This window comes from Panthera tigris, chromosome A2 (genome assembly GCF_018350195.1).
Source record: "Panthera tigris isolate Pti1 chromosome A2, P.tigris_Pti1_mat1.1, whole genome shotgun sequence".
NCBI classification, from domain to species: domain Eukaryota; kingdom Metazoa; phylum Chordata; class Mammalia; order Carnivora; family Felidae; genus Panthera; species Panthera tigris.
Window position 1 is genome coordinate 10,392,350 of NC_056661.1, and position 128,736 is coordinate 10,521,085.

The 128,736-nt window shown below is 46.9% G+C and overlaps 4 protein-coding genes and 1 long non-coding RNA gene across 13 annotated transcripts; 3 read left to right on the plus strand and 2 right to left on the minus strand.

Moving 5' to 3' along the window:
* Positions 1–3,081: 3,081 nt before the first annotated feature.
* On the plus strand, positions 3,082–24,705 carry ZNF333 (zinc finger protein 333). Of its 6 annotated transcripts, XM_042978415.1 has the most exons (11): positions 3,096–3,142; positions 9,940–10,022; positions 10,212–10,804; positions 11,234–11,743; positions 12,601–12,717; positions 13,909–13,996; positions 20,684–20,772; positions 21,386–21,512; positions 21,951–22,046; positions 22,533–22,606; positions 23,539–24,705. In XM_042978415.1, the coding sequence occupies exons 5-11, from the start codon at positions 12,622–12,624 to the stop codon at positions 24,634–24,636; spliced, it is 1,668 nt and encodes a 555-aa protein (XP_042834349.1). In that variant the 5' UTR covers positions 3,096–3,142; positions 9,940–10,022; positions 10,212–10,804; positions 11,234–11,743; positions 12,601–12,621; the 3' UTR covers positions 24,637–24,705. The 6 variants fall into 6 exon arrangements, with proteins under 6 accessions (XP_042834344.1, XP_042834349.1, XP_042834345.1 ...); XM_042978410.1 differs by lacking the exons at positions 10,212–10,804; positions 11,234–11,743; positions 12,601–12,717 and adding exons at positions 6,208–6,251; positions 7,526–7,649 and having other exon boundaries at positions 3,082–3,142; XM_042978411.1 differs by having other exon boundaries at positions 11,234–12,717.
* Positions 24,706–25,010: 305 nt separating this feature from the next.
* LOC122236378 lies at positions 25,011–29,315 on the plus strand. The gene is made up of 3 exons (XR_006214443.1): positions 25,011–25,975; positions 28,089–28,353; positions 28,474–29,315. It is a non-coding gene; the product is annotated as an uncharacterized LOC122236378 (long non-coding RNA).
* A 9,683-nt stretch (positions 29,316–38,998) lies between these two features.
* On the plus strand, positions 38,999–70,480 carry ADGRE2 (adhesion G protein-coupled receptor E2). 4 transcript variants are annotated; one of them, XM_042978417.1, is made up of 20 exons: positions 38,999–39,065; positions 42,618–42,671; positions 42,960–43,079; positions 45,480–45,635; positions 46,251–46,382; positions 46,958–47,104; positions 47,561–47,707; positions 47,796–47,842; positions 47,988–48,065; positions 48,450–48,627; positions 51,500–51,607; positions 51,772–51,992; positions 52,184–52,363; positions 52,922–53,119; positions 53,401–53,636; positions 61,919–61,985; positions 62,262–62,353; positions 63,595–63,763; positions 63,849–63,959; positions 69,101–70,480. In XM_042978417.1, the coding sequence occupies exons 1-20, from the start codon at positions 39,035–39,037 to the stop codon at positions 69,107–69,109; spliced, it is 2,481 nt and encodes an 826-aa protein (XP_042834351.1). In that variant the 5' UTR covers positions 38,999–39,034; the 3' UTR covers positions 69,110–70,480. The 4 variants fall into 4 exon arrangements, with proteins under 4 accessions (XP_042834351.1, XP_042834350.1, XP_042834352.1 ...); XM_042978416.1 differs by lacking the exon at positions 69,101–70,480 and adding an exon at positions 65,004–65,393; XM_042978418.1 differs by lacking the exons at positions 46,958–47,104; positions 69,101–70,480 and adding an exon at positions 65,004–65,393.
* An 18,072-nt stretch (positions 70,481–88,552) lies between these two features.
* On the minus strand, positions 88,553–121,545 carry LOC102970019 (adhesion G protein-coupled receptor E2). Its single transcript, XM_007098127.3, has 20 exons — positions 121,515–121,545; positions 119,225–119,281; positions 104,516–104,665; positions 102,509–102,559; positions 102,077–102,211; positions 98,441–98,596; positions 97,696–97,872; positions 97,144–97,190; positions 96,924–97,001; positions 96,641–96,818; positions 93,492–93,599; positions 93,107–93,327; positions 92,736–92,915; positions 91,980–92,177; positions 91,458–91,693; positions 91,101–91,167; positions 90,596–90,687; positions 89,583–89,751; positions 89,387–89,497; positions 88,553–88,671 (listed from the first exon to the last, which is right to left on the minus strand). Exons 1-20 carry the CDS (start codon positions 121,540–121,542, stop codon positions 88,621–88,623), a joined length of 2,490 nt encoding a protein of 829 aa, XP_007098189.2. The 5' UTR covers positions 121,543–121,545; the 3' UTR covers positions 88,553–88,620.
* Positions 115,698–116,043, minus strand: LOC102969736 (BBSome-interacting protein 1). Its single transcript, XM_015544746.2, has one exon. The coding sequence runs from the start codon at positions 115,975–115,977 to the stop codon at positions 115,783–115,785; it is 195 nt and encodes a 64-aa protein (XP_015400232.1). The 5' UTR covers positions 115,978–116,043; the 3' UTR covers positions 115,698–115,782.
* Positions 121,546–128,736: the final 7,191 nt, after the last annotated feature.

Consider the following 128,736-nt stretch of genomic DNA (forward strand, 5'->3'; position numbering starts at 1 on the left):
CCTGGGTCAATGTTTCTTTTTTCTTTAACTTTTAAAAAATTTATTGAAGTGCTCTTTATACCCACTGCGGGGTTTGAACTCACAACCCCAAGATCAAGAGTCGCGTGCTCTTCTGACAGAGCCGGCTGGGCGCCCGGATCCCGCGTAAATATTTCTATGGGAAAACTCACTGGAACTGGGTCAAAGGGTAAACACGCCGGAAATTCCGATTATTTTGTCCCAGTGGTGCTTTAAAAAGATTTGTGATTTACATTCCCTCCTGCTTTGATGGACTCTTCTTCACCTCTTTGGCGAGGGAGGGATTCCTGCCTGACAGTTGTGGGCATGACCTCCGACGCCAGACAGAGGAGAGTCACCGTAGTTTATGAGTCACGTATACTCAGTTCAGGGGAGGAGGAAGCCACACGCCACACAGGGCCCCAGAGGGCTGCACTCAGGAACACTGTGCACGGCTCCTAGGCAGGCTTTGTAGTAACAAGAGGGAGAGGGGTCTCCTGGTGCTGCTCCCGTCCCCCGACGGGAGGATGTGATGGGCTCCTCTGAATCATTCTGCAGGCTGGCAGGGCGCTGAAGCCTGCTACTCAGGACCCAACAGCAACTGCGCCTGGTCCCCAAGATAAGGAGGATGGTTTCCACAGGGGATCTTTTCTGTGGGAGCAGACTGGGGAGGCAAACTTATGGTTGGGTCAATCCAGGCTATCCCAGTTTCCCCAGACACCAGGGCAGCACGTGATACCGGACCTTGGGGCACCTGGGTGGCTCCTGGGTCGAACATCCGAATTCGGCTCAGGTCGTGATCTCACAGGTCACGGATTCTAGCCCCGCGTCGGGCTCTCTGCTGTCAGCACAGAGCCTGCTTTGGATCCTCTGTCCCCCCTTCTCTCTCTGCCCCTCCCCCGCGCATCCTCTCCCAAAATAAGTAAATAAAAACCTTGAGAAAAAAAATACTAGACTTTACTTTTAGGCCTTATACCAAAAGTCCCAAATGCGTTCGTCTACCCTCACCTGTGGCTTTGGGTTTCACGGCCTCAGTTGCCCATGGTCCAGACGTGGTTACCAGCCTAGCGCTACGTCACTACGCCTACGCCATTCAACTCACTTCATCTTTGCCCACGGGGAGGGCCTCACAGAGGCATTTTGTCATCTCACGTCATCACAAGGAGAAAAGGGGTGCGTGCGGGGCAATCAGACATTTCGAGAGAGAGACTCTGATTCCGGGATACTGTTACAACTGCTCTACTGTATTGTTGGTTGTTGTTGTGCAAGTAGACGGGTCACGACGCATCTGGGGGCACGGGACCTTCGCACGCCTGGTCTCCTTCCCTCTGCCACGTCGGCGTTCCCTGCCACTGATGTGACTGTGAGGTTGGAGCTGAGGTTTGGGCAAGCGGCCCCCAGACCGGAGGACCAAGGACATATTCTTGCCCTGTTGGAGAGATGCGGGGGACGGTATACCTCGCCACAACCGTTAGCTTGCCAAGCAGTCTGCTCAACGGTCATGGCGTCTTTTGGGCACAAGACGCGTCGGTCTAGACTGGTGCCGCTGACGGGTGGCTGAATGACGACCTCACGAACACTGAATGCTTCGTACGCTTTGTATATATATATGCAACACATCAGAGTATCTCTCTCTCAACCTTCCCTTCTATGTTCAACACACACAGGCACGATCTACTTCCTTTTACTTAACACGTCTTCTGAATTTTACCTACGTCTTGAACTTATTTACTAGAAACCTATCTATACTTAACACATCTGATGAGTTTCATGTCTTCCATTTGTATTCTTGTTTTCTACGGCAGAGATTGTCTCAATCTCTGGGACATTCCTGATTTTGACAATGTTAGCATTAGGGAGATACCATAGTGTCCTAACATAATTCTGGGAACAAAGAGACCTCTTTAAAAAAAATTTTCATATGTATTTTTTATTTTGAGAGAGAGAAAGAGAGAGAGAGAGAGAGAGAGAGAATATGAATGGGGTAGAGGGATAGAGGGAGGGGAGAGAGAGAGAGAAAGAGAATGAATGGGGTAGACAGAGGTAGGGAGGGAGAGAATCCAAAACAGTCTCCATGCTCAGTGTGGAGCCCAACATGGGGCTCGATCCCACAGCCCTGGGATCATGACCTGAGCCAAAATCCAGAGTCTGACCCTCAACCCACTGGGCCACTCAGGTGCCCCTCATCAGTTCTTTTTTTTAATTCTTCAGACATGAGCACATGCTCTGCACAATGTGTTGAGTTAGTTTTACTGGAATGGATCAACCTCATCTCTCTCCACGTCTCCCCTCCAATTCTCCACTGGAACGCCCCTGCAGGAAGGCGCTTTGTAACCCTAGCACTTAGCATGTAGCAATCAACCGAAGCTGTCTCAGTATTTATTGAAAGGAAGAATACCCCTATGTGCCTGATATATAAAGAACATCAGGGAACTGGTTACAGTGGTTATTTCTGGAAAATTTTAGAGAGGGATTGAGACCCCCATTTGAACTTTCCCTGTGTGTGTATCATCTATACTATATAACACATCAGTAAAAAAACAAAAAGAAGAGTCCGATCTTTTATTGTCTTGAACATTTTTTCACATGTTATTTTCAGTGAGAAAGGTAAGCTGGAGGAGAAACAAAATATATAATCCTCATCTTAGAAGAAATTAGACTGAGAAAGAAATCCTACCTAGGGGTATGTTTTTGTAGGGGTGTGCGTTGACCCAAAGGATCAGAGCAGAGGTGGGAGAAGTTAAACAGAGCGTCCCAACTAGCCGGCGAGATCCCTCCCGTTTCCCCGCCCACCAAGCCCGGGACCCGCCCAATCCCCGCCCATCAGCCGAAGCCACGCCCCCAGCCCTGTCGGTCCGTCAAAGGCCCCACCTCTGCGTCCCCTCTCCAGGTCCAGTCCGACCCCATCCCACAGCGTAACCTTCACCCCGCGGGGAAGGAAACGAGGACTTCTCCTCCGAGGCTGGATGAAAAAGGAGTCAACACGTCTCTCACTGCCTGAAGCACCTCCGGCCCCGAGAGCCGCAGCGCCGGCCACTTCCGCTCCTGGCGTCCGGAAGCGGAAGTGCGCGGCTGCGGCCGACTGCGGCGGCTGTGCTGGGCCGCGCGGCGCGCCGCGGTGGGAGTGTCTCCGGCCGGTCTGCAGGTGCGGCCCGGCCCCTCGGGGAGGCGGGGAGGGCCCTGCGGGCGCGGGGAGGGGCCGAAGGGCCCAGGACAGCAGCCCCGGCCGCAGTGCCTGCCCCCAGCGGTCGCCCCGGGGGCCCGGATGGGGTCCCGCACAGCTCGGCCTCGCAGCCGTCGTCCCCGACCCCCCGGCTCGGGCCCCTTGCCCCGTGTCCCCGCGGGCGGGACTGTCGCCCCATCCATCGAAAGGGAAATCGCGGAGTACCGTCCAGGTCCCGCAGCTCAGGAAGGTGGTGCCACCAGGCGGCCCAGCCTTCTTCACCCGCCCTCCGGGATCTGTAGGGCCCTGCGGGATCTCCCCGGAGGCCAGGGAGCTGTTTATTAGTAATTCACGTTTCATTTCCTATGACGTTTCACGTCGTCTAGCTCTGCGACTGGAAAGTTAGGTCGGAGTCTGCACGTGCAGATTGGTGAGCGACTTGTCAAGCGAATGGAAAAGATGGATGATCCCTCTCAAGGGATGAATTAGATGACGGATTTTTGGTTTTGGTGATTGACGATTTGCAGTTCCTTAGCTTAGGGCTTGTTAGCTTTCCTTTCCTTTTTCCTTTCCTTTTCCTTTTCCTTTCCCTTCCCTTCTCCTTCCTCCCTTCCTCCCTTCCTCTCCCTTCCTTCCTTCCTTCCTTCCTTCCTTCCTTCCTTCCTAACTTCTTTCCTCCCTTCCTTTGAAAAGAGCTTTTAATTTGCCCGTGAGCATTCACTGCGAGGTGAGGGTATTTTAAGAAAAGCTATTTCCCAGTTATGTCGCAAGTCTTATTACCATCAAGGAAAAGTAAGATTACTCACTTCTTTTCACGGCACCTCCCACCCGAGTTACCCCAAGCCTATGAATGAAGGCTCAAAGATGCGGGATTCTTGGAAAGAGATGAGGTAGCTTTGTTAGTACTGAGAATTGAAATTAAGTTGGCCATAAATGGGGTGTCTTTTTGAAATTTTAGGGTTAAAACTAACGTTCGAGACGTGAGGAAAAAAATTAATTCTGGAAGAAAATTGGGACATCGGATTTCAATTTTACAGGAGAGGTGTTTGTTTTCAAAAAGAGCACAGGTCCTGCCTTGCCTTTCTGGAAAGACTTAACATTGTTTCTCAAAGACATCTGAAAACTAGTGTTGGTGTATGTTATGTGAACAGGCATCTGAAGTCATTTTTGTGTTGGATTTTGTGGTGTTCTGTCGTTGTTCTGTGTGTCCGTGCAGGTGCGTGCCTTCTTAGGCCAGCCATGCCGCATTGTTCTTGGGGAGTGTGGATTGTTTGGCACCTTGCCATTGGGGTGCCCTCTGTGAACCGGGAGAAACAAAGTGACTGAAGTAGATACACAAGTTTCTACTGTAATTATCTGCTTTATTCTCCTTTAAATTAATCATGAGCTGGGTGCTGTGGAAACGTGGAACGGGAGAAATTGGGGAGGAGGTCAGGAAAAATATCTTACAAGGCACAAATGTTTGAGTCCCCACCCCCCCCCGGCCCCCATGAGCTAGCTGCGTGTAGCTAGACAAGGGGTCGGCTGTGGGGTAGGAGTGGGGAGGAGATTTGAGAGAACATTCCAGATACACAGTTCCTTAGGCAGGACTCGGCCTGGTGTGTTCCAGGAGCTGAGAAAAGACAGGGACAGCCAAAGTAGAGGAAACAAAGTGTGGAATGGTGGAGCCCGGTCAGAGAGGAGAGCAGGCCCTGAAGGCCATGGTCAAATCTGACCCAGTGCTGGTTTCCATAAAAAACGTTTTATTGGAACACATTTGTTGATGTGTGGTCTATGGCTGCTCTTGTGCTATGACCACAGTCCAGTAGCTGCTTTAGAGGCCATTTGGCCCACAGCTGCCTAGATATTTACTGCCTGCCTGGACTTTTTATTTAAAAAAAAATTTTTTTTTTAACGTTTATTTATTTTTGAGACAGAGAGAGACACAGCATGAACGGGGAGGGTCAGAGAGAGGGAGACACAGAATCCGAAACAGGCTCCAGGCTCTGAGCTGTCAGCACAGAGCCCGACGCGGGGCTCGAACCCACAGAACCCTGAGATGGTGACCTGAGCCGAAGTCGGCCGCTCAACCGACTGAGCCACCCAGGCGCCCCACTGCCTGGACTTTTGAAGAAAACGCTTGCCAGCCCCTAATACATAAAGTACTTAGTATGCATCAAGTGCTGTGGTGGTGGCAGGAGTTGGAGTCCCGAAAAAAAGTGGACCCAGGTTCGTACTTTGGGAATGTATGTGGTAGCTGGAGAGGGAGAGGCAGAGTCACCTAAACAAGTAAATTAAAAATCACAACTTGATCACAGCCGTGGAAGAAAAGTAGAGTCTGTTGGAGGTGTTTTGAGGGAATGTAACGAGAGGGGAAATAATCCTTTTTTAAAAAATGTTTACTTATCTATCTTGAGAGAGACAGAGAATGAGCACAAGCAGGGGAGGAGCAGAGAGAGAGAGAGAAAGAGAGAGGGAGAGGGAGAGAATCCCAAGCAGGCTCCACACTGTCAGTGAAGAGCGCTGGACGTGGGGCTCGATCTCGCCCTGAGATCATGACCTGAGCCGAAGTCAAGGGTTGGATGTTTAACCGACTGAGCCACCGAGGTGCCCCCAATCCTTTTATTAATTTTTTTTTAATGTTTATTCATTTTTGAAAGAGAGAGACAGAGCACAAGCAGGGGTGGGGTGGAGAGAGAGGGGGAGACAGAATCCGAAGCAGGCTCCAGGCTCAGAGCTGTCAACACAGAGCCCGATGCGGGGCTCAAACTCACGAACTGCGATATCACAACCCGAGCCGAAGTCAGACGCTCAACCCACTGAGCCACCCAGGCACCCCTTTAATCCTTTTATTAGATGAGAGGAACCACCAGAAATGATCAGGGGCTGTGGTCTGGAAGTTGGGTCTGGGCCCAGTATGTTGCTTATTGGGGAAGATTCCGTGTAAGGGTTTTGCTGGGCCTCCCTGCTGGAGACCCACGGAAGTGGGAGCACCTGGGCCAAACCCCTGTTCACTGCCCTGCTTCCACCCTGACCCCTTTCTCTTACCTTGGTGTCTTTTATTGCAGGGAGGACACCTAATGAGACCTTAAATCCTGGCACTGGTGTCATGGTGAGGGGGCTGGGAGAGTTGGAATTGTTGAGGGGGGGATAATTCTGTCCTCTGGGCCCTGTCCCCTCTCTCCCCACCCCAAAATGAGGAAGAAACGGGAGGGGTAGTGTGGAGCACCTTCTGCCTTGCCCCCGGGGACCTGGTGGCCTCTTTCAGTGCCTGGCCTCTGGAGGGATCTGGCTCGGGAGGAGGGTCCCCACAGTGACCCCGGGGGCTCTGAGCTGGACTCCAGAGTCGGACTGCAGAATGAGGTTCATTTAAATTTTTAAAAAATGTTTATTCATTTTTTTTTGAGAGACAGAGCATGAGCAGGGGAGGGGCAGAGAGAGAGGGAGACACGGAATCCAAAGCAGGCTCCAGGCTCTGAGCCATCAGCACGGAGCCCGATGCGGGGCTCAAACTCATGAACCACGAGATCACGACCTGAGCCGAAGCCAGATGCCTAACCGACTGAGCCACCCAGGCGCCCCTGAATGAGGCTCATTTAGAGTCGGTAGCAGCAGAGCTCCACCGGGGCCATCCCTTGTGAGGCCTCCCCAAACCACGCGTGTCTGTATACATTTAAATTAATTGAAACTCAGTAAATCAAAGGTCAGTTTCTCAGGGGCCTGAGTCACATTTCTCAAGTGCTCAGTAGCTACGCATGCTGGGGGCTGCTCTTTTGGAAAGCACAGACAGAGAACATTCCCACCATCGCAGAGAGCTCGACCAGACCATGCTGAGCTAGAGGATTCTGAAATTAAAAGGCCGTTAGGTTTCTCAGGCGCAACGGAAGTCCTGTTTTAGCAACTCGTAAAAGGACTACAAAGTGCTTATGTGAGTCTTGGGAGGGGCTCTAGGGATTTCACGAAAATTATGTGATGGGCCCCAAACTTTTGATGCCTTAAATAAGAAATGTAGGAAGAACTCTCCCTAGAGCCCAGAGATCGTCTCTGCAGCCACTGGCGGCTGAAGTGGCGAAGAGAGCCAAAGCCTGCACTCTGGCATTTCTCCAAATGTTAGAAGCGAGGAAATGTCTGCTAGGGTGGCCATGTGATCCCTGTCCCGGTCACAGCAACGACTCACCGTTGTGGGTACGGCACAAAATGAGCCGTGGAGATGGCCAAACAGATGGGGCATGGCGGCGTGCCAGTGAAACTTGAAAAGACAGGAGGCGGGTCGGGTTTGTGGAGCCCTGCTGTGGAGACAGTGTCCCGAACGTTCTCCCTTCCCCAGTGATAACCAGTTGTCCTGCAGGTGGGTTTTGCTGAGCCAGGATACGTGTGTTGTTGTAGGAGTCAGTCACCTTTGAGGATGTGGCGGTGGGGCTCCTCCGGGAGTGGGCATTACTGGACGGTGCGCGGACGAACCTGTGCCGATACGTGATACTGGACAAGTGCAGGACTCTGGTCCCCAAGGGTAAGGCTGGCATCGGGCTGGTCCTTTTTCTTCTTCTTCTTCTTCTTGTCAAGTTTATTTTTTATTTATTTTGAGAGAGAGAGAGAGCAAGCAGGGGAAGGGCAGAGAGAGCGGGAGAAAGAATCCTAAGCAGGCTCTGAGCTGTCAGCACAGAGCCCGATGCAGGGCTCGAGCCCACAAACGGCGATACCATGACCCAAGCCAAAGGCAAGAGTCAGATGCTCAGCCGACTGAGCCATCCAGGTGTCCCATGGCTGGTCCTTATACGCAGGTGCCTAATGCTTCTTAAGGGTCGGCTACGCGACCAAGGAAGGTTTGTGGGTTTCTGCAGGGTTAGGTGCATCCATTCTCCCCATAGTCAGAACCGCGTGGGTCTCACTGAGCTTGGACTTGGGCTTCAGGGCTTCATCCCCATGGCGCAGAGAGGAGGGTATTTGCGGTTTGGGCCCTTGTGAAAGAACTTCTCTGAGTTCATTGGAAATGGGGCGTGATCACTTTGCTACCCGTGGTGGTCGCTCACCGCCAGGAGCTGAAGCCCACTGCCAACCCTCGCTCCCTCTCTGAGCACGGGTATCTTTGTCCAGGAGTGGGGACTCCACCACGTAAACCCAGTCTGGGCTCTCAGCTGGGGCCAGGGGCAGAGCTGAGGGCCCCGTGGGTGTGGGTGAGTGTGTGTGCGGTGCCCGCTGGGTTGGGGGGGCGGCGTGCTGGGAAGTGTCAGCCTGAGAACGTTTCAGAGGCCCAAGGGGGAACAAGGCTCTTTGGGGTGACGTTTCTCTAGTGAGCTCCTTCAGTGTTCCTTCTCTTCTGCTGGCTTTCCTCTCCTACCTGTCTTTGGTCTCAGAAAAAGATCTGTTTGAATCTCTCTCTTTTAGTTTTTTAAGTGGAAATACTCACAAACCATAAAATTCACCCTTTTAAAGTGTATGCAGTTCAGTGGTTTTTAGTATATCCACGACGTGCAGCCATCACCAGTATCTGCCCCCCCCTCCCCTCCCTGCCACCTCCATCTGCTTTCTGTCTCTGGATTTGCCTGTTCTGGACGTTTTGTACAAATAGGATCACGTAAATGTGGCCTTTGGTCTCTGTCTTCTTTCCCTAGTGTGACGTTTTCCATGTTCGTCCACACGTAGCATGTGTCACAGCCTTGTTCCTTTTTACTGCTGAGTCCTGTTCCGTTGTACGGGTAGACCACGTTTTGTTTGTCCAGTCATCTGCTGATGGGCATTTGGTTTGTTTTCACTTTTTTGGCTCTTGTGAGTAGTGTTGTGAACATTCACGTACCAGATTTTATGTTTCCAGTTCTGTTCGGTTGATACTTAGGAGTGGAGTGGCCGGGTCATTGACTTAACTTTTTTTTTTTTTTTAATCTTTTTAAAATGTTTACTTATTTTTGAGAGAGGGAGAGAGAGAGCACAAGCTGGGGAAGGACAGAGAGAGGGAGACACAGGATCCGAAGCAGGCTCCAGGCTCCGAGCTGTCAGCACAGAGCCCGACGCGGGGCTCGAACTCACAGACCGTGAGATCGTGACCTGAGCGGAAGTTGGACGCCTAACCGACTGAGCCACCCAAGCGCCCCGTATACTTAACTTTCTGAGGAACACCAAACTGCTCCCTTGGACGGGTGCACACACCGTTTTACTTTCCCACCAGTGGTGGTGGAGAGTTCTGACTTCTCCACATTATACCCACACTTACTGTCCAATCCCTCTTTTTTTTTTTGTTATTGTTTATTTATTTTGAGAGAGAGGGAGAGAGCATGAGCAGGGGAGGGGCAGAGAGAGGGAGAGAATCCCAAGCAGGCTCCACACTGCCCGTGCAGAGCCAGATGCGGGGCTCGATCCCACGACGGTAAGATCACGATCTGAGCCCAAATCAAGAGGCGGACGCTTAACCGACTGAACCACCCAGGCGCCCCTCCGGTTCCTCTTTAAATTGAACATTTCTGGTGTGTTCTTTGTCTAATTGCTTGCTACTTGTTTCTGTGATAATATGCTGTCTTACTGGCGACATCTGTCTCCGTCTCCATGGGAAACAGCCTCTCATCCCGGCCCCCCGCCCTGGTCGCTGCCAAGTTCGTCACACGCCCATAGTCCTCAAGAGCCTCCCTTTGCTCACTGATGGCTTCTTCCCTTTCAGTGTTGTCCCCAGTTGAGAGTCAATACTTCAAAAACAGTATTTTAAAACAGCGAATACATAAATAAGTACACAAGTGTATATTTTGGTCAGTTTCATACCCCTATTTGTTTCTGAAAGAACCTAACTTTTTTCCCCCCCCAATTCATTTTAGACTGGGACTCTCGACTCAAATCCCAAGCGTCTCCTCCCGTGCAGGATACTTTGGAGGGAAATTCATCCCCGGGTTTGCACATGGTAAGATTCACGGGGGCTCGTCCTTGTTCCCCCTCTCGGGAGAAGGTGAGGAGTATGTGGATTGCAGGGCCAGGGGGCCGTGGGGGGGCACTTCCTCAAGGACATTCCCGCGTGGTGTGAAACGGGTGCCCATGGCTCGTGAATTTGGACAAGCCCTGCCTGACCCTCGAGACCCTTTCTTCCCGGAAGGTTCCCCTGAGTCAACACGTCCGTTAGCGGGAGTCAGACATCGGTCGTGTGCAGTGCGCTTTGCTCCTCAACAGTCACGGGAAACTCCTGCCTGCTGGAGAAGCCCCAAGGAAGTCGGGAACGGGAGAGAGCCCGCACTGCCCTGGAGCCTGCAGCCCGCCTGAGCGAGGCGCACGTCTGAGCACGCTGCAAATGTGCCTCGGCGGGGAGGGGAGCAGCCCTGGGCGCTTCACGGGTGTCAGCAAGGTTGCCCTCATCGCTCACCCGCTGCCAGGAGCAGACTCTGCCCGGAGAGCGGATTCGGCCACAGCCCGAGCGCCTTCAGGAGGAACTCTAACCTGGACCTGACTGAGACAGCCCGGGGGGACAGCCACCCTGACTTATGTAAAGGATGTGAGAGCGCTCTCGTGGATCGCTCCCCACTTAGGGGACACGTCGAGATCCCACGCTGGAAATCAGCCCTTGTCAAAGCGTGGAAAAGCCTTCAGAGCCGGCTGGCGCGCCCCAGTGCACCAGGGAACACGCATCGGGCCCCCTGACCCCCCCACTTTGGCCCTGACTTCCTGCCTCCCCGAACTACAGGAATTTCCAAGGTTTGAGTCCCCAGACTTTTGGGGATTTCAAAGGTTAGGGTTCAGGTTTGGATAGAGGGACATGCAGAGCCCAGTCCCCCCCACCCTCACCCCCACCCCCACCCAAGCCTGGGCCCGTTTGTGCCAGAGTCAGTGAGATCTCTGGACTCCCTCAGTCTGAGCCCCTCCACCTCTGTCATGGCTGGTGTCAGTCTCACAGCGTCAGAGACGCTGGCTCAGTGGAGGGGGTGGGTGGCCTGGGTGGTAGAGACCTGTTTCATTCCTTTGCTCTGAGCGTGCAGAGCCTCGACCCTGCACAGCCTGGTGTGGGCTGCAGGGCAGTGGAAACCCTCAGCCCTGCACGGCTCGCATCAGACCCCAGAGCAGCTGAGACCACCCCCGCCTTCCCTGCCCAGGTCCTCCTCACCGTTGGTTCACGTTTTTGTTTAGGTGGAGAATGTCCTCCAGTAGCTGCTTGGGAAAGGGCGTGTTGCTTTTGAGGCCCTGAAAATATGTGAAAATATCTTACTGGAGCTGCCAGCTTGCAGGGGCCTCATCTGGCAGGATCGTTGTGGTAACCCCATGCAGAACATTCTGTGCATCGTTGCAGAGCCCTGGACTAATGCTTGTGCAGTGAAGGAATAAACACGGGTACCCCAGGCTTTCACTGCCCCCCCGCCCCACCGAGCAGATGGACCCTGTGAGGGAGGGAGCGAGGATGGCCCACATCTGTCCTCTCCAGTTTCTGTGGGCTCTTTCCTCTTAGTACGGGGTTCCAGCACCTTCCGCAGAGCTCCACCTTCAGCTCAGAAGCGAGCACCGAGTGTGGGAGAGGAGGGGCTTCCGCTGCATCGAGCCCCAGGAAGCAGGCGGTCGCAGAACGTTCTGAGCGGGGAGAGGAGGGCCACTCGGACATGCACGTGCAGAAGTTGAGTGGTTCGTCATGAAGACACGTAGCCCGTAAGTGGTACGGCCACGTTTGGAGCTGGGAGTCCAATCCAGGCCTGCCGCAGAGGTGCAGAGGTAGCCACCGGGACCTGCTGCCCGGGGTCACACATCCTGCCACGCGGCTGAAGGCGCTGACTGTTGGGCTCGTCCTTCTGGGCTTCAGTGGGCCTTGTCCCGACGACTGAGGCCCCCATGGCGGCCCTGAGGCCTCCCCGTCATGGCTAGATAGGCCAGGGGAGGGCACGAGAGAGCTGGGGACTGCTCGCAGAAGAGTCCCGAGAGGAGGCTGCGGAAGGGGTGTCTCCGGGCTCAGTCCTTCTACCGTCCCAGCCGCCCTCCCCCGTGCCGTGTCTCCTCCATGCTGTTTCAGGGCATGGGGATGTTAGCTTGTGCGAGCGCTGGAGAAGGGCAGCGTTCAGAGGACGGGCTCTGGATGGCAGGGCAGATGTAGCCCAGCTGTGGCCCGTAGGTAGGCCCCGCGATTGATGGATGTCAAATAGACAAACACAGGCTAAGAAAACACCGAACAACGTTCCTATTCAGAGCTAAGGGCTCCCAGCCTTCCTTGAGTGAAGCACGTTGCAGTGTCTCTGAGGGCCCGTGGCCTGACCTGCAGTCGGGCCCCCCACCCCAGAACCAGAAAGGGTCGGGTCCACCTCGGCGTCTGTGGCATGATTGTTCCTTGAGACCCTTGGTGGCTGGTGCTCACCGTGGAATAGGGGGAGTCACCGGATCTGAAGCTGCCAGACCTGCACGCCTGACTTCTCATAGCCCTAACCCTAACTGCCACCAAACTGAGGGTCCCTCGGGCCCAGAACACACTCAGTGCCGCCTCTGTCCTGCTCCGTCCCCTCCTTGCCTTCTCCTAGGGGCTGGGACCAGACCTGAGGATGCACATCAGGCCCACAATTGGAGACAGAGAGACACCTTCGATTCCAGAGGACCAGTTATCTCTCTGGCTGTCACCTTGGTCTTCTGGATATGTAGTAAGCCTGGGAGGAGGTTTGCTGCGAGGGCCCAGCCCCAGCCAGAAAGGCCTGGGCCTTGAGACTTCTGCAGATGGGGTCGCAGGGGGAGAGGGAGGAATCTAGGACCAACTCTTGGAAACTGGGGACAGGCTGGGGGCCCAGGCTCAGCTCCCTGGTAGGAATTACTGAATGCGTCCTGGCGTTCCTGTGTCCCCAGGGTGGTGGTGGCCCAGAGCAGGCCTCCAGGAGGAGCAAGCACCCAGGGCCTTGGCCCTGCCTCCCCTGGCCCAGCCTTTCTTCCTCCACTCCTTCCACTTTCACTCCCACCCTGTCCATGACCGTGAAGCCTATAGGAATGAGTGATCATGTGATCCCAGGGCTGGGTGGAGAGCCCAGGCTGGTGACCGAGCTCTTGGCCCAGGGTCCTGTGTTTCCAGCCTAAGGTGGAGAGAGGATCAGAGAAGGACACTTTAAGGCGTGCTTTGATTCTTCCCCCCGGGGAGAAGGGCTGCCCCCACCTGCCCAGGCCCCTCGCCTGTCCTGAGACACCTGCCACATTTTCTTTCCATCCACCACTAAGTCCTGGGAGTCCCCTCCCCGCCAAACGTAACTTATCTCTAACTGCTCCTGCTGTCCCCACTGCCACCACCCTGCCCAGAGCCACTGTTAGTTCTCGGGGGCCCCTGGAACTGCTCCCTACAGGCCCCTGTTCCCACTGGGCCCCACCTTGGACACAGAGTCTAGAGACATCCCTTAGACATACAAGTCAGATGAGACACCTTTCCTGGGGAAGCAGCCACCAGTGGAGGAGAGTTCAGATCCTTTCTCTCACAACAGGGCTGCCTTCCGAGAATAACTTACTAACTATTCCTCGCGTGTCCAGGCCCACCTCCACATCACCCCCACCCCCCCCACCCCAGCCTGCTGGTCATCTACGCCCTTCTTTGCTCCAGCGTTTCCCCTGCTGCTGGAGGCAACTCCCCCAAGGCGGCCCCCCTCCATCCCATTTTGAAGTTGAAATTCTACCACAGGGTTGAGTGTTGTACTCATGAATTGGATTGGTCTGGACAGGCTAAATTGGGCATTGTCCCAATTTTACCATCGTGTGGCTCGGAGCAGGGTCAGTCTTGCAAATTCAGTCAGGGCGAATGGCTGTGAGCAGATTCCATCGACCGTGTGACCCTAATCTGTCCCTGTCACTGTGTCTAGGGGCGGAAGGCGGCCGCGCAGATTCAGAGGGTGGCTGTGCCGGTGCCTGCACTGAGTCTCCCTGAGCTGAGGATGGCTGGGGCTTCTGGTGAGTGAGCACTGGCTGGAAATGGCAGCCCGAGGGCCTCCCATGTGCTGTGCTGTGTCTGGGAACTTGGATCTCCCGCCTTCATTTCCTGGGACAGCAGGCATTTCCTTGCCCCTTAAGGAGGATCCATAAAATCATGTCACCATTCTTTACGTATTCAAGGGGAAAGGCACTTTCTCAGGATCGTGAGCTGGGATTCTTTCTGTGTGGTTTTTTTTTTTTTTTTTTTTTTTTTTTTTTTTTTTTTTTTGGTCTTTGGTCTTTTTGTTCAGAAAGAGTAGACTCCATTCACCTGTGGCTAAGTCCAGACCTCTTTCTGGGCAAGGTTGAATTCTTCACTCCACAATTATGTTGGTGCTGAATTGACAGTCAAATTTACTCTAAATTGAATATGTTTTAACTGAGCTTATAAAAAAATGAGGTTGAAACAGGCCGCATGTCCTGAGGAGTGGGGGGGAGGGGGGGTGGAATTAATTCCGGAGGACAAATGATATCTTAGCTTTAATTTCAAGGGATTTGCTTCCTTCCATCGTGCCTTCTTTAAAAAAATTTTTTTTTTATACATTTATTTAATTTTGAGAGAGAGAGACCGAGCACTAGTCGGGGAGGGATAGAGAGAGAGGGAGACACAGAATCCGAAGCAGGTTCCAAGCTCCGAGCTGTCAGCACAGAGCCCTATGTGGGGCTTGAACTCACAAACTGTGAGATCGTGACCTGAGCCGAAGTCGGACGCTTAACCGACTGAGCCACCCAGGTGCCCCTGCCTTGAAGTACTCTTAAGATACTTAGAGTACCTCATGCCTTTGAAGTACTCTTAAAATTTTTTTTTAATGTTTATTTTTGAGAGAGAGACAGAGACAGAGACAAGAGTGCGAGCAGGGGGCGGGCAGAGAGAGAGGGAGACCCAGAATCCGAAGCAGGCTCCAGGCTCCGAGCTGTCAGCACAGAGCCCGACGCGGGGCTCGAACTCACAAGCTGTGAGATGATGATCAGAGCCGAAGTCAGACGCTTAACTGACTGAGCCACCCAGGCGCCCCCTTGAAGTACTCTTAAAGTGCTTAGATCACCCTGTACTTGAAGGACTCTTGAAACACTTGGAATACTCCATGCTCTTGAAGGACTCTTGAAGTGCTCTAGTTGGCCACCCTGTGGTGAGATGGGCCCTGCGAGAGAATCTCAAACAAGACATTGACCCCTCCCCTGTGGAGCTCACAGTCTGCCTGGGCAGTCAGATGTTTCAGTGAAGACCAGAATATGATGGAAGCATGTAACGCAAGGACTTTATCCCGAAGGCAGAGAGGAGTTTCGGGAAATTTGAAGTCAGACCATGGGTTCTCACCTGCGGCACTGGCGACACGGGACCAGATCATTCTCCTTGGGGGGCGGGGGGCGCTTTCTGTGTGTTGCGGGGCCTCCACCCGCTAGATGCCAGTAGCATGTCCTGCGTTAGCCAGCCAGGGCCGCCATAACACAAAGGGCCACAGACTGAGCAGCTCAAAGAAGAAACATTTGTTTTTCTCACGGCTCTGGGGGCCAGAAGTCCGAGATCTAAGGGCTGTGATCTGTTCTGGGCATCTCTCCTTGGCTTGTAGATGGTTGTCTTGAGTTTTCTCTTTGTATGTGTCTGTGTTCAAGTTTTGTTCTTACAAGGACACCAGTCAGCGTGGATTAGGGCCCACCCAACTGGCCTCATTTTAGTTTGATTAGACCTCATGTTCGGATACGGTTATATTCTGAGGTGCTGGGTAGCTGAAGTTTTGGAGGGGCACAAGGCCATAACAGGTCCTAGTCGTGACAGCCGAAAATGTCTCCAGAAGCTGTGACTGGTCCCTGCCTCTGCCCCCCAAGATCATACGCTGAGGTCCTAACCTCCCATCTGACAGCGTTGGAGACTGGGCCTTTAAGGAGGTGGCTAAGATTAGTTGAGGTCATAAGGGTTAAGCTGCAATCCCATAGAACTGGTGTCCTTATAGGAAGAGGGAGAGACACCACATTCTCTGCTGTGTGAGGACACAGTGAGAAGGCAGTTGTGTATAAGCCAGAAAGACAGCTCTCACCAGAACCCGACCATGCTGGCACCCAGCCTCCAGAACTGGGAGGAAGTATTTTTTTTTTTAAATTTTTTAAATGTTTTTATTTATTTATGGGAGAGAGAGAGAGAGAGAGAGAGCGAGCACGAGCGGGGGAGGGGCAGAGAGAGAGAGGGAGACACAGAATCCCAAGCAGGCTCCAGGCTCTGAGCTGTCAGCACAGAGCCCGACACGGGCTCGAACCCATGAACTACAAGATCATGACCTGAGCTGAAGTCGGGCACTCAACTGACTGAGCCGCCCAGGCGCCCCAGTAATTTTTTTTTTAAAGTTTATTTATTTTGAGAGAGTGCATAGGAGGGGCAGGAGAGAGAGAAAGAGACAGAGAGAGGGAATCCCAAGCACTGTCATTGTAGAGTCCAATGCAGGGCTCAAACTCACGAACTTCAAGACCATGACCTAAGCCAAAATCAAGAGTCAGACACATAAATGACTGAGCCACCGAGGTGCCCCCGAAATAAATTTCTACTGTTTCAGCCCCCCTGTCTGTGGTATCTTGTTATGTAGCAGATCTGACCAAGATACCAGACTGCCATGTGTCCCCTGGGGGACGAGTATTGGCTTAGACCGTGATGCACGATTACTGTATCATTTAGGTTGGCAAGATGTTGGGCTGTTTGGAGAAGGCTTGCGGGGGGGAGGATTTCAGGCCTAGAAATGGCATCTGGAAGATTCCTTGGGGGGCAGAGAGGCCGGGGTGCCCAGGGGCCCACGGAAGGCTGTGCAAAGGGAGCAGAGGGAAGGGGAGCGTGGTGTGAGCTGACTAGAGAGGGTGGGGCTCTGGAACATTCAGGCCTGGAAGCATGAATCCTGGCCTGTGTCCTGAGGCTGCTGGGAGCCAGGGATGTGTTTGGGTGAGCAGTGCTGTGCGTCTGTGGTTTTAGCAGAACCCTTCAGCACCTGGGGGTTGGCAGGGCCTCAGGGAGGGTGGGGGGGGGGGGTGCGTGGAGGCAGTGAGGAACAGAGTGGTCGTGGCCTAGGCCCCAGGTGAGTGCGGAGTGGGTGTGGCGGGGTCCCTGAGACCGTACCGGGTCGTGGCCATTCGCTAGGAAACCCAGGCCCCGGCCTGCAGTCGTGCTCAAGGTGGTGATTTATCACAGCGAAGGGACACAGAGCTGAGTCCTGTGGCGCATGAGGTGAAGTCTGGAGGAGTCCAGGCCCGAGCTTCCGGAATCCTCTCCCAGTGGAGTCACACAGGACGTGCTTAATACCCCCTGCAGCAAGTCGTGACAACACACGTGAGGTGATGTCTACCAGGGGAGCTCAGTAGAGGCTCAGAGCGCAGGTTTTCACTCGGGGCTGGTCACACAGGCACCCTTGACTCTGCCTTGAAGTACTCTTAAGTCAGGCGTGCCCCTGACTCTGGTCAGCATGTCCCAGCCTCCCGGAAGGAAAGCAGGCGTTCGGCACAAACCCCAGTGTTCGTAGAAGGAATTTAAGCAGGGTGAGCCCCTCTTACCAGTTAAGGTGCTGGGAACCCTCTCAAGATCCGTGTTCCCAAGGGCCGCCAGTCAGGCCTTGTGGGGTTAGCTCTGGTCTACACGGTAGGGAATCGCGGAGTGATTTAAGGCCTGTGCGTGAGGTTGAGTTGAGATAATTTGCTGAGTCCCGTATACTTTCACTTACCAGACAATCTGGAGCATTCCTGTACCAAGTGGGGCGGGGGGCGGTGAAAGGAGAGGGGCCCAGGCTTGTTTTCGCGAAGCTTCCAATCTCACGAAGGTGGCGGAAAATACACACCTAAGGCAGCAGATAACCACGTGGTACAAATAGGTGAGGGCTGTGAGGAAAGGGGGACGGTCCTTCTAGAGAAAGGAAGGACACTGGGGAGGGGGAGGTGCTCTGAGGGAGTGACCTTTCAGTGGACTCAGAAAGGAAAGGCCTGATGTGGCATTAGCCACAGTGAGGACAGGGGTAGGAGGAAAGGGAGTGCCGGGGGGTGCTCCCTGTAGAGATGGCGGCACAATTTTCTTTTTTTGGGTGACTTGTTGGGGTCTGGAGAACGTCAGGGAGGGGTGAGAGGCGTGGATATCACTTCCTGAGATCAGGGGCACTGGAAAGAGAACAGGCTTTGAGAATCAGGCGATGAGCACATATTTTGGGGAGGGAGGGCACGAGACAACAGAAATTCACGTCTCGTGGTTCTGGAGGCCAGAAGTCTGAGATCAGGGTGCTGGTGAGGCCGTGCTGCCTGCGAGGCCTGGAGGGAGGCTCCTTCCTGGCATCCAGCGGCGGCTGGCAGTCCCTTGGCCTGAAGTTACATGGCTCCGGTCTCGGCCTGCATCGTCACGTGGCCTTCTCCCCTCGTGTGTCCCTGCTTCTGTCTTTCCTCCTCTTAGGACACCAGTCATCTTGGGTTTGGGGCCCCCCCGACTCCACTGTGACTTCGTCTTAGCTAATCACACCTGCCAAGACCCTCTTCCCAAGTAAGGTCACGTTTTGACGTGGGGAGGTTACGACTCCATAGCTCTGGGGGGGGGGGCGCAATTCAGCCCATGACGGTCTGCCCTCTGCACCCCCCCAGCCAAATTCATGTCTTCCCCAGATACCAAGTACACTCAGATGATCTTGACACCCACTTCAGCATCGACTCCCAAGTCCCAAATCTCATCAGCTCAGAAGAGTCCTTGTGTCCTCGTATGAATCATCCAAATCAGGCGTGGGTGGGATTCAGGGTGTGGTCCGTCCCGGGGGCAAAATTCTTCATCTGTGAACCTGTGAAACAAGTCCTCTGCTCCCATAATGCAGTGGTGGGACAGGTACCGGGCGCTCATTCCCTCTCCCGAAGGGAGAGAAAGAAGAGATCATGGGTCCCAAGCAAGCTCCAAACCCAGAAGGGCAAGTTCAAGGCTTGATGGCAATCCTCTGCTTGTGGTGGGGGGGGGGGTGGGGAAGAGGGGGACAGTAGTCCCACCCCCCAGCTCACTGAGTCCCCAGGACAGATGAGTGGGGACACGAGCTGATGGTGTGGAGGTGGGTCTGGAGTTGAGGGGGGAGAGTCAGCCCGGGGTCTGGGCCTGGTCAGGCCGTGAGGCTGCCTGCTGAGGCAGAGGCTAAGGGGAGTGAGGACAGGGGTCACAGTCGCGTGAGGGACGGAGGAGGGTCTTGTACGGAGGAGGCTGGGGGCGTGGTCACTGAAGCCCCCGGGGTGGTGGGCTTCAGTGTGGAAGGATGGAGGGCCGAACACACGACTGGATCCCCACCGCAGATGGGGGTTGCTGGTGGTCCGAGTGCGGTGCCTGTCCTTGTGATCATGAGTGAGCGGAAGGTGAGGAAAGGGACACAGAGGATTGGTTGCCCACGGCGGGGAAGCAAAAACATTATGCATTATGTAGAGGGAAAAGCAGAGTGTTGTGGCTTAAATTGCGGTGCCCCCCCCAAAAGATCCACTGAAGTCCTTACCGCCGGTACCCGTGACCGGGACTGGGACCTTACTTGGAAATAGGGTCTGTGCAGCTGCAGGTTAAGATGAGGTCGTCATGCGGGGGCCCAGAGTGACTGGTGTCCTTTTAAGGAGAAAACACCAGGTGCAGACAGGGACACTCAGGAGAGGACGGCCATGTGATGACAGGTGCATAGATCGGAGGGACGCAGCTGCAGGCCAAGGAGCACCCAGGATTCTGGACAGTCGCCGCCAGAAGCCAGGAGGAGGCGAGGGGGGATTCTATCCAGAGTCTCAGAGGGAGTGAAGCCCTGCCGACACCTTGGTCTTGGACTTGTGGCCTCCGGAGCTGAGACAGAAGATGTATCTGGGGTTTTGAGCCTCTCAGTTGGCAGTGCTTGGTTACAGCAGCCCCAGGAAAGGCATACATGGGGTCAGAGATTAGACGTGGGTCAGGGTTCTTTGTTTTTGTTTTTTTTAATGATTAGATGCAATTAATTTTCTTTATTTGCATGATATGCTTTATTTTTCAGTTCAGGGTTAGTTCCCAGGGGGAAAGGCCCCATGGCAGGGGGAGGTGAGCATGTAGGGAGACAAGGGATGGTGGGGGAGGTCACTCGCTCACCTGTCACGGGCCCCGGGCGGATGGAGGGGTGTGGTGGATTTGAAGGCAGGAAGGGGAGATCCTTCCTTCTCGCAGGCAGACCCCTGGGGTGGTGGCCGCTTCTCTGGCCCCTGCTTGTGCTAAGTCCTGGGCTGCCCCTGGCCCTGCAGAGTGGGGCAGAGGAAGGAGCTGAGCAGCTTGGGAGGGAATGCTGACCCAGGGCCGAATCAAGGGGCAGTGGGGGTGCCCCAGAAACCCCAGGGTCTGTCGACTTGGGACTGTGTAACTCCAGAGACTTGGAATGGAAGCAACATGTGCATATATGTGCGTGTTTGCACGTGTGTCTGTGTGTCTGTCTGTTTCTGTGCGTGTGTACTCGTCCGTGTGTGTCTGTGCATCCGTGTCTCCGTGCATGCGTGTGTGAATGCATGCACGTGTGTGTCCTCGTGTGTGTGCACGTGTGCCTAAGCACGCAAGTGTGTGTGTGTGTGTGTGTCGTACGTGCGTGTGCATACGTGTGTGCACCTGTGGTCACTTCACCGTTTTGGGGCGGGCAGCCCGGGGGTCCTGTGGGTGTGCTCACTGGGCCTCCTGGCTGCCCTCTCCTGTAGCTCTGCTTGCCCAGGACCCCGCCTGGCTCCGGAAGGAGAACACAGAGGGGGAGTCTGTGGCTCCTGGGATGCTGCTCAGCTGTCCGCAGGTGAGTAGGAAACCCCTGTTGCTCAGGCCCTGATTCTCCTCCCTTGGCCTGGAGCTTCTCGCCCCCACAGGGCTGGTGTCCAGGCTCCTAGGCCCTGGGCCTCTTAAAGTGGCAGAATGGGGGTGGGGAGGGATGTGGGGGCAGCCCAGGTGGCGATCCCGCCCCTTCGTTCAGACCTTCCCTAGCCGAGGAGTGCCTGGTTCTACTGGGCACCAGGAGGGAAAACAGCAAGGTTGTGAGCTGTCCTTGTTCGCTAGTCCTCACGGTTTCCCGGGACAGATAGCGGTCATTTACCGCGTGTTTCTCTCTTGTCTGCCACGTGCTCGGGCCTGTGGGACCCTGGAGCCGGAGGGGAATAAAACTGCTGTGGCTTCCCAGCTGGTAGCTAAGTCCTTCGATGCCACACCTCTGGATGCTGTCCCTCGGGGACAGATGTGCAGGTGGAGGAGAGTTGTAGTTCTGGGGCCTGAGCCAAGGGCAGCCTCCGAGAGACCTCAAGGCCCCGTGTGACAATCCTCTGCACGGTCTTCCTTCCCCAGGCCGGCCCCTCACCAGCCTCTTGGGTACTGGTGGGGGTGCCCCCTGGCTGAGCCGGGACGGGTGTGTGTTTCAGGAACCAGTCACCTTCGAGGATGTGGCTGTGTTGTTCACTCCGGAAGAATGGATGTTTCTAGACTCTGCCCAGAGAAGCCTGTACAGAGATGTGATGCTGGAGAACTATAGGAACGTGGCCTCTGTGGGTAAGGCCAGCCCCGTGGCTTCGCCCACATACCCATGCAGCCCCTACGGGTTCCCGGAATTGTGCCGGTTTGGGAAGTCGAGAGGTGAAAAAAGAGAAATCCTGCCCTCACGGTGCTTACGGTCTAGCAGCTTCCCTGTGGCAATGGAGGTCTCTCTGCTGCTTTCTGTTTCTCCACGGTTAAAAGTGTCTGGGCTTTTCTAGTGCCTCTCTGAGTCAGGCCCTGGGTTTTGGGGACTGGAGAATCCCATTATCCTTTGGGACCCAGTGAGGGAGCTTGTACTTTGGCCCCTTAGTGGAAGGGCCCGACTGTGCCCATCGGAATTTAGGGGTGCTCGCTTTGTTCTTCCCATCTCCGGTGCCCCCTAAAGACGTCAGGATACAGGCCCCGGTTTAATGGCAGGCGCAGCTCACGCCCTGCGTATTTCCCCACGAGCAGGAGATCAGCTCGGCAAATTCAGTTCGTTTTCCCATTTGGAGCAAGGAGAAGAGTGGTGGCCGACGGAGAGAAGAGTCTTCCCGGGAAGCTGTCCAGGTGACGCTTTCAGTGACCTTGACGAAGCCGCTCTACTGGGTGCCACCGCCTTTCCTTTTTATCCCGAATACTTTACTCTGGTTTCACAGGATGATTTGTCCCGCCTGCTCGTCACCTTGGTCACCTCCATGTGTCTGTTTTATCCTGTGTGTGTTTTCCGCGGACGTAGCGTGTGCATGTGCCCCCCGTGTGTTCTTGCTAACACTTTCTCTCAATTTTGGCCTCAACCTTCACAGGCTCCTTTCTCAGTAACTTATCTACCATTTCTAATCCTTGTTGCTGTGGTTACATAGCTCCTTACAGAGCCAGATGCCTTAACATTTCCTGGACACTCTGATATATCCCTCCCCTTCCCAGTTTCTTCCCATAGTTAGAATCAGTATTAAAAAAAAAAACAAAACCCCACATGCCCTGCTTATTCTTTTGGTTGCCCTGTTTGTACAGTTTTCTCTGTGCACTTACTTTTTCCTTCCTTGTCCATTTCAGAACCTTCGCTTCCACCCCAAGGTTCAATTCCTAACCAAGATATTTTTGCAGAGATTTCCGTTGACATGGAAAGGGTAAGGCACCCAAGGAGCATTCTCGGTTCTGTTGTAGCACGAGTCTGGGGTTGCTGCAGGTTAGAAAAGCAGGGCTGCCTGGCTGGCTCATTCGGAGGAGCCTCCGACTCTTGACCTCGGGGCGGTGAGTTTGAGCCCCATGTTGGGTGTAGAGATTTCTTAGATAAATCAATCTTTTTTTAAAAAAAATTTTTTTTTAAATGTTTATTTATTATTGAGAGACAGAGCACGAGCAGGGAAGGGACAGAGAGAGAGGGAGACACAGAATCTGAAGCAGGCTCCAGGCTCTGAGCCATCAGCACAGAGCCTGATGCGGGGCTCGAACTCCCAAACTGGGAAATCATGACCGGAGCCGAAGTCGGACGCTTAACTGACTGAACTCCCTGGGCGCCCCAAATAAATCAATCTCCTGGCTGCCCTCTCCTCCTCAATCTTAAGAAAGAAAGAAAGAAAGAAAGAAAGAAAAAAAAGAAACAGCACGAGGCCAGAGAGAGAGAGACAGAGAGATTGATTCAAGGTGAGTGGTGCTTACCCAGGAGAACACGGTGTCCTGGGAGAGAGTCTGTGAAAGTCATGAATTGGGGAAAACTCTACGTGTAGATGAAGGCACGTGTCTTCGCAGAGTTCCCACAGGCAACCGCTTGCACCAGTGAACAGGTGCCAAGTGTTTAAGGCTCCGTGTGGCTTTGACTCGGCAAAACTCTGCATCTGAGAGGCCTCATGAAAGTAAAGACAGTGACAGTGCTTTGTGGGCAGCATCCCCTTGAAGGGACTCGGGGCGGAAATGGTCCAGACTCACTAAGACAGTACATACTGAAAGGCATCTACGCCTCGGCTGTCGATACCTTTCCCCTACGCCCAGTTGCCCCCCGGGGGAGAATGTCTGTGAACGTAATAAAGCCTCAGGTCTTCGTATTTTCCTCCATTGACAGGGGCGGCCTCAGACGGGAGAAAACCTCTACGAACGTAGTGCACTCGGAAAACCCTCGCCCGGCGTCCGACCGCTTTTCCAGTACCAGAGCGTTCGTGCTGGAGGCGACCCCTGCGAATGCCCAGAGAGCAGAGGATCCTTCTTCCGGCCCGCTCGGCTCCTGGCGCCTGAGGAGATCCGCCGTGGGGACAGAACCTTCGCGTGTCGCCAGTGCGGGAAGTCCTTCCGATACAGCTCCGACCTGATCAGGCACGAGAAGACCCACACTGCCGAGAAGTGCTTTGAGTGTCAGGAGTGTCGGCAGACCTTCAAGTACTCCTCGAATCTGCGGCGTCACCTGAGGACTCACACCGGAGAGAAGCCCTTCGAATGTGCCCAGTGCGGGAAGACCTTCACCAGGAACTTCAACCTGATCTTGCACCAGCGAAACCACACGGGCGAGAAGCCCTACGCGTGCAAGGACTGTGGGAAGGCCTTCAACCAGCCGTCCTCCCTGCGGAGCCACGTGAGGACTCACACCGGCGAGAAGCCCTTCGGGTGCAGTCAGTGTGGGAAAGCCTTCAGGGAGCACTCGTCGCTGAAGACGCACCTGCGAACGCACACCCGGGAGAAGCCGTACGAATGCAGCCAGTGCGGGAAGCCCTTCCGGACGAGCACGCACCTGAACGTGCACAAGAGGATACACACCGGGGAGAAGCTGTACGAGTGCGCTACGTGCGGCCAGGTGCTGAGTCGCCTGTCGACCCTCAAGAGTCACATGCGAACCCACACCGGAGAGAAGCCCTACGCGTGCCCGGAGTGCGGGCGCGCCTTCGGCGAACCTTCGTCCCTCCGGAAACACGCGAGGACCCACACGGGCAAGAAGCCCTACGCGTGCCAGGAGTGCGGGCGCGCCTTTGGTCAGTCTTCACACCTCATCGTGCACGTGAGGACCCACACCGCAGGGAGGCCCTACGCGTGCAGTCAGTGTGAGAAGGCCTTCAGGCACAGCTCTTCGCTCGCCGTGCATAAAAGGGTTCATGCCGGGAGAGAAAGCGCTCAGAGCGCCGGCCTGCCTCTGTCAGTGTCCCAGCCGTATGTCGGGCCCCTTGCTGATTAATGTTCGACTTTTATTTTTTTTAATTTAATTTTTAAATTATCAGAGAGAGAGAGAGAGAATGCACGTGCGTGGGGGACGAGCAGAGAGAGAGAATCTTTTTTTTTTTTTTTTTTAGTATTTATTTATTTTTGAGAGAGAGAGAGAGGGAGGGATTGCGAGCGGAGGAGGGGCAGAGAGAGAGGGAGACCCAGAATCCGAAGCAGGCTCCGGGCCCCGAGCCGTCAGCACAGAGCCCGACGCGGGGCTCGAACCCACGAGACGTGAGATCACCACCTGAGCCGAAATCGGTCGCTTAACCGACTGAGCCACCCAGGCGCTCTGGGAGAGAGAGAATCTCACGCGGGTGTGGAGCCCGATGCGGGACTCGATCCCACAACCCTGGGATCATGACCTGAGCCGAAACCAAGAGTCGGACGCTCAACCGACTGAGCCACCCAGGCACCCTCCAAGTTTTCTAAAAGTACAAACGTTCCAGGCTGTCATCCTCTCTCGTGGCACTCGTTTGGCCACATTCCATGTTTTGATGTGTAATATTTTCATTTTGGTTGAAATCTAAGTATTGTCTTAGTTTCTGTTATCACTTATTCTTTGGCCCGTGAGTGATCTGTAATTAGATTTTAAAACCATGGGATGTGGATATATTTTTCCAGAGGTATAATTACTCCTAGCAAAATGCATAAACCTTAATTGTACAGCTGGAGGAGTCTGACAGGTTCATACGTATGTTCATGTCACCAACCCGCCATTCAAGGTATACAACATTTCTATCATTCCAGAAAGTTCCTGCATGTGTATGGGTGTTTTTTTTTGTTTTTTTAGTTGCCTTTTGTTGTTGGTTTTTAATTTAATTACATTGTGAGCAGAAAATGTGGTCTTTATGTTATCGAATATTGGGTATCTGTTTTGTTTTTAACGTGGCATATCCTGCTAGTTGCCTATCAAAATTGCCCCTCGTTCCTTAAAAAACCACTTAGGTTTTTCTTGTTCGGGTTGGTACGATGCGCTCTTGAAAAACCCCGTACCTCCCAGCCTCCTCCTTGCAGCTAGGGGACGCCACGGCCCCCCCCAGTCCCGGCCATTCTAAGTATGAGAAGTCATTGGGTGTGATTCCGGGGAAGGATGTTGCAAAGGAACATTTAGCCAGATCCCTCCACTTCTTGCCCTTTGTACAAACAGACATGATGCCCAGTGCTCGAGAAGCCATCCCACGGCCATGAGGGTAAAGGCTGCAGCTGAAGAGAGTGTAGCCAGACCTCACGACCATCCTGGCTCCCCAGCTGGTATCTTTGTGTGGCTGCCCCGGACTGTTTGTTTCTGGATATCTTGTTACATGGAAAAGGTGCGCTTCTTACTGGCACAGGACGTTGCTGTTTTGGGGAGGGGGCCGGGGAGGGTAGGGGTGGGTTTATTACGGCCAAGTGCTGTATCCAGCTGGTGCACTTAGTGTGTGGTCGGTTGTCATAAATGCTTCCTGTGTCGTTGAAGCCAATGTATTGTATTCTGCATATAGAATACAATCCACTAGATCATATTATTTGTGTTTCAAAATCTTTTCCACATTTATAGGTATTGGTATAGGTCTCTATCTTAGTCTGTTCGGGCCGCATAACAAAAATACCATAGACTGGATGGCTTATAAACAGCAGAACTTTCTTCTCAGAGTTCTGGAGGCTGGAGTCTGAGATCAGGATGCTGGCAGGTTTGATGTCTGGTGAGGCCTGCTTCATGGTTCGTAGATGGCTGTCTTCTTGCCTGTGTCCTCACATGGCAGAAAGAGAGCAAGGGAGCTCGTGGGGGTGTCCTTTATAAAGGCACCAGTCCCATTCCTGAGGGCTGCACCCTTTTGATCTCATCACCTCCCTCCTTATACCATCACAGGGTGGGAATCAGGCTTCAGAATGTGAATGAAGGGTGGGGCACAGACATGAATCATTCAGTCCGTATCCGTATCCGTCTTTGATCTGTTTACCAGAAGAGCTATGTTAAACTCTCCCACCTTGGTTGCTGAATAAATCTTGTAATGCTGTCAGTTTTGAAATTTATATATTTTGAAGCAGTCAAATTAAACGAGAAGGTTTTTATATTTTATGTGTCGGCAAATTGTTCCTGTTATTCTTACAGTGACCATCCTTCTCCCTAGTGATGAATATTCAACTCTTCATTTTCATATTAGCAAGTCATTATTTGGAGCTTACTGGTAATAGATAGTAGATACTACCCTAAACTTTGAATCTTATTTAAAAAAAATTTTTTTTTTTAATGCTTATTTATTTTTGAGAGAGACAGAGACAGAATGCGAGTGGGTTAGGGGCAGAGAGAGGGGGAGACACAGAATCGGAAACGGGCTCCAGGCTCTGAGCTGTCAGCTCAGAGCCCAGTGAGGGGCTCGAACTCACGAGCTGTGAGATCATGGCCTGAGCCGAAGTCGGACGCTCAACCAACTGAGCCCCCCAGGCGCCCCTGAATCTTATTTTAAGTTAACGTGTCACAAGGACACTTTGAGGTAGATGCTATTATCATCCCCAATTTACAGGGCCAGTGGAGGTGAGTTAACCGAGATGAGACACGTGGTAAGCAGTGGAGTCCGGCTCCAAAATCCATGGGCTGTCCACAATACTTTACCCCAGCGGACTTTTAAAAGATTTTTTGCCTGTTCTTACAGGGATATGTTTTTGTATTTTAAAATTCTTTTTTTCCAAGTTTTTAAACATTTATTTTTAAGGTAATCTCTACACCCAACATGGGGCTTGGACTCACGACCCCAAGATAAAGAGCCACACGCTCTTCTGACTGAGCCAGCCAGGTGCCCCTTGTGGTTTAAAATCCTGAGGTATAACTTAGGTAAAAGTTCATAAATCTCGGCGCACACCTTGATGAAATCTATGTATGTCTATACCACCATAACAGCATGTGAACTATTTTATCTCCCCAGGAGGTACCCTTGGGCCCTACTCCAGTCCTAGTCAATAAGCCCCATCCAGAGGTAACAAGTATTTTGACTTACCACCATAGATTTGTTTTTCTGTTCATAGAAACAGAACCACACAGAGGTGCCTGGGTGGCACAGTCAGTTGAGTGGCTGACTTTGGCTCAGGTCGTGATCTCACAGCTCGAGGGCTTGTGAGTTCGAGCCCTGTGTCGAGCTCTGTGCTAACAGCTTAGAGCCTGGAGCCTGCTTCCAATTCTGTGTCTCCCTCTCTCTCTGCTCCTCCCCTGCTCGCTCGCGTTCTGTCTCTCTCTTTCTCTCAAAAATAAATAAACATTAAAAAAAAAACAACTAAAAAAAAAAAAAAAAATAGAACCACACACTATTGCCCCCTTGTGGCTGGTGTTTCCCTTAATAGAGCGCCTGCGAAATTTATGTTTAACCATTGCTGTGTAGTATTCCGTTGTCTGAATATCCCACAGCCCCGACATTCCATTCTGTTTATGGACATTTGGGTCCTTTCCAGGTTTTGCTGTCGGGAATAAAGCTTCTGTGGATGTTCTTGTGCAAGTCTTACGGTGAACCAGTGTTCTAACTTCTCTTGGGTGCAAGCCTGGAGTGGAATCGCTGGGTCATCACGTAGGCAGACCTTGAGCTTTGGCGGATGCTGCCAAGAGGTTTCCAAAGTGGCCGAAACAGTTTATGCCTCCGTCATCAGGAAAGTTTCGTTCGCTTCACGTCCTGATAATGCATGCTCCTGTCAGTTTGATTTTAGCTACGTCAGTGGATGTGTAAGTGGTTTCTTGTGTTTTACTTTGCACTGGGTGTGCGCGTGCGTGTGCGTAGATAACGATGTAGTAGATGGTGGCCACGATAATTCCTCCTATGTCTCAGCGTGCATCTCTTTTCAGGGTGGGTTTTGTTGTTCCCTCGCATCAAGAGGTGGAGTTTATTTCTCTAGCCCTTGAAGATGCGCTTGATCGCACGACTTTCTTTGGCCGATGGAACGTTATCAAACATGGCAGGAGCAGACGCTTGAAAAACACACGCCGGGGTTTGCCCACTTGTTGTTATGGTTCGAGTCGTAAGAGCAAAGTGTGAAGACACCTGGGCCAACCTCTCCCCTAGGACGCGAGCGTCCTTGCTGACAGCTGGCACCACCCACAGGCAGGCGAGTGAGGCCATCTTGGACCATCCAGCCCCAGGCAAGCCATCAGGTGACCTCAGTTGCACGAGTGACCCTAGGTGAGACCATCAGAAGAACTAACTGCCCAGCTGAGTTCAGCTCAGATTGCTGACTCACAGAATTAGGACAGAATTATGAGCACATAAGGTAACGGACACAGGAGTGAGCGATGGGGACAGGGCGCTGCTGTAGCAAACATTTAAAATGTGGCATTGACTTTGCAACCTGGCAGTAAGGCAGCAGCTGTAAAGGGGTGAAGAAATTTCAGCCGGAAACGTGAGGAAACTGCCAGACGTTAGGAAAAGGCTATGTGGTTATGTGGTATGAGAACCACTGGCAAAAGTGTTGTTGTGGTAACTTGGGGAAGATAGGCCGTGAACTTGTGGGTCTGGCTGAGGAGTGTGGTGGGGGGAGCTTCCCCCCATCTCTGGCCCTCCCCCCAGCCTTCCTCATGACCTCCTGAGCCCACGTTGGACGCCTAACCGACTGAGCCACCCAGGCGCCCTATCGAGGTTTATATTTTTATAACGGTATTACACGAGCGGCCGTGAAACTGGAGGCAGACCGTACGACCAGGGGAGCTAAGCAGGGTAGGATTAAGTCACCTCCCAGGATTAGGAGGATTATTTTATTTTATTTTATTTTATTTTATTTTATTTTATTTTATTTTATTTTATTTTATTTTTTATTTTTATTTTTTCAATATATGAAGTTTATTGTCAAATTGGTTTCCATACAACACTCAGTGCTTATCCCAAATGGTGCCCTCCTCAATACCCATCACCCACCCTCCCCTAGGAGGATAATTTTAATGAGAGTTCTGAATCCCCTGAAAGTTGAAAACCATCCTCCGGATAACTCCCTCCAGGGTTTTAACCGTTCCAGGTCTGGATGGGGACAGGAGCAATCCTTGTCATTTGATTTGTGATCTCTTGCATGATTTTTTTCTCATTATCTATTTGTAGGCAGCAGTTCCTAAGGTTAAATCTTCCACAAACACCTCTCTCAGAAGAAGGCAGGTAATCTAAGGCCATGTGATTTTGATAATGGCATTGTGCATTTTGGTTTGTTGCTTAGCTAGTAAGTTAAGAGCTCTGGCAGCTTCACTGGTTATAACTTTTATAACTGCTTGTAGTCTGATTATGCGGTTTAGCATGTAGATGGGAGCACGATGGCCCTAGGACCCGTCCTCTGTCCAGGTGGCAGGTCCATCATATTGGATTTATGCTCGGGGGGCCATTCATCATCTTTTTAGTTGCCAATTTGTAAGGCACACCGCTTTCTTTGAGTCTCCCTGTCCCCATACACTTGAACTCCCAAATGTTTCCTTCTGGCAACTGGGAGCAGGAAGAAAGATGGACGAAGAGTTCCCACCGTGTATGACCCTGACCAGACTGAGGGAAGTACTATATAGGCTTTCCTTCCACATATCCAGGCTAGTCCACCTGGGACCCGCCATTTGATGGCTGTATGGACCTTGTCCCAGGCCTCTCGGAGATGAGAGAAGTTAGACAAGGGGTGGGGATCTGGCTCAAGGTGATCTGGGGTCCCCCACCATTGGGTTTTCTGGACAGTTGAGTTATAAAATCTTTGGCTTATGCATGTAAAGTTTTATTTATTTATTTTTTTAATTTTGTTTTTTTAACGTTTATTCATTTAAAAAAAATTTTTTTTTAACATTTATTTATTTTTGAGACAGAGAGAGAGCATGAACAGGGGAGGGTCAGAGAAAGAGGGAGACACAGAATCCAAAACAGGCTCCAGGCTCTGAGCTGTCAGCACAGAGCCCGACGCGGGGCTCGAACCCACAGACGGCGAGATCATGACCTGAGCTGAAGTCAGATGCTCAACTGACTGAGCCACCCAGGCACCCCTCGCATGTTAAGTTTTCAACAGAGACGACAATGAACTTTTTCCCCACCAGACAAGACAGTTTTTCCCAATAACTGAACTTTTGAGAAGCCAAACTCTGGTCGTAGGACTGGGGTATTTTGTTTTACTATAAGGTTTGTGGGGATCCAATTTTCTAGTCTCTATGGCCATTGTTTCCCCGTGTTGGTACCAGCGAAGTATCCGATCCACAAAGGGAGGGTGAGTGTTCACAGAAACCTCTCACCACGTTTCCAGACGGCCGGGGTGGCCTCGGCCAATCCTATGGCAAAGAGCAGAGCAAGAATCATGATAATAGTGAGAAACGAGGCATGACAGTGCATCACAACAAGGAAACATACAGAAAATAACGACGGTCTTTTGTTTCTCCAGACTGCCGATTCCTCAAGCTTCTGCCGTGTGTAGATCAGCTTCTGGAGTGACAAAAGCAGGGCTGCAGTCTCCTGGAGCCTCTGGAGTTGCAGAATCTTCCGTATGGTCAGTTTGCACAGCATTGATGGGTCAGGAATGCACTCCCAGTTTTGAGATGCCGGCTTCAGTCTGCTGTAGCGAATCCAGGGACCCACGTTGGCCACCTTTCCTGCGGTAGGGGTGGACAAAATGACAGTGAACGGGCCCCTCCCGAGGGGTTTTAGCGGTTGGACATTTCACTCCTTTATCCCTATTGCATCTCCTGGTTTAAAGGGATGAGCGTCTGTGGTCAGATTCAGATAATCGCTCCCTGACCCAGGGGTGTAAGGTGGTTAGGGTAGAGCCAAGGGCTCGCATCTGTTGTCTCAGGGCTAGTTGGTCTATCTCATTTAGATCCCTCCCCCTATGCCCTTGATAATGGGGGAGGGGCGCCCATAAAGGATTTCATAAGGGGAGAACCCCATCCGCTTCTTTAGCCTCCCACCTGCATCTGCCCTCTGCCTCCCTGAAGGTCCCTTCTCTCTCCCTGCCTAATGTCAACCCTTTCCCTATTTATTTCTCTGCTGGAACAGGGCCTGGAACCGCTGTTAGGGAACAGGGGCAACGACTGTTCTGGCTTCTTCAGGCTGATAAGGGACGGTGTGGGGGTACAGCAGTTGGAGTCTACCCAAGGGGTCGGTCGAGTGGCCCATAGTATGGTTCTGCAGGAAGGCTGGCAGGCATTAGCAGACACAGAGAAAAACACAAAGGAAAAATTATACTGACCAACAAGATGGCAACTTAAGATCATGTCTATGGTTTCCAAACCTGTCAAACAACCTTTGTAAACAACACATGTCAGGGAATCTCTCATGACCCAGGTGATGGAGAAGCAGGAGCGGTAAGTAATCAACGGTGGCTCTATTTCCAAGAGTTTGGCCTTAACTGAATCACGAAAAATTTTTAAAGCATCTATTGCTTGTGAAGTGTTATCTAGAGTTTTGCTGAGTATAAGCAGACAGTCTCCTTTATTTTGAGGTGTAAAACTTTTCCACGAGCCAGGACTGCTACCAGAGAAAGAGTCAAGGCAGCCATTGACCATTATTAATTTGAAAAATTTTTAGGTAAGCCGAACCTGGTATTATTTGATAAAGCAGAACTTTCATTACTTTCTGTGCCTTTTTTGTCTTGCAGGAGAAGGCCTTTACTCAATTAGTAAAAGTATCACCCCATACCAACAGATGCTAGAATTCCTTCGACCTTGGTATACGAGTGAACCTAATTGTCAGTCTTTTCTGGACAGCCTCCAGTTTTTGATTGCCTGGGAGAGCAGGTTTGTGGCTGAAAGGATTGTTTCTAAGACATACTTCACAGGCTGATCCTGCTGGCAGAACTGTCCTTGACAAATTTTTTTTCCAGTAAACATCCTTTGGGCCATTTGAGAAGTTTTGTCCCTCCCCAAATGAAAGGCCTGATGCTGTGTTTTAATGCTCTCTTACCTCTGAGAGCTTGGCAAGAGTCATTGCCCTGCTCTGTTTGTAACCATTCCAAGGGCTGGAGACAATGTCTAGGTGTCAGAGCCCAGTTTATTAACTTTTTGGGGGAGAGTAGGTCGGCTTGAGTCTCCTTTAATAATTGATATAGCAGCAAACTATTTTCCTGAACCCTGGTATCTACAGCCTACAATATCCAGTAATTTTCCAAAACTCATACAATTGTTTACCTGCCCTGGAGTTGGTAGCACCATAATCTCTAATTTAGTTATAATGTCCCTTTCTAGGAAGGGAGTAAGGCTCTGTGGCATTATCAGGAAAGAACGAGAAAAAATTAGGTTTCCCCATAGACCTCCCAGGGGCTGAGGGAAACATTTAGTTAGAAGTTTTCCAGAGATGGCCCTAATCGTCCTGCTGCATTTGGATAGTTGGCCTGGAGTGGAAAGGAGGACAGAGAAGGTCGCTCTGGTGTCGAGAAGGAAATCAACCAGTTTTGCTTCCCTTCTATATTTAGGGTTACTCAAGGTTCTGGGTTTCTGATAGACAGTTGGGTTGGGGGGGGCCACTGTGAAGAGCCCCAGGCCCCGGTTAATCCCTTCCAGGGACATTGTTATCTGAGCCCTCACAGATAGAGGTCCCCATAGGGCATTCAGATCTCCAGTGATTGGCTCCACATAAGGGGCATGGCTTATGGGGTTTTCATTTTGGTTGTCCCCTCTGAGGACATTCTCATTTTAGTGCTCTCAGTGGCCATATAAATGGCACTTGGTGCCAGGACCTTGGGAAGCCCGATCTCACATAGTACCTAAGGCCACAACTAAGGCCTCAGATTTTTTTAAGCCTCCTTTTCTGTTTTTTTATTTTTTATTATTTTATTCTTCTTTTGATCTTGGTTGTAATATACCCAATTGGCAGCTCGTAACAGCTCCTCCAGGGTCCCTTCAAGGCCAACAGCCAATTTTTGTATTTTCTCTGAATATGTAGGGCTGAGTGAGTGACAAATTTGTCCTTTAAATCATCTCAGCCTTAGGGTGTCAGGGGAGATAGCCATATATTTAATGAGAGCCTCCCTCAACCTCTCCAGGAAGGCCACTGGGTTCCCATTTTGTGTTTGTAAAATAGTGGCTAATTTAGCATAATTTAAAGGCCAAATCTAGATTTCCTTAGGTTTTTTTTTTTTTGTTTTTTTTTGTTTTTTTTTTTTATAAAGCGTCTGTCTCACTAAGAGTCTGGTTTAACAAAAGCATTGTGTCTTTCCAGGTCAAGTCAAAAACATATGTAATATTCTGAAAAGGCTTTATATACTTATTCAATCAGAAAATGTACCTAGATCTCCTTTTATCTGTCTTAAACCTTGTAATGTAAAGGTTTTTTTTTTTTTTTCCAACGTTTTTTATTTATTTTTGGGACAGAGAGAGACAGAGCATGAACGGGGGAGGGGCAGAGAGAGAGAGGGAGACACAGAATCGGAAACAGGCTCCAGGCTCCGAGCCGTCAGCCCAGAGCCCGACGCGGGGCTCGAACTCACGGACCGCGAGATCGTGACCCGGCTGAAGTCGGACGCTTAACCGACTGCGCCACCCAGGCGCCCCAAGGTTTTTTTCTTCTGGCATTCCAGCTTCTTGTAAGGGAAACATGCCTGTTACATTATGGGGAGGGCCTGGATAAGGTGGGTAGCAGGGAGCAGAATTGCATTATTATTATTATATGTAGATTAAAGACCTGTGGAGGAGGAAGAGGAGGAGGAGGAGGAGGAGGAGGAGGAGGAGGAGGAGGGAGTCTTCCCTTCCTCCTTCTCTAGGTCTGTTTTTGTTACAGGCGAGGGGCCCTTAATTGTGTCCCCTCCTGATTGCTGGGCTCTAGAAAGGGTTGCCATTAAATGACAATCCACCTTACGTTGCTTTACATATATCTCGATTTTTTCCTTAAGGCCCAGGAACAATGAACATAGGGGAATTCTCCCCATTTCCCTTCACATTTGCAAAACATGTCCACTTGTAGGATAGTATTGTCATTGATATTTCTCTCTGGCGTTGACTGAGGCCAGGTTCCCTCTTCCAATTTGTATTGGGGCCAAACCTTTGTGCAAAAGAAAATGAACCATAATGCATTCCAAAGGGGTAATGGCCTTGGTTGGGGAATTAGCCATCTATAGGAAAAAGGAGGAAAGTTGTCCCTTGTCTCAATTTCCTATAGCTGGCCATGAGAAACCTCATCTCCTGGCCCCGCGTTTTGGCTGGCCCTGTAACTGGCAGCCCAAAGCCCTGTTAGTCTTGCAAGGTGCTGGGAGTCGTCATTCTTACCCAGGCTTGACTCTACCTCCAAGAGCTGGCCTGGTCTTTCCTGTTCTTTCTCACCCTTTCGTTTCCTGCCTGTAGGACCTTTGGGTGTGGACTGTGACCAAGCAAGACTTTCCTGGTTGTCGTAGGACGCACTAATTTCATTTTGGCCCAATAGTAACTTACATATTGATCACTGGCTGTTGAGGGCGGGGGTTAAAGGGCCAAAGTCAAGGTCTGTTCCCCTGCCCTTTCTCAACAAAGCCCACATAAATAGGTTTCAGCTGTGTGGACATCCATTTTTGGCATACCATGGGCTAAGTTTGGTAAAACGGCTCCCGTGTATCTTAGTAGAAGCCCTTTATATATCACCCATCCCTCATATGGCAGAGGCATCCAGTCCTCTGCTGAACAGGAACAACACAAATGTGGAGCATTTGGAGGCTGGCACCAAGGGTATTGCTATCATTTTCTCGGCCTTTGGGTCAAAAGAGGAGGAAGTTTAATCTTAACCCTGAGTACTTGCAAAGTCCATTATTCGAACCTTAGTCCGTCCTGACCACACATAAAATTTCTTTTTAAAGACTTTCCTTCGCGAACCTTCTACAACTTTTCTTTGCATTTAGGTTTTGTCCCAAGCCATTTTTCTCCAAATAACCAGTCTCATTTAGGACAAAATTACTTTTTTTTTTTTTATTACCTTCAACAAAAATGTATTTCCGTTTCTTGTATCTTTCTTTCGTATCTCCTGCTTATCTATATACAGAGTTGCTTTTGTTATTTTTATTAGTTTTAATTACAGCTGGCAGAAGTTTAACTCTTAGAAACTTTAGCCTCCAGTGAAAACTAAGTGGTAACCAATTGTGAACTGTTACATTAGAATTTTTTCAGATGGCAAACTTATGAATCAAGTAAGCACAAAGCATGTTTTTCAACAGATCCAAATATCCTTGGTTTTTCTCTGACACGTCAAAAAGCACAGACCTACATCTAGTCATCAGTGCTTTAGCCTCTTACCTTGTTAGATATCCAATGAATTTAATCCCGATTTATTATGCAAGCAAAATCTTTCACGTTTTAGTTTACCAAAGACTTTCAAAGCTGTCTTAACAATTACCCATGAAAACTATGAGACAGACAAAGTTAACCATTACTTTAAATCACCCTTTTGTTAACAAATTGGAACAGAGATAGCATGAGTTTATTTGACCTTCAGCAAATCTAGGTAGAATAAAAGTGGGTTGTTTTTGTTTTTGTTTTTGTTTTTTTTTTAATGCTGATAAACATTGTCTCTCTCAAACCAACAAATTCGCTTAAACACTGAATACATTTTACTTGGGTCCTCGTAAGACAATTTGTTCCCCATGGTGAATTTTTACCTAGGATATTGATGGGGAAATCTGACTTCGGTGGTCTTTGCTCCTTGACATGGGGGCGGGGGGAGTAGAGGCTGATTGTGCCTGAGGCATTGAGGAGCCAGTTATGCAGGTTGCCCCCCTCCCCACCCTGGGGGTGCAGAAAAGGAGGGGGGGGGGAAGGGAAGGCAGAAGAGGAGAGGTGCCAGCAGAAGGCAGAGAAAGAGAATTCCCGGTGTTTTAAATCTTGTCGGCTCAGACGGAGGGGCAGACTCCAGATTTCTTTTGTTTTGTTTTGTTCTCCACCAGTGGAATTAGGCAGTTCATGTCGGTCCAGAGAGGACGGGGAATTTCCCCCAAACAAAAGGAATTTCGGCAGCTGCTTGGGAATATTTCTTAAAGTCCCTGTTCTGAGGGAGACTAACTAGACTCCAACCTGCCGCCCAGCGCCTTAGAGTTGCAGCTTCGTTCCCTGTCCCTTGTGGAACTTCTAGGGCAACTCTGGGAGGTGATCGGGCTCCCCTTCTGCTTCTTAGGGGCAGGTGGTGTGCCCAAACGAACCCAGGTTCTTACCAGTCTGTCGGGCCGTGCTCCCTGAGTTGGCTCCTGGGCCCCATGGGTTCCGTTGGTGCACCGGAGGGCTAGTCTCCTGCGGATCAAGTGGTCTGCTGGTACCAGGCAAGGCCCCTCTCCCGGCGCCCTGAGACTCGAGGTTCGTATCCCCGGTGGAAAAGAGGGTGGAAATGCACTGTCTCCTGGAGGGAACCCCCCCCCCCCCCCCCCCCCCCCCCCCCCCCCCCCCAGGTAATGTAGCGGGAATCTCGCACAGAGAGTCGTGACACTGAGGCTTTTCTTTCCAGGAAGCGACTTCATTCCTGCCGGCACTGCTCTGTTGCATTCGTACCCAAAGAACTAAGCCCCGAACGCCATGTGGCATAGTTTTAAATGTATTTTTTACTTCCTTGTCTCCCATATATGGTAACATACATAAACATGTAGTCTGATTAGGTAGTCTCAGTTTACAAGGTCATGAGGAATGTTGTCACGCAGGTGCATAGCCAGGTACCTTGAAGTTTTGTTTTTTCTTTTCTCTCCCTTTTTTTTTTTTCCTCTCCTTAGGGAGAGGATCCTACCACGGTGCTGCTGCTGTTGCCTTTGAGAGCGCAGCCCTGAACCCTGGAGGTGCACCTGCACAGCTAGCCCCATCAGTGATGGAGTGCATGCCAGCCCCCGGGGGACTGGGTTCCTTCACTGACAAGGGGGGGCCGGGGAGACGGGGCTTATTCTGTGAATGAGCCTCAGAAACGGACTTCCTCTGGACATAAGAGAAACTGTTTCCTCCTCCTCAACTGCCTAGAATCTCCATCCTCCAACAGCAGCCAACCCTCCCCTCCTCTACTCTCTGGTCCCCAGCTGGCAGCAGGCGTCGTCCATTCCCTGGGGCTTCTGACCACCGTCTCCGCCCCCACGGTGTCGTGGCTGGAGGTGCCCTTCGTCCTCCAGATCTTTCAGTGGCTCCCCTTGTTGCCGTTATCCTGACTCCTAGTTCCATCAGGGGAGGCCTTCGGCAATCCCACGATGGGTTGTTAAGGTCCAGAGGCCTGAAGACAGTGGAGGGGCACATCCAAGACTGTGGGGCATCTGGAGCTCTCAGATCTGAGAGCAGCACAGAAGCCCTTTGTGAAGGGCATACAGGCTGAAAGAAAAGTGAAGGGGAACAAGGCAGGGCTGGCATCGTGGCCAAGAGACGCAGAGAGAGAAGTGTTCTGGCTTTGGAACTAGAAGGCACCAGGGATCTCTCTCCCTCCCCTCCCCTCTCTATCTCCACACACAAAGAAAGGTCCTATGTGGACACAGGGGGCAGGTGGCCGTTTACAAGCCGAGAGAGCTCTCACTAGAAACCAACCCTCCCGGCACCTTCAGCTTGGAATCCAGCCTCCAGAACTGAGAAAATAGATTTCTGTGGTTTAAACCGCCCAGCTGATACTATGTTATTACGGCAGGGCTAGCAGACTAATAATACGCATGGCCAGGTAGAAAACAAAGGAAATGTAACATTTGGGGACGTTTTTCTCATCTTTTAAAACCTATCAGGAATATTTTCCTTCATCAATACATAGGAGTCTAAGGCTGCGTTGAGTGTTGCCGAAGAATAAAAACACCTTAGTTCTAGACCAGCCAGGGATTAGGGATGTTGGGGTCATATGAGGGTGATGGGATATTTATGTATCTTTATTGTAGTGATAGTTACAGGAACCTGTCTACGTAACACGGTGTCACAGAACTATACATGCACATTGTACTGATGCAATTTCTTGGTTTAGATATTTGATGATTGTTAAACACATAAAAATACTTAAATACATAAAAATGTATCTTTGGCAGGAAACCGGGTGAAGGACCTCTCTATATTAATTTTGAAACTTCCCGTCAATCTCCATTTGTTTCAGAATAAGAACTTAAAAATAAAGAAGTACACAAGTAGATAATAAATAGATTACAAAGTCTGTTCACTCTCAACCACAGTCCTCAGAGGGGCCAAAAAAGCCAGGAGAATGATTCTTCATAATTGGGAGGTCTTCCTAGATCAAAAAGATATAAAAACCGTCAAAGAGGCTTTCAGCACAAATACTGGAAATGCTAAGCAAATACTTAAAAATGGAAGTGTGAGTTTCAGAGATGGTCATCACAGGGAAATATGAGGGGCGGGGTGTGGGAAACAGCAGACTGCTGTTTCATCTAAGTTCATCCAATGATGAGCTTTCTATCTGAAGTCAGACTTAAAACAGGAAGTCTTTTTAGCGTACACACACACACACACACACACACACCAAGACTGGGCAGCATCCTCCGTGGTTGGGCTTGCTGATATCTTCACCATGAGAAACGGGCATCTAAGTTTGCTGCCGGGTAGGTAGAATTATAACAGTGGGGACAGGCCACGAAAGCTATCAGAGAACTCTATCCAGGCCGAGAATTTTCTCTGTTCCTTGCTTTATTCCTGGGTTTTGCTCTGTTTCTGATTTTTGCACTATCTTTGTAGGGGAGAGCGGGCAAGAAATTTTAAGAATGGTACTAGCTCAATTATATTAATGTCTCAAAGAAGAAATTTGGTGAAACTTATTTCTAGGCCAGACTGGGGGACTTATCAGAGCTTTCTCATTTTACAGCCTGTATTACACCAGGTTCTCTAGATAGGGGTGCCTGGGTGGCTCAGTCGGTTGAGTGTCCGACTTCGGCTCAGGTCGTGACCTCACAGTATGTGAGTTCGAGCCCCGCGTCGGGCTCTGTGCTGACAGCTCAGAGCCTGGAGCCTGCTTCGGATTCTGTGTCTCCCTCTCTCTCTGCCCCTCCCCCGTTCATGCTCTGTCTCTCTCTGTCTCAAAAATATGTAAACGTTAAAAAATAATTTAAAAATAAAAGAAATTAGTTTATGAGATTTTTGAGGTTGGAAAGTCCAAAATCTGTAGGGCAGGTGGGAAACCTAGGGATGTTTCCAGAGATGTTGATGTTATATCTCAACTCCAAAGTCAGTCTGGAAAAAGAATTCGCTCTTCCTGGTGGGGGGTGGTCAGCCTTTTTTTCTCGTAAGGTCTTCAACCGATGAGGCCCACCCAGATTATGAAGAGTAATCTGCTTTATTTTTATTTTATTTTATTTTTAAATATAATTTATTGTCAAGTTAGCTAACATACAGGGTATACAGTGTGCTCTTGGCTTCAGGAGTAGATTCCTATGATTCATCGCTTACATACAACACCCAGTGCTCATCCCAAGTGCCCTCCTCGATGCCCATCACCCATTTTCCTTCCCTCCCACCCCCCATCAACCCTCAGTTTGTTCTCTGTATTTAAGAGTCTCTTATGTTTGCCTCCCTCTCTGTTTGTAACTATTTTTCCCCTTCCCTTCTCCCTCTTAAGTTTCTCAAGATCCACATGAGTGAAAACATATGATATCTTTCTCTGACTGATTTCATTCAGCATAATACCCTCCAGTTCCATCCACATTGCTGCAAATGGCCAGATTTCACTCTTTCTCATTGCCAAGTAGGATTCCATCGTAGATATAAACCACAACTTCTTTATCCATTCACCAGTTGGTGGACATTTAGGCTCTTGCCATAGTTTGGCTATTGTTGAAAGTGCTGCTATAAACATTGGGTACATGTGCTCCTATGAATCAGCACTCCTGTATCCTTTGGGTAAATTCTAGTTGTGCTATTGCTGGGTTGTAGGGTGATTCTATTTTTAATTTTTTGAGGAACCTCCAGAATGGCTGCACCAGTTTGCATTCCCACCAACAGTGCAAGAGGGTTCCCGTTTCTCCACATCCTCACCAACACCTGTTGTTGCCTGAGTTGTTAATTTTAGCCACTGCAACCCATGTGAGGTGGTATCTCAGTGTGGTTTTGATTTGTATTTCCCTGATGAGGGGTGACGTTGAGCATTTTTTTGTGTGTCGATTGGCCATCTGGATGTCTTCTTTGGAAGAGTGTCTTTTTATGTCTTCTGCCTATTTCTTCACTGGGTTATTTGCTTTTAGGGTGTTGAACTTGGTAAGTTCTTTATAGATTTTGGATACTAACCCTTTATCCAATATGTCATTTGCAAATATCTTCTCCCATTTTGTTGGTTGCCTTTTAGTTTTGCTGATTGTTTCTTCATTGTGGTGAAGCTTTTTTTTTTTTTTTATCTTGATGAGGTCCCAATAGTTCATTTTTCTTTTATTTCCCTTTCCTTCTGAGACGTGTTGAGTAAGAAGTTGCTGTGGCTGAGGTCCAAGAGGTTGTTGCCTGTTTTCTCCTCTAGGGTTTTGATGGTTTTCAGTCTCACATTTAGGTCTTTCATCCATTTTGAGTTTATTTTTGTGTCTGGTGTGAGAAAGTGGTCCAGGTTCGTTTTTCAGCATGTCGCTGTCCAGTTTTCCCAGCACCACTTGCTGAAGAGACTGTCTTTTTTCCATTGGATACTCTTTCCTGTGTCGTCAAAGATTAGTTGGCCATACATTTGTGGGTTCAGTTCTGGGTTCTCTATTCAATTCCATTGGTCTATGTATCTGTTTTTGTGCCAGGACCATACTGTCTTGATGATTACAGCTTTGTACTACAGGCTAAAGTCCTGGATTGTGATGCCTCCAGCTTTGGTTTTCTTTTTTCAACATTACTTTGGCTCTTTGGGGTCTTTTGTGGTCCCATACAAATTTTAGGATTGTTTGTTCTAGCTCTGAGAAGAATGCTGGTGCAATTTTGATTGGGATTGCATTGAATGTGTAGATTGTTTTGGGTAATATTGACATTTTAACAATATTTGTTCTTCCAACCCATGAGCATGGAATGTTTTTCCATTTCTTTGTGTCTTCAATTTCTTTCATAAGTATCCAGCATACAGATCTTTTACCTTTTTGGCTAGGTTTATTCCTAGGTATTTTATGGTTCTTGGTGCAATTGTAAATGGGATTGATTCCTTGATTTCCCTTTCTGTTGCTTCATTATTGGTGTATAGGAATGCAACCGATTTCCGTACATTGATTTTATGTCCCTCGACTTTGCGGAATTCCTGTATCAGCTCTAGCAGGTTTTTTTTGGTGGAATCTTTCGAGTTTTCCATGTAGAGTATCATGTCATCTGCGAAAAGTGAGAGTTTGACTTCTTCTTTGCCAAGAGAGTAATCTGCTTTAATCAGAGTCTACTGATTTCACTGTTAATCTCATTAAAAACAAAACAAAACACCATCATAGCAGCATCATGCCTCCCGTGAATGGAAGGACAGACTCTAACAGGTGACCCAGTGATTGCCTGTAGGGTAGATTTCTTCGCACCTGCAGCCGTTTTCATTCCACAAAGCCTGTCCAGTGACCCATCGCTCCTGGTACTGCACCTGGAGAGGCCTCTTAACCAGGAGATGGTGGCTCTACCTGACGGTGCCCTTAGTTGTCACTCCTCATCAGCTCCCCCCCTCTTTTGACTCCAGGGCTCCCTGCCCTGCTGATACTGCTGTGAGCTAGGGCTCAGACTTGGGGCTGTCTGACGCCCAAACCCACGTTCTTCTCGTGTGCCCCAAAACATGTATGTCAAAGAGGGGACAGTGACCCTGGGAGAGAAATCCTCAGGGTAGATTTCTGCCATTGCCAGAGAACTAAGAACCTGGCCAATGTGAGGACTTTGTGCTTCAAGATTCACTCCCTCCACCGGGAAAGGTTGGAATTTCTACCTTGTGTCCCTGACTTCACCTGTGTATATTCTGTCCCCTTACCTATAGCACTGAGGCTCCACAAGGTCTATGTCTGTTAGTGATGGACTTCTTGGGGAGTCCAGAGAGACGGAAGGAAAGGGACTGGTCCTCAAAACTTTGTAAGTTACAAGAGCCTTGGGAGAGCCATGGACTGTAGCATCAGAACCACCTCCCGGGAACAATGACAATGTGGACAAGGGTTGAAACTGCATCTCTGTTTTTTCTGCCCCAGGTGTCTTGACACAGCTGCTGTTGCCATTGGGAGCTGCTGCCCAGAAGACTAGTGGTGAGTCTGTCCAGCCAGCCCCATGGGTAACATACACGGGGGAGTGCATGCTGGGGTCTGGGTCCCCTCACCGACAAGCGGGCAAAGGGGGCATATTCTTCAAGTGAGGCTCTGGTCTTCTGGAGATAAGAGAAACCGTTTCTACCTCCATAAATGTCCAGAGTTTTCTGTGTTTTCTTCTTCCAAGCCTCTCTTCCTCTGCTCCTCACCCCCAGCTGGCGGCTGGCTCCCTCCATTCCTTGAAGCTTCTGACTGTGGTCTCTGTCCTCTCACCCTTTGCACCCACAGACTGTGCACGGTGGTGCCCTCTGAACTCCAGATGTGTCAACGCCACGGCCTGTCGCTGCTCTCCGGGGTTCACATCTTCATCCGGGGACATCTTCACCAACCGCTTGGAGAATTGTGATGGTACAGGGGCCTGGGGGGGTGGTGGTGGTGGTGGGCACATGGAGATGTTGGGGGAAGATGTTCTCCTCTCTATGCCTCAGTTTGCTTGTCTGTAAATTGGGGATCATCGTTGTACCCACCCCACACGGATGGAGTGAGATTTAAAATCTGCCCGTGTGGAGAACCGATAAAGACGAGTATGGAGCGGACGGTCCAACACAAGCTCTTATCATGGCTACTGCCGTTATTACTATGATCGTGCTCGTTGCACAAGGAAAGGGGAGAAAGAATGGAAGCAACGGGAGGAAAGAAACACAGGACTTGAAAGCCCAGGCTCTCCTCCTGGCGTGAGCTCACCGGGAACTCCCGACCCCTCAAAGTCATGGTTTCCCATCTCACTGTTCACAGCAGACCCATGAGGAAGCAGAGCTACTTGGTTTTTCAAATGATCAAATTTGGGGGGTGCTTGGTTAGCTTAGTCGGTTAAGCACCTGACTCTTGATCTCAGCTCCGGTCATGATCTCAGTTTTTGAGGTTGAGCCCCTCGTCAGGCACTGCACAGACAGCACAGAGTCCGTTTAGAATTCTCTCTTTCTCCCTCTTTCTCTGCCCCTCCCTCCCTCATGTGCCTGCCCGCTCTCTCTCTCTCAAAAATATGTAAACTTTAAATGATCAAATTTGGGCTTAGGGAGATTGAGGAACTTGTCCCAAAGTCCCACAATTAGTAATATTATGTGAATGTTACGATAAAAATGAAGAGAAAGGAAATTATCCCCATTTTACACCGAGAAATACTCTTCATGTACCGAAATAGACTTAGATGCGTATTTTTTAAAAACGAAGGAAAATATTCCTAGCATGTTTGAAAAGGTAAAAGAAAAAAAAAAACAACTCTAATATTTCCCAGCAGTCCGTGTAGTACCCTTATGGGCGATTCTCTTGGTTTTCGTTGTTTGACATTTTCTTTGTCTTCCAAACGTCCGTGTGTCATTTAATATTTGGGGGAAAGTGAATTTCATCACGGAAAAAAAAGGTGGTATGACTCCTGCCCAGCCGCCCTCTCCCGATGCCCTGAGAGGCGCCCCTCGCGGACCCCCTGCACGTCTGTGCGCGCGTCTCACCGAGACTCCGGCCCCGGGGGAGCGCGGCCAGGGGGCCTGCGGCTGGTGCGGCTGGACCCCCGCTCCCTTCTGGGAGCACGTTTGCCGGTTGAGAGTGTCTCCTCGTCGTGTCTTCCCCTCCCGCGCGCCTCATTACCACCCGCTGGACCCCACCCCATCCCACGACCCCGGAGACGGGTGTCCAGCCATCGCCCCCATCTGAGAAGACAGGAGGGCGGTCCCATGGCCCAGACGGGGCGTGCCTCTTCCCGCCTGCTGTCCCGTCCTGGGGCTGACGCCCACAGCCTGGGCCCGGGGCCCCGGAAGGAAGTCCTCGAGTTCGGGTAGGAGACTCTGCTCTGGGGGAGACCAGCTGCCTGCCAGACCCCCACTCAGCACGAGGTCATGAGCCCTTGCAGGCTCTGAAAGTCTCTGGTCCCCCGATGGGAGCGTCCGGGACCCAACGTTCTGCCCCTGCCCTTTGATTCACCCGATCAAGTTGTTGAGGTCGTCGATAGCTGGCGGTGTCCAGCCTTGCTCTGTGGGTCCCCGAGCTACTCCGAGGGGCCAGGGTCGTGGCCATCTTTCCTCTCACGTTTAGAGAACAGGAAGAGCTAGGAGGCCAGGAACCCACCTTGCAGTAACTCAGCTGTGAGCAACTTCTTGGTGCTTCCTCATTTCGTATCTGCGATAGGCTCTGATAAGGGTCACTTCCTCCAGGGTTGGGGGTAGTAAGACTCTTCCAGAGACACCCTGGGGCATCTTGAAAACTCCTGACACCAGAGATGGGGGGGTGGGGGATGGGCCCTGTGAGGTGTACTTGGGCCACTGTGAGTAATGGGAGGTGAAAGCTGTCAACGGCAGGGGCCTTTAGCCTCAGGTGTGAGTGGCGAGTGTCACCCAGCCACGACTCCCCCCACTGTCAGCATTGAGAGTGGCCTCCAGTGCCACTGTCCCTCTGACCGGAGCCCACCCCCAGCCTCCCGATGGTGCAAACGGTCTCAGAGGGGAGGGTCTGGAGCCCAAGTCAGGGCCTCCATCTGGCCCACGAGGCCCGCAGAGGGGGATGCAGACCTCCTTCTAGCCCCCGTCACGACACAGCAGAGTGTATGGATCTAGGTGCCGACAGGCCCGGCCGGAGAGCAGAGGTGAGCAGATCAGTCTGCAGGCTTTCTGGAGCGGCTGGCTCCAGCTCGGTCCGACGAACTGTGAGCTGAGTTCTCTCTGGGCCCCCACGGCAGAGGAGGGCTGGCGGCCAGGGCCTCTGCCCTGTGGGAACTCACTCTTTTGGCTGGTGACCCTTTGTCCTCTTGTGTTCCAGACATCGATGAGTGTAGGCCACCCTTGGCAGTGTCCTGTGGAAAATTTGCAGACTGCCAGAACACAGAGGGGAGCTTCTACTGCGAATGCAGCCCCGGATACCAGCTTGCTTCTGGGGCAAAAGCGTTCAGGAATGAGAGTGAGAACACGTGTCAAGGCAAGAACCACCCCGCACCTTCCGTCTCCCCGTCTACGAGGTTTGGGGTCACTAGTCTCACTTTCTCCACAGAACGTCCTACCTGGTCTCCTATGCCTTTCCAAACTCCAGGGCTCAAGGTACATCACACGCTCACAGCATGTGTGTTCCAACACAATATCCTCCTTCTTCACCGTCATCAAAGGCTGCCGGGAAGAGTCCTTCCCCCCCTGGAGCCCACATGCGCTTGGCCACACTGGGAGCCCTCCCAGACCCCCGGGTCATGAGAAACATGGGGGAGGGAGGCTTGAGGAGGGAGGAGCCCATCTTCCCCGGCTGGCCCTGGCCCTGGCCAGCAGCCCTGCCTGGAGAAGACACCTCCTGGCTTCCTGGCTTGGGTATTTGTCCGCTCAGCCTCCATCTGTTTTCCCGTGCAAGGCTCTGCCTGATTCTCCCCAAGAATTTCAACGTATGGACAAACATCTGGGCCACCATGCTTCGCCCAGAGGATGCCTCCATGTGAATTAGAAAAGGCACCCCCGCTCGCTGAGGAGGAGACGGCGGGGACTTCTAGATGCTTCTATCCCAGGAAACAGCTGCAGGCAGGCCTCCAACACCCTCTCCTTCCCCCTGCAGGTGTGGACAAGTGTCAGCTGAAACCCAGACTCTGTAAAGGCCGCAGCATCTGCATCAACACCCAGGGCAACTACACCTGCAGGTGCCCACCCGGCTTGGAGCTCAACCTGAGCGACCCGAACGTGTGCTCAGGTAGAGGCCCCGGAAGACTGTGAGGCTGCGCCGGAGCTGGGGCGGGGCCCAGGCGGACCCCGCAGCCCACGGAGGAGGGAGAAGAGCCTTGGGTTCCTGAAACACCAGGGCTTTGCTCTGCCCAAGGATCTGCCTCCCCAGATGGCCCACCACAGAGCAGGGAGGTAGCAGGGCCTTCCGGGCCTCGGGTTCCCTTGTGGAGCCCCTGGCCTCTGTGAGCATCCCCTGGTCTCGCCCCTTTTTCACCTGCCTCTTGGGAGCAGGGGGAGGGTGTCGCTTCCAGTTCCTGGAAAGGGAGGCTGGGCCAGAGCTGGGGAGGGAGTAGCTGAGAGTCCTTGGAAAGAAAGTCCGGTCCCCATGACTCAGTTTCCCCCCTGGTTTCACAGCCTGTAAACCGGGGACCATGGTCCCTGCCTCGCCCATCTTGCAGGGAGGCCATCATAAGGTGCACTGAGATTGAGGTTGAAGGTCACCAGGGGGCAGCACGTGCAATAACAGCAGGGTCCCTGATGCCGGGCAGTGAGAGGTGGGTGCAGCCAGTGGAGGGGACCCTGACCCTCTGGCTTTGTCCTCAGATGTGAATGAATGTACCTCGGGGCAAAACCCGTGCCACACCACCACCCACTGCCTCAACAACATTGGGAGCTATGAGTGCCGCTGCCTCCCTGGCTGGAAGCCCATTCCTGGGTCCCCCGATGGCCCAAACAACACCGTCTGTGAAGGTCCAGAGCTCAGATGCCACATCTTAGAGACCCACACTCAGAACAGCTGATTGCACGCGTATTCAGTGGCACCCACACCACCCAAGCAGAATGAATGCTGGCGGTGCCCTGCTGTGCCAAGCGTTAATTCTCTTGAGGCTCGATGGGAAAAGATCTGGGGGGGGCGGGGATCCTGGGGAAGGAGCCGGGGTACTGAGGAGCAGGCTCCTTGGAGACCCCAGGCGACAGCTAATTACCAACTGGGACAAAGGTGTTTCAATAGTTCACAACCTGCACATCTGTACAGGGCTCACGTGCTATGTGTCAGGCCTCCCCACACTTCCCATAACTCCTGCATCACCAGGATGTGGGGTCGGCAGGGGACGTCACCTCCAGCCAAGGTGGGAGGTACTAATATGGGGAAAGGGGGCGGGACACAGAAGGAGAAGGGCCTGAGTCCCACCTTTGTGTCCCCAGATGTGGACGAGTGCAGCTTCCGGCCGCCTGTGTGCCACAACTCCACCGTCTGCATCAACACCGTGGGCTCATACAGGTGCTGCTGCCGCCGTGGCTGGGAGCTCAAACCCGGATTCCAGAATAAGCAAACGGACACCACCTGTCAAGGTACCTGGTCTGACCTGACCCCAGCCGCCATCCCAACACACACACAGACACTCTCACACCTAATAAATGGCTGTTTTATCGCCTGCAGAGATGTCCTTCCCTGCCTGGACCGAACCCCCTGGAATCAAGAGCCAGGTGGGTGGCCCCAGCAGGGACCAGGAGGCAGGAATCCCCCTGTGCCGCCCGCCTAATTCCCCCAATTTCCCCAAGCTCCCCCCACCCCCCACCCCAACACACATACGCGAGGCTCTCTGACCCGCCCCTTCTCCTCTCTTCCCAGGGACTCTCCCACTTCTTTGAAACAGTCCAAGTTCTGCGCAGAGACTTCAAGCCGGCCTTGGCTCAGGACACCATCAAGGTAAGAGCACAACTCAGGAGAAGAAAGAGAACCTGGGCATCCCATAGAGGCCTGGGAGGAGGCCGCCCCATCACCATGACAGCTTCTCTGAGACCCCACGGAGGGTGGGAGAGCAGACACGCCAGTATTCACACTGCTGGGCACCCACCTGCACCCACAAATGACTTTTCTTCTTGCTGTTTCTGGACATTGGGCTTTATGTCATTCTTGGCATTTGTGAACAGGGTTGACCATGAGCGCTGGATTCCAGGGGCAAAGACCCAGGGAATCAGCCCCAGTACCACATTTATGTACCAATCAGTTTGTAGGGGCTGTTCTCCGGGGCTGAGTGGGCAGGGTCTTCGTGGCTCACTGGCTCCATTCACTCATCCCCCCCACCCCCAGGAACTCATACGGGGGGTGGATGAGTTGTTGCAGACCCCGCAAGACCTGGAGGCGCTGCCCCGCTCAGAGCAGCACCGTGTGGCCACGAACCTGCTCGCTGGCCTGGAGGACGTCCTGAGAAACATAAGCCAGTCCCTGCCCAGTGGAACATTGACCTTCAGTGCATTTGCAGGCATAGGCAAGTACTGGGATCTGCCCCCGGCTCCCGCCCTGCCCTGCCCCACCTGTTTATCCCCCAACCTCACTGGAGCCAGTGACCATGCTTGTATCTCAGTGTTACCCTCCCTAAACCAATTAAAAGGTTGAAAAGAAACGAATAAAACTGTAAATCGTATACATTTTCATTGTAATATACATTATCAGCAGAGGAAATCATTCTAATGAAGAATTTAAGATACAAAATGGAAACATCTTCAAAAGAAGACAATTTATTAAATTTTTCAGAATGTAAATTTTGTATTATTTGATATTTAAGTTCATCACCATTTTATTACTTAATTTTAGTTTTTAAGGTTTATTTACTTTTGGGAGCGAGAGAGACAGAGCTGGAGCGGGGGAGGGGCAGAGAGAGAGGGAGACACAGAATCTGAAGCAGGCTCCAGGCTCTGAGCTGTCAGCACAGAGCCTGACATGGGGCTCGAACTCATTGACCACCTTTTGTGTAGCCATTCATTCCCTGTTGGACATTTGGGTTGACACCTTTTGACTATTTTGAATAGCGTTACTATGAATATTTCTGGATGAGTTTTTGCTTGAATAACTGTTTTCGGCTCAATGTATATAGACGTAGGGGTGGGATTTCTCAGCAATATGGTAACTCTGTGTTCCATTTTTTGAGGAATGACCAAACTAGTCTTCCAAAATGGCAGTGCCATTTTACATCCCCATTGGTAACACACAATGGTTCCAATATCCATATTCTCAGCCACACTTGGTGCTTACATTTTGTTTTCTAATAGCAACTTCAGTGTATGTCAGGGAATATCTCATTGTGGGTTTGATTTGCATTTCCCAAATGACTAATGATATTTAATACCTTTTCACATGATTGTTGAATATTTGTATAATATATATATATATATATATATGAACTTATATACTCTTTTTTTGGAGACATCTATGCAAGTCCTTTGCCTATTTTTAAATCAGGTTGTTTGGCTTTTGGTTGTTGAGTTCGGAGAGTTCTTTATGTGCTCTAATGGTAGACTCTATGAGACATGTGATTTGCTAATTTTTTCTCCCATTCCACAGATTATATTTTTACTTTTTTTTTTTAACATTTATTTATTTTTGAGACAGAGAGAGACAGAGCATGAACAGGGGAGGGGCAGAGAGAGAGGGAGACACAGAATCTGAAACAGGCTCCAGGCTCCGAGCTGTCAGCACAGAGCCCGACGCGGGGCTCGAACTCACGGACTGTGAGATCGTAACCTGAGCCGAAGTCGGACGCTTAACCGACCGAGCCACCCAGGCGCCCCAATTGTCTTTTTACTTTAATGAACAGATGCTTCTGTCGGATGAAATCCGTTTTCTCTACTTTCTCTTTTTTTGCGTGTGCACTGGTGTCTTATCTAAGAATCCATTGCCAAATCCAAGGTTGTGAAGATTTACACCTGTGTTTCCTTCTGACGGTTCTAGTTTTAGCTCACAAATGTAGGTCTTTGTCCCATTTTGAGCTAATTTTTGTGTGTTGTGTGAGGTAGGGTCCCTTCTAACTGCGAGTGAAGATCCAGATGTGCAAGCACCATTTGCTGAAGAGACTTTTCTTTTTCCATTGACTAGTCTTGGCATCCCTTGTTGAAGCAAATCAGTTGACCACAGATGTATGGGTTTATTTCTGGACTTTCAGTTTTATTTTATAGGTCTGTATGTCTATCTTTGTGCTAGTACCCTACTGTTCTGATTACTATAGATTAGTAGTAAGTTTTGAAATCAGGAGGTGTAAGTACTCCAATTTTTTTTTCATTTTCAAGATTATTTTGTGTATTAGGGCTCCTTGCAATGTCCTATGAATGTTAGGATGCACTGTTCCATTTCTGAAAAAAAAAAAGGTGGAATTTTGGTATGGGTTGCATTGAATCTGTAGCTCTCTTGGGAAATATTGCCATCTTAACAATATTATGCCTTTTATTTTTTTATTATTTTAAAAGATATTTATTTATTTTGAGAGAGAGAGAATGAGAGAAAGAAAGAGATGATGAGACAGAGAGAGACAGAGAGAGAGGGAGAGAGAGAAAGGGAGAGAAAGAGAGAGAATCACAAGCAGGCTCCACAACTCAGCACAGAGCCCAATGTGGATTTCAACCTCACAAACTGTGAGATCACCATCTGAGCTAATATCAAGATGTTCAACTGACTGAGCCACTAAGGTGCCCCAATATTAAGCCTTTTAATCCACTAACATAGAATGTTTTCCTAGTTATTCAGGGTCTTTCATTTACTTCAAAAAATATTTTTGTACTTTTCCCTGATAAAAGTCTTGAACCTCCTTGGGTAAATTTATTCCTAATATTTTGTTGAAGATTCTTTTACATCCATGTTCATAAGAAATATTGGTCTATTGTTTTCTTTAATGGCTGTATCTGTTTGTTTGTTTTTAAATCAGAGTGATGTTGGCTTCATAACATTATTTAAGTAGTATTCCTTCCTCTTCCATTTTTGGATGAGTTCATAAAGGATTCTTGTTAATTCTTACTTAAATGGTTGGCAGAATTCACCGGTAACGCCGTCTGGTCGAGGCTTTTCATTTTGGGGAATTTTTGATTAGTGATTTGTTCTTTTTGCCTGTTATAGGTCTGTTTGGACTTTAGTTATTTTTCAGTTACTTTTGTAGTTTGTGTGTCTCTAGGAATTTGTTAATTTCATCGAGGTTATCCAATTTGTTCGTGTGTAGTTGCTCATAGAATTTTCTTACAATCCTTTATAAATTCAGTGTGTGTGTGTGTGTGTGTGTATGTATGTATGTAAACACATATAAATGATAGTATTATTGTAACCACTACAGCCACAAATACTATCCTAACTCCCTTAATAACTCTGACATCTCATAGACCTGTCCCTGAAGGTGCAAGAACAAGGAGACAGAAATGTCACCTTGAGTCTGAACCAGGCAAAGATGCTGCTGAGCTTGGATGAGGTGCATGGATCTAGTGACTCAGGTAACGGCCGAGATGGGAGGTCACAAGACGCCCAAGGACGTGACAAACGGGGACCTGAAGCTTACGGGGTGGTAGGGGGCAGAGTGGGGCCACAAAGGGTCCATCTGAGGAAGAAGGGGCCCTGGTGGGCACCCCGAGGTATCCACATTGGCCTTGTCCTGCAGGTCCTTCTGTGGTGGGCCTCGTCTCCACTCCAGGGTTGGGCAAGTTACTGGCCAAGGCGCCCCTGGTCCTGGACCCTAAGCAGCAGGCACTTCTGCGTGAACGCAAGGAATGGCTGGGAGAGGTCTCCCCTGTCCTGCTCTCAGATGTCGTCTCTGCCTTTGTGAGCAACAAGGACACCCAGAACCTCAGCTTCCCCGTCACCTTCATCTTCTCCCACCGCGTGAGTCCTGGTGGAATGGGGCTGTGGCTGGGCAAGGAACTGGTCTGGGTCCGGGGCTCAGCCTCACTGTCGAGATCACCCTTTGTGTCCTGGGGGCCTCCTCCGTGGGCGCCTCCTTCCCCCAGGAAAGCCCTTTGCAAACCAGCTTTGGATAAGAGTCTCCAGCTCCCACCGACGCTCTCTTCCTACAGTCGGTGACGCCCGGGCCAACGCAGAAGGCGTTCTGTGTCTTCTGGGAGCACAGTCAGGATGGAGGCGGTCATTGGTCCACCACGGGCTGCGAGATGGTGGTCACCAGAGACGCCAGCACCACCTGCCAGTGCTCCCACCTCAGCAGCTTTGCCGTCCTCATGGCCCACGGCCACGTGCAGGTGAGATCCCTGAGAGAGGCTGCTTTCCACGTCTATCGCTCTCGAACATGTTTCCCCACATGTAGGAGCTTAAAGAAACATAAATTTATGTCTCGTGGTTTCTGTGGGACGAGAATCGGGCGTAGCGTAGCTGAGTTGCCTGCTCTGGGTCTTACAAGGTTGAGACCATTGAGTCAGCCAAAGCTGCATTCTTGTCGGAGGCCTGGGGTCCTCCTGTGAGCTCCCTGGTTGCTGGCAGAATTCCGTTCCTTGCAGTTGTAGGACTGGGGTTCCACTTTCTTTCCGGCTGCGAGCAGGGGACCCTGCTCAGCTCCTAGGGGCTACCTGCATTCCTTCTCTCTAGGCCCTCACACAGTGTATCAACATTTCTGTCCAGAGGCCAGCAGGAGAAGCTCCCTCACTTCAAACGCCCTCAAACTTTGAATCCTTTTCTCTAGGAAGAGCCTAGAGCTTTGAGAGCTCACTGATTAGACCAGGCCTACCCAGGGTGATGAAATTCCTCTTAAAGTCAACTGATATAGGACCTGTGACTGTGATGTCCTTTTTGCTGGGTCCCAGAAGGAGGATCCCGTGCTGGTTGTCATCACCTACGTGGGGCTGGGCCTCTCTCTGCTGTGCCTCCTCCTGGCAGCCCTCACCTTCCTCCTGTGCAAAGCCATCCAGAACACCAGCACCTCGCTGCACCTGCAGCTCTCCATCTGCCTCTTCCTGGCCCACCTGCTCTTCCTCACGGCCATCGACCAGACCAAGATCAAGGTACCGACACTGTCACAGAGGACCCCCTGCCCTGAGCCACGGGATGCTCAGTTCGTGGAGCCCTGCTGCACTGATACCTTAATAAAATGGCCTTGGGTGACAGGGAGGCTGGAGGGGTAAATAGCCTATTTCATGTTGACTGATGAAACAGAAGACAATCCTCTCTCAACAACTCGACCCTATATATATACGAGTTCTCCTCGCTGGAAGGTATGGGAGGGGTCCTGGGGCCACCCTCCTCCCTGACAGTCCCTCCTGGTGACTCCTTCCTCCTCCCCCAGCTGCTGTGCGCCATCATCGCGGGGGCCTTACACTATCTCTACCTGGCCTCCTTCACCTGGATGCTGTTGGAGGGTCTACACCTCTTCCTCACGGCACGCAACCTGATGGTGGTCAACTACTCCAGTGTGAGCAGGTTCATGAAGAGACTCATGTTCCCTGTGGGCTATGGAGTCCCGGCTCTAATCGTGGCCATTTCTGCTGCATCCAGACCTTCCCTTTATGGATCACCCACCAGGTAAGTGCAAATTCCCACTACCCCTATCTTCTCCAGCAGGATCATGGCCACCACCAGAACGAGAGGAGTATTTTTTATTATGCCCAAGCAGAACACAGAGAAGACATGCTAAGTAATCATCCTTAGGACATCTTTCTGGTGGGAAGTTATAAGTTAAGCAGAATGTCTTTAAATTTCTGTCCTTTGAATAGCAAGACTGAAATCAAGAGACGCGTTTAGGGCATCATTAAAAAAATAGAATCTACTTCTCTCTCCAAATCCTTTAAGATGTTCCAGTTTTTTAAAAATTTGGAGTTATAGAGCTGATTTATGTAATCAAGTAATAGATTTTTATATCACGGTTAAGATATACAAGGTACTTACTTTATGCCATGAATTTTTCTAGCCATTTTTGTATGCATTAACTCGGTGAATACTCACACTAAAACTATGAAGTAGGCAGAGCCATTTGCCCCGTATTACAGGTGAGTAAACCGAGCCACACGTAATCTCATTAAATGCCCCAAGGGGAATGGCTAATAAGTGGCAGAACTAGGATTCAAATCCAGCGAGTCAAGCTTTAGAGTTTGTACTCTGACATTTCCACCGTTAATGCTTGGTTTCACGTTTTTACATTTTTCTGGAAGTATATTTCACATACCCTAAAATTGACTCTTGGAAAGTGTACAGATTAGTGTTTTTTAGAATGATCATAGAGTTATGTATGCGTCACCAGAACATGCAGACATGACTGGAACACCTTCAACCCCCTAGAAGAAACCTCACACACAATAACATTCCCTCCTCAGTCCTGTTACCCTCTTCTACCCCAGCCCCCTGGGCCACCACTAATCTACCTTCTGTCTCTAGGGATCTGCCTTTTCTGGAAATTTGACTTAAGTGAAATCATACCTGTGGTCTCTTGCGACTGGATTCTTTCACTTCGTAGGATGCTTTCAAGGCTCATCCATGTTGTAGCAAGTATCATGACTTCATTCCTTGTGGTTCCTTGCTGCTGCTGGTGGTGTTTTGTAAATAATATTCCATTATACAGATATACTGCATTTTTTCAATCTATCATTTGAGAGGCTCTTGGATTGTTTCCATTTTTTTTTTTTTAAAAGGAGGCTTCATGCCCAGAGCAGGGCTTGAACTCACGACCCTGAAATCAAGACCTGAGCTGAGGTCAAGAGTCGGACGCTTAGCCAACTGAGCCACTCAGGCGCCCCAGGTTGTTTCCATTTTTGCCATTATGAGTGATGCTGCTATAAATATACATGTGTAAGTTTTCGTGTCAACATATGTTTTCTTTTGTTTTGGATATAAGGATCACCTTGCAGATCTATGTTTAGCACTTTGACAAACTGTCATCTGTTTCTCCAAGTGTCTGCCCCAGTTTCTGTTCACACAAGCCACGTGTGAGGGTTCTAACTGCTCTGCATTGTCATAGGCCCTGGGTCTGGAGTTCTCGCTTGTCCAGAAAGAGAGTGGATGCAGGATTAAAATGCGAGAGAGGCTAATGTCCGGGAGGAGACAAGAGCCCCAAGCAAGGGTCCTTGCTCTGTTTTTATTAGGATCAGAAGGCTTACAGGCATGATGGACGTGCACAAAGAAATGAAACTGTGAACATTACCTCATGGGCGTGAGGAAAAGGGGGTTTTGAAGATATGCGGTGGTAGGGGTTGGGTCAATACAACACAAAGTCCTGGAGCCAAGCAGGTGGTTGTTTACAGCAGACATGAAACGCCACATCTGTTTACCTAAACTTGCCTAGGGCACAAGAAAGAAAGAACATGCTACCTCAGGGTCAACGAGGCATGTTTCTTTTGCTAATTAGCTCCATTCTGGGCAACTTCGCCTTACTGAGGTCTATAGCCCTGTTTACCTGTTTACCTATTTGGGTCCTTCCTTTCTTGGAAAGCAGCTTTCTGCTATTGTACTAAGTTGGGAGGCATTTCCACCCTGAATACCTAATCTTGTTTACCTATTCTTGGATACATTCATCCTCTGGCTTTCTATTTCCTTATGCCTTGTTAACCCATCGGTGCAAGCTCAGGGATTCTTAAGCTTATTCCCCACACTCTGCCTCATCAACACTTATTTTCTGCATTTTTAATATTAGCCTTCTGCATGAGTTTTAAGTGTTCTTTCATTGTGGTTCAGACTTGCAATTCCCCAATAACTAGTGATGCTGAGTGGCTTTTCACGTGTTTATTGACCATTTGCATATCTTCTTTGGAGGAACACCTTTTCAAACCTTTTGTCCATTTAAAAAAAACATTTTTTTTAAAGCTTATTTTTATTTTTGAGACAGAGAAAGACAGAGCATGAATGGGGGAGGGTCAGAGAGAGGGAGACACAGAATCTGAAGCAGGCTCCAGGCTCTGAGCTGTCAACACAGAGCCCGACGCGGGGCTCGAACTCACGGACTGTGAGATCGTGACCTGAGCCGAAGTTGGATGCTTAACCGACAGAGCCACCCAGGTGCCCCACCTTTTGTCCATTTTTAAATTCGGTTATTTGTCATCTTGCTGAGTTTTTGAGTTCTTAGTATATTCCGGATGGTAGTGCCTCATCAATTTGTGATTTGCAGATATTTTCTACCTCTCCATGTCTTTTCACTTTCTTGCAAAGTGAAAAGTTTAAAGCAGAGAAGTTTTTTAATTTTGATGAAGTCCACTTAGTTTTTCTTTTGTTGTGCTTAGGATTTTTGTGCTTTTTGTGCTTAGGATTTTGTATCTAAAAAACCATTGTGCAACCTAATATCCCTACCTTCCTTTCCTCCTCCTTTTTATTATTGCTGTCATAAAAATTATATCTTTGTACCTTACAAGCCCATTGACACAGTTTTAAAAGTATTGCTTTGCGTGGTTATCTTTTAACACAGGAGAAGAAAAGGATTACAAACAAAAATATACTTCAGTGTCTTTCGTAATACCCACATAGTTACTTTTATTGGTGCTCTTTATTTCTTTGTTTGGATTGAAGTTACTCTCTAGTCTCCTTTCATATCAGCCTGACTTATTTAGGGTTTCTTGTGACCAATTAGCAAACAAGAATGATCTTATTTTTATCTTGAAATGCCTTCATTTCTTCATTTCTCAAGGAGAATTTAGCTGGATACAGAAGTCTTGGTTGACCATCATTTTTTTTTTTTTTTGATACCTTGAAGATGATATTCCACTGCCTTCTCCATGATCTCAGGCAAGAAGTCACTTGTTAATCTTATTTGAGGGTCCCTTGTACATGAAAAATCAACTTTCTCCTGCCACTTTAAAGATTTTGTCTTTGCCTTTTTTCAATAGGTCTATGATGCGTTTCAGTGCGGATCTCTTTGAATTTATTCCACTTGTAGTTCCTTGAGCTTCACCTTTGGGAAGTTTTTAGCCATTCATTCTTTAAGTATTTTTCTGCCCTTTTTGCTTTGTCTTCTGGGATTCCAACTGTGTATGTGTTGGAGCACTTGTCCTATGCCATAAATCTCTTGAGGTTCTGTTCATTTTTCTTCATCCTATTTTCTTTCTGTTCCTCAGACTGCGTAGTTTCTGTTGATGTATATTCAAATTTATTTATTTTTTTTCTTTTACCAGCTCAAATCTGTTGTTGAGCCCTTCTGGTGAATTTCTCACTTCAGTTTTTGTATTTCTCAACTCTAGAGTTTCTATTTGGTTCCATACAGAATATCTATTGCTTTATTCATATCCCTTATTTGGTGAAACATTGTTGTCCTACTTTTCTTTCATTTTTCAGAAATGGTTTTGTGTTTTTAATATATTTGTAATAACTGATGTAAAGACTTTATCTACAAGATTCGAAGTCTGTGCCTTCTCAGAGATGCTTTCTTTTGACTGATTTTTTTCCTCTGTGTATGTTGCACATTTTCCTGTTTCTTTGGGTATATTATACTTTTTTGTGAAAACTCAATATTTTAGATAATATATTGTAATCCTGCTGTTTCAGTTTCCTCCACCCTTCAAGATATGTTGTTATTTCTGGTTTGTTGGTGTCTTTGTTTGTTTGTTTAGTGACTTTCCTGGATTAATTCTGTAGATTGGCCATTCCTTGCAGTGTGTGTTCCCTGAGTTCTCTGCTAGCTTTTTTAAAGTTCTTATTTTTGTTTTTAATCATGGGTTCCTAGGGTGTTGGTCGCACCTGGGTCAGTTTATTTAGTGGCCACCAACTGTTTGTTCTGGAAGATTTCCTTAAATGCTTTGCCTATATACTTTGCATTCTTCTAAAAAGGTATCTGTGTGAGAAGACCGCACCTTCAAACTTCAGGAAGTTTACATAACAGTCTTAGCTTTCACTTTCTGATTGCACAAAGCCTCAAGGTCAGACAGAGGTCAGAGACTAGTGCTTTCTTTTCTCCCCATGCCTTTTTTGAGTGGAGCCATACCCTTATGCATCCTCAGATTTGCAGGAATATTTCAGAGATTTTCAAAAATATTCATCGTCCTTGAGTGGTCCAGTATTTCCTTTTAAATTCCCAGACAAGTTCTTTTTTTTTTTTTTTTTTTTTTTAATGTTTATTTATTTTTGAGACAGAGAGAGACAGAGCGTGAACGGGGGAGGGTCAGAGAGAGAGGGAGACACAGAATCCGAAACAGGCTCCAGGCTCTGAGCTGTCAGCACAGAGCCCGACGCGGGGCTCGAACTCACGGACTGCGAGATCATGGCCTGAGCTGAAGTCGACCGCTTAACCGACTGAGCCACCCAGGCGCCCCCCGGACAAGTTCTTTTGATCCCACCTGAAATCACAGCCTTAGGCAGCTGGGAATGGGGCCATAATTTGTTATTGTATTGATAATGCCCCAGAGTCAGCTCTCCTCTCCCCCATGATTTCTCAGTCGAATCAAATAGGCACCGAATTTAGAGAATAAAGAGTTAGGAAACTACAGAGTTAGAAAAAAACTTGGTTGTGTTCTGGGGGTGATGATGATGTATTTCATGGAGCTTCCAAAATAGTCAGATCTCTCTGCTGTCTTCAACGTTGTCAACTTCTGGCTGCTGCACCACTAAGCTGGGGAGAGACAGAACTGAGATAGCTCTGAGTTAAAACATCCCAGACTCCTTTCTCCCCACAATCTTATTGAGGTTCAGTAGTGTCTCTTGGTTAGACTATTTTTCAACTTGTTCTGTGGTGCTGGGTAATTGCCACAGTTCCGAAGTGGTTGGTTTTAGTTGTTTTGCTTGTATCTTTGCTGTTTTAGAAGGAGAGCAAGTTCATCAAGGTCCTTACTCCTCCACTCAGGAGGTCAGTTCCCAGAACATGCACTATTAACCACAACGTGCTGCTAAAACGTATGCTCACCTGATTCACCTGAGCTGTCTCCAGGTGTCTTTCTTGGACACTGTAGTTCTTTCTTGCTTACATTCTTTTTCGTCTATACTTCACTTGTCCTGAAATGGCCTAGCAAACTGTCCATTGCTCTTTTCATTTTAAAAATTTTTTTTCATGCTTTTTAAAGTTTATTTTTGAGACAGAGAGGGACAGAGCACGAGTGGGGAAGGGACAGAGAAAGAGGGAGACGTGGAATCCGAAGCAGGCTCCGGGCTCTGAGCTGTCAGCACAGAGCCCAATGTGGGGCTCGAACTCATGGACCATGAGATCAAGACCTGAGCCAGAGTTGGTTGCTTACCCAACTGAGCCACCCAGGTGCACCTGTCCACTGTTCTGAAATGCCCTGCTCACTCTCTACTTTACCCTAATGTAGGATCAAAAGTGAATTCTGTCACTGTCAGTAAAATCTTCAGCAATAGGCCTAAGCTCTCTATGCATTAATTACCAATGTGTGGTCATAAGAGAATATCTGTTTTGTGCTGGGGTTAAAATTAAATCAAACAACTCACCAACAAAAGACAAATAGCTCAAGTTAAAAATGGACAAAATAGGGGCCCTTGGCTGGCTCCGTTGGAAAAGCATGCGACTCTTGATCTTGAGGTCATGAATTCAAGCCCCCATGAGGGGCTATAGAGATTATTTGAATAAACAAATGAACTCAAAAGTGGACAAAATATTTTAATAGACATTTCTCCAAAGATAGGTAAATGGCCAATAAGTACACGAAAAGATGCTCACTAGCCTTAGTCATCAGGAAAATGCAAGTCAGAAACTGTAAATGAGATATTACTTTATACCTATTAGTTGAAATGGTTAAAAAAAAGACAATAAACACTACTTGCAAGGATGTGGAAAATTCGGAACACTCCTACATTGCTGGTTGGAATGTAAATGGTGCGGTCACTTTGGAACACAGTTTGACAGTTTCTCACAGGGTTAAATATAGAGCTACCACGACCAACCAACACCACTCCTGGGTACATACCCCAAACAAATGAAAACATAGGTTCACACATGGGGCGTCTCAGTGGCTCATTTGGTTAAGCAGGTCAGGTCGTCATCTCCCGCTTTGTGAGGTTGAGCCTTGTGTTGGGCTCTGTGCTGACAGCAGAGGGCCTGCTTGGGATTCTTTCTCTCTCTCTCTCTCTCTCTCTCTCTCTCTCTCTCTCTCAAAAGAAATAAACTTAAAAAAATCAACCTTGTACGAGACGCCTGGGTGGCTCGGTCGGTTAAGCCTCCGACTTCAGCTCAGGTCATGATCTCACGGCTCGTGAGTTCAAGCCCCGCGTGGGGCTCTGGGCTGACGGCTCAGAGCCCGGAGCCTGCTTCCGATTCTGTGTCTCCCTCTCTCTCTCTGCCCCTCCCCCGCTCGTGCTCCGTCTCTCTCTGTCTCTCAAAAGCAAATAAATGTAAAAAACCCCACCAAACCCTTGTACACGAATGCTCATAACAGCAGTATTCAAAATTGGAGACAACTGAAAACAACCGAATGCCCCTCAACTGACGAATGGATAGGCCACGTATGATCTGGCCACACACAGAATATCATTTAGCCGTGAGAAAAAGAATGAGACATATTGTTTTCAGCCATAAATATGTGCTGTGATGTGAACGGACTTTGAAAACACGGCGCTGAATGAAAGAATTCAGTCACGAAAGGCCACATATCGCATGATACTATTTATGTAAAGTGTTCACAGTAGGCAAATCCATTAGGCGAGAAGGCAGATTAACAGTGCCCTGGGGCTCCGGTGGGAGTGGAGTACGAACACAGTGACTGCTTCTGTGCATGAAATGTCTTTTTTTTAAACGATTTTGGCTGAAGTCCTCACGCTTTATTTTTTACTTATTTTTAAAAAAAATGTGTATTTATTTTTGACAGAGAGAGAGAGAGAGCAAAAGCAGGGCGGAGGGCGGAGAGAGAGGGGGACAGAGGATCTGAAGCCGGGGCTCAGCCTCACAAGCCTGGAGGTCACGACCTGAGCTGAAGTCAGACGCTCAGCCCATTGAGCCACCCAGGCGCCCCGGGAACGAAATTTCTCTTAAGGAGTCGCAAATGTCCTCGAGTTAGATTTTGGTGCTGGTCGCACAACTCTGCGAGTATTCTAAGGATCACTGAACTGTGTGGTTTAAATGGGTGAATTTTATGGTATGTAAAAGATATCTCCATAAAGCCATGAAAAACAAAATTAAACTAAGTTGATGGGTTTTGCAGTTTGATGAAAGAAAATTAGATTGAACAGTGCAAGAAAGGCCCCTAAAACCATGTTAGGGATGGCTCACACGACTCTCCCAAACTGTTAACATGTTTGTGGGCCTCTCCCTTGCTCCAACACTGTTTATCTCAGTAACATCATTCACCATTAATATCTCAGCTAAGGGGTGCCTCGATGGCTCAGTTGAGTGTCTGACTCCTGGTTTCGTCTTAGGTCACGACCCTGGGGTGGTGGGATTGAGCCCCAAATCGGGCTCTGTGCTGAGCGCAGAACCTGCTTAAGATTCTCTCTCTCTCTCTCTCTCTCTCTCTCTCTCTCTCTCTCTCTCTCCTTCCACACCTCTCCCTTGCTTGCGCTCTATCTAAAACAAAACAAAACAAAACAAAACAAAACAAAACAAAACAAAACAAAACAACAGAAAAAAAAAACAACTCAACTAAACATATAATTTCCTTAGGGAATCTTCCTTCACCATCCAAATCCCTCAGATTCCAAACTAAGCATGACATCCAATGATACATTCTTATAGCTGCACATTTTTATTGTTACAGTATGTTTAATTATGTGTCTCCTACTCCACGTGAGATTTGTGGGTCTTAAGACTGTTTACTTTCTTTGCCAATGACAGAGCCTGTCACGGAAGAGTCAGTATTTGTTGATGAATGAATGAATGAATGAATGAATTTATATAATTGTTCTACATTCCTCAGGATGAATGCATTTTTTACTCTCTCTCTCTTGCTCAGCTGCTGGCTCCATCCAGCAAAGATGTTTATATGGAGCTTCCTGGGACCAGTCTGTGTCATTATCTCTGTGAGTGATGATGTCAGAGCATCCTTAATGCTCAGCTGAGGGTCATTAGAAGAGCAGAATTATAAGGGGGGGGGGCGGTGACAGGGGCAGGAATGTCCCTGGATTGTCATTTTTTTGGGGGGGGGGTTTGGTTTTCTAAGACTGCTCCTAAAACTATGAGCTCTAACACGGTTACTTAATATGAAAACGCTTAAATGTGGGATTGATGTGGGGCAGGCTGGGAGACAGATAACTGATTGAAATTGTACTCAATAAACCTTCTGTGGTTTCCCGAAGGTCAATTTAGTGTTGTTTTTCATGACCCTCTGGATTTTGCAAAGCAAGCTGTCTTCCCTCAACAACGACGTATCCACCCTCCAGAACACAAGGTAAAGTGGAGGAGAGAGTGACAACCCCACGGGCATAGGTGGTCCAAAGGGCAAAGCCGTGTGCCTCGGTGGTCCTTAGTGTTTCTTCTGAGGGGACCCAGAGTAAAGAGGTGTAGTTGACCTTCTCAGTCAGAAGAGCTGGCACTCTGGCCGAAATGTTCTGTCCATTTCTAGCCCCAGCTTGTTGCTTCCCTCAGCAACAGAAAGAATTGACCTTGGTCACTAAACATTCTTTGGACTTTTGCCAGGGAATCCTAGGACGAAGGTGCAGGGAACATTTATGTTCCCACGAAGCACTTAGAAAAACCTGTGGCTGTTTCCACAGCCCAGCCTCCACTTGCTGCCCCGCTCAGTGCAGGCTCCTTCTCACCCCTGTTCCCGTCCTTTCTCCGGAGAAAATCCTAGCCAGTGTCGAATCTTCTGGGAGGCGAGGGCAATCCTTTGTTCCAGCAACCTTTGTGCAGATTTAATGCTATTTCTTCCACATTCCTACCGTTATCCTTTCCAAATGAAAAGAGAAATCTTGCCTTTTTTTTTTTTAATTTTTTTTTAACGTTTTATTTATTTTTGAGACAGGGAGAGACAGAGCATGAACAGGGGAGGGTCAGAGAGAGGGAGACACAGAATCGGAAACAGGCTCCAGGCTCCGAGCTGTCAGCACAGAGCCCGACGCGGGGCTCAAACTCACGGACCGCGAGATCATGACCTGAGCCGAAGTCGGCCGCTTAACCGACTGAGCCACCCAGGCGCCCCTGTTGTTTTTTTTCAAGTTTATTTATTTATTTTGAGAGAGAGAGAGAAAGAATCCCAAGCAGCCTCCACACTCAGTGTGGGGCTCGAACTCACAAACCACGAGATCACGACCTGAGCTTAAGTCAGCCACTCAATGGGGTCACCCAGGTGCCCCTTGCCTTTGTTATTTTTAATGCTCAGGTCCCAGCACAGAGCCTCCTCGGTGGTGTTGGTTGAATGAATTTCAGGATCTCCAGGGAGCACCGTAAAACTTTTGAAACTTACATTGTGAGGTATCCCTATCCTCCTCAATGCAAATCAAGACACTCTCCTGGTCCCAAGTGGTATTTTGGCTGTGGGGAATCACTGACAGTAAAGATCAGAGCCGATCACAAGTCAGTCTGAGAACTCGTCACCGACAGGGGGTGACGCAGCCTCCGTGGGGCGGGGAGGAGAATGGCTTGCGTTGCTCCCGGTGCATCACGAGCCTCGTCTCTCCTCCTACCCAGGATGCTGACATTCAAAGCGACGGCTCAGCTCCTCATCCTGGGCTGCACGTGGTGTCTGGGCGTCCTGCAGGTGGGGCCAGCTGCCCGCGTCATGGCTTACCTCTTCACCATCATCAACAGCCTGCAGGGAGCGTTCATCTTCCTGGTGTACTGCCTCCTCAGCCGGCAGGTACCACGGTCCGGCCCCCATCCAGGACTCTTCCTGTCCCCGCCCCGCCCAGTGAGCTGACCCAGAGCGTGCTTCGCCCCTGCAGGTCCGGGAGCAGTACGGGAAATGGTTCAGAGGGGTCAGGAAAGCCAAAGCCGAGCCTGAGAATTACACACTGTCCAGCAGGGCCGTGTCTGATGCCTCCACCCCCAACACGGTAGGATCGCCTTCTGCTCCCACAGCCCTTCCCTAACTGATCCGCTTGAGTGCTGTCCTTGTCCAAGTACGGTGCGTGTCACACTGAACAACTTTACACGCAGCGGATAGATGACGCTCTAGGGTGGTTCCCCCTTGGTTTGCGTTTAACTCATGGACTATTACCCACGGTCTCGTTGGAAAGGTTTGTTTAAGACTATATGTTGTTCTTAGTCCTCAGGGAACTGTGTTCCTCTTAACTCTTACACACCAACACTCTTATTACACACCTGCCATGTGGCAGGCATGGCTACCCAAGCAAACAAGAATCAATGATCTGAAGGGGTGATGCGCGTTCTCGTCAGAGCTACATTATCCTTATCCTTTTTCTCTACACCCACCCGTATCGCACAGTCACTGAGCAGAAAAGGCAAAGGCCCAGAAAGGCAACCATGGGGAAGGTTGGTGTGCGTATTTATGAATTAAACAGAAAGAAGTGTTGGCTGGCATTTTGGACTTTCTCACCAGACCGCCTGGTATTTTCCGCACCCTCTACCCACTGCGGAGCCAGGAAGGAACAACAGCAATGGCGTAGGATAATTCGTGGCGATGGCTACCAAGAGCCAACACCTACTGGTTTAGACTTAACCAAGTTCTTTTAAAAAAGTTTTTAAGTGCTTATTTACTTTTGAGAGAGAGACAGAGTCAGAGCGTGAGCAGGGCAGGGACAGAGAGGAGACGCAGGATCCGAAGCAGGCTCCAGGCTCCGAGCTGTCAGCACAGAGCCCTACGCGGGGCTCGAACTCGCAAACCGTGAGATCATGACCTCAGCCGAAGTCGGACGCCCAACCGACTGAGCCACCCAGGCACCCCTTAACCAAATTCTTTTCCTACGTTTTCTCACCTCTTCCACTTTCTGTGAAATCCCTTGGGTCTTCCTTCCCATCTAAAGGAGCCCCCTATGCTGCCAGGAAGTCCTTCTGTGTTTCTCTCTTTACCTTGTTCACCCAACCTCCACTACCACTGGTTCTGCCCCTGAATCTTCTGTCTCTTCCCTCTTTTGCAGGAAATGTTCTCACCACCTGTTTCACAGGGTAAATCAGAGCCCTCACGATGACACCTTGTGAACTCCGTGCCGTTGGCTATTCCAACCAAACATCCTCGTGCATCCTTTTCACATCCCCGTATCATGGATGCGGTCTCTCTCCTGCTCAGTAGAGACTGCTTCCACCTGCTCTTTGGATCCCATCGTCATGCCTTATCAGTTATCTTTAAGTTACTGTTCACACGTTCTCCCTCTCTCCTTCCCCTTCCCTCTGTTACCATCTGGGAATATTCCTCCCATAGTCAAGCAAACATGTTTGGTTCTCTTCTATCTTAAAAAACAGGTACCACTGGGGTGCCTGGGTGGCACAGTCGGTTGAGCGTCCGAGTTTAGCTCAGGCCATGATCTCACAGTTTGTGGGTTCGAGCCCCGTGTCGGGCTCTGTGCTGACAGCTCGGAGCCCGGAGCCTGCCTCGGATTCTGTGTCTCCCTCGCTCTCTGTCCCTCCCCCGCTCGTGCCCTGCCTCTCTCTGTCTCTCAAAAATAAATAAAAATGTTAAAAAAAAATTAAAAGCATGTACTACTTACCTTTTTTTAGCCACAGATTAAGAGCTGACTTTTCTCTCTGTCTCCATTTCCTTGCCTTAAACTCACTCCCTCAACCTAGCAAATATGGTTTCTTTTCCCCGTCATGCCCTGAAACAAACATCTTTTAGACCCACAATGATCTCCATGGCCCTACGTTTTCTCAGAAACTTGTGACACTGATTCTCAGTCCTTTCTCATGAAACACTCCATCCTTATCCCCTCTAGATTCTACTCACATGCCCTTCTCTCTGTATGAGAGAGAGACAGAGCGCGAGCAGAGGAGGGACAGAGAGACAGGGAGACACAGAATCGGAAACAGGCTCCAGGCTCTGAAACATCAGCACAGAGCCTGATGTGGGGCTCAAACTTGTGAACCGTGAGATCATGACCTGAGCTGAAGTCATTTGCCTAACCAACTGAGCCACCCAGGTGCCCCTTCACTGTGCCTCTTTGGAACAAAGGCTTTGCATATATTTCCTCTCCTTGAAACACTCTTTTGTTTTCCTTGACACAAAACTATGGAAGCCCTGAGATCTTAGCTCATGTGTCTATTCCTCTGAGAAGCCTTCTCTTCTCACTCAGATTAGGTCAGATTTTCTTGTTTTCCACTCTCATAGCCCCTAGGCTTTTCCTGCCGAGCATTTGTCAGAGTCATTTTACTCTTGGTGTTTGCTCTTTGATTAGTGTCTGTCCTCCCTCTAGATTTCAGCCCCAGCAGGCACCATGTTGGTTTTCTCCCTAATGTATCCCCAACATTTCACACAGCGTCAGGCATACAGAAATGCTCCGCACATAATTGCTGTGTGGCTGATTAAATTAAATTAAATGAACACACCACAGCTGCAGAAGGGGCAGGAACTTGCTTGTTCGTCAATCTCTTCCCAACTTTCCAAGTGCTCAATAATTATCCAATGAGCAAACAAATGAATGAATAAATGAATGAATGAACTGCCTGACCAGGAGGGGAGTAAAATATTAGAACAAACTACTGATTAGTTTATGACGCCTCTTTCTCTCGGGAATTTCAAGACAATTCTCTGCCCTGTTTTTTTTTTTTTTTTTTTTTAACGTTTATTGATTTTTGAGACAGAGAGAGAGCATGAACAGGGGAGGGTCAGAGAGAGAGGGAGACACAGAATCCGAAACAGGCTCCAGGCTCTGAGCTGTCAGCACAGAGCCTGATGTGGGGCTCGAACCCACGAACCGCGAGATCATGACCTGAGCTGAAGTCAGATGCTTAACCAACTGAGCCACCCAGGCGCCCCTCTGCCCTGTTGTTTTATTATTGACCATCATGTCTCCTTATTGACACCCAAGTATTTCCTTATGACCCAAGAGCATCGTGTAGATCTTAGTTCTCCAACTGAAACAGGTCTGGAATGAAATACCAGCTCTATCAAGGGCTTGCTATGTGAACTTGGTCAAATCGGTAAACATCTAAAATCTTTCACTGCCTCCTTCCTCTCTTCCATACACATGAGACAGTTTTCTTGGGTTCACTCAACTGGAACGAATTACTTGCTTCCACTTGCAGGCTTTCAGGTGCCTCATGCTTTGGTGGAAGGGGGCTGAACATCCCCCCCCCCACACACACACACACTGTGAACGTTTTTTCAGCCAAGGATGTGGAGTGTGACTAGGCAGGACCAATGCAGCCTCCCTCAGTGCAGATGTCATCTGTACAAGGGAAGGGTCCCAAAGATCTGAGATGCTCCATTCTGGCCGTATCACAGCCCTGTCCCACTCGGGGCTTGAGCTTACTCAGGAAGAATGTGACACTCAGCCCACACCTTTCTGTTTAGGGCATGCTAACAGTACTTAACCCTTCATGTTCTTGAATTAGCTCAGCGTCAGCAAGGCCATGTTCCCATCCCTGGGAGCTAGCTCCTAGGATCCCCTGACTAGGACCTGAGCTTCCCTTGCTCCAGAGCCCCAGAAGATGGATATTTCCACTCCTATACTTTGATTGTATTAGTTTCTTACCGCTGTCGTAAACAAGCTATCACAGACGTACTGCTAAAAACCACACAAAAATTTATCTTACAGATTTAGAAGTTCAAAGTTTTAAATGGGTCTTAGGGGACTAAAATCAAGGTGTCAGCCGAGCTGAATTCCTTCTGGAGACTATGGGGGAGTTTTGTTTTCTCATCTTTTCCAGCATCTAGAGGCTGCTGGTATTCTTTAGCTAGTGGCCCATTGTTCCATTCACTTTTCTTTCTTTCTTTCTTTTCTTTCTTTCTTTCTTTCTTTCTTTCTTTTCTTTCTTTCTTTCTTTCTTTCTTTCTTTCTTTCTTTCTTTCTTTCTTCTTTCTCTTACTTTCTTTTTGAAAGAGAGAGAGAGAGAGAGAGAGAGAGAGAGAGAGAGAAACAGAGCACAAGCAGGGGAGGGGCAGAGAGAGAGGGAGACACAGAATCTGAAGCAGGCTCCAGGCTCTGAGCTGTCAGCACCAGGGCCCGACGTGGGGCTCGAACTCATGAACTGTGACATCATGACCTGAGCCGAAGTCAGATGCTTAACAGACTGAGCCACCCAGGCACCCCACCTGTTGTATGTAGGTGAGGTTTGCCTATGGTAGAACCACCAAAAATCTGCCTTATATTATAGTTTTTGAGTAAATATCTACCCCCTACCCTGAGATGATATGCCCAGCGAAGGAAAGAAACATACTTTCTGTGAGAAAACTAGCATCAGATAGCCAATGAAGGTGTCTAAAATGTAAGTAATCTGATCAGCTGTTTCTACTATCTGTGGGCAAAGAACCAAGCAAATCCATTGCTTAATGTGACTTTATCTTCGGCTGTCTCCTAAAACTTGGTGCCTCTGGTGTTTGAAGATACAGGAGGGCCTCATCCTGGCATCTCTTCTGTGGCTTCCTGAAGCCTCGTTCAAGAAAAACAAAATATTTGCTCTTGTGTTCAGTTCTGAATAATTTCATGAAGCACAATTTTTTTCAACTTATTGTATAGAGATTAGCATGGGAGCCTGCCCCACTCAAACACCAGAAATTACAGTGATCTTCCTGTAGACCCGGGAAGAAGTAACTTATATTGGGAATGGAAAGGATAAGGGGGAACAAGACGAAATCCATGTTTTTTACTTTACATCTTAGGTGATTGACGACACACAGTATTCCAGACTTGCATTAATTTCCCTCCCCACTCTCCTTTATTTCTCCATGTGTAAAGCAACATTTTACAAACTCAGAAGCAGAGAGACCAGGACATATATCTTGAAACAGATCATTTTTTTTTTTCTGTAGCGCATTTCATTGTTCTTGTCTTCTATACCTTGGGGGTTAGGAAATGCAGGGAGATGGGACTTTTGAGGAAGACCAGTGTTTCTCAAAGTACATTGTGATATGGCCTTTATGATGTTCCTCTGACATAACCATCTGGCAAGAAAATTTGATGATTGAAACTCACAAAAAAATTGAAGGCTTCTTAAATTTCTTATTTATTTTTTCAATGGAAACTTTAAAATTATCTTTCTGTGGTCTTAGACATAATTTGTAAAATATTATTTTTTCTAGGTTAATTAAAACAACCTTTTGAATTATATATTCTTAAATCCGTGGAAAACTGGAACTGTTATTCTCTGAGCCCCTGCCAGAGGACAAGTAAGACTTTGTTGTGTGTGTTTCAAGAAATTCATCGTGTCGGCAATGTGAAAGACGTCAACCATGCTTGACATTCAGTTCCTGCAAAATCTGGAATTTTTATGTGCCTTTAAGTGTGCTTAGAAAACTTCCAACATAGAAAGGGCCAGCTGTGGCTCAATTTCTTGGTCACTCTGGGTTAAGCCCTTCACCGAAGCCTCTCCTTCCTACAAAGATGCGTCCAGATTTTGACAATCTATGAGCCAGAAAACTCACCTCAACGGATTTTCCTACGTACAACATTCATGGGGGGGTGGGGGGCGGCTAGGGAATTTACATATGAATTGGGTAGGAGGGCACAAACATTCAGTCCACAACAATCTGTAAGATGGAAAACCAGAAGAAAGGGGTACTGTGGTCTAGGGGATCCTGTGCCTGTGGGGACATGGTAGGCATGGGACAAACCCTCGTTGGGGAGGGCAGGTGGGAGAGAGCTCGAGGGTTATCTGATAGCAGCATCCCTAGATGGTTACGGTTTGGGAGGCAGATCTCAGCATTTGTCCCTTTATCTTCACTTTTAAAGCCTATCAAATCTTGTCTCCTTATTTATAATGGGAATAACAATGTTAATTTCCTGATGGGTCATTTTTGAATGTTAAGTGAGAAAATAAAGACTAAGTTCTGGTAGGAAACCCAAAGACAGTAGTTAACCAGGGCAAGTGGGCATGGCTGTTTTCTAGCTCATTTCCCCAGAATTCTGTCCTCAAGTTAGACACTGCCATGAGGCAAGTCTCTGAAGTGAGATTCCACTTCTCACACTAGAGCTCCAGTACAAGACCCATCCATCAAAGGTGGCAGCGAGGGACGAAGAGACAAGGTTGAAGAGGTCTTTCCCTTCAGCTCTCTGCTTTGGGGGGCGGCTGTGAGCAGCTTACATCACCACTTGCCCCCATTCCTTGATCTGATGGCTATTGTGTGGACGAGGAAGCAGGGACTCAATCAGGATTTAACACCTTGGTAGAGAACGTAGAATCTGGACACCAGAAGTATGTTACAAGAAGTTTTCAGAAGCTGAAAGTTAAGGAGCCCATGTGTCATGGAACCAGGAAGTTTAAAATCAGGGACCACAAAACCACAAACAGCAGAACATGCAGACTTAGAGTTGTCAAGTCCCAGGGACGACTTTGATATCCAGAGGTTGGGTGCTTGGGTCCTAGCCATGTAAGGTTGCAAGAGAGAGCATCTGGGATATGGAAGTTCCCAGGGATTCAGAGGGGGGCTTTAAAAAATGTTTATTTATTTATTTTTGAGAGAGAGAGAGAGAGAGAAAGAGAGAGAGAGAACAAGCAGGGAAGGGGCAAAGAGAGAGGCAGCCTCCGGGCTCTGAGCTGTAGCACAGAGCCTGATGTGGGGCTTGAACCCATGAACCACGAGATCATGACCTGAGCTGACGTAGGCTGCTTAACCGACTGAGCCACCCAGGTGCCCCAGAAAGGTGGGCTTAAGAAGTGAAATAGAAGCCAGGGCATTGGGGGAAGGAGTAGTAAAATAGAATGCATGGAGGGGACCGACCACTGGGGAATGCTAGGGGCTGAGCTAGATCAGTCATCCTTCCTTTGGGGCATTCTGGGCTAGGAGTTCCAAAGACTGATAGGTAGGGATAGGGGCCTGGGAAGAACTAAGTGAGATATTTTGTGAGTGAAGATGGGAAGATCAGGGATGGTGAGGGGGCTTGATAGGAATTGGGTTGTTTTGAGAGAAGCTGGTGTTAGGGGAACTGGGGAGACACTAGGTGGTGTGTAGGGGCTGGGGGGAAGTGGGAGCAACAGGGATTTGGAGAGAGACAGCATCAGGGGTGAGTACGGCCGTAGACAGGGGGTAGGGGATGGATGGGAGAGACTAGGAGGGACAGGGGATAGATAGAGGGAGACATGGAGGAATGGTGGCTGGAGGGTGCAGGAAGGTGCAGGAGTGGGGCCCCTTAGAGGGCTTGCGGGGATTCAGGACGGTGGGCCGAATAGGTCTGAGGTGGTATAACAACTGGGGGAACAGGAAGGGAGGGGGCGGGAAAATGGGGGAGGTTTGTGGACCAGAGGAAAAATGAGGTGAGCTGGTGGGACTGGAGCACCCAGGACACTCTGGGGATTATTGATCTGGCGATCTGGGATGGACAGAAGTCCAGTGGTTCTCAGGTGGCTGGAACCATTGAGTACAAGCAGGGTGGATGGAGGGGAGAACAAGGGGAAACAAGAATGTGTGGTTGTAAAAGAAGGCAGTGAAGTACAGGAGCCCTGGAAGCATGGGAAGGAGTGAGAACTTGGGGAGAAATTATAATAAATTTAATATGGGGCCAAGTATTTGGTAGAGACAGAGGAAGGCTAGAGGTGTTTGCATCCCTGGTAGGGCTCAGGGTGCCAGGTGAGGGGCTGAAAGGCTGCTGTTGAAATAGGGATATAGGAAAAGTGTGAGAAGAATGGGAAGGGTTGGGCAGATATATGAGACCAGGGAAGGAAATAGGTGATGGGTGTTTGAATGGAATCAGAATGTTCTTGGTGTTCTTTGCCATTGGGAGCAGGGTGACTCTGGACTTGGTGGAGGTTACTGGACTAGGGAGATTGGAATGGGAGAGAAAATGGGATGATGAAGGGGTGGGCAATGGTTTGTAGAAGGTGGGGGCAGGGTTTGCAGACTTAGGGAAGACTAGGTGGATAGAGGTAGGGGAATATAGTGATGCCGGCAGACCAAGATGGGAAGGGAGGTGGAGAAATGGACTAGAAGTAGTGAGGAAAGGGGAGAGCCTGGGGGAGCCTGGTGAAGAGACCTGTCTGAGGAGTTTCTTCAAGAGAAGAAAAAGGAGCAGCTGTGCCCACACCTCTCTTCTCTGCCCCTTCATCCATGGGCAGGTGTGCCATACAATGTCCTCGAGCAATTATAGCTCAGACTTTGAGTCCGGAGTTCTCGTCCAGCAAGAGAGCAGATGCAGAAATGAAAACGAGAGAGGCTAATGTCTGGGAGGAGACAAGGGCCCCGAATAGGGGTTGTGTCTCCATAGGTACTGAGCTCTCAAGATTCTACATACGCGGCGAACATGCAGAAGAAAACAATCAGATAGTAGCCATTAACTTGTGTGCGTAAGAAGCAAAGGGTTTGGGGGGGCAGGTGGCATTTGAAGTTGTGATCAAAGCACAATGATATACTGGCGCCAGATGGAAAGTGTTTTCCTGTAGGCGATATAACTAATTAGCTGCTATCTTTAAAGTTTAAGATTGATGGAGCGTGCAGTTTTAAGGATAACAATTTACTTGTCTCGCTAAGTAACCTTGGGTGCTTTCGCCCTGCGGGGGGCTTTCCACCCTATGCTTTGTTAACCCTTAAGTTTAAGTTAGAGAATTCTTAAACTTATTTCCCACACAACTATTGTTAAGGTTATGAGTACAGCACTGACTTCCTATTCAGAGAGAAAATTACATGGTTTTCTGATTTCCAAAGGAATGCGAGAAAAATGCAGAACATTTGGAAAGTTTTGAAAAGCATGATGGAAAACTAAATGTTAGGGACCCCACGCTGAGAAAAAGTTCATGGTTGACCTGATGGGCACTTTTCTCTCTGTCTCCATCTCTCATTCTTTGACCTTCTGTCATCCACACTCAGGTGGGTGATCCATTCCTTTGGGGCACACTTGACTTTTTTGTTTTGTTTTGTTTTGACCTCCTCCATGTTGGTCTAAAGCCAAAGACCATGACTTGGAGCTGGTCCAGGGGGCTCCCACTCATGACAACCACCATTCGGAACTAACCACTGGGAACAGGAAACCCTTTAGACCAGTGTCCCCCAACTTCAGACACTCCTCTGACACCACCCTGATTTTTGCTATATGTGGTGTCCACTGTCACGTTTATCTTTACCTTGACTCTAGTTTTTCAGCATCCTAACTAATCATAAGTTTTTCTCCCATTATGCCTTCAAATAAGCCAAATTTATAAAGACTTGGAAAAAACATTCATTGTTTTTTCAATCAACAATTGATCAGTCAACATCTCAAGAGTTATATTTTGGAAAGAAGTTTCAGGGTGCTCGTTTTATTCATAGCATTTGCCTTAATTTGCGCGGAGGTCCGTTCATTTGTGCACTTGCCTGTTAGATATCCAGCGCTAAGCACATAGCGTATTGCCAGACACACAAGAGAAAACATGTTATTAGTTAAGTGACCAAATAGATTATTTCATACATCTTTTTTTATACCCATTCTAGGGATGAAGAAATTAAGACTTATGGACACGAACTAATTGGTCCATGGTCACACGGTTAGCAAGCAGCTGAGCTAGGACATGTTCCCAGTTGGAGATAAACTTAAAAAATCAATGTTCGGGGCGCCTGGGTGGCTCAGTCGGTTAAGCGTCCGACTTCGGCTCAGGTCACCATCTCACGGTCCGTGGGTTCGAGCCCCGCGTCGGGCTCTGGGCTGATGGCTCAGAGCCTGGAGCCTGCTTCCGATTCTGTGTTTCCCTCTCTCTCTGCCCCTCCCCTGTTCATGCTGTGTCTCTCTCTGTCTGAAAAATAAATTAAAAAAAAAAAATCAATGTTCGCACATGGGACTATCTTGACACAGTGCCTGAAAGGGGTCGGTAAGAGGTGGACTTGGAAAGTCTCTTTGAAGTGGTATTTGGAAGGAATCTGCATTTTGGGAAGAGAATGAGAGGAGAAGGAATTATGCCATGTGCCTTGTAAAGCAATTGGAAGCTTTCAGACAAGCAAGTGACTTCTCTCCCTTCCAAAAATGTTTATGCGTTTGGAATATTGTTGTATTTGTGAAGAGAGAGATTTGAGTAAAATAGAGTCCGGAAAATATGAAAATATTTTTCTATTCCCCAAATCCAGAGATGAAGCCATTTTGTAGGGGTGAGAATCGTGAAAGTCAGGTGTGAATCTCATAATCTGCTTACCTGGGTTTTTCTTTTCTTTTATCTTTTTGTAATGAATTAAGATTTTAATGGTTCTACTTTTCTTTTTTTTCTGATGTAAACAAGGATTTATTTCATACTGAAACATTAAGAAACGTCTATTAATTATGTAGGAATTGGTAGTTCAGTTTACTCTAGCAATATTCATCTTCAAAATTCTTTGGGGGAATTAATATTCTATTTCTTGTGATTAATGCAGGGTCATTCTCTTCTTGAATACACAATATGTTATATTATTTACATTACTGTACCTCATAACATTACCACTTTTAGGCACGTTAGCAATGGAGTTTAGAAACATCTATGAAGACTCGTTTTCTGGATCTCTTCAGCTGTTTCAATTTTAACAGAATTGTTTGGTAATGTCTGGAGCTGCAAATAGAAACTTTATGAATAATTATGTCTGAGACTATGGTGATAGCTTACAAAGTGCTATTTAGATACCAGCTTTTCTTCTCCATCACCTAATAGTCTAAATTCCTCTGTCCGCAGACCAAACCCATCCATATCTTCTATCCATATGGATATAACCATAGCCTTCCACAATTGAAGCTTTCTCTCTAGTATAATACATGTGCTACTTTTCACTCCCATCAGCCTCCAGTTTTTTCCTTCCATTTTATATTATGTAAGATGGATTGCTTTTCCTCAACTCCTCTTTTTTTCTCAGGTCAAAGTCCCATGGATCTTTTAAGATAAGACTTAGTTTCTAGATTCATCTCTCCTCTGTGGCATTTTGTAAGACTTCCCCAAAGAGTAAATTTCTCACTTAAACACCAGTTTTCAGAAGGGTTAATGTACATATTTTTTATTCACAAAGAAATTGTCAATACCCTTACAGAAGTAAAAGAAAGTAGCAAAAATATGTCCGAAAGACCATAAAAACTCCTGTAATCCTACCTACCTAGAAATCATTTCCTTTCTTATGCATCCTCACATATGTACATAATGGTTCTGCTTTTCATTGCACAAGAAATCTATACTTTTTTCTTGTTGTAATTCCTTTAAATGCTGTAGGAATCTACACATTGAAAGTTTCCCCTTACATCCCATTTACACCCCCTTACATCACAGACACATGCCCACAATCATTCTTTCTATAGGTATCTACTGTATATAGTTTTGTTAAAAATTTTTTCCCTTCCAACTAAAACTTTTATTTTATTTTATTGATAGAATTTATTGTCAAATTGGCTAACACAGAGTGTGTAAAGTGTGCTAATTTTTCTTAAATTTTATTTATTTTTGAGAGAGAGAGACAGAGGGAGTGAGCAGGGGAGGGGCAGAGAGAGAAGGAGAGAGAGAATGTCAAGCAGGTTCTGTGCTGTCAGCATGGAGCCTGATGTGGAGCTCAACTCACAAGCCATGAGGTCATGACCTGAGCTGAAACTAAGAGTCGGATGCTTAACCGACTGAGCCACCCGGGTGCCCCTACTGTGTATAGTTTTATATTCATCTTTCTTATCATTATTTCTATGCATGTACATATATATTTATATATCTCCATGCATGTTATAGAAATGGGTTCATATTACGTGTACCATCGTGGAATTCATTTTTCACATATAGCTTTTACACAGTTGTAGAGTATTCCCTAGTATGGCTGTATCATGTTTAACTACTTCTTGTGAGTGAACATTTGGGTTACCTCCTAGCAGTGAAATACTTTCTGCTTTGTGAGCTATGTGGGCTCGGTCACAACGACACAAACCTTCTGTAAAGGCTCAGACAGGAAATATTTCGGCTTTGTGAGCCATATGGTCTCTGTTACGATGACTCAACTCCATGGTTGTCCCCGCCAAACTCAGGCACAGACAAAACATCAACGAACGGGCACGACTGTGCCAATAAAACTTCATTTACAAACACAAGCAGCCAGCCCACGAGCTGTAGTTTGCCAAACCAGATTATGAGCAGACGTAAATCTTGGGGTCAAAGTCAGAATTCAGGGACCTGCATGTCTGAGAGGACAGAGGAGAAATTGAATGGGATAAGGACAGAATGCTCATATGTAAGTGGCCCTCCTTGCAGCCCTGTCTACATCAGCACAACGCTACCCCTGAAGCAGGGCCGGCTGGATATGATGGCACACCTGATCCAGTGAGTCCCTGTGTTCCAACTGCTACTGCCATTCATTCATTCATTCATGTAATTTTTAAGTAGGCTTCACACCCAGTGTGGAGCCCAACGCAAGACTTGAACTCACGACCCAGAGACCAAGACCTGAGCTGAGATCCAAGAGTCGGGTGCTTAACCGACTGAGCCACCCAGGCATCCCTGCTTCGGCCCCTTAACATTACACTGTCCTCTGCCTGCAGGTGTTCCTTTTTTTTTTTTTTTTAATGTTTATTTATTTTTGAGAGAGAGACACAGTGTGAGTTGGGGAAGGGCAGAGAGAGGGAGACACAGAATCCAAGGCAGGTTCCAGGCTCTGAGTTGTCAGCACAGAGCCTGATGCGGGGCTTGAACTCAAGAGCTGTGAGATCATGACCTGAGCCGAAGTCAGACGCTTAACCCCCGGAGCCTCCTAGGCGCCCCAGCCTGCAGTTGTTTCTAATACGAAATCAAGGGAAATTTATGTTGCTGTTTCCCTTTTATGTAAGGTGTCATTTCTCTTTGGCTGCATTTAGGATTGTCTTTTTATCTTTGGTTTTTAGCAGTTTGATTACGATATGCCTAGGTGTGCTTTTCTTTGTATTTGTTCTACTTAGAATTTGCAGAACTACTTGAATCAAGAAATTACGTCTTTCAACAAATTTGGGGAGTTTTTGGCCATTATTTAAATATCTTCCTGCTCCAGGAGTGCCTGGGTGGCTCAGTGAGTTAAGCATCTGACTTTTGATTTCGGCTCAGGTTGTGATCTCAGTTTGTGAGACTGAGCTCCGCATCGGGCTCTGCATTGGCAGCACGGGACCTACTTGGAATTCTCTTTCCCTCTCTCTCTCTCTGCCTCTCCCTTGCTTGCATCTGTCCTCTCTCAAAATGAATCAATAAACATAAAAAATATTTTCCGGCTCCATTTCTCTCCTATCCTTCTTGAATTCCAGATACTGAGAGTCCTCAGAAAATTCTAAAAAACAAAGCAGGTTTCACACCCAGTGCAGAGCCTGATTTGGGGCTTGATCTTACCACCATGAGGTCATGACCTGAGCTGAAATTAAGAGTTGGACGCTTAACCGACTGAGCCGCCCAGGTGCCCTGAAATTGCTCTGCTTATTTTCTTAAAAGATGTTTTTTTGAAGTTTATTTATTTTGAGATGGAGCTTTCATGCACATGTGCCTGTGTGAGCAGGGGAGGGGCAGAGAGAGGGAGAGAGAATCCCAAGCAGGCTCAGCATGTCAGTGCAGAGCCCAATGAGGGGCTCAAACTCACCAACCGTGAGATCATGACCTGAGCGAAAATCAAGAGTCAGATGCTTAACTGGCTGAACCACCCCGGTGCCCTTGCTCTATGTTTTTAAAGACCAAATTTTTTAGGGGCGCCTGGGTGGCTCAGTCGGTTAAGCAACTTTGGCTTAGGTCACGATCTCGCAGTCTGTGAGTTCAAGCCCCGCGTCGAGCTCTGCGATGACAGCTCAGAGCCTGGAGCCTGTTTCAGATTCTGTGTCTCCCTGTCTCTGACCCTCCCCCGTTCATGCTCTGTCTCTCTCTGTCTCAAAAATAAACATTAAAAAAAAGAGACTAATTTTTAAAAGAGCAATTATAGGTACATGGCAACATTAACAGGAAAGAGCAGTGATTTCCCCATATAGCCCTTGTCCAAACACGCATACCCCACGTGTACCCCAGCAGGGACATCGACATCACTCACCAGAAGGTACATTTGTTACAATTGATGTATCTACACTGACACATCATCATCGTGCAAAGTCCATAGTTCAAGTTAGGGTTCACTCTTGGTGTTGTGCATTCTGTTGCTGGCACATTTTTCTTTTTTTTAAATTTTTTTTTCAACGTTTTTTATTTATTTTTGGGACAGAGAGAGACAGAGCATGAACGGGGGAGGGGCAGAGAGAGAGGGAGACACAGAATCGGAAACAGGCTCCAGGCTCCGAGCCATCAGCCCAGAGCCTGACGCGGGGCTCGAACTCACGGACTGCGAGATCGTGACCTGGCTGAAGTTGGACGCTTAACCGACTGCGCCACCCAGGCACCCCATCTGGCACATTTTTCAATATTTCATTCTTGCAAATGTAATCCAAACAACCTTCTTGTAAATATCGTCCTATGAATATGGTAGTGTTTTTCTGAGAAACACTGGAAAGATGTGGGATTGCTGGGGCCTAGGGGTATGTTCAATTTTCATAGCTATTAACACATTGCTGAATGAAGTGTTTATATCAGTTTATGCTAATGCCATATGGGAATGTCTCTTTCACTCTGGTCTAACCGATATTGAATACTGTCCAACTTTGAGGATTTTTTTTCAATCTAATGCTTGACAGTATTAGCTCCTTGTTGTATTAACTTCAATATCCTTGATTACTATGCGTTTTTTTCCTCTTTAAGTATTTTATTGACAAAATGCAGACTCATATCGTGCATTTCTTCTTTTACTTTGCTATTTGTTCAGATAGTTCACACAGTTAGGTTAGATTTTCTTTTCTTTTTTTTTTTTCAGGTAAAAGTAATTTAACTTTATTTTTTATTTTTTTTAAATTTACATCCAAATTAGTTAGTATATAGTGAAGCAATGATTTCAGGAGTAGATTCCTTAGTGCCCCTAACCCATTTAGCCCATCCCCCCTCCCACATCCCCTCCAGTCACCCTCAGTTTGTTCTCCATATTTATGAGTCTCTTCTGTTTTTCCCCCTCCCTGCTTTTATATCCTTTTTGTTTCCCTTCCCTTATGTTCATCTGTTTTGTCTCTTAAAGTCCTCATATGAGTGAAGTCATATGATTTTTGTCTTTTTCTGACTGACTAATTTCACTCAGCATAATACCCTCCAGTTCCATCCATGTAGTTGCTAATGGCAAGATTTCATTCTTTTTGATTGCCGAGTAAGACTCCATTGTGTATATATACCACATTTTCTTTATCCATTCATCCATCAGTGGACATTTGGGCTCTTTCCATACTTTGGCTATTGTTGATAGTACTCCTATAAACATGGGGGTGCATGTGTCCCTTCAAAAGAGCACACCTGTATCCCTAGAAGATAAATGCCTAGTAGTGAAATTCCTGGGTCATAGGGTAGTTCTATTTTTAGTTTTTTGAGAAACCTCCATACTGTTTTCCAGAATGGCTGCACCAGTTTGCATTCCCACCAACAGTGCAAAAGAGATCCTCTTTCTCTGCATCCTCGCCAACATCTGTTGTTGCCTGAGTTGTTAATGTTAGCCATTCTGACAGGTGTAAGGTGGTATCTCATTGTGGTTTTGATTTGTATTTCCCTGATGATGAGTGATGTGGAGCATTTTTTCATGTGTCGGTTGGCCATCTGGATGTCTTCTTTGGAGAAGTGTCTATTCATGTCTTTTGCCCATTTCTTCACTGGATTATTTGTTTTTTGGGTGTTGAGTTTAATAAGTTCTTTGTAGATTTTGGATACTAACCCTTTATCTGATATGTCATTTGCAAATATCTCCTCCCATTCTGTCGGTTGCCTTTTAGTTTTGCTGATTGTTTCCTTCGCTGTGCAGAAGCTTTTCATTTTGATGAGGTCCTAGTAGCTCATTTTTGCTTTTGTTTCCCTTGCCTCTGGAGACATGTTGAGTAAGAAGTTGCTGAGGGCAAGATCAAAGACATTTTTGCCTGCTTTCTCCTCGAGGATTTTGATGGCTTCCTGTCTTACATTGAGGTCTTTCATCCACTTTGAATTTATTTTTGTGTACGGTGTAAGAAAGTGGTCCAGGTTCATTCTTCTGCATGTCGCTGTCCAGTTTTCCCAGCACCACTTGCTGAAGAGACTGTCTTTGTTCCATTGGATATTCTTTCCTGCTTTGTCAAAGATTAGTTGGCCATACATTTGTGGATCCATTTCTGGGGTCTCTATTCTGTTCCATTGATCTGAGTGTCTGTTCTTGTGCCAGTACCATACTGTCTTGATGATTACAGCTTTGTAGTATAGCTTGAAGTCTGGGATTGTGATGCCTCCTGCTTTGGTTTTCTTTTTCAAGACTGCTTTGGCTATTCAGGGTCTTTTCTGGTTCCATACAAATTTTAGGATTATTTGTTCTAGCTCTGTGAAGAATGCTGGCGTTACTTTGATAGGGATTGCATTGAATATGTACATTGCTTTGGGTAGTATCAACATTTTAACAATATTTGTTCTTCCTATCCAGGAGCATAGAATCTTTTCCCATTTTTTTTGGTGTCTTCTTCAATTTCTTTCATAAGCTTTCTATACATTTCAGTGTATAGATTTTTCACCTCTTTGGTTAGATTTATTCCTAGGTATTTTATGGTTTTTTGTGCAGCTGTAAATGGGATCAATTCCTTGATTTCTCTTTCTGTTGCTTCATTGTTGGTGTATAGGAATGCAACCGATTTCTGCGCATTGATTTTATATCCTGCAACTTTGCTGAATTCATGAATCAGTTCTAGCAGTTTTTGGTGGAATCTTTTGGGTTTTTCATATAGAGTATCATGTCATCTGCGAAGAGTGAAAGCTTGACTTCCTCCTGGCCGATTTGGATGACTTTTATTTATTTGTGTTGTCTGATTGCAGAGGCTAAGACTTCCAATACTATGTTGAATAGCAGTGGCGAGAGTGGACATCCCTGTCTTGTTCCTGACCTTAGGGGGAAAGCTCTCAGTTTTTCCCCATTGAGGATGATATTAGTGTTGGGCTGTTCATATGTGGCTTTTATGATCTAGAGGTATGCTCCTTCTATCCCTACTTTCTTGAGGGTTTTTATCAAGAAAGGATGCTGTATTTTGTCAAATGCTTTCTCTGCATCTATTGAGAGGATCATATGGTTCTTGTCCTTTCTTTTATTGATGTGATGAATCATGTTAATTGTTTTGTAGATATTGAACCAGCCCTGCATCCCAGGTACAAACCCCACTTGGTCGTGGTGAATAATTTTTTTAAATGTATTGTTGGATCCAGCTGGCTAATATCTTGTTGAGGATTTTGCATGTATGTTCATCAGGGAAATTGGTGTATTGTTCTCCTTTTTAGTGGGGTCTCTGTCTGCTTTTGGAATCAAGGTAATGCTGGCTTCATAGAAAGAGTTCGGAAGTTTTCCTTCCATTTCTATTTTTTGGAACAGTTTCAAGAAAATAGGTGTTAACTCTTCCTTAAATGTTTGGTAGAATTCCCCTGGAAAGCCATCTGGCCCTGGCTCTTGTTTTTTGGCAGATTTTTTATTACTATTTCCCTACTGGTTATGGGTCTGTTTAAATTTTCTATTTCTTCCTGTTTCATTTTTGGTAGTGTATATGTTTCTAGGAATTTGTCCATTTCTCCCAGATTGCCCATTTTATTGGCATTGCTCATAATATTCTCTTATTATTGTTTTTATTTTTGGTGTGTTCATTGTGATCTCTCCTCTTTCATTCTTGATTTTACTTTTTTGGGTTCTTTCTTTTTTCTTCTTGATCAAACTGGCTAGGGGTTTATCAGTTTTGTTAATTATTTCACAGAACCAGCTTCCGGTTTCATTGATCTGTTCTACTGTTTTTTTGGTTTTGATAGCATTAATTTCTGTTGTAATCTTTATTATTTCCTGTCTTCTGCTGGCTTTGGGTTTTATTTGCTGTTCTTTTTCCAGCTCTTTAAGGCGTAAGGTTAGGTTGCGTATCTGAGGTCTTTCTTCCTTCTTTAGGAAGGCCTGGATTGCTATATACTTTCCTCTTATGACCGCCTTTGCCGCGTCCCAGAGGTTTTGAGCTGTGGTGCTATCATTTTCATTGACTTCCATATACTTTTTAATTTCTTCTTTAACTGCTTGGTTAGCCCATTCATTCTTTAGTAGGATGTTCTTCAGTCTCCAAGTATTTGTTTACTCTCCAAATTTTTTCTTGTGGTTGATTTCGAGTTTCATAGCATTGTGGTCTGAGAATATGCACGGTATGATCTTGATCTTTTTGTACTTACTCAGGGCTGATTTGTGTCTCAGTATATGGTCTATTCTGGAGAACGTTCCATGTGCATTGGAGAAGAATGTATATTCTGCTGCTTTAGGATGAAATGTTCTGAATATATCTGTGAAGTCCATCTGGTCCAATGTGTCATTCAAAGCCATTGTTTCCTTGTTGATATTTTGGTTAGATGATCTGTCCATTGTTGTGAGTGGGGTGTTGAAGTCTCCTACTACTGTGGTATTACTATCGATGAGTTTCTTTATATTTGTGATTAATTGATTTATATATTTGGGTACTTTCACATTTGGTGCATAAATGTTTACAATTGTTAGGTCTTCTTGGTGGATAGACCCCTTGATTATGATATAATGCCCTTCTGCATCTCTTGATACAGTCTTTATTTTAAAGTCTAGATTGTCTGATATAAGTATGACTACTCCGGCTTTCTTTTGTTGACCATTAACATGATAGATGGTTCTCCATCCCCTTATTTTCAACCTGAAGGTGTCTTTAGGTCTAAAGTGGGTCTCTTGTAAACAGCATATAGATGGATCTTGTTTTCTTATCCATTCTGTTATCCTATGTCTTTTGATTGGAACATTGAGTCCACTGATGTTTAGAGTGAGTACTGAAAGATATGAATTTATTACCATTATGATGCTTGTAGAGTTGGAGTTTCTGGTGGTGTTCTCTGGTCCTTTCTAATCTTTTGTTGCTTTTGGTATGTATATATATACATATATACACACATATATATGTATATGTATATGTATATATATACACACATATGTATGTATGTATATATATATATATATATATATATATATATATATACATATGTATACATATCCACATGTGTGTGTGTGTATATATATATATATATATATATATTTTTTTTTTTTTTTTTTTTTTTTTTTTTTTTTTTTTTTTTTTTTTTCATCTTTTCTCCCCTCAGAGAGTCCCCTTAAAATTTCTTGCAGGGCTGGTTTAGTGGTCACAAACTCCTTTAACTTTTGTTTGTCTGGGAAACTTTTTATCTCTCCTTCTATTTTGAATGACCTTGCTGGATAAAGAATTCTTGGCTGCACATTTTTCTGATTCAGCACACTGAATATATCCTGCCACTCCTTTCTGGCCTGCCAAGGTTCTGTGGATAGTTCTGCTGCAAACCTGACCTGTCTTTTCTTGTAGGTTGGGACTTATTTTCCCTTGCTGCTTTCATGATTCTCTCCTTCTCCTGAGTATTTTGTGAATTTGAGTATGATATGCCTTGTTGATGGTCGGTTTTTGTTGAATCTAATGGGAGTCCTCTGTGCTTCCTGGATTTTGATGTCTGTGTCTTTCCAGGTTAGGAAAGTTTTCTGCTAAGATTTGCTCACATAACCCTTCTACCCCTATTTCTCTCTCTTCCTCCTCTGGGACCCTATGATTCTGATGTTGTTCCTTTTGAATGAGTCACTGATTTCTGTAAGTCTTAAACCATGCTCTTTTGCCTTAATATCCCTCTTTTTTTCTGCTTCGTTATTCTCTATAAGTTTGTCCTCTATATTGCTGATTCTCTGTTCTGCCTCGTCCATCCTTGCTGTCGCTGCATCCATCCATGATTGCAGCTCAGTTATAGCATTTTTAATTTCATTCTGGCTATTTTTTACTTCCTTTATCTCTGCAGAAAGGGATTCTAATCTATTTTCTACTCCAGCTAGTATTCTTATTATCATGATTCTAAATTCTGGTTCAGACATCTTGCTTGTGTCTGTGTTGGTTAAATCCCTGGCTGTCTTCTTTGTGCTCTTTCTTTTGGGGTGAATTCCTTTGTTTTGTCATTTTGAAGGGAGAAAAGGAATTAATGAGGTAGAAGAATTGAAATTAAAAAAATTAAAATTAAAAAATAATTAAAATTAAAAATTAAAAACACACCTACACAAAAATATAATAGATGATGCTAGATCCTACGTGTGTTTTGGTCTGGGTGTAGAAAGTGGTTTGATAGATTAGAGAAACAAACAAACAAAAAAAAGGGGGGAGAGAGAAAAAAAAGAAATCATTTGAGAATTTGAAAAAATGAATACACTAAAGTAGATAAAATACACAAATGTAGAGAATATAGTAGGAAAAAATTATAGAAAAATATTTTTAATAAAAATTAAAAAGAAATATGAATTTTTCACTTTCTGTATTTAAGAAAAAAGAAAAGAAATGAAAGAGAAAAAAGATAAAAAAAGAAAAAAGAAGAAAAAAAAGAAATCGTTTGAAAATTTGAAAAAGTGAATACACTGTAGTATACTAAAATAAAATGATGGGAGTGAAATAGAATTTGAAAAAATTTACACAAAAGCAAAAAATATAGTAATAAAAATTAAATGAAAATATTTTTAAGAGAAACTGAAAATAAAAATGAAGTTTTTCTCTTTCTGCATTCAAGAAAAAGAATAGAAATGAAAAAGAGAAAAAAAGAAGAAAGAAAAAAAGGCAATTGTTTGAAAATTTGAAAAGGCGAGTACACTGAAGTAGACTGAAATAAAATGATGGGAGTAAAGTAGAAGTTGAAAAAATTTACACCAAAGTAAAAAATACAGTAATAAAAATTAAAGACAGATATTTTTAAGAAAAATTGAAAATAAAAATAGTTGTTTCTCTTTCTGTATTCAAGAAAAAGAAAAGAATTGTAAAAGAGAAAAAGGAAAAAAAAAGAGAGAGAGAAAAAATTGAATAGATGAACCTGCTAACAGATTGAAGTAGGACTGAAATTGCTTCGTTTTCCCCTAGAATCAGTCCATGTAGCTCTTTATAGTCCAGAAATGAAGCCGGAGGTGAGGTTTGTGTGAGGTTTGTGTTCTTGAAGAGCGAAGTTGGCCCAGTTGGGCAGGGCTCGTTGTAACGGCTCCGCTCTCCACTAGATGGCGCCGCTAGCCTCCTGGGGTGGATTGTTGCAGGGCTTGTCGGTGCGCAGGCGCCTGCGCAGGAGCGGTGAAAAATGGCGCCACCCAGCCACCCAGGCTGTTCTCCCCGATGGGCAATCGCGCACCGGTCCTCCGTTTTCAGCTCTCGTCCACTCCCCGCTTTTCCACTCTCCGTGACCAGGCCCCAGGCAGTACCTCTCTCCCAAGTTTTGTCTCAGATGCGGCTGTTTTCCCCGGCCCCTTACTTCCGAAGGACTGCGGCTTTGACCCGCTCCGCGCCTCTGGGGGAGGGTCTCACCGAGCAGTGGCCGAATGAGCAATGGCCGAATGGCGGCTGCGCCCAGGAACGCTTGCCGGACCCTGCTGGTGCCGGTGCCCCGAGACTGCGGCCAGGTGTCAGCCCGCCCCCCAAAAAGATCGCGAGACGGTGTAGCCTCAGCGTTTCAGGGACCGTGGAAAATCACAACACACATCTGGCACCAGGCTTCACCCTCGACGACCTCGTCCCAGCACCAGCGAATGTGGCCGCCTTCCGGGGTCTGCTGGGACCAGGTGGCGTCAACAGTCTCTACCGAATGTCCTTCCGGCAGTGGAACCGCTTTTCCCCGTGTGGCCCGAGGACCTCCCGGACCCCACTCTGTTCCTGGGGATTCGCCCTTCCCACCAGAGCACCGCCAGGTAGGGAGCTGCGGAGTTGCAGCCTTTGCGCTCCCCTTGTTTACAGTCTGAATGGAATTTAAACCCTCTCCTTTCTCCTTTCTCCCTTTGTAGTTTCGTCCCTGTGGCTGTTTCCAATTTTCCACTTTCTCTCCAGCTGCTTTTGGGGAGCGGTGCTTTTCCCGTATGCTCCCTCCGTCCCCAGTCTCCGTCCTCTCTCCGCCTGCAAAAGGGGTTCTCTACCTTCGGGGCTTCTTGCTCCCCAAGTTCAGCTCTCCGTGCCGCGTACCTGCTGAATTCGGTGGTTCAGGTTGTGCAGATTGTTGTGTTAATCTTCCAATCGGTTTTCTAGGTGTGTAGGATGGTTTAGTGTGGGTCTGGCTGTACTTCATGGACGTGAGACACAAAAAGCTTCCAGGCTGTTCCGCCATCTTGGCTCCTCCCCGATTAACTATGCGTTTGTTAGCAATTTGCTTTCCTTTTTCTGTTAATTACCTATCAATTTCTTTTTCTAATATTTCATTAACCTTTTTATTATTGAATTTTACAAGTTCTTTGCACATATTTTTGCCACTCCTTCAGAGTTTCTACACTCTCATGACTGCCCATACTTGGCCCTGAGCAACTCATTCAGAAATGTAGGTTCTCTTTTAAGCATTTCTATGGCACCCGGATCTCTTCCTTTTGTGCTTCCCATAGGTCTGCCTATGTGTGGATAATCCTGTCTTTCCTTAGACTTTAGGCCACTTTGTTGTCCTTACCTACCTTCTGTTATAGGTAAGAGAGTTTGAGAAACCGAATGATTTTGTAGTTTATGTGGATTTTTCCTATTGTTATGTTGAAAACAATACTCGTTTCCGTTTTTTATTTTGTAGGCAGAAGTGGAGATCCCCCCTATTTTCTCGTAATATTTTAATGATTTTGTTTTATTTAAAATTTTTGATTTCAAACCCATCACCATTAGCTGTGCATAGTTTTAGAAAAGATCCATTCACAGAATTAGTTTTGTGTGGAGGAAAAGACATTTTTATTGGACGTCTAGAAATCTATGATGGTATATAATTTTTAATGAATTAATAACTAGTATATGTATTTACTTTTCTGACACCTTTTTATTATTTTTTCTGACAGCTTTGACCATTTTTAAATTTAGAATTTGGAAGAATGATACAATGAATGAACGCTCACATACTCCTCATCTAGAGTCAACAATTGTTAACATAGTGCCACACTGAAAGATCTTTCTCAATTCATTTCCACATATGGATACATTTTGCTAAAACATGTGATAGTCAGTGGCAGACATTATGACACTTCATTCTTCAACAAATATTTCGGAACTCAAGGAATATTCTCTGCATAACCACAATACTATTATTATGCCCAAGAAAATGAACAATATCATAATAACTTTTAATGTCTGATACATATTCAAATTATCCTCATTGTCTCCAAAATGTCATCTAGAGCTGTATATCTGAACCAGAGGCTCCCTAAGATTGATGCCGAATTTGTGATGTCACTTTTGTCTCTTTTAATTTACAGCAGCCTCTAGTCACTTTTAAAAATGATACTGATTTCTCAACTCTGACATTGTAGCCTGAAAGCAGCCATAGACAATACGCCAATGTTCCAATAAAACTTTATTAACAAAAACGGGCAGTTCCCTGGATTTGGCCTGCATGCTATAGTTTGGTTACCCTCTCTCTAAAGGCTGGGTTAGATTTCAATTTTTTATGTACTAAAAATGGGATGTTGTAACTTCAACAATGGGATGTATGTATCTCCTGATATTCCTAATGTCAGTTTGCCCACCATCGATGATATTAAGTATGGGCATTAATTCAGATGGTGGCTGTCAGATCTCCACGTTGCAAATGTGCACTTTGGCCCTTGTAATTAATCGGTGATCCAAGAGGTGATTCTTTGGTGCTCTGGTCCCAGCCTGTTCTCCAACACCCTTTCACTCAATGCTTTTAGTGACTATTTATGGGATATTGAAAGAATCATGCTCTTCTAATTCTATTGTATTTTCTGCATCTATTAACTGAGCCTCTAAGTATCACTATGGACTCATGAATATGTTTCTCTAAAATATTATACTCATGTACAGTCATTTATGTTCAAATTGTTACAAAATTGGTCAGTGGGAGCCTCCAGGGAATGTCTTGGAGGGGGAACCACTCTGGGTTTAGATCTTGCCTAGATGCATGGTAAGGATGAAATATTATGTTAGATATAAATGTGCTGTAGCAATATACACCTTTCCCCACAGCTCAACTTATAAAATGTAAAGACGCAGAGACTTGAGTCTCATAGTTCTGATTTTACTCCATCGGATGAAACTTTTTTTCCCCCACATTTAAACTCTGTGAACTCGGGAACTGGATCTCCTTGATCCAGCGCACATTTTTGGAAGGAATTAATCAGTAGGGCTTCAGGAATGGAGAGTGAGTAAGTTGAGGCATGTATGTATGAATGGAGACCAACTGGTCTACTTTGCCTGTAACCAAAATGTTTCCTGGGGAGAAATACTGTCAGCTCTAAAATCAGGAAAGTCTTGGGCAACTGGCATTAGTTGTTTACTCTACAGGCAGGTATTTGAATATTACTTTCCTCTCCTGTGTTATTTTAGGGAAGTCCTTTGAGGCTGGTTTTCCTTGTTATGTATCACCAACCTGAGGAAGAATCTTTTTGGAAAAAGAGGTTTCTACTGGGGTATTGGGTTAGAGCTCCTGATTATACTGGGAAGGAGATGATGAGAATGCTTGTATGTACCAGAAAACCCAAATTTGCCAGCAGCTGAATGACAAACGTTTCCCGCATACTTTTCTCCCACAGTGGTGCCAAGGAGAGTTATTTTTAATACTCTTTGCCCCAAAGAGGACAGTTCAGTGTTTTCTTCACTTTCTAAGAGACAAGTTCACCAGGGTTAGCTGTTCATTATAATTCTCCTAAAAAAGAAGGTGTAAAAACGATTCTGTGTTAGAAAGTGCAAGGTTTGTGTATAGAAAACTATAAAATATTGTCAAAAGAAGTCTAAGAAGAGAAAAAGTTTTGTGGACCCGAACGTACAAATGCTTGGGACAATTCACATTGCCAGAATCTCTCCCCTTGCCCTCTGTGATTCTCTAATGAGGTTTTACAGTGTCTGTATCTTTGGAAATACTAGGAATGATTGCAGACTTTTATGGGAGGTTTCAATGCAACTTAATCCTTATTTCACTTTTATGACTACATACACACCAGGTGTTTATTGTTCGTTATATACAGGGACAGCATGGAATGATTTGGGATACAGGATATGCAGTGACCCTGTACAGCTGGGGCATCTCTGCTCCAGATTATTACTTCCCAATTACTTAGCTGACCACAGCATCTTTCTCTGCTTCTGAGTGTTTTCTATCTTGTTGATTTTAAGTATAGTTAAAAAGTGGTTGCACCATATCATGCAAAGAGGACAGTCATGTGCAAGAGGGCACAGAAGCTCAGCGAGTGAAAGTATAGTGAAGAGCTCGTTTCAAGACAGGGAAGTGCCTTCAAGTGAGTCCAGGCATGAGCCTTCCTAGGGCATCCCCTGCTATCTGCCCAGGTTGTCCAGTGAGGCAGGCAGGAGACGCCCAAGTGGATCGGCTAGGGAAGTGCTCTGGGAACACTGCATAATCTTACCGCACTGTGCTTGGAGGCATCAGACACGGCCCCGCTTGAGAGCGTGTAATTCTCAGGCTCGGCTTTGGCTTTCCTGACCCCTCTGAACCATTTCCCGTACTGCTCCCGGACCTGCAGGGGCGAAGCACGCTCTGGGTCAGCTCACTGGGCGGGGCGGGGACAGGAAGAGTCCTGGATGGGGGCCGGACCGTGGTACCTGCCGGCTGAGGAGGCAGTACACCAGGAAGATGAACGCTCCCTGCAGGCTGTTGATGATGGTGAAGAGGTAAGCCATGACGCGGGCAGCTGGCCCCACCTGCAGGACGCCCAGACACCACGTGCAGCCCAGGATGAGGAGCTGAGCCGTCGCTTTGAATGTCAGCATCCTGGGTAGGAGGAGAGACGAGGCTCGTGATGCACCGGGAGCAACAGCCCCCTCCCCTCCCCACCTGTTTTCAAGTCCACTCCACGGATGCTTCCTACTGAGTAGCGATCAACTTGGATCTTTATCGTCGATGATTCCATAAAAAGAAATGGTGTTTGGGTCAGGGACGGCAGTTTGACTGGGACTAGGGATGGTAGTGACACTCCAGAATGTGAGTTTCAAAAAGGTCACGATGTTTCAGGAAGACCCCTAATTTTGTTCAGCTGACATCATCGAGAACATTCTGTGCCCCTGGCCCTAGGCTGGGGCTTGGGCATTCAGAACAACCAAGACAAGACTTCTGTTTCCACAGCCCTTAGAGTCTGGTGGCAAGACAAAAACAAATGATGACTTGTAACATTTGCAAAGTGAGGTACTTCTGCCCAGATCCCATCCAGGGCTGTTCCTGTCCCCACCTTCTCCATGACCTGACCCAGAATGTGCTTTGCCCAGAATAGAGGCCACTGATTCTGTGCAAAGTTGAGGAAAGGAAAGGACATTCCCAAACTCTTAGACGAAGTGACATGCGGTTGATGAACCTGCGTTCACGTGGGGCAAGAGAAGGGGAAGGCAGGGGGCCTAAAACGCATGAAGGCATGACCATGAAAGGGTGCGCTGGGTTCTGGGAACTGTTATGTGATGTTTTGAGTGTGTTGTGAGGATAGAAATGTTCTCAGGACCTGCTATGTAAGGCATGGAAGCAATCCCTGTGTATCAGGGCAAAGTCCATTCTCTCTGGACATCAGATCCTTGGAGCTCTGAGGATAATGCTCTGGATGGGGGACATTCCTCTGACTCCTCCTCACCTGGTGTTCTGGAGGGTGGACACATCTCTGTTGAGGGAGGAGAGCTTGTTTTTCACTATCCAGAAGGTCATCAGAAAGAAGGCCAGATTAATCTGCAGAAGGCCCACAGGTGTATTAAATTCACTCCACATCTGGTAAGCATCCTCCTAGCTCATCCAACACCTAACCCGGCAGGTAAGAAGTTTTGCCTTTTGTAGAAGTCCTAGAAGACTAGACCAACCACCCTGTAACTCAGGCATGTGTTTGTCCTGTAACTTTGGCGAGCACTTCGATGCAGTTCGCATGGAAACTCCCAATTTTAGCACTGAAAGTCCCAGGTCTCAGGAAACATGTTAGTCCTGTTGTTGCAATGGAAATTCCTGCATCCCGGGGGGGGGGGGTCTCTCATCAGTCCTGGGCCAACTGGAATGATTGCTCCCGCTGCCTGTAACCCTCCTGGTACACCTGGTCTTTGAATGACCGTCACTTTGGCAGGCAGGATGCTCTGATGTCATGTGTTACTCACGGAGAAGATGGTGCAGACGGGGCCCAGGAAGGTCCATACAAATCCTTTGTCTGTGTGGAGCCAGCATCTAAGAGAGAGATGAGAAGTGAGTCAAGAGAACATTGGCCTTTGTGGATAAAGAATCACTAGAATGTGTAATATATAATGATTAAATACTTCATAATGAACATTTAAAATAATTAAATCTTAAGGATTTAAAAACAGTTCAAGGAACACAATATTCCATCAGAGAGATGTCTTCGGAGTGGGCACTGACCTTTCCTCTGCCTATCATGTTCGGGGGAAATTAAATCGCTATTGGTTCTATGATGGCCACAGTTGTGCTGGAGAAGATAGGGGCAGTGGGAATTTGCTTACCTGGTGGGTGTTCCATAAAGGGAAGGTCTGGATGCAGCAGAAATGGCCACGATTAGAGCCGGGACTCCATAGCCCACAGGGAGCATGAGTCTCTTCATGAACCTGCTCATACTGGAGTAGTTGACCACCGTCAGGTTGCGTGCCGTGAGGAAGAGGTGTAGACCGTCCAAGAGCATCCAGGTGAAGGAGGCCAGGTAGAGATAGTGTAAGGCCCCCGCGATGATGGCGCACAGCAGCTGGGGGAGGAGGAAGGAGTCACCAGGAGGGACTGTCAGGGAGGAGGGTGGCCCCAGGACCCCTCCCATACCTTGCCAGCGGGGAGAACTCGTATATATATATATAGGGTCGAGTTGTTGAGAGAGGATTGTCTTCTGCTTCATCAGTCAACGTGAAATAGGCTATTTACCCCTCCAGCCTCCCTGTCACCCAACGATATTGTGTTAAGGTATCAGTGCAGCAGGGCTCCACGAACTGAGCATCCCGTGGCTCAGGGCAGGGGGTCCTCTGTGGCAGTGTCGGTACCTTGATCTTGGTCTGGTCGATGGCCGTGAGGAAGAGCAGGTGGGCCAGGAAGAGGCAGATGGAGAGCTGCAGGTGCAGCGAGGTGCTGGTGTTCTGGATGGCTTTGCACAGGAGGAAGGTGAGGGCTGCCAGGAGGAGGCACAGCAGAGAGAGGCCCAGCCCCACGTAGGTGATGACAACCAGCACGGGATCCTCCTTCTGGGACCCAGCAAAAAGGACATCACAGTCACAGGTCCTATATCAGTTGACTTTAAGAGGAATTTCATCACCCTGGGTAGGCCTGGTCTAATCAGTGAGCTCTCAAAGCTCTAGGCTCTTCCTAGAGAAAAGGATTCAAAGTTTGATGGCGTTTGAGGTGAGGGAGCTTCTCCTGCTGGCCTCTGGACAGAAATGTTGATACACTGTGTGAGGGCCTAGAGAGAAGGAATGCAGGTAGCCCCTAGGAGCTGAGCAGGGTCCCCTGCTCGCAGCTGGAAAGAAAGTGGAACCCCAGTCCTACAACTGCAAGGAACGGAATTCTGCCAGCAACCAGGGAGCTCACAGGAGGACCCCAAGCCTCCGACAAGAATGCAGCTTTGGCTGACTCAATGGTCTCAACCTTGTAAGACCCAGAGCAGGCAACTCAGCTACGCTACGCCCGATTCTCGTCCCACAGAAACCACGAGACATAAATTTATGTTTCTTTAAGCTCCTACATGTGGGGAAACATGTTCGAGAGCGATAGACGTGGAAAGCAGCCTCTCTCAGGGATCTCACCTGCACGTGGCTGTGGGCCATGAGGACGGCAAAGCTGCTGAGGTGGGAGCACTGGCAGGTGGTGCTGGCGTCTCCGGTGACCACCATCTCGCAGCCCGTGGTGGACCAATGACCGCCTCCATCCTGACTGTGCTCCCAGAAGACACAGAACGCCTTCTGCGTTGGCCCGGGCGTCACCGACTGTAGGAAGAGAGCGTCGGTGGGAGCTGGAGACTCTTATCCAAAGCTGGTTTGCAAAGGGCTTTCCTGGGGGAAGGAGGCGCCCACGGAGGAGGCCCCCAGGACACAAAGGGTGATCTCGACAGTGAGGCTGAGCCCCGGACCCAGACCAGTTCCTTGCCCAGCCACAGCCCCATTCCACCAGGACTCACGCGGTGGGAGAAGATGAAGGTGACGGGGAAGCTGAGGTTCTGGGTGTCCTTGTTGCTCACAAAGGCAGAGACGACATCTGAGAGCAGGACAGGGGAGACCTCTCCCAGCCATTCCTTGCGTTCACGCAGAAGTGCCTGCTGCTTAGGGTCCAGGACCAGGGGCGCCTTGGCCAGTAACTTGCCCATCCCTGGAGTGGAGACGAGGCCCACCACAGAAGGACCTGCAGGACAAGGCCAATGTGGATACCTCGGGGTGCCCACCAGGGCCCCTTCTTCCTCAGATGGACCCTTTGTGGCCCCACTCTGCCCCCTACCACCCCGTAAGCTTCAGGTCCCCGTTTGTCACGTCCTTGGGCGTCTTGTGACCTCCCATCTCGGCCGTTACCTGAGTCACTAGATCCATGCACCTCATCCAAGCTCAGCAGCATCTTTGCCTGGTTCAGACTCAAGGTGACATTTCTGTCTCCTTGTTCTTGCACCTTCAGGGACAGGTCTATGAGATGTCAGAGTTATTAAGGGAGTTAGGATAGTATTTGTGGCTGTAGTGGTTACAATAATACTATCCTTTATATGTGTGTTTACATACATCTGGCTATCCACACACGAAAGAAGAACAGGAACTCTACTTCATACAACACACAAAAATTAACTCAAAGTGGCATGCCAAATTTAAGGCATGCCTTGGTGGCTCAGTTGGTTGAGCATCTGACTTTTGATTTCAGCTCAGGTAATGACCCCAAGGGTGTGGGATCAAAGCCTGTGTTGGGCTCCATGCTAAGCTTGGAGCCCGTTTGGATTCTCTCTCTCTCTCTCTCTCTCTCTCTCTCTCTCTCTCTCTCTCTCTTTCTCTGTCTCTCAGTCTGCCCCTCCCCATCTCTCTCTTTCTGTCTCTAAAACAGACAAAGAAACAAACAAACAATCCTAAACTTAAGGGCTAAAAGTACAACAGTTGGAAGAAAACACAGATGTAAATCTTCACAGCCTTGGATTTGACAATGGATTCTTAGATATAGCACCAAATGCACATGCAACTAAAGAAAAAAAGAGAAAATGAATTTCAAAACAGAAGCACCTGTTCATTAAAGCAAAAAAAAAATATTCACTCTTATATGGATCCTGAGAAACTTAACAGAAACCCATGGGGGAGGGGAAGGAAAAAAAAAAAAAAGGAGGTTAGAGTGGGAGAGAGCCAAAGCATAAGAGACTGTTAAAAACTGAGAACAAACTGAGGGTTGATGGGGGGTGGGAGGGAGGGCAGGGTGGGTGATGGGTATTGAGGAGGGCACCTTTTGGGATGAGCACTGGGTGTTGTATGGAAACCAATTTGACAATAAACTTCATATATTGAAAAAAATAAAAAAATAAAAAGTAAAAAAAAAAATCTATGGAATGGGAGAAAAAAATTAGCAAGTCACATGTCTCACAGAGTGTACTATTAAAACATATAAAGAATTCTTCCAGGTCAACAACCAAAAGCCAAACAATGAAATAAAGGGCAAAGGGACTTGCATAGACATTTCTCCAAAAAAGATACACACATGTTCAATAATTACACAAAAAGATGTGAGCCATCACTAGTCATCAGGGAAACGTAAATCAAAACCACAATGAGATATCACCAGACACATACTGAAAAGACTCTAATAAAAATAAAACAAGGGCGCCAGGGTGGCTTAGTTGGTTGAGTGTCCAACTTCGACTCAAGTCATGATCTCATGGTTCGTGGGTTCGAGCCCCACATCAGGTTCCGTGCTGACAGCTTAGAGCCTGCTTGGGATCCTCTCTCTCTACCTCTCTGTGCCCCTCCCTGGCTTGTGCTCTCTCTTTCAAAATAAATAAATAAATACACTTAAAAAAACAACAACAACAAAAAAGTGAAAGTGCCAAGTGTTGCTGAGGGGGTAGAAATTGGGGTCCATTGCCGGTGAGAATACGAGATGGAAAAATAGCCTCTTTGGAAAATAGTTTGGTGGTTCTCAAAAAGTTGACCATAGAATCGCTGTATAACTCAGAAATTCCAGTCCTAAGTAAGTACCCCAAAGAACCGAGAACAGTTATTCAAACAAAAATGTGTGAACCGATATTCTCAGTAGCACCATGTGAAGAGTCAAAGGGTGGCAACACCCTAAATGTGCATCAGTGGGTGAACGGGGACACAAGAAGTGCTGTATCCATCTACAATTAAATGTTACTCAGCCGCAAAAGGGAATGAAACACTGAGAGATGCTACAACGTGGATGAACCTTGAAAACATCCTGCTAGGTGAAAGAAACCACATAGTGTATGACTCTCTAGGTATGAGAAGTCCAGAATAGGCCCATCCATAGAGACAGAAAACAGACTAGTGGTGGCCAGGGGCTGGGGGAGCGGAGGAATAGGGAGTGACTTCTGGGGGTGGGGTGGCATACAGTATTTACTTCGAGGGCGATGAAAATCGTTTAGAAATAGAGGCAATGATCACAACTCCGTGAATGTACTAAATGCCACTGAATTGTATACTTTGTTTAAAATGGTGGATTTTGGGGCGCCTGGGTGGCTCAGTCGGTTAAGTGTCCGACTTCGGCTCAGGTCATGATCTCACGGTCCGTGAGTTCGAGCCCCGCGTTGGGCTCTGTGCTGACAGCTCAGAGCCTGGAGCCTGTTTCAGATTCTGTGTCTCCCTCTCCCTCTGACCCTTCCCCATTCATGCTCTGTCTCTGTCTCAAAAATAAATAAACGTTAAAAAAAAAATTAAAAAAAAAATAAAATGGTGGATTTTATGTTACGTGAATTCTACCTCAAATGAAACAAATAAAATACTTAACCGTGAGAGAACATTAACTGCATATGATTCCAAATTAAGTAAATTGTTTTCTTGGGAAGCCATTTCTATTGTATTTTATGTTCTTCATTACCATTAACTCAACTGCTCATAATTTAGTTTCTATTAAGATGTATATTATTTATGGCTTTATTCATTTCTTTTTTTAATTGAAGTATAACGAACATAGAACATGATATTAGTTTCAGGTGTACATGGTGATGATTTGTTATTTGTATGTGTTGCAAAATGATCACCACAGTGAGTGTAGTAAACACTTGTCCCCACATAGAGTTACATTTTTTTTTCCTGTGATAAGAACTTTCAAGGTTTACTCTTGTAGCAACTTGGAAACATGTAATATAGTGTTATTATCCTCGTGCTGTACATTACATCCCATGACTTAGTTATTTTATATCTTTTGACCCCCTTCACCCATTTAGCCCACTGCCCCACCCCCACACACCTCACCCCTACCTCTGACACTCACTAATCTGTGTCTATAAGCTTGTGCCCCCCCCCTTTTTTTTTAGAATTCCACATATAAGTGAGACCACATGGTATTTGGCCATCTCTGACTTAGCATAATATATTCATTTCTTTTTAACCACTTTTAATTGGTTTAGGGAGTGTAACACTGAGATACAAGCGTGGTCACTGGCTCCAGTGAGACTGGGGGATAAACGAGGTGGGGAAGGGCAGGGCAGGAGCCCGGGGCAGACCCCAGTACTTGCCTGTGCCTGCAGATGCATTGAAGGTCAATGTCCCATTGGGCAGGGCCTGGCTTATGTTTCTCAGGACGTCCTCCAGGCCAGCGAGTAGGTTCGTGGCCACACGGTGCTGCTCTGAGCGGGGCAGCGCCTCCAAGTCTTCTGGGGTCTGCAACAACTCATCCACCCCCTCTATGAGGCCCTGGGGGAAAGCAGACCCAGAAGTCGTGAGCCGTCGGCCAGACTGCATGAAGAGGCTGTCCATTGAGCCTCAGAATAAAGATCCTGGAGAATAAAGTCTATTTACCTGGATGCTGTCCTGGGCAAAGGCCGGTATGAACTTTCTGGCCAGATCTTCGACTTTTTCAAAGAAGCGGGAGAGTCTCTGGGAAGAGGGCAAATGAGGAGGTCAGAGAGCCTCACGTGCGAGTGGGGAAGCTTGGGGAAAATGGTGGCCAGGGAGGGCGGGCAGCCCGTGCTTCAAGGAAAGATTTCCTGTCTCCTGGTCCCTGCTGGGGCCAACTCACCCGGCTCTTGATTCCACGGGGTGGGGTCCAGCTGGGGAAAAAGTTGCCTGCAAGAGACAAGAGTGCTTCATGAGGTGTGACAGCATCTATCTTTGTACGTGTTCGGGGGTAGGGGTCTGGGGTCAGGTCAGGCCAGGTACTTTCCCAGGCGGTCATTTGGTTATTCAGGGAGCCTGGTTTGGGCATAGAAGCATCGGGAAGGCCCTACTGTCTCCTCCCTGGTGAGTGAGTGCCTTTTCTTATTCACACAGAGGTGTGCTATGGGTGAATGTGGTGGCCTAGATGCTCTGCTGGCCAGATATGGATGGAACTGGCCTGGGTCCTCCCTGTCTCCCAGCCCTGGCTGGGTGCCCTCGGCTTCCCCGGGCAGCTTTCAGCCAGGGTGAGACATCGTGGGTATCTGTGTCCCAGCCTGAGCATTTGGACAAAGGCCAGTGTGGGTCTTCTAGGGAACCAAGTGCAGGGAAAATGGTGCATTACCCAACAAGGATCCTGTTGGATCTGGCTCCCATTGATGGCCTTTGTTTTAATTCCCTCAGGGCAGCTGCTCACCTGCTGGTCCCCAATGATGCCGTCTGTTGCTATCTTGTCTCGACGGGAGCCCCTTCTGATCATGTAATTTTCTATGTGTGTATGGGGGTGGATCTGTGTAATTCTGCTTAGACTCCACACAGCATTCTTCTGGCTTCTGGTCATCTGGTTTGCTCTCAGGAATGTGAACTGAAATTACTGGGGAGAGTCAGGGTAAGCCTTGTGCAGGGAAGGAGACAAGGGACTGAGCACCTGAGAAGGAGGGGGTATCAGGATGCCAAAACTGTTGGCCAGGGAGACCACTGGCTCAGAAAAGCTCAGCTCTCAAATCTTCCCACTCCAGTGTTTCGGGGTGGGGTCCCTGAGTCCAATGTGGCCCAAGAGGTCTGAGAGTTTTCCTGGTATGGCAGAGCCCAGGTGGGCTTTGGTGGGGAAAGGTCTCATCCTGGCAGTCACTGATGATGGTAAAGAGGAGGGATCTTGCGCTGGAAGCAATATGCTGTGAGCTCCTTAAATATCTTGAGTGCCATCCTTCTCTCTTGTTTTACAAAAACAAGATGCTGGGGCAGGGGGGGGGGGCGGGTGGGCAAGGGATACTCTGAACTTTCAGAAGTGACCCTCTGCAGAAGGTTCTGAGCCTTGGGGTTCAAAGAGGAGTGCGTGACCGGGTAGGTGCCGAGGACAGCTCTCTGATGCTTAGAGAAAGTGGAGCAAATGCCTTCCCACCGCATGGTTGGGGAGATGGAAGACGTGGGGTGGTTCTTACCTTGACATGTGTTCTCACTTTCATTCCTGAATGTTTTTGCCCCAGAAGCAAGCTCGTATCCTGGGCTGCACGTGCAGTGGTAGCTCCCCTCTGTGTTAAGGCAGTGTGCGAATTTTCCACAGGACACTCTGGGGGGTGGTCCACACTCGTTGATGTCTGAAAGCCAACAGGACAAAAGGTTACCTCCCAAAGGTGTGGGTTCCCATGGGCAGAGGCCCTGGCCTCCAGCCACTCTACCAACGGAACGGGAGAGAACTCAGCTTGCAGGTGGCATTTCAGGGGCTGGTCTGAGTGGGAGTCAGGTTGCTCCAGAAAGCTGCTGAAGGCCCCGCTCATCTCTGCTCTCTGGCTGGGCCTGAGGGGCACCTAGATTCAGATGCTTCTGTTCCATGATGGGGGCTGGAAGGAGGTCTGCCTCCCCTTCTGCAGACCTCATGGGGTGGACAGAGGCACTGAGTCTGTCTGCGTGATTGGGAACCTGGGGATGGGCTGCAGTCAGGGCGACAGTGGTATTGAAGGCCACTCTCCATAATGAGTCAGTGAAGGGAGTCACGGCTGGAGTCTGTTCAGGGTCACACTTATTCGCACATGAAGATAAAGCCAGGTGGTCAGGCCTCTGCTCATTGACAGCTTTCACTTCCATTATTCACAGTGGCCCAAGGACACCCACAGTCCTCATCATCCACTCCCCTAAGCTCCTAATGTCAGGCATTTCTTTTTAATGTTTATTTTATTTGAGAGAGAGAGAGAGAGAGAGAGAGAGAGAGAGAGACACGCAGAGAGAGAAGGGGACAGAGGATCCGAAGTGGGCCCTGTACTGACAGCAGAGAGCCTGAGTTAGGGCTCAAACTCATGAACCATGAGATCATGACCTGAGCTGGAGTTGGATGCTCAACTGACTGAGCCACGCAGGTGCCCCAGTCAGACATTTTAAAGATGCCCCAAGATGCCTCAGTGGGAGTCTCAATATCTCCACTCCTGAGGGAAGTCCCCTCTTGTCAGAGACACTGGGGACGTGACATGGAGAAGCCGCACAAAGTGTCTCACAGCCGAGTCACTGGGGATGTTTTCGGGCATCCTACATCTCTCTGTTCTTTAAACATGACAGGAAAGCTGTCCATCAGCCAGGTTCTCTTTGAGTAGCTCGGGGACCCACAGAGCAAGGCTGGACACCATCAGCTATCGACAACCTCAACAACTTGATCAGGTGAATCAAAGGGCAGGGACAGAATGTTTGGTCCCAGACACTCCCATGGGGGGACCAGAGACTTTCAGAGCCTGCAAGGGCTCATGACCTCGTGCTGAGTGGGGGCAGGCAGCTGGTCTCCCCCAGAGCAGAGTCTCCTACCCGAACTCGAGGACTTCCTTCTAAGGCCCCGGGCCCAGGCTGTGGGCATCGGGCCCAGGATGGGACAGCAGGCGGGAAGAGGCACGGCCCCGTCTGGGCCATGGGACCACCCTCCTGTCTTCTCAGATGGGGGCGATGGCTGGACACCTGTCTCTAGGGTTGTGGGATGGGGTGGACTCAAGTGGGGGACGGTTGAGAATGAGATCCAAGGTGTGGAAGGCATGAGGCCTCCTCAACCAGACAGATGTGCTTCCAGAAAGGAGCCGGGGTCCAGTTACATTAGCGGTAGGATCTCCTCGTCATGCTCACCCAGCCATGAATCTTCATGAGACCCGTATGCAAATGCACAAAGGCCGGGCAATGGTCACAACAGCACCTTTTTTTTCTCTGATAAAATATTTTCCTCAAGCACTAAATGACACATGGGTACTTAGAAAACAAAGAAAATGTAAAAAATGAGAACAAAGAAAATCAACTGTAAGTCTACTATATGAACTACTGGAAGATTTAAGATAGTTTTCCCCTCAGCTTTTCAAACATATTAGGAATATTTTCCTTTATTATCAATAAATTTGCATCTAAGATGATTTTGAGTAGATGAAGAATATTTCTTGGTGTGAGAGCTGCTCATGTCCTCCTTTCCCCATTATTTTTTTATTGTGGTAGAATGCCCTTAACATAAAATTTACCATGTTAACCATATTTAAGTAATATAATTTTCTTTTATGATTTTGCATTGTTGAAGAATAAAAACTCTTCAGTTTTGTTATTTTTTATTTTTTTTTTAAAACACTTTAGTTTTAGATCTTCATCTAGGTTCTACATCCTTATTAATGGTGACTCTGGCTAATTCAATCTCTTTGAGCCCAATTATTATCATTTAAAAAAACGAAGCCATAAAATTTATAGAAAAAACATAGGGAATAAGCTCTTGAAATTGGTCTTGGCACAGATTTTTTTGGATTTGACTCCAAAAAACAAAGATAAGTTAGTGGGAACATATCAAACTAAAAAACTTCTGCACAGCAAAAGAAACCATCAAAAAATGAAAAAGCAACCTACAGTTTAGTAGAAAATATTTGCAAATCATAAAGCTGAGAAGTGGCTAACATCCAAAATACAGAACTCATTCAACACAATAGAAAAAAGAAAAATAAACAATCCAACTTAAAAAATGGGCTGCAGATCTGAAAAGACATTTTCCAAAGAAGACATCCAAATGGCCAACAGGTACATGAAAAGGTACCCAACATCACTCATCGTCAGAGAGGTGCAAAGCCAAACTGTGATGAGATACCATCTCGCACCTGTTGGAATGGCTATTATAAAAAAGATAAGAAATAACAAGTGTTGGTGAGGATGTGGGAAAAAGGGAACCTTGCGCACCGTGGGTGGGAATGCAAACTGGTGCAGCCACTGTGGGAAATTCAAAACATTAAAAATGGAAGTACCACATCATCCGGCAGTTCTACTTCTGGGTATTTATTTGAAGGAAACAAAAACACTAACTTGAAAGTCGACATCCTCGTGTTCGTTGCAGCTTTATTTGTAACAGGCAAGGTAGGGAAACAACTTTAGTTTTTATCGATGCTTGAGTGGATAATGAAAAAGTGTTGTATGTGTATGGGGGAGTATCACTTAACCATACAAGGGAAGACAGTCCTGCCATTTGCAACACCATGGATGGACCTTGAGGGCATTACACTAAGTGAGTTAAGTTGCACAGAGAAAGACAAATACCGTACGATTTCAATGTATGTGGAATCTAAAAACAAACCCACAAACAAGACAGAAGTCATACAGGCAACAGATGCGTGGGTGCCAGAGGTGGGGAGGGATTGGTAGGGGTGCAAGGAGGCAGGGAGGAAAACTGGTGCTAGATTTGCTTCCTCATGGGTCTGCTGTGAACAGTGAGGCGGGAAACCATGACCTTGAGGGGTCGGGAGTTCCCGGTGAGCTCACGCCAGGAGGAGAGCCTGGGCTTTCAAGTCCTGTGTTTCTTTCCTCCTGTTGCTTCCATTCTTTCTCCCCTTTCCTTGTGCAACGAGCACGATCATAGTATTAACGGCAGTAGCCATGATAAGAGCTTGTGTTGGACCATCCGCTCCATACTCGTCTTTATCGGTTCTCCACACGGGCAGATTTTAAATCTCACTCCATCCGTGTGGGGTGGATACAACGATGATCCCCAATTTACAGACAAGCAAACTGAGGCATAGAGAGGAGAACATCTTCCCCCAACATCTCCATGTGCCCACCACCACCACCACCCCCCCAGGCCCCTGTACCATCACAATTCTCCAAGCGGTTGGTGAAGATGTCCCCGGATAAAGAAGTGAACCCTGGAGAGCAGCGACAGGCTGTGGCGTTGACACATGAGGACTTTGGAGGGCACCACTGAGCACAGTCTGTGGGGGCAGAAGCTGTGGGGACCAAGACCACAGTCAGAAGGCTCAAGAAATGGAGGGAGCCAGCTGCCCGCTGGAGGTCCAGGAGTAGAGCGGGGGAGGAAAGAGAAGGATGGCTGCCATTGGAAGAGCTCAGAAAACTCTGCACATTTAGGGAGGAAGAAACAGCTTCTTTTATACCCAGAAGACCATCTGTGAGCCTCATTTGTGCAATAAGCTCCCTTCCCGTACCCCCTTATCGGTGAGAGAACCCAGACCCCAGCATGCACTCCCCAGCTTATGTCACCAATGGGGCTGGCTGGGCAGACTTACCACTCAGTTTCTGTACAGGCCCCAGTGTCAACAGCAGCAGCACCAAGAGCCCTGGGGCAGAAAAACAGAGAGATGACAGAGGAGAGTCAAGGTCCCATTTCAACCCCTGTCTGCCTGGTCATTGCCCCCTGGAGGGAGGCTCTTGTACCTTACACAGAACCAAAACACGGCCTGTCTGTCCCTCTCCCTGGACTTCCCCAGGAGTCAGTCAAGGACAACCACAGCCTTCGCGGAGCCTCGGGTGCTCTAGGTGAGGGGACAGAGTACACACAGGCAGCTGACGTCAGGGATACAACATAGAAACCCCAACCTCTCCCAGTGGAGGGGAGTAAACCTTGAAGTAGAAAATCTTCAAATCCAGTGCCTTCCCCATAGGCAGGTTCTTTGTTCTCTGGCGATGGCAGAAATCTGCTTGGAGAAGGCCCTGCTCTCTCCTCTCTGGTGAGTGGGTGCCTTTTCTATTTCACATGGGGCACCCTATGGGAGGATGGTGTGGCCGGATGCTCTGTTCCCCACGTGTGGATGGCAGTGGCCCAAACCCTCTCTGTCTGTCAGCTTTGGTGCCCTCAGCTTTCCTGGGTGGCTCCCAGATGGAGCAGGGACATCACGGCCACCTGAGTCCCAGCTTGAGGACTTGGACAAGTCCAGGGTGGGCCTTCCTGGGAGCTGAGTGCAGGGGAAATGCTGCGTTCCTGACCAGGACCTGTCATGGCATCCAGCAATGGCCTTTGTCCTGACTTCCCCAGGGTGGATCTCACTGCCTGCATAACCTTTAGAATCCTGGTGACCCTCGCAGGACATCATGCTCCCATCCACGCTCACTCTGAGACTCTAGCTCTATGGACATGGACAAGTCCCACACTTGAGCCAGGACCTTCCAGCCAGGCTTGAGGGAAAGGGTCAGGAGAATGAAGGTCCTGCTGGATAGGCAGGGTCACCAGGATGGTGAGGACCAGGCTGAAGTGGACGGTGGGGCTGACATCCGGCCAGGCAGCTTTGGGGCTGTGAAGTTGCCTTTTCTGATCCCCAAGAAGGAATTCTCCAGACTAAAAGAAAGTGGTGAGATATCTGAGCAGGGCCAGTGGTGGGTGATGGCTGGGTGGCTGGAGAGGGGGCAGGCGCCCATGGGTGAGGGATGGCAGATGATTCTGTCTTCTCTGCCCTTGGCCTCCCACCAGGGGGGCAGACCTGTGTGCCCTACCAAGTGGGACTCAGCCTCCACCTTCTGTCTGAGTGTCTGGGTCAATGTGGGGCTTCGGGTTGCCCTCTTTGGAAGAAGGTCACGCCTCTGGCAATGATCCCCTCTGTTTTCATCCAGCCCAGACGGCAGCCTCTTTCATTCGCCTGAATCTTAGAGCATGTGTGGAGTGGCCCATTTCGCTCTTCCCACCTTCTCCCAACATCCTCCACATCCCAGTCACCTGAGTTGCCCACTGGCCTGTGAACTAAAATTACAGACAAGGTTCAGGGCAGAGCCCGGGATGGGCAATTAGAGCCTGGAGGCCAAGAGGCCGGTTAGAGTGCTAGGAGGCGTCTTTTCCAGGCCGGGTTGTGAGTCAGGGAAGGTAGGCCCACCCTGGGATCGCCCCCCTCCCACATTTATGGGCAGGGCTCCTGGGTCCATCATGATGCTGGGGGGCTGACAGGGGTCCTGGTGCGGCTGAGCCCGTGTAGATCTCGGGGGAGCAGGGGGAAAGTCTCATCTTGGCTGCCACTGATGAAGAAGAAGAGGGTGGATACTGCTCCGGAACATAACATGCCGTGAGCTTGTGAAGTATGTTGGATGCCATCCCTCTGGTTTTCTGAAAGTGAAATGCTGGGCGGCAAGGGAGATGCTCCAGAATTGAGTTAAGTGGCACTCTGCAGAGGGATCTGAGTCTGGGGCTTTGGGGAGGGCTGGGACACAGGTATAGGTGCCCAGAACGGCTCTCTGGGGCCTGGACAGAGTGGGGTCAGTGACCTCAAACCTCGAGGATGAGGAGACAGAAGGTGCAAAGCCCTTCTTACCTTGACACATGTTTTCACTCTCATTCCTGAATGTCATCTCGGGAATCAGCTCCTGCCCTGGGCCGCACACGCAGTATCTCCCATCCACGCCCTGGCAGTCAACGTATGGTACACAGGGCGTCCTCCAGGGTCGCTCACACACGTCGATGTCTGGAATACAACAACGTAAGCTTATTCCTTCCACTTTCAAAGGAATAAGTTCCCACAGGCAGAGAGCCCGGTCACCAGCCTGACCCGACAATGAAGTCTGGACAGACACAGCTCCCGGGTAGCACTCCCCAGGCTGGACTGAGCAGGGCCGGCCGCTCCAGAAAGCCTGCTGACAGCCGTCTCTGCTCTCTGGCTGGGCCTGAGGGCCACCTAGATTCAGATGCTACTGTTCCAGGATGGGGGCTGGAAGGAGGTCTGCATCCCCTTCTGTAGACCTTGTGGGATAAACAGAGGCACCGAGTCAGGGTCCAGACCCTTCCCTGTGGTGTTATTTGTACCGCTGGAGACCTGGGGTGGGCTCTCAGGGTGCCAGTAGCATGGAAGGCCACCCTCGATGCTGAGAGGTGGAGCCAGTCATGGCCTGGGGGCTGTCTAGGGTGACACATGACACTCAGCATTCACACCTGAGGATAGAAGCAGATGGCCAGGTCCCTGAGCGTTGATGGTTTCTTTCTTTTTTTTTCTTTTTTTTTTTTTTTAGTTCAAAAGTTCTTTTATCCTTTTATTTATTTTTTTTTAATTTTTATTTTTTAATTTTATTTTTATTTTTTAATATATGAAATTTACTGTCAAATTGGTTTCCATACAACACCCAGTGCTCATCCCAAAAGGTGCCCTCCTCAATACCCATCACCCACCCTGCCCTCCCTCCCACCCTGCCCTCCCTCCCACCCCCCATCAACCCTCAGTTTGTTCTCAGTTTTTAACAGTCTCTTATGCTTTGGCTCTCTCCCACTCTAACCTCTTTTTTTTTTTTTTTTCCTTCCCCTCCCCCATGGGTTTCTGTTACGTTTCTCAGGATCCACATAAGAGTGAAACCATATGGTATCTGTCTTTCTCTGTATGGCTTATTTCACTTAGCATCACACTCTCCAGTTCCATCCATGTTGCTACAAAAGGCCATATTTCATTTTTTCTCATTGCCACGTAGTATTCCATTGTGTATATAAACCACAATTTCTTTATCCATTCATCAGTTGATGGACATTTAGGCTCTTTCCATCATTTGGCTATTGTTGACAGTGCTGCTATAAACATTGGGGTACAAGTGCCCCTATGCATCAGTACTCCTGTATCCCTTGGATAAATTCCTAGCAGTGCTATTGCTGGGTCATAGGGTAGGTCTATTTTTAATTTTCTGAGGAACCTCCACACTGCTTTCCAGAGCGGCTGCACCAATTTGCATTCCCACCAACAGTGCAAGAGGGTTCCTGTTTCTCCATATCCTCTCCAGCATCTATAGTCTCCTGATTTGTTCATTTTGGCCACTCTGACTGGCGTGAGGTGGTATCTGAGTGTGGTTTTGATTTGTATTTCCCTGATAAGGAGCGACGTTGAACATCTTTTCATGTGCCTGTTGGCCATCCGGATGTCTTCTTTAGAGAAGTGTCTATTCATGTTTTCTGCCCATTTCTTCACTGGGTTATTTGTTTTTCGGGTGTGGAGTTTGATGAGCTCTTTATAGATTTTGGATACTAGCCCTTTGTCCGATGTGTCATTTGCAAATATCTTTTCCCATTCCGTTGGTTGCCTTTTAGTTTTGTTGGTTGTTTCCTTTGCTGTGCAGAAGCTTTTTATCTTCATAAGGTCCCAGTAATTCACTTTTGCTTTTAATTCCCTTGCTTTTGGGGATGTGCCGAGTAAGAGATTGCTACGGCTGAGGTCAGAGAGGTCTTTTCCTGCTTTCTCCTCTAAGGTTTTGATGGTTTCCTGTCTCACATTCAGGTCCTTTATCCATTTTGAGTTTATTTTTGTGAATGGTGTGAGAAAGTGGTCTAGTTTCAACCTTCTGCGTGTTGCTGTCCAGTTCTCCCAGCACCATTTGTTAAAGAGACTGTCTTTTTTCCATTGGATGTTCTTTCCTGCTTTGTCAAAGATGAGTTGGCCATATGTTTGTGGGTCTAGTTCTGGGGTTTCTATTCTATTCCATTGGTCTATGTGTCTGTTTTTATGCCAATACCATGCTGTCTTGATGATGACAGCTTTGTAGTAGAGGCTAAAGTCTGGGATTGTGATGCCTCCTGCTTTGGTCTTCTTCTTCAAAATTACTTTGGCTATTCGGGGCCTTTTGTGGTTCCATATGAATTTTAGGATTGCTTGTTCTAGTTTCGAGAAGAATGCTGGTGCAATTTTGATTGGGATTGCCTTGAATGTGTAGATAGCTTTGGGTAGTATTGACATTTTGACAATATTTATTCTTCCAATCCATGAGCAGGGAATGTCTTTCCATTTCTTTATATCTTCTTCAATTACCTGCATAAGCTTTCTATAGTTTTCAGCATACAGATCTTTTACATCTTTGGTTAGATTTATTCCTAGGTATTTTATGCTTCTTGGTGCAATTGTGAATGGGATCAGTTTCTTCATTTGTCTTTCTGTTGCTTCATTGTTAGTGTATAAGAATGCAACTGATTTCTGCACATTGATTTTGTATCCTGCAACTTTGCTGAATTCATGTATCAGTTCTAGCAGACTTTTGGTGGAGTCTATCGGATTTTCCACGTATAATATCATGTCATCTGCAAAAAGCGAAAGCTTGACTTCATCTTTGCCAATTTTGATGCCTTTGATTTCCTTTTGTTGTCTGATTGCTGATGCTAGAACTTCCAGCACTATATTAAACAACAGCGGTGAGATTGGGCATCCTTGTCGTGTTCCTGATCTCAGGGAAAAAGCTCTCAGTTTTTCCCCGTTGAGGATGATGTTAGCTGTGGGCTTTTCATAAATGGCCTTTATGATCTTTAAGTATGTTCCTTCTATCCCGACTTTCTCAAGGGTTTTTATTAAGAAAGGGTGCTGGATTTTGTCAAAGGCCTTTTCTGCATCGATTGACAGGATCATATGGTTCTTCTCTTTTTTTTTGTTAATGTGATGTATCACGTTGATCGATTTGCGAATGTTGAACCAGCCCTGCATCCCAGGAATGAATCCCACTTGATCATGGTGAATAATTCTTTTTATATGCTGTTGAATTCGATTTGCTAGTATCTTATTGAGAATTTTTGCATCCATATTCATCAGGGATATTGGCCTGTAGTTCTCTTTTTTTACTGGGTCTCTGTCTGGTTTAGGAATCAAAGTAATACTGGCTTCATAGAATGAGTCTGGAAGTTTTCCTTCCCTTTCTATTTCTTGGAATAGCTTGAGAAGGATAGGTATTATCTCTGCTTTAAACGTCTGGTAGAACTCCCCTGGGAAGCCATCTGGTCCTGGACTCTTATTTGTTGGGAGATTTTTGATAACCGATTCAATTTCTTCTCTGGTTATGGGTCTGTTCAAGCTTTCTATTTCCTCGTGATTGAGTTTTGGAAGAGTGTGGGTGTTTAGAAATTTGTCCATTTCTTCCAGGTTGTCCAATTTGTTGGCATATAATTTTTCATAGTATTCCCTGATAATTGTTTGTATCTCTGAGGGATTGGTTGTAATAATTCCATTTTCATTCATGATTTTATCTATTTGGGTCATCTCCCTTTTCTTTTTGAGAAGCTTGGCTAGAGGTTTGTCAATTTTGTTTATTTTTTCAAAAAACCAACTCTTGGTTTCGTTGATCTGCTCTACAGTTTTTTTAGATTCTATATTGTTTATTTCTGCTCTGATCTTTATTATTTCTCTTCTTCTTCTGGGTTTAGGCTGCCTTTGCTGTTCTGCTTCTATTTCCTTTAGGTGTGCTGTTAGATTTTGTATTTGGGATTTTTCTTGTTTCTTGAGATAGGCCTGGATTGCAATGTATTTTCCTCTCAGGACTGCCTTCGCTGCGTCCCAAAGCGTTTGGATTGTTGTATTTTCATTTTCGTTTGTTTCCATATATTTTTTAATTTCTTCTCTAATTGCCTGGTTGACCCACTCATTTGTTAGTAGGGTGTTCTTTAACCTCCATGCTTTTGGAGGTTTTCCAGACTTTTTCCTGTGGTTGATTTCAAGCTTCATAGCATTGTGATCTGAAAGTATGCATGGTATAATTTCAATTCTTGTAAACTTATGAAGGGCTGTTTTGTGACCCAGTATATGATCTATCTTGGAGAATGTTCCATGTGCACTCGAGAAGAAAGTATATTCTGTTGCTTTGGGATGCAGAGTTCTAAATAGATCTGTCAAGTCCATCTGATCCAATGTATCATTCAGGGCCCTTGTTTCTTTATTGACTGTGTGTCTAGATGATCTATCCATTTCTGTAAGTGGGGTGTTAAAGTCCCCTGCAATGACCACATTCTTATCAATAAGGTTGCTTATGTTTATGAGTCATTGTTTTATATATCTGGGGGCTCCGCTATTTGGCGCATAGACATTTATAATAGTTAGCTCTTCCTGATGGATAGACCCTGTAATTATTATATAATGCCCTTCTTCATCTTTTGTTACAGCCTTTAATTTAAAGTCTAGTTTGTCTGATATAAGTATGGCTACTCCAGCTTTCTTTTGGCTTCCAGGAGCATGATAAATAGTTCTCCATCCCCTCACTCTCAATCTAAAGGTGTCCTCAGATCTAAAATGAGTCTCTTGTAGACAGCAAATAGATGGGTCTTGTTTTTTTATCCATTCTGATACCCTATGTCTTTTGGTTGGCGCATTTAATCCATTTACATTCAGTGTTATTATAGAAAGATACGGGTTTAGAGTCATTGTGATGTCTGTATGTTTTATGCTTGTAGTGATGTCTCTGGTACTTTGTCTCACAGGATCCCCCTTAGGATCTCTTGTAGGGCTGGTTTCGTGGTGACAAATTCCTTCAGTTTTTGTTTGTTTGGGAAGACCTTTATCTCTCCTTCTATTCTAAATGACAGACTTGCTGGATAAAGGATTCTCGGCTGCATATTTTTTCTGTTTAGCACACTGTAGATATCGTGCCAAGCCTTTCTGGCCTGCCAAGTTTCAAAGGAGAGATCAGTCACGAGTCTTATAGGTCTCCCTTTATATGTGAGGGCACGTTTATCCCTTGCTGCTTTCAGAATTCTCTCTTTATCCTTGTATTTTGCCTGTTTCACTATGATATGTCGTGCAGAAGATCGATTCAAGTTACGTCTGAAGGGAGTTCTCTGTGCCTCTTGGATTTCAATGCCTTTTTCCTTCCCCAGTTCAGGGAAGTTCTCAGCTATAATTTGTTCAAGTACCCCTTCAGCACCCTTCCCTCTCTCTTCCTCCTCTGGGATACCAATTATGCGTATATTATTTTTTTTTAGTGTATCACTTAGTTCTCTAATTTTCCCCTCATACTCCTGGATTTTTTTATCTCTCTTTCTTTCAGCTTCCTCTTTCTCCATAACTTTATCTTCTAGCTCACCTATTCTCTCCTCTGCCTCTTCAAGCCGAGCCATCGTGGATTCCATTTTGTTTTGCAATTCGTTTAAAGCGTTTTTCAACTCCTCGTGACTGTTCCTTAGTCCCTCGATCTTTGTGGCAAGAGATTCTCTGCTGTCTTGTATACTGTTTTCAAGCCCAGCGATTAATTTTATGACTATTATTCTAAATTCACTTTCTGTTATATTATTTAAATCCTTTTTGATCAGTTCATTAGCTGTTGTTATTTCCTGGAGATTCTTCTGAGGGGAATTCTTCCGTTTGGTCATTTTGGAGAGTCCCTGGCGTGGTGAGGACCTGCAGTGCACTTCCCCTGTGCTGTGGTGTATAACTGGAGTTAGTGGGCGGGGCCGCAGTCCGACCCGATGTCTGCCCCCAGCCCACTGCTGGGGCCACAGTCAGACTGGTGTGTGCCTTCTCTTCCCCTCTCCTAGGGGCGGGATTCACTGTGGGGTGGCTTGGCCCGTCTGGGCTACTTGCACACTGCCAGGCTTGTGGTGCTGGGGATCTGGGGTATTAGCTGGGGTGGGTAGGCAAGGTGCACGGGGGCAGGAGGGGCAGGCTTAGCTCGCTTCTCCTTAGGTGATCCACTTCAGGAGGGGCCCCGTGGCAGCGGGAGGGAGTCAGATCCGCTGCCGGAGGTTTGGCTCCGCAGAAGCACAGAGTTGGGTGTTTGCGCTGCGCGAGCAAGTTCCCTGGCAGGAACTGGTTCCCTTTGGGATTTTGGCTGGGGGATGGGCGGGGGAGATGGCGCTGGCGCCTTTGTTCCCCGCCAAGCTGAGCTCTGCCGTCTGGGGGCTCGGCAGCTCTCCCTCCCTTTGTCCTCCAGCCTTCCCGCTTTCCGCGCAGAGCTGTTAACTTCTGACCTCCCAGACGCTAAGTCGCGCTTGCTGTCGGAACACAGTCCGTCCGGCCCCTCCGCTTTTGCCAGCCTGACTCGGGGGCTCCGCTTGGCCGGCGAGCCGCCCCTCCGCCCCGGCTCCCTCCCGCCAGTCCGTGGAGCGCGCACCGCCTCGCCGCCCTTCCTACCCTCTTCCGTGGGCCTCTGGTCTGCGCTTGACTCCGGAGACTCCCTTCTGCTAATCCTCTGGCGGTTTTCTGGGTTCTTTAGGCAGGTGTAGGTGGAATCTAAGTGATCAGCAGGACGCGCGGTGAGCCCCGCTTCCTCCTACGCCGCCATCTTCCGGAACCTCCTCTTTTATCCTTTTAATGGAGACATCCCAGGATAGTAGTCGCGTTGATGGTTTCTACCCACTTTACTCACAGTGGCCTAAGTACACCTCATAATTCTCATCAGGCACTCCCCCAAATCCCAATGTCAGGCCTTTTCTAGATGCCCCAGGATGTCTCTGGGGGAATTCTCTTTAATCAGAGTCCATCATAGATGTGAAATGGAGAAGCACCAAGAAGTTGCTCACAGCTGAGTTACTGCAAGGTGGGTTCCTGGCCTCCTAGCTCTTCCTGTTCTCTAAACGTGAGAGGAAAGATGGCCACGACCCTGGCCCCTGGTAGTAGCTCGGGGACCCACAGAGCAAGGCTGGACACCGCCAGCTATCGACGACCTCAACAACTTGATCAGGTGAATCAAAGGGCAGGGGCAGAACGTTGGGTCCCGGACGCTCCCATCGGGGGACCAGAGACTTTCAGAGCCTGCAAGGGCTCATGACCTCGTGCTGAGTGGGGGTCTGGCAGGCAGCTGGTCTCCCCTAGAGCAGAGTCTCCTACCCGAACTCGAGGACTTCCTTCCGAGGCCCCGGGCCCAGGCTGTGGGCGTCAGCCCCAGGACGGGACAGCAGGCGGGAAGAGGCACGCCCCGTCTGGGCCATGGGACCGCCCTCCTGTCTTCTCAGATGGGGGCGATGGCTGGACACCCGTCTCCGGGGTCGTGGGATGGGGTGGGGTCCAGCGGGTGGTAATGAGGCGCGCGGGAGGGGAAGACACGACGAGGAGACACTCTCAACCGGCAAACGTGCTCCCAGAAGGGAGCGGGGGTCCAGCCGCACCAGCCGCAGGCCCCCTGGCCGCGCTCCCCCGGGGCCGGAGTCTCGGTGAGACGCGCGCACAGACGTGCAGGGGGTCCGCGAGGGGCGCCTCTCAGGGCATCGGGAGAGGGCGGCTGGGCAGGAGTCATACCACCTTTTTTTTCCGTGATGAAATTCACTTTCCCCCAAATATTAAATGACACACGGACGTTTGGAAGACAAAGAAAATGTCAAACAACGAAAACCAAGAGAATCGCCCATAAGTTCACTACACGTGTTGGGAATATTTTCTTTTATTATCAATATATATGCATCTAAGACTTTTGAGTACATGAAAAGTATTTCTTGGAGTAAAAACTATAATTTCCCTCTTTCCCCTATTTTCTTATTGTGGTAAAAGGCACACAAAAGTTTTTTTTTTTTTCGGTCTTAACCATTTTTAAGTATTATAATTTCCTTTCATGATCTTATTTTGTTGAATAAAAACCTCTCAGTGTCATTAAACATTTTTTTTAAAGCAAACGTTAGTTCTAATTTCCTTTATTCAAATTGTATTTATTTTCACCTTAAAGTAAAATCAATTTGCATGTTTCTTTTCTTTAAAAAAGGTTTTTAAAAATGTTTACTTATTTTTGATAGAGAGGTAGGAGGGAGAGGGAGAGAGGGAGGGGCAGAGAGAGGAGAGGGAGACACAGAATCTGAAGCAGGCTCCAGGCTTCGAGCTGTCAGCACAGAGCCCAACATGGGGCTTGAACCCACAAATTGCCAGATTGTGACCTGAGTCGAAATTGGACGCTTAACTGACTGAGCCACCCAGATGCCCCTGAATTTTTGTGTTTCTGATTTAATAAAAATAGTTGATGTTTTTTATGAGATTGAAATTTCTTTATCTTTCTTTTCTTTTCTTTCTTTCTTGCTTTCTTTCTTTCTTTCTTTCTTTCTTTCTTTTTCTCTCTTTCTAGGTTAAAATTATGTTGTATTTGTTTAATTTTTTTGAAAATATATTCATATACAACAGGATTTTATTTATTTATTAAAAAAATTTAAGTTATTTATTTTAAGAGAGAGAGAGCAGGGGAGGGGCAGAGAGAGAGGGAGAGAGAATCCCAAGCAGGCTCTGCACTGTCAGCTCGGAACCCAGTGCAGAGCTCCAACCCACTAAGGGCAGGATCAAGACCTGAGCCAAAACCAAGAGTTGGATGCTTAACTGATGGAGCCACTCAGGATCCCCTACAACAGGACTTTTTAAAAGGATACACATCTAATTTTGTATCATTTCTTAAACAGATATGTAGTGTAATTTAATTCTTGGATTTTGAAAGCTTGTTTTTGCATACTGAAAAAATTGTTTCGTGGGGAAAGAACTGATTTAACTGGTACTAAACAATCCTATCTTATTTGTGCATAGTACTCCTTAACTTATAAAACACTTTTTTTTTGGTTTATCGCAGCATTATTGACAATAGCCCAGATATGGAAGCAACCTGGGTGTCCATCAGCAGATGAATGGATAAGGGACATGTGGTATATACACAATAGGATATTATGCAGCCATAAAAAGGATGACTTTGTGCCATTTTCGACAATATGGATGGACCTATAGGGTATTATGCTAAGTGAAACAAGACTGAGAAAGGTAAATACCATGTGATACCTCTCAGAAGTAGAATCTAAAAAAAAAAAAAAACCAAACCCAAATGAATGAAACAAACAAAAAGCAGAATCAGATCTACAAATACAGAGAACAAAAGATGGTTGCCAGAGACAAGTGGGGCTGGCAGCTGGGTGAAGGGGGGAGAGAGATCTAGATGCGCAAGTATTGAGTGAGTAAGTCAGGGGAATAAAAGGCATAGCATAAGGAACACAGTCAATGCTATTGTAATAGCAGCGTATTGCTTCATGGGGACAGATAGCAGCTACACTTAGGGTAAACATAGCACAATGTATAAATTTGTCAAATCATTATGTTGTACATCTGAAACTAATGTACATAGCACAATGTATAAATTTGTCAAATCATTATGTTGTACATCTGAAACTAATGTAACACTATGTATCAACTATACTCAAAATAAGAAAAGACTATAGAAATGTCTCCTCCCTCCTTCCTTCCTTCCTTCCTTCCTTCCTTCCTTCCTTCCTTTTTGAGAGAGAGTGAGAATGAGAGTGTGTGAATGGGGGAGAGGGGCAGTGGAAGACAGAGAATCTTAAAGAGGCTTCAAGCCCAATGTGGCTGATGAGGGGCTCCATCCCACGACTGTGAGACCATGACCTGAGCTGCAATCAAGAATTGGATGCTTAGGAATGACATATCAGACAAAGGGCTAGTATCCAAAATCTATAAAGAGCTCACCAAACTCCACACCCGAAAGACAAATAATCCAGTGAAGAAATGGGCAGAAAACATGAATAGACACTTCTCTAAAGAAGACATCCGCATGGCCAACAGGCACATGAAAAGATGCTCATCGTCGCTCCTCATCAGGGAAATACAAATCAAAACCACACTCAGATATCACCCCACGCCAGTCAGAGTGGCCAAAATGAACAAATCAGGAGACTATAGATGCTGGAGAGGATGTGGAGAAACGGGAACCCTCTTGCACTGTTGGTGGGAATGCAAATTGGTGTAGCCACTCTGGAAAACAGTGTGGAGGTTCCTCAAAAAATTAAAAATAGACCTACCCTATGACCCAGCAGTAGCACTGCTAGGAATTTACCCAAGGGATACGGGAGTGCTGATGCATAGGGGCACTTGTACCCCAATGTTTGTAGCAGCACTTTCAACAATAGCCAAATTATGGAAAGAGCCTAAATGTCCATCAACTGATGAATGGATAAAGAAATTGTGGTTTATATACATAATGGAGTACTATGTGGCAATGAGAAAGAATGAAATATGGCCTTTTGTAGCAATGCGGATGGAACTGGAGAGTGTGATGCTAAGTGAAATAAGCCATACAGAGAAAGACAGATACCATATGTTTTCACTCTTATGTGGATCCTGAGAAACTTAACAGAAACCCATGGGGGAGGGGAAGAAAAAAAAAAGAGGTTAGAGTGGAAGAGAGCCAAAGCATAAGAGACTCTTAAAAACTGAGAACAAACTGAGGGTTGAGGGAGGGTAGGAGGGTGGGGAGGGGGGGGTGATGGGCATTGAGGAAGGCACCTGTTGGGATGAGCACTGGGTGTTGTATGGCAACCAATTTGACAATAAATTTCAAAAAAAAAAAAAAGAAGAATTGGATGCTTAGGGGCGCCTGGGTGGCTCAGTCGGTTAAGCCTCCGACTTCAGCTCAGGTCATGATCTCATGGTTCGTGAGTTCAAGCCCCGCGTTGGGCTCTGTGCTGACAGCTCAGAGCCTGGGGTCTGCTTTGGATTCTGTGTCTCCCTCTCTCTTTCTGACCCTCCCCCATTCATGCTCTGTCTCTCTCTGTCTCAAAAATAAATAAACATTAAAAAAATAATAAAAAAAAGAATTGGATGCTTAACTGACTGAGCCACTCAGGCACTCCTGTATTCTTTATTTTTTATTTTTATTTTATTATTTTATTTTATTTTATTTTTTTGCGTTCAACGTTTTTTTAATTGCTTGTGTTCAATACAAACCACGGTGTCTAAATTCACAATACAAGTTTCATTAGTCTTAGGTATTTTTATATTATTTGTAAGGACTATCAATTTTATTAACACACTGTTCTTAGCATACAGGTGCAAATTATTTTCTAGCTATTGTTAATACTAAGGTAGGGTATTCTGTGGAAGTGCTAAGTTATCATTCAGTGAGTTATTTGCTGTTGTTCCTTTTCTGCCATTTCTTGTTGGCGAATCGTATCCTGGGCTGCTTGCTGCATTTTCTCCAATTTTTCCAGAGTCAGAGATTTTAAGGGTAAAAGTTTGGGTTTACACAGCACCATTGTGGTTATATCTTCCACAGACAGCTGCCCTTGTTTTGGAAGAACTTCCCGGAACATTGACTTCACTTCCACCGTATCTGAATTGTTGGATACAGCTAAGTTTTTTCCTGGGATGACTGGTCACCTTTGGTCCTTTTTTGGGCCTACTTACAGACTCCTCTCTCTTCTTTCTTTTTTAAAATATATTTTCATTGAAGTATAATTAACATACAGTGTTACATTAATTTCAGGTGCACAACATAATGATCTAACAATTCTAAACATTACTCAGGGCTCACCATGATAAGTGTAGCTACTGTCTGTCACCATACACGATTATTACATATTATTGTCTATATTCCCTATGCTGTACTTTTCATCTCTGTGACTTATTTATTTGATAGCTGGAGCTTGGTACCTTCTAATCCCCTTAATCTATTTTGCCCATCCCCCTGTTACCACCCTTCTGGCAACCACCAGTTTGCTCTCTGTATTGAGGAGTCCGGTGTTGGGGGTGCCTGGGTGACTCCGTTGGTTAAGTGTCCGACTTCAGCTCAGGTCATGATCTCACGGTTCATGAGTTCAAACCCCGTGTGGGACTCTGTGCTCACAAGCATGGAGCCTGCTTGGGATTCTCTTCCTCTCCCTCTCTATGCCCCTCCCCCACTCACACACATGCTGTCTCTCTCTCTCTCTCCTTCTCTCTCTGTCAAAAATAAACACTAAAAAAAGAGTCTGGTTTTGTTTGTTTTATATTTTAGATTCCACATATATATGAAATCTTTCGGGATTTGTCTTTCTCAGTCTGACGCATTTCACTTGGCATCATGCCTTCTAGGGCCATCTGTGTTGCAGATGGCAAGATCTCATTCTTTTTTATGGGTGGGTAATATCATTGCTGACAGATACACATCTTCTTTACCCATTCATCTATGGATGGACCCTTGGGTTGCTTCCTTATCTTGGCTATTGTAAATAATGTTGTAGTAAATGTAGGAGAGGCATATCTCTTTTTGATGAGTGTTTTGATTTTCTTTAGGTAAATGCTCAGTAGTGGAATTGCTGGGTCATATGGCATTTCTATTTTTAATTTTTTTGAGGAACCTCTATAATGTCTTCCACAGTGACTGCACCAGTTTGCATTTCCACCAACAATGCCCAAGGGTTCCTTTTTCTCCACATCCTCATTAACACTTAAAAACTCCTTAGTTTTAGACCTGGGTGTGCTTTTACCAGTTTATTAGTTGTATGACTTTGAATAAGTCACTTGATCTCTTTGAGCCCAAATTTGATAATTTGAAAAATGATGTTATCCTGAAATCATAAAATTCGTAGAAGAAAACATAGGGGGTAAGCTTTTTGACATTGGTGTGGGCAACAATTATTTGGACTTGACATCAAAAGCAAAGGCAACAAAAGCAAAAACAGACAAGTGGGACCACATCAAACTGTACAGCAAGGGAAACTGTCAACCAAATGAAAAAGACAATCTACAATTTGGGAGAAAGTAAATGCAAATCTTATACAGTATCCGATAAGGATTAGCATCCAAAATATATAAAGAATTCATACACCTTCAATAGCAAAGAGAAACAAGCAAACAACAAAAACCCCAAAGAGCATTATTAGTCAATTCAAAGATGGGTAGAGCCTCTGAATATACATTTTTCCAAAGAAGACATCCAGGTGGCCAAGAGGTGCATGAAAATGTACTCAACACCACTAATCATCGGGGGAACGCAAATCAAAACCACACTGAGATATCACCTCACATCTGTCAGCGTGGCCACTATAAAAAAAGAAATAACAAGTGTTGGTGCGGAGGTGGGAAAAGAGAACCTTGCACACTGTGGGAGGGAACATAAATTGGTGCGGCCACTATGGGAAAGAGTATGGAGATTTCTCACAAAAATAAAAATAGAACTACTGTATGATCCAGTAATCCCACTTCCGGGTACTGACCTGAAGAAAATGAAATCACTTTCTGAAAGAGATATCTGCACCCCCATGTTCCGTCCCACGTTATTTACAACAGGACATGGAAACAACCTAAACGTCCACCGATGGATGAATGGATAATGACAAAATGGTATGCGGATACAGCGGAATATTACTTGGCCATAAGAGAGAAGAGATCCTGTCATTTGTGACGGCAGGGATGGGCCTTAAGGGCATTATGCTAAGTGAAATAGACAGAAAGAGAAAAATATTGTATGACCTCACTTTTTGGTGGAATAAAAAAAAAAACCCTGAACTCAGAGATACAGAGAACAGATCAGTGATTGCCAAGGTGGGGGGGGGGTGGGGTGGGCAAAATGGGTGAAGGTGTGAAAAAGCCCCCACCTTCAACTCCGCTTGCCTCATAGGTCGGCTGTGAACACTGAGGAAGGAGACCATGACCGTGAGGGGCCGAGAGTTCCCGGTGAGCTCACTCCAGAAAGACAGCCTGAGCTTCCACTATTTCTCCCCTTTCTTTCTTCTTTGAAAATAATAATGGCAACAGCAACAGTGATAATAACTGACATTTGTTGACAATTTGCTCCATACTCGTCTTTAGCTGTTCTTTACGCAGGTGAATTTTAAATCTCACTCTAACCATGTGGGGTAGGTACAACGATGATCCCCAATTTACAGACAAGCACCCTGAGGCATAGAGAGGGGAAATAATTTCTTGCGTGTCAGGTGTAGTCAGGGTGAATTAGACTTTGAAGCCGGGTAGCCCAGCTCTGCTGTGTGAGCTCTCAACACTCTACCCATCGATCACGAAAACCTGATGGTCCACTTCCCTCATACTCCCCCTGCCCTGTCACCTCTCTTTTCCTGGATGAAGGGCTGGGTGCTATTCTTAGGGCCGAGGGCTTGGGACATCTCACCACCTCCCCCCATATCTCCAAGCCCCTCTGCCAACCAAGTCCCTGTACCATCACAACTCTGCAAGGGGCTGGTGAAGCTCTCCCCAGACGAGTACCCGAATCACGGAGGCATCGACCGGTGGAGAGTTCGGAGGGCACCAGTGAGCACAGGTGTGGGGGCCCTAGCAACGAGGACCACAGTCGGAAGGCTCAAGGAATGGTTGAAGCCAGCAGCTGCCAGCTAAGAGTCCCTGAGTCGAGCAGGGGAGGGTTGTGGAGGGATGGCTGCCTTTGGAAGAGGAAAAGACAGACGGCTGGACATTAAGGGAGGAAGAAACAGCTTCTCTTATCCCCAGAAGGCCATCTTGGAGCCTCGCTTGGAGAATAAACCTCCTTTCCCCTTTGTCGGTGACAGGATCCAGACCCCAGCATGTGCATACTTAGCTTATGTCACTAAATCTGGGCGGACTCACCTCTAGTGTTCTGGGAAGCAGCTCTGAATATTAACAGCAGCAGCAGCAGCAAGAGTCCTGAAGCAGAAAAAAACCAGTGAGAAGACAAAAAGAGGAGTGTGGAGCTCTGGTGTTAGTTCCTGGTGGCACGGTCATTGCCTCCTGGGGAGGTGGGTCTGGTCCTGCGGCCCACAGCTTTCCAGCAGCAGCCACAGGGCTCTCGGACCTTTCGTGGAACTGAGGACTCAGTTTTTGCCCTTCACATCCCATGACTCCCAGAGGAGTCAGTCACTAACAGACACATCCTCACGGAGCCTCAGTGCTATAGGTGAGGGGACAGAATATACACAGGTGACGTCAGGGACACAAGGTAGAAATTCCAACCTTTCCCGGTGGAGGGAGTGAATCTTGAAGCACAAAGTCCTCACATTGGCCAGGTTCTTAGTTCTCTGGCAATGGCAGAAATCTACCCTGAGGATTTCTCTCCCAGGGTCACTGTCCCCTCTTTGACATACATGTTTTGGGGCACACGAGAAGAACGTGGGTTTGGGCGTCAGACAGCCCCAAGTCTGAGCCCTAGCTCACAGCAGTATCAGCAGGGCAGGGAGCCCTGGAGTCAAGAGAGTGGGGGGAGCTGATGACAGGTGAGGAGTGACAACTAAGGGCATTGTCAGGTAGAGCCACCGTCTCCTGGTTAAGTGGCCTATCCAGGTGCAGCACCCATGACTTCTGTGGTTCCTTGCATGCGAGCTCCTGGCCCTCCTGTGGCGCACTGAGGGCACAGCTTTTCCCTTTATCCCCCAGTCTTGTCCTGAGCGATGGGTCACTGGACAGGCTCTGTGGTATACACACCATTGCAGACGCGAAGGAATCTACTCTACAGGCAATCACTGGGCCACCTGTTAGAGTCTCTCCTTCCATTTGTGGGAGGCAATGAACCCTATGAAAATCTTTTCATATCTGTGTGCCTTTATAGGATTTTCCTAGAATGTGCCCAGCATTAAAATCCTGTTCCACAAATCAGATGATAAGAAATGTGGCTATTTTCAAAATTTTTAAAGTTTATTCATTTTTTGAGAGTTTATTCAGTTTATTGAGAGAGAGAGAGATAGAGAGAGACAGAGTGTGAGCAGGGGAGGGGTAGAGAGAAAGAGAGGGAGACACAGAATCCGAAGCAGGCTCTAGGCTCTGAGCTGTCAGCACAGAGCCTGACACGGAGCTTGTACCCATGAACCACAAGATCATGTCCTGAGCTGAAGTTGGACGCTCAACTGAGCCACCCAGACACCTCGAGATGTGGCTATTTTCATGACAACCAGGAAACAAAATTACAAGCAATAAAGACAATACGTAAGGAATGCTTAACTTACTATGTAACAGGTATCATACTAAGCATTGAGGGAAAGAAAGACTAATCAGAATTAAGTTGACTTTGCTATTATGCACTGTTATTGTCCTTTAAACCATGCTGTGACCCACACAAAGCCTATGGGCTAAAGGATATTTTTCTTAGCTCATTAGAGTTTTTAGAGAATTTGCTATATAGTCTTGTAAAAAAAATAGTATAGGTAACATGATGGTTAATTTCATGTAACAAATTTGGCTGGGCCACAGCACCCAGATATATGGTCAAACATTAGTCTAGATATCTCTGGGCAGGTGTTTTTTTCAGATGAGAGAAACAGTTAAATCAGTAGACTCTGAGTAAAACAGATTATCTTCCATAATCTGGGTGGGCCTCATCCAATCAGTTGAAGTCCTTAGGAAAAACAAAAGAAGTCTGACCTCTTTCGAGGAAGAGGGAATTCTGCCTCCAGACTGACTTTGGACTTGAGATAGAACATCAAATCTCCCCTGGGTTTCCAGCCTGCTGGCCTGCCCTGCAGAATTTCAGCTTCCCAACCTCCACAATCTCATGAACCAACTCCTTAAAATGAATGAATCTCTCCCTCTTTCTCTCTCTCTCTCTTTCTCACTCTGTCTCTCTCTTTCACACACACACACACACACACACACACACACACACACACACACACATTGTATTGGCTCTGTTTTTCTGGAGAAACTGGACTGATATAGGTAGTAAAAGGAGAAATCTTTGTTGGATTGGCCCTGGGAATAAGTTTCACTGATTATCTCCTTTGAGACTTAATACAAGTGAGCTTATATCCTTCTCAACATCTCCCCTTCGTCTTTGGTAGAGAAAGTGGGAAAAAAACCAGAGTCTCAGGAACACAGAATATTCTCTAACTGGTTAGAGAGTTCCCAGATAGCTTTAGTTATCTGTCACTATTGTTACAATTCTACCTACCTGGCAGCAGTCGATATCTGTTCCTCATGGTGCAGACCTCTGCTCTTGGTCTGTGCGTGTTACAAAGGCTTCCTATTTTAAGTCTGACTTGGGCCCACAGGAGCTGACTTAGGAAACTGCTTGTCTGGATCCTTTCTTTCCCCCTAGTCTGTCCTGTGATTAACTTCCCATAAACTCCACTTCTATTTTTTAAATATTTGCATAGCATTACTGGTATTTGTACTGAAAGCTTCCATGAAAGTGGTTTTTAAATGTTTGTGATACAGGAAGATGTGATCCTGTGTAATCCATGTCTGGTCTAGAACTAAGGTGTTTTTATTCTTCAGCAATACTCAACGCAGCCTTAGACTCATATGTATTGGCAAAGGAAAATACTCCTGATAGGTTTCAAAAGATGAGAAAAACGTCCCCAAATGTTCCACTCGTCTGTGTGGTGGAACTATAGTGAGATTCTTTGTTTGCATTGTTTAAATCTCCTTTGTTTTCTACCTGGCCACGTGTATGATTAGTCTGCTCGCCCTGCAGTAATAACAGAGTATCAACTGGGTGGCTCAAACCACAGAAATTTATCTTCTCAGTTCTGGAGGCTGGATTCCAAGATGAAGGTGCCAGGAGGGTTGGCTCCTGGTGAGAGCTCTCTCTTGGCTTGTGGATGGCCACCTACTCCTTGTGTCTGCATGTGAGCTTTCCTTGTGTGTGGAGAGGGAGAGGGAGAGGGTGAGAGAGAGAGAGAGACAGAGACAGAGACAGAGAAAAAGAGAGAGGGAGAGGGAGAAGGAGAGGGAGAGAGAGATCACTGGTGTTTCTTCCTTTTCTTACAAGGACACTTTTAGAGCCCCACCCTTATAACCACATTTAACCTTAATTACTCCTAAAAAGTCCTGTCCGTAAATACAGTCTCACGTGTGTGTGTGTGGGGGTGGGGGTGGGGGGGGTGGGTGGCGGTGTTTAGGGCTTCAACCTGTGAATTTTGGGGGATATGATTCAATCCACAAAACTGTGTGTTATTTAATATCTAGGAAAAAATAAATTTTAATGAAGAAAAGATATCCTGGTTTCTCCCTAACTTCTGAAGGATTTTTTTTTTTTTAATGGATATAAGATTCTGGACTGACTCTAATCTTTTCTCTCGATACCTGAAAGATGTTGTATTACGTTCCATTGGCACCCATGATTTCTGATAAGAAATGAGCAGATATCTGAAATGTTTGTTCCCTTAGGGATGAAGTATCATTATCTCTCATTGCTTTCAAGGATTTTTTTCTTTGCCTTTAGTTATCAAAAATTTGATTGTGATGTATCTTGTCCCTAATTTGTTTGAGTTGATACTGTTTGGAGTTTCCTCAGCTTCTTCTTCTTTTTTTTTAAGTTTATTTCTTTATTTTGAGAGACAGAGCAAAAACAGGGGAGGGGCAGAGAGAGGGAGAGACAGAATGGCAAGCAGGCTCCGCACCTCAGCACAGAGGCCCGATGCAGGGCTCGAACTCACAAACTGTGAGATCATGACCTGAGCAGAGATTGAGAGTCGGACGCCTAACTGATTGAGCCACCAGACACCCCATGGAGTTTCCTCAGCTTCTTGAATTTATATGTTCTTGTCTTTTCGAAATTTGAGAAATTTTAGCCATTTTTTCCCCCTCTGAATAATTTTTCAGTTCCGTATTCTCTATCTCCCTCTGGAATTTAGTGACAGATATCTTAAACTTTTTTTTTTTTTTTTTTTTTTTTAGTCCCATAGGTCCCTGAGACCCTGCTAATTGTTTTGTAGTTTATTTTGTCTGTTTTGTTCAGATTGGGTAAATCATATTGTTTTGTCTTCAGTTCACTGATTTTTTTCCCCCCTTTCTTCTGTCTCTATCCTGCTAGTAAGCCCATCCAGTAGAGTTTTTATTTCAGGTTTTGTATTTTTCAGGCCTCAAGTTTCTGTTATCCTTATATCATGTTTCTTTCTTTCCCCTGTTTGATGGATAGTGCTGTCATTTCATTTTTTAAAAATTTAAATTCAAGTTAGTGAACATGCAGTGTAGTTTTGGCTTCAGGAGTAGAACCCAGGGATTCATCTCTTACGTATGGACACCCAGTGCTCATCCCAACAAGTGCCTTCCTTAATGCCCATCACCTCCCACCCAACACCTCTCCAGAAACCCTTAGTTTGTGCTCTGTAGTATTCCATTGTACATACACACACACACACACACACACACACACACACACACACACACACATATATGTCCACATCGATGGCCATTTGGGCTCCTTCCATACCTTGGCTATTGTCGATAGTGCTGCTATAAACATGGGGGTGCATGTGCCCCTTTGAAATAGCACGCCTGTATCCCTTGGATAAATACCTAGTAGTGTAATTGCTGAGCCATAGGGTAGTTCTATTTTTAACTTTTTGAGGAACCTCCATACTGTTTTCCAGAGTGGCTGCACCAGCTTGCATTCCCACCAACAATGCAAAAGAGATCCTCTTTCTCTGCATCCTCGCCAACATCTGTTGTTTCCTGAGATGTTAATTTTAGCCATTCGGACAGATGTGGGGTATATATCATCTGTTTCTTCATCAAAGTTCTCTGTTTCTTTGCTAAGACTTTCTAGTTTTTCATTTGTTTCAGAAAAGTTTGTAATTGCTCATTAGAGCATTTTTTATGACGGTTGCTTTAAAATATTTGTCAGATAATTCTAACCTCTGTGTCATCTCGAGTTGAGGTGTTCCTGGTTCTTGGGAGGACAGTGATTTTTAAAACGGTATCCTTGATATTTGTGGTATGTTTTGAAACTGGATTTTATTAAAATCTTCTGTTTGGGCAGACTTCTCTGATATCATGCGAGGAGTCAAGGGAAGATTTGCTGGCAAGTGAGGGTGGAAATCCAAGTTGCCAGAGCAGAGCCTGACGTGGGGCTCGAACCCAAGAGCAGTGAGATCGTGACCTGAGCTGAAGTTGGATGCTTAACCACCTGAGCCACCCGGCCACCCCAACTGTGTTTTGTTTTAACATAAAGTTTTTCCTACCATGTACTTTTCTCTCAACTTATTCTTCAGTCAGTGATGTTTTGGGAGAGTTTTTGGATGTCACTGAATAAAGATCCACGCCTTTCTTTTTGGCCACTGTTCCAAATATACAGATTACAAAATACATTATATTTTGCCTTTCTCCTTTTTTAATGCACATGTAGATGGCCTCTCCTTTCCCATTGCTACAATAATGCTGCCGTGAGTGTCTCAAAAATCCCTGAAGGAGAACTTTTATAAATTTCTTTAGCGAGCTATCGGGTGGTTTACACACTGGGTTGCCAGAGCATATCTATTTTACATTGTAATAAATTTTACAAGTCTTCTATTCAATGAGACTGTATCAAATTACCCAGGTGCTATAGGAGAGGATCAACTTTCCACATGCAATCAAACTTACCCCTGTCATATCTTTTTTTTTTATTTTTCATTTTTAACATGAAAAATTTGCTGATTGGTGGCTTACATGATCTCTCTGCTCATTTAGAAGGAAATTAACAGAAGAAAGTCACAGGAACTTAAAATCATGTCCATTATACACTTGTGGATAGGGGAAAAGTCAAAGACATCAAGAATATAAGCCAGTCTCTCTGAAGGATACACAGTTTCTTTCATTGATAGAAGGACATGGCCAGTCTGGGCGATCTGTAAAGGACACTTCAATTTTACAATTCTGTTTCTACTTAACCATTAGGAGGCTTAGGGTTTGCAGACGTCCTGGAATCTTTAAAAAATTTTTATTTAAATTTTAATTGGCCAACATAACAGTGCAGTGGTTTCAGGAGTAGAATTCAGTGATTCATCACTTACATATAACACTCAGTACTCATCACAACAAGTGCCCTCCTTAGTACCTGTCAACCATTTAGCTCACTCCTCACTCACCCCCATCCATCAGCCCTCAGTTTGTGCTTTATCGTTAAGAATCTTTTGTGGTTTGTTTCCCTCTCTTCTCCCCCTCCATATATTCATCTATTTTGTTTCTTTTAAAAAGTTTTAAAAAAATGTTTATTTGAGAGACAGACAGAGCGTGAGCAGGGGAGGGGCAGAGAGACAGGGAGGCACAGAATCTGAAGCAGGATCCGGGCTCTGGGCTGTCAGCACAGAGCCCGACATGGGGCTCGAACTCACAAGCTGTGAGATCATGGCCTGAGTCAAAGTTGGCTGCCCAACCGACTGAGCCACCAGGCGCCCCTGTTTTATTTCTTAAATTCCACATATAAATGAAATCATATGGTGTTTATCTTTCTCTATTTGACTTATCTTGCTTAGCATAACACATTCTAGCTCCATCCATGTTGTTGCAAATGACAAGATTTCAGTTTTTCTGATGGCCGAGTAATATTCCATTGTGTGTGTGTGTGTGTGTGTGTGTGTGTGTGTGTGTGTATGCCACATCTTTATTTGTTCATTGGTAGGAATCCTGAAAATATACATTATCAAATGTTTTCATCCCCCTGCTTTGTTGGGTAAACAGTTTATCTTAATGTCATATGAATTTGTATCTTCATTAACAGTGTTTTTACAGTTTTAACATCTTTGTATTTTCATGGTGCTTTCTGTGAATTATATACTCCTATCTTTTGCACACTCTATTTTAGTTATTGTATTTTTCTTATTGACTTTAAGGCATTAAGAATATATTGTGTGTATGTTTGTATGTACTCCATCTAGATATCTTTTGTAAAATAATGCAAACGTTTTTATTATATAAAATGAGTTCAGACTCTGAATATGGTGACTTATCAACATAATCTTTTTCCCCCCTGAAAACCTTGTCACCTGCTTTATTTCTGGAGAAGGGTAAAGGAAGAAGAGAAAATATTCACTTGAATTTGAGGGGCAGTTAAATTGGAAGCAAAACTACCAACAATTTTAGACTTTTAAGGTTTTTCTTGTCAATAAAGGGAATACTGAAACTTCCTAGTTTGAAAACTCAAGATATAAATATTTTCTCAAAGCAAGATCATCCATTTTCACAGGGATACAAGAATAAAGAACAACAAACCCAGTAGCATTGGATGGGGTTTTAACACAGAAAATAAGGCCAAGTTTCTCCTTTCAAATGCAGATTGTTTAGAACAAACTGAGGGTTGATGGAACAAGGTGTGTGGGAGATGAGCTAGATGGGTGGTAGGTATTAAGGAGGTCACTTGTGATGAGCCCTGGGTGTTGTAAGTGATGAATCACTGAATTCTACTCCTGAACAACATTGCACTAACATTCACTAAAATTTAAATAAATTTAAAAAAGAAAAAAAGCAAATGCGCATATATATATGTATATATATGTGTGTATATATATATATATGTATATATATATATATATTTTTTTTTTTTTTTTTCTTTTAAGTAGGCTTTAAGTCCAGCACAGAGCCCAGTGCAGGGTTTGATATGCCCACAGTCATGAGATCAAGACCTGAACTGAAACCAAGAGTTGGACACTTAAGCGACTGAGCTGCCCACGTGCCCCTCAAATGCAGATTTTAATTAACATATGCTTATCAATCACAGTTGTATTCCTTCTTTTTTTAAAAATTATTTTTTTAAGTGATCTCTACATCTAACGTGGGGCTTGGCCTCACCACCCCAAGATCAAGAGTCATGTACTTCACAGACTGAGCTAGTCAGGTGTCCCTGGAAGTAGTCTCTGTTAATTCAACCCTTCTCTCATCCTTAACAGGAGCCCCAGGAACCTGAAGAGCATGTGTGTTATTAACCAGATACAATCCGGCAGCTCCTTCCAAACTGGAATCTGACTACTAATAGACTGGCATAGCTCAGGACTGCTCCCATAAATGGGAATCTGTAGCTAAGTTGGCAGATGGGACAGATACTGAGGGTGCCACCAGGCAAACAGTTGACCACTGTGTAATGGGTCCATGAAGATGTGCACTCTGTTTGCCGTATGGTTTTGGGCCACCATGGACGGGGGTACCCTGGAACACCAGCATCACTTGATGATTCTGTGTGTCCACATTCACACTGATAACAAACAGTGTAAATGCCAATCCTATTACAATTGCAATAAAGAAGAAATTGAGAGTGGTGTCACCATAAACTTATAATTTCATTTTGGTCCAGGTTTTCAATTATTTACTGTATGAGTTTTGCTTTAATCTTGCCTGGGATGTTGTCCTTCATTTTCCAATATTTTAATAATCTTGGTAGATTTTGATGTGCCTGGAATTTGTTCATTCCTAAGTGGATAGCCTGTCGTCCTGACACCATTTATTGACAGAATTTGTGACTTCCCTGACTTCACATTCAGTGTTTCAAACGTTGAATTGAAATGCTATTTCTATGGAATGTCACATTGCTGTAGATGATGTATTCTTTACGTTTTTTTTTTTCATTGACTCATTTTCTATTCCTGGAACAATACCACATGTTAAAAACTGCCATGGTTTTGTTTTTATAGATGTTATGACACAAATCCCTGTGTTTTCTTTCAAATAACTTTAAATCTGGGCTTGAATAAGGAGAGACTTTACTTAGAAGGACTATTGTTGTAGGGAGAAGATTCTCAGAAATTCATGAGTATCTCAAAATCATATGGAAAAATATTTTTATTCTATAGGGTAAAGGAAGAAGCAGGTAGAGATAAGCAGAGTCTTTGGAGGGGAAGCTGGACAAATAAGAGGAAATTATCAGTGTGTTGTGGCAAAAAGAGGGTCTTGCTGTGGTCAGCCAATTTCCAGGAGAGGCTGATGGCAAGGGTATGTTCCACTTTTTGGGTACTTGCTCAGGCTTGAGGGTAAGCAGAATTCAGGGGCCTGTAGGAAAGAGAGAAGCCTGATTAAAGTTCAGTCAAGAAAAAGCAAAGAGCAAGAAATGGCCCATTGTGAGCACCTAATTGCTTATTCTTCTTTGTAAGTGGCCTATCTTTTCTGTCACATTTTTTCTTCTAAATACACTTTATAGCCAGTTTACTAAAGTCCGTGAAAATGTCTTGGGATTTTGACTGCTGTTGCATTGACTGTGTAGATGAACTTGGAGGTAGTAACTTTTTTACAGTATTAAGACTTTTCCATCACTACTAACACAACTCTCTCTCTTTGTGTAGGTTATGATTTCTTCCAGTTACACCTTACAGTTTTCTCCTTGAGAACTTCATGCATTTCTTATGGGATTGTTCTTAGGTGCTGTTGAGGTTTTATTTTATTTTTTTAATTTTAAGTTTATTTATTCATTTTGAGAGAGACAG

What these genes read in the sequence shown, in the direction of transcription:
- ZNF333 (XM_042978410.1), top strand. An exon ending in CATCCCCGGGTTTGCACATG is followed by an intron (nt 10,023 to 13,908) that starts GTAAGATTCACG and finishes CACTGTGTCTAG; the next exon opens with GGGCGGAAGGCGGCCGCGCA. An exon ending in TTTCCGTTGACATGGAAAGG is followed by an intron (nt 22,607 to 23,538) that starts GTAAGGCACCCA and finishes CTCCATTGACAG; the next exon opens with GGGCGGCCTCAGACGGGAGA.
- ADGRE2 (XM_042978416.1), top strand. Translation starts at nt 39,035, where the DNA reads ATGAGAAACGGGCATCTAAGTTTGCTGCCGG. An exon ending in TGGCTCAGGACACCATCAAG is followed by an intron (nt 48,066 to 48,449) that starts GTAAGAGCACAA and finishes CCCCACCCCCAG; the next exon opens with GAACTCATACGGGGGGTGGA. An exon ending in CAGTCTGTGTCATTATCTCT is followed by an intron (nt 61,986 to 62,261) that starts GTGAGTGATGAT and finishes GGTTTCCCGAAG; the next exon opens with GTCAATTTAGTGTTGTTTTT.
- LOC102969736 (XM_015544746.2), bottom strand. Translation starts at nt 115,977, where the DNA reads ATGTTCCGGGAAGTTCTTCCAAAACAAGGGCAGCTGTCTGTGGAAGAT.
- LOC102970019 (XM_007098127.3), bottom strand. Translation starts at nt 121,542, where the DNA reads ATGAGGAACAGATATCGACTGCTGCCAG. An exon ending in GCATCATTGGGGACCAGCAG is followed by an intron (nt 97,191 to 97,695) that starts GTGAGCAGCTGC and finishes TGTCTCTTGCAG; the next exon opens with GCAACTTTTTCCCCAGCTGG. An exon ending in TGGCCCACAGCCACGTGCAG is followed by an intron (nt 92,178 to 92,735) that starts GTGAGATCCCTG and finishes GCTGGGTCCCAG; the next exon opens with AAGGAGGATCCCGTGCTGGT.